This window comes from Panicum virgatum, chromosome 2N (genome assembly GCF_016808335.1).
Source record: "Panicum virgatum strain AP13 chromosome 2N, P.virgatum_v5, whole genome shotgun sequence".
Lineage (NCBI taxonomy): Eukaryota > Viridiplantae > Streptophyta > Magnoliopsida > Poales > Poaceae > Panicum > Panicum virgatum.
This window is the reverse complement of record NC_053146.1, coordinates 19,512,500-19,655,926: the sequence shown is the minus strand read 5'-3', so window position 1 is coordinate 19,655,926 and position 143,427 is coordinate 19,512,500. Positions and strand designations below refer to the sequence as shown.

General features: G+C 48.9%; 5 protein-coding genes and 1 long non-coding RNA gene across 10 annotated transcripts; 1 reads left to right on the top strand and 5 right to left on the bottom strand.

The window, feature by feature from the left end:
- Window positions 1-33,659: 33,659 nt before the first annotated feature.
- Window positions 33,660-34,650, bottom strand: LOC120658764 (very-long-chain enoyl-CoA reductase-like). Its single transcript, XM_039936964.1, has one exon. The coding sequence runs from the start codon at window positions 34,538-34,540 to the stop codon at window positions 33,770-33,772; it is 771 nt and encodes a 256-aa protein (XP_039792898.1). The 5' UTR covers window positions 34,541-34,650; the 3' UTR covers window positions 33,660-33,769.
- Window positions 34,651-48,320: 13,670 nt separating this feature from the next.
- LOC120659960 lies at window positions 48,321-50,752 on the bottom strand. Its single transcript, XR_005669294.1, has 2 exons — window positions 49,255-50,752; window positions 48,321-49,173 (listed from the first exon to the last, which is right to left on the bottom strand). It is a non-coding gene; the product is annotated as an uncharacterized LOC120659960 (long non-coding RNA).
- A 6,919-nt stretch (window positions 50,753-57,671) lies between these two features.
- LOC120659958 (calcium-dependent protein kinase 13-like) lies at window positions 57,672-88,864 on the bottom strand. 4 transcript variants are annotated; one of them, XM_039938259.1, is made up of 2 exons: window positions 88,167-88,864; window positions 57,672-57,984 (listed from the first exon to the last, which is right to left on the bottom strand). In XM_039938259.1, exons 1-2 carry the CDS (start codon window positions 88,575-88,577, stop codon window positions 57,937-57,939), a joined length of 459 nt encoding a protein of 152 aa, XP_039794193.1. In that variant the 5' UTR covers window positions 88,578-88,864; the 3' UTR covers window positions 57,672-57,936. The 4 variants fall into 4 exon arrangements, with proteins under 4 accessions (XP_039794193.1, XP_039794192.1, XP_039794194.1 ...); XM_039938258.1 differs by lacking the exon at window positions 57,672-57,984 and adding an exon at window positions 74,784-75,982 and having other exon boundaries at window positions 88,167-88,863; XM_039938260.1 differs by lacking the exon at window positions 57,672-57,984 and adding an exon at window positions 78,893-81,051.
- LOC120659959 lies at window positions 75,143-75,731 on the top strand. Its single transcript, XM_039938261.1, has one exon. It carries the CDS (start codon window positions 75,157-75,159, stop codon window positions 75,697-75,699), a length of 543 nt encoding a protein of 180 aa, XP_039794195.1. The 5' UTR covers window positions 75,143-75,156; the 3' UTR covers window positions 75,700-75,731.
- A 240-nt stretch (window positions 88,865-89,104) lies between the features above and the next one.
- On the bottom strand, window positions 89,105-120,342 carry LOC120659957 (ABC transporter B family member 28-like). Of its 2 annotated transcripts, none has more exons than XM_039938255.1 (16): window positions 119,859-120,342; window positions 119,592-119,779; window positions 118,373-118,396; window positions 116,796-116,897; window positions 116,457-116,547; window positions 115,397-115,497; window positions 115,189-115,239; window positions 95,275-95,403; window positions 94,495-94,557; window positions 94,156-94,414; window positions 93,607-93,755; window positions 93,441-93,530; window positions 91,100-91,234; window positions 90,958-91,014; window positions 90,808-90,864; window positions 89,105-89,585 (listed from the first exon to the last, which is right to left on the bottom strand). In XM_039938255.1, the coding sequence occupies exons 1-16, from the start codon at window positions 120,241-120,243 to the stop codon at window positions 89,349-89,351; spliced, it is 2,118 nt and encodes a 705-aa protein (XP_039794189.1). In that variant the 5' UTR covers window positions 120,244-120,342; the 3' UTR covers window positions 89,105-89,348. The 2 variants fall into 2 exon arrangements, with proteins under 2 accessions (XP_039794189.1, XP_039794190.1); XM_039938256.1 differs by having other exon boundaries at window positions 95,284-95,403; window positions 119,859-120,332.
- Window positions 120,343-128,358: 8,016 nt separating this feature from the next.
- LOC120659956 (DNA-directed RNA polymerases II, IV and V subunit 6A-like) lies at window positions 128,359-131,811 on the bottom strand. The gene is made up of 6 exons (XM_039938253.1): window positions 131,665-131,811; window positions 130,556-130,589; window positions 130,298-130,470; window positions 130,165-130,216; window positions 128,871-128,938; window positions 128,359-128,786 (listed from the first exon to the last, which is right to left on the bottom strand). The coding sequence occupies exons 1-6, from the start codon at window positions 131,697-131,699 to the stop codon at window positions 128,717-128,719; spliced, it is 432 nt and encodes a 143-aa protein (XP_039794187.1). The 5' UTR covers window positions 131,700-131,811; the 3' UTR covers window positions 128,359-128,716.
- Between the last annotated feature and the right edge of the window lie 11,616 nt (window positions 131,812-143,427).

Here is a 143,427-nt window from a genome sequence, read left to right as displayed (position 1 = left end):
CCGGTCCAGCCAGCGCTCTCCTCTCCACTCACGTCCTCAGGGCCCAGCACCGCGGCCCAGCTTTTCCTCTCTCGCGCGCACCATCCCAGCTCACCCCTCACCTCAGCCCGCGCGGAGCGCTCGCCCGCGTCCCCGCCGCTGCCTCCGCTGACCCGCCGGGCCCGCTTGCCAGCTTCGTCTCCTCCCTAGAGCAACGACCGCGCCCAATCCGCCGAGATCACCGGCGAGTTTCCCTCTGGGGCGCATCTCCCCAGGATCCCCGCCGGCCTTTAATTGGCCCCCCACGGCCGCAGCCCTGCACCCTATCCACCCACGCGCCACCCCGCAAACCCTAGCCACCGCCTCCCCTCTCTCCGCGAGAGCAGATCACTGTGCCGCCGCTCTTTCGCCGCTCCACCGCCCCCAAGCTCCTGCAAACCGCCGCATCAACCCCGCCTCAGCACCAGCAAGCCATCCGAGGACTCCATCGTCGACCACGACCTCTGCAGCGCCGGAATCACCCCTGAGAACCGCCGCCGGTGAGCACCTCCGCCACCCCGATTCATCGCTGCCAGTGGCTCTCAGCCCATCCTGACCCCCGTGACGTCTTCACAGCACGACGCCGCACCTACCCGTGGAGATCCGAAGCCCAGGGCACCCTCGCATCGACCCGTCACCAAACGCCGCCGCGACTCGCCGCCGGTCTTCGTCGCCGGACCCCCTGCACGACCCCCACGCTCGATTCGAGCCACGGTGAGAACCGTCTCCACCTCCTCTCTCTTTCTAGCTAGGTTTCATAGCCAGTAGACCTCCCCCGAGGCCAGAACGCCCTGCGCCGGCGAGTCTCGCCATGCAGAGCCGCCGCCGCGGTTGGATCCGCCGTCCTAAGCAACGCCAGCCCCCGCTTTTGCCCTAGGTGCTTTACCCGTTCCGCGCGCAGTCTCTAGAGCCAAGCTGCGCTCGATTTCGTGCCCGGACGGCCAAGTTCGGCCCAGTCCGTTGAGCCCCAGCCGTGCGTCGCCATGAAATAGCCCGCCGGCGACAGCACCGCCGCCGCCCTCGCGCGATATGTTTCTGGCCGTCCGATCTGAGACGCGCGGCCAAGATTAGATCAGCTTACCCTTTGATCCACACCGTTAGATCTAGATCCAATGGCCGAAGATTGCGCATACCGGTTCGGCCTGTTACATTTGTTAAAGAGTCCCTGGACTCTCTGCTATTCAACCCGCAGTCCAGGCGCTTCCAAAAATAATTACAGTTAGGCCCCGGTTTTTACCAAAACCCCCCTGATCTTCCTGGTTTTAGCGCCCGTAGTCCAGAGACTTCGGTTTTGCTTGTTAGCCCTTAGATTTAACGGTTAATTACGTTTAGGCCCTCGGTTTTTACAGAAAACCCCCTGGAACTTAGTTTTTCCCGCAGATAAGCCCCTAGAACTTGTTTTTAGCCTAGATTATGCGTTTTAACTCCGTTTTAAGAGTTCTTTATGTCCACACGATCGTTGTAACGCGTAGAATAGCTTTAGACTAGTTTAGTGTACTGTTTTAATATATTGATGTACTGTTTCTTAGCTTTTGTTAGTGTTTGCTTGTATGCTTATTGTGTGCCTTGTTTTGGCCATGTGTTCGTGAATAGACGTTGGGCTACCGGAGGAGCCCCAGTACCAGTACCCGGAGCAGCCGTCTTCTGAGCAGTTTGAGCAGCAGCCGGAGCAGTACGAGGAAGGCAAGTATAACATGAACAACCTATCACTTTAAATACAATTTCATACTGCATTTTAATATTGTATTCCTATAAGGATTTCCTAGCCACTTTATATCCTTTATATATATCCTTTGGGTTGCATTTTGGTTAGTTGTGCTAGGTGCCGCGCTATAACACATAATGGTCCTTTTTAATTAATTTGATTAATGGTATATGCAACTTAATTCTGAGAGTGGCCCTCTGTGTGGCTTGAGTGGCTCACTTCTCATTAAAATTTGTTTTGTTAGAAACATGGTTTAGGGGGCCAGCACGGTGCTTACTGCCTGGTTGGCCACTCTCCATAAGGACCGGTTCATAGAGCGACAACCTGGGACAACAGCGCTACCACAAGACTGGAATGGGACGGTCTTGGCTTACTAATTAGGTCATTTTGGTTCGGGAGTAACTTACCGACGGGGCAAGAGGGGAGTCGAGCTTCAATGGTGGTCAGGCTACGAGGCTGATCTGTGTGTCTTGTACTCCCTCGAGGTGGGCACCATCGTTGCATTGACTGAATCCTTAGCGGTTACACCTTACCAATGTGTCCTTTGTAACGGCCTCGTAGTGAGTCGCTAGTCATCTCACCTAAGGAAGTGTGATGAACAACAAGCGTAGCTCACGACTTGTGGGTAAAGATGTGCAACCTCTGCAGAGTGTAAAACTGGTATACTAGCCGTGCTCACGGTCATGAGCGGCCCAGATCCTCCTTTTGATTAGTGGGGTTATCTCCTTCCGACGAGGGAGGTGCCTCTCGGGGTTACCTTGGTGGTTTCGGTTTGGTTCTCAGTAGTAACATGATTAATTTTGATTAATTACTATGTATCTGGGTTTATGGTAATTTATCAACTTGTAGTAATTAGCTTTAATAAAATTTTGCCAAGACTTAAAAGCTAATGCAGTCAGTCAGCCAACCTAGAGCCTCATAGTTTGTGTTATACTTGTTGAGTACAAGTTGTGTACTCACTCTTGCCTACTCTACTCTTTTTCCTCTTGGGACACTCTACTGCTGCTCAGTTCCTGCCGACGCGAGGGAGTTCGCTCAGCACTACCCGGACTACAAGGACTTCTAGGCATTCGTCTCCCAGTCAACGTCCCTCTGGCGCCCTGCTCAGCTTCGGAGAGCTTTTATCGTATTTGTACTTCACTTCCGCTGTATCAGACATTTTTGTCATTAATGTAATAAATAACATTCGTACTCGCTTTATTATATCTTTTTACGTGATATGTGCTGTGATATACTGTTCATTCTGTTGTATATACGTGTGACTTGATCCTGGCACGTATATGATTGCTCGGTTTATGTCCTTTTATAAACCGGGTGTTACAGAGATTCTGTAACGTCCTGCCTCCCCGAGGCCGGGCCCGCTTACATCTGGCAGCTTGCTAGGTCATAGACTGTCCTCACAGACCAACACCAGTCTTTTCTGCACACTTTGTCCTCACTTGTGCGCACCCGGGAAGAACTTCCCGGTCGGTCACCCATCCCCAAATTTCTCCGGGCCAAGCACGCTTAACCTCGGAGTTCTTTGGAGACCGGCTTCCGGAAAAGAAGTTGCAACTTGTTGGTATGAGTATCCTATTAATCCTATTAAGCCCTGGGCCGGGGTGTCACAAATAGAAGCCTTGCCGAAACGCGTTACCCACGAGGGTGCGTGGCGCCGCGTGGTGGCCACATATACCAGCATGGATGTCGCGGATCAGCTCCTTGCCTCGGGGATGGGGATGCATCGCTGTATGACACCCGAGGGACTGCGCTTGTATAGCACTTTGTCGATTAGGATGAAGGACTTGGCCCACCTAGCGAGGCGCCGCGCCTGAGCACAGTTCGAGGGTAGGACCCCTCAAATCATCCAGTCAAGGTACTGGACGCGCCAATCTTGCGAGGTGGGGGCCTCATCGACTTCCATTGCTTCGGCCTCATCCGCGGAGGTGGTCCCGAAGTCAATGTCCATGGCCTCGACCCCGTCCGCCGGGGGGTTCCCGTCGGAGGGCCCGGTGGACGAGGGGCCCGTCTCCGTCGGATCCATGAATTTGACGGAGGGTTTGGCGATGTCACGAGCGAAGATATTCGGGGGGACGGTAGTCCGCCCCGACGCGATATTGGCCAGTTAGTCAGCATCCTCGTTGTACTTGCATGGGACATGGTTGAGTTCTAGGCCGTCGAATTTATCCTCGAGGCGGTGCACTGCTTTGCAGTATGCCTCCATCTTCGGGTCTTGGCAGCTAGACTCCTTCATGACTTGGTCGACGACGAGTTGAGAATCGCTGCGTACATCGAGGCATTTGATGCCGAGCTTGATGGCGATACGGAGGCCACTGAGGAGGGCCTCGTACTCCGCCATGTTGTTCGACGCAGGGAAATGCAAGCGTATCACGTACCGCATGTGTTCTCCGAGGGGTGAGATGAAGAGGAGGCCGGCACCGGCGCCGGTTTTCATCACCGACCCGTCGAAGTACATAGTCCAGCATTCACCCTGGATTTGCGGTGGGGGTAGCTGAATGTCCGTCCATTCCGCCACGAAGTCAGCCAAGATTTGGGACTTGATCGCTTTGCGGGGGGCGTAGGTGAGTGTCTCTCCCATCAGTTCCACAGACCATTTGGCAATTCTGCCCTCGGCTTCCCGGTTGCGGGCTATCTCTCCCAAAGGAAAAGATGAGACCACGGTGACGGGATGGGCCTCGAAGTAGTGGCGCAGCTTGCGCCGAGCCAAAACCACTCCATAGAGTAGCTTCTGAATCTGCGGATAGCGCGTTTTAGTTTCAGACAACACCTCGCTGATGTAGTACACCGGCCGTTGGACGGGCAGAGCATGGCCCTCCTCTTGTCTTTCGACCACGATCACCGCCCTGACCACTTGCGTCATTGCAGCTACGTACAGATAAAGGGGCTCGCCGTCCGTGGGTGGTGTGAGAATGGGAGCGTGAGTGAGCGATGCCTTCAACCTTTCGAGGGCTTTTTGAGCTTCGGGGGTCCACGTGAAGCGCTCGGTTTTCCTCAAGAGTCGATACAGGGGTAAGACTTTCTTGCCGAGACGCGAGATGAACCGGCTGAGGGACGCTAGGCATCCCATGACCCTCTGTACCTGTTGTCGGTTGAAACCCACCAGCGAGCAGCGACAGGCAACACGAAGAGCCGGGAGGTCGCCGGGGCGCTGGCAGGCACTGCTCCCTCGTCGACGGCCCGCAATTCCGTCACGCGCCCGGAGATTCCGTAGAAAGCCGGGTGTGCCACCTGACCTATACCCGATCAGGAGGGTGCGGACGTGCTCCAAACAGTTTCCTGCGTACAAAGACACGTGTAAACATAAGTCTGAGCCGTGGTCGGCTCCCCGGAACGACTCTTGCATCGGCTTTAAAGAGCCGATCGAGTCCCGGTGTCAGATTGGATCTGTTTGCATCCGGATATTGTTGAATAAAGCAAATAACTATAAAGCTGCTTCAATTAAATCTAACTAATCTAATCCACGATGGTAAAAGCTTCACTGTTAGATCGGAACATCCTACACGTGATTGGGCCTAATAAACGTAGCAGATAGCTAAACCATAACCCAAAACAGAGGCCTAAGAACTAGCAATAGCCGATTCCCGGAACAATCCCTATCAAGGCTAAAATAAAGCATCTAGTACGCCACCGGATCATCCAACCCGTTTGCAAGGCCTAATCTAACAGATATTACGCCAACTCTTAAGGGTAAGAGCAAACCATAACAGATTAGATCTACTAGATATAAAAGAAGCAGGGTGTTGCCTTCACGCAGCTAACTCTATGCGACGAGAGCTAGTATAGGATGATAACATGATCGCGTAAAGACAACATGATATTCGTAGACAATTAGCAACAAAAGCACAACAAATCTACTAAAAGTCATGCTACGAACATCAGGATAACTAGCATTACTCGCCATCAAAAACGCTTCAGTACGAGTAATGCCAAGGTAAAGGCAAGAACAACGCTGCCCTGATCGCGAGAAACGATCAGGGAAGCATGGCGCTTACTTGGATGAAACCCTAGGATTAGGGGTGGCGATGCGCCGAGGTTGTTGTTTGCGAGATGTGATGACGCTCTCTCCCTCATGAATAACATAGGGTACATATTTATAGTCCGGAGACTTGGGAAATAATCTAAACTAATCTTGTCCCGATCGGACTCTATCTCTAATCTTAAACTAAATCTAAGGATACATGGCCCATGTGGCCCAAATGCTCACGCAGGAGCCGATTTACAAGCCTTCTTAACCTTCTGCTTTAAGCCCATCTTGCTTTCGGCCAATAAATTAACCCTGTTAATTTATGGCGATAACACATGCCCCCTGGTTTTGGCAATGATAGTTCCAAAACCACTCCATTGCCTCATCTTCCCGTTAATGCTCATTAAACGCACTGCAACCACCAAGGAAGACGCAATGTCTATGCAACTGGCTCCTCGTAGAACGTGGAACTGCCGATCCGTCTTCCATCCTTTTACTATTTAATCTTACTCCAAATCGGCTTTTCTTCACGGCAAAACTCCTTCTTCCTCCCAAAGCTAGTAGCGCAGAAAACCCCAATCCTCCAACAATGGCGATCTCTTCTTCCTCCGGCTCCAACTCCTTTGGAGATTCCTCTTCTCCCTCTTCCTCTTCTCCCTCTTCCTCTTCTTCCCTTTCCGCCTCCTCCATTGATCCCATCTCAGAGAGCTGAGAGCTGACCCCCAAATGGGACCCAACAGCAGCCTACGAGGCACTGGCTCCTCTGCACTGGGATGCAGAGGAGTTCGACTTCGGGTTTGCCTCCGAGGAGGACAAGCTCGAAACTGAAGGAGAAGAAGACCTCCAGTTCCTGCTCCAAGAGTAACTGGAAAGCAGCGAAGACGACGCCTTTTCCTGGGAGGGAGCCGACTCCTCCTCCAGCGACAACACGGTGGCAGGAGGAAACCCCCACCAATTCCTCAAAGCCCCCACGGAGGGGAGCGAAGAAGGAAGCAGCAGCGGCGGCGGACGAAGCAGCAGTAGTGCCGATGACAGCGGCGACGACGACTACGATGACGACGGCGGGGAAGCATCAGTGCGAAGCCCCAAGCGCTGTAGGCACTCAGATACCTACGATTGGTAGATGTAGGTAGCATCATAGGGGTAGAATCACAAAGCCGAAGCATTAATTCCTTTGTAACAATCGGCTTTCCTTGTAATGACTTTTATTAATGAAATCGAATCTTCTTCAATTCTGTGCGTCTCCGTTTACTTTCCAAAAAGCCGATGGCAATGTATTAGTCTTCTATAAATATCCAAAAGCCGACGAAATTCAAATTAGAAGCAACCCGCATAAGTAGAGTATCACTTCCACCTTGAACCGAACTCGAAACAAGCTCTCAAATCCGAGCGTAATTCGAAAACCCAGCTCTACAAATTCGAGCAAGGACTCTTGAAGCATCCGGAATTCGAATCAGAGCCCACAGCAACCAAACCCCAAGTCAACAGATCTGAGCCATGGCAGACTCTATAGCTCAGACAACAAATCCTACTGCTGATGATGCAATCGGTGATGCGGCAATCTGTGGCCTGAAGGTAATATTCGGCCTAATCCTTTAATTTCCCTCGGCTTATTAAGCCTTTGAAATACTAAACTCTGAAACATAACACCATATGCATACTTCTGAATTTCTGAACTTCAGGTGTCAGACATCCTTCTACCGCATCCCTCCAATCCAAAATCTTTCTGTCTTGGCCCACAAACCCATGAAAACCCCATAGATTTGATCTCTTGTGAAGCAAATAGGATCCCTTTTATGAGTCAAAACATCGATCTGAACCTCTGGGCCGACTGCTTAAAGAGCCTGGCCTAATCCTCCTGAGAGCTAGATTACATGGTACAGCAGAGTAGCAAAAGCTTATATGCCCTTGTGGCAAGATTTGAACATAGCCGACGCACTTAGCTTATCATTATCACCCCTTGACAAAGATGAAAACCTTATAGAAACCATCGGCTATTTCTGGTCTGATACCCTGAACTGTTTTCTCTTTGGTCACGGACCCATGACTCCCACTCTGCTAGATGTCACCATGATCACCGGCCTAGATATTGGATCTCCTAATCCAGCTGCCCATAAAATGGCAGAAGTCCCCTTCAAACTTTCTTCTAAGGTTAACTGCACAAACTGGGGCACTTACATGAATCAGCTCGTGAAAACAAAAGGTCCAGTGACTGAGAAGGAACACACAGCCTTCTTAAATCTTTGGCTAGAGCACTTCATCTTCTGTGGCCCTTCTTTCGCTCCAACTAAGAACTATCTTCCCTTGGCCTATCACCTGGCCCATGGCAATCACATCAGCCTAGGCAAACTCTTCCTTGGAGAAACATACAGATATCTCCATTTGATGACATCTAACCTGCTTAACCACAAGAAACTGAGAACTAGAGACCCTTGGTGGTTTATTCAGTTGTGGGCACAACTATACTTTCAGCACCATATCCCCAACTTCCAAGGCCTAACCAAGAACTCTTTTCCTGATGAGAGTGGCAAACCAATTAGATGTACTAGCTATGGCCAAACTTTGTTTAGTCTCCCTGGCAGTAAACTGAATTCAGCAGATGCAGCAAACTGGTTCAGAGTCTTCTACAAAGGCTTAGAGAATCCCCTCTATTTCCCATTTACTGAATCTGAATCCTTCGAAAACCCAACTGCCTTCAGATTAGATAACTTTGCCGATGACGACAGCACTCGGCATCTATATTCTTTAATGATCCGACCTGGCTTCCTTCCTGTTGGCATCAGCACCTCTAATAGAATTATCAAGTCAGGTTATGAATCTTACCAACCAGTCATAGCAGCTCGGCAATTCGGCCTAGGACAGGTCCCTCCCCACTTCCATATTCACCACTTGGTGGAGAGCAGAGCCGATCTACCTGATGGTCTCACCAGCTCAAGATGCTACAGCATGTTCGATGACCTCCACATTCCAATACCAGCCGATCTATCCTTTGATCCTTCATCGATCGATTTTAGCACATGGTGGGGAATGTGGAAAACCCATGCCACCACAACTCCGTGAAATTGGGTGTCATGTTGAAAATCATGCCACTCAATGGCGTGATTTTCAACATGAGATCCAATTTCAAGAAATTGGAGTGGCATGGATCCAACTGACCCTTTTCAGAAAAGCTCTAGGTCCTCGACTGCAGCAAATTGATCCTGAATATGTAATCCCCGAAGAAGAGGTACTGAATTTATGCATTTTGTTCCTCCTAAGTCCTCTATCCCTTTCTCTTGGCTAATCCTGCTCACCCTGTTAGCAGCAACAGGATGGTCCAGAACACATGGCCAGCAACGGGGAACCATTCCACTTTCTTCCAACTGCTCCTGATGTACTTTTATGCAAAGGATCACCATCAATGAAGAAAGTGATAATGACTATTCAGCCAGACTTACTTCTGTCGGCTTCCAAACGAAGACAAGCATCTGCAATTGTTGCCCCCCGAGTCTTGACCAAGAAAAGGAAGATGATCACAAGGCGAGTCATCAAGAAACCAGCACCAGCTTCCCCAAGTCCATTAGAGTCGAATGCCAACCTGGTGATTCATCTTTTCTGTAACTTCTTCTTTATTGCACACACATGTAGTCTGGTTGACTGTAATTCTATTTTCAGGACATGGCTAAAGACATCTCCAATGCAGAAAGCCCAGTACAACATGAGATGACTGCAAATCCCAATGTACTGATAGATGCAAGCGAGGGGCAAGCTAACACAGTCAATGTTCTTGATGACGACACCAGCTCCAATAGGACGATCGCTCTTGAACCGCCCAACGCTTCTTCTTCAGAACAGGTAACATTACAAAACCCAATTCTGAATCAGCCGATAGCTTCATAAATGCATCTTGCTCTAACTCCAGATACGTCCATAGGGCTTTGATATTTCAGGTTTGCTTTCCTTTGACCCGGCATCAATGGGTCTGACTGTCCCTGGAGCAGAGACATCATCTTTGCAGCAATCGGCTAACTTGGCACATAAGCTTCAACTCATCAAGGATCTACTATCTGCTCCAATCACTGCTCTGGTTGATTTTCCAGCAAGATAAAGAACATCTTCGAGCAAATAGAATCCCAACTCCCGGAGCCATTGCAAATCAAGCTCTGGCCAGCTAGCAACCTTCCATTCTTTCGGATAGAAGTGAATAAAGCACAACAAAGGATGGAAGCATGTCGCTCTTAAGTTTCTCTGAAAGCTGACATTACCCAAAAGTGCAAGGCCCTCAACCAGAAGAAGGCAACTCTAGATATCAAAGCTGACGTGTCTGCCAACATGAATCGACTCGACCTCCTGAAGAAAGAACTGGTGGAACTCGAAGAAAAGGTCCGCACCACCAAGAAACTCATCCAGACCGATGAAGCTTCCATTGCAAACTCCAAACAAGAAACCCAGGAAATAGCCGAGCAGATACAAGCAGAGTTTGCAGAGATAAGCACCTTGAGTCGGCAGATAGTAACAGGCGATGACAAGGATGACGAAGCAATCATAGCACGAGCAGACACCATCCGCACAGAAGCCATCCACGCCATATAAGAATTCCTGAACCAATAGATAGGCTCCAGAAACAATTAGTACTGCCTGTTAAACCTTGAAACTTGTAACTGTTTAAAACATCTTAAGTCGATGGTCGCACATCGGCTATCTTGCTTCTCATATGTATTTTACTAGCCAACTCAACGTGTTGGCCCCTTATTCATTTTTTTTACCGGCCAACTCAACATGTTGACCTATCTTTTTTTTTACTGGCCAACTCAACGTGTTGGCCTGTCTTTTTTTTTTGCGGCCAACTCAACGTGTTGGCCTTTCTCAGTACAGCTGGATGGATCTCATCAGCTCTTATCACTCGCCTTCCCACATGCTCGGGAAATACTTCTTGAGGTGTTGACCATTGACAGCAACAGGAAACTTGGCGCCGTCCAATTCTTCGAGCATGTATGCATTCCCAGGCAAAACCTGATCAACCTTGTACGACCCGTGCCAAGTTGGAGACCACTTTCCATATTTTCTATCTTTAGTTCCCAATGGTAATACTGCCTCCCAAACCAAATCTCCAACCTGGAAATTCTTTGGCTTGACCTTCTTGTTATACGCACGAGCAACTTTAGCCTTATTTTCCTTGATCTTCTCCAATGACCAAAGCCTTAGCTCTGTCAGATCTTCCACATTATCATTCATCAAGGCTGCATACTGTCCAACAGATAGATCATTCTGAAACTCAACACGCCTTGATCCGGCCGTGATTTCCCATGGTAACACAGCGTCTTGGCCGTAGACTAAATGGTACGGCGATGTCTTGGTGGATCCGTGACATGAGATATGATATGCCCACAAAGCTTCCGACAACACTTCATGCCAGCACCTAGGATATTCATCAATCTTCCTCTTTATGAGCTTGATGAGGCTCTGGTTGGATGCTTCAGCTTGTCCATTAGCCTGGGCATAATATGGAGATGATCTGATCAGCTTAATTCCCATGTCATCGGCAAACTTCCTGAATTCCTCTGATATAAAGACCGATCCTCCATCGGTCGTAATGGTCTGAGGGATCCCAAATATGTGAATGATGTGCTCTTTGACAAAGCTGATCACATCTCTTGACACTACTGTCCTCATGGGCACTGCCTCTACCCATTTTGTGAAATAATCTGTAGAAGCTAAGACCCATTGGTGATCCTTGCTAAATGACGGGTTGATCTGACCAATCATGCCCATGGCCCAACCTCTGAATGGCCACGATTTGATGATAGGATTCATTACTGATGCTGGCACTATCTGAATTTTGCCAAACCACTGACATGCCTGACATCCTTTGTAATATTTGAAACAATCTTCAAGCATAGTAGGCCAGTAATAACCCGATCGCCTAATCAGCCACTTCATCTTATGAGCCGATTGGTGAGTACCGCAAGCTCTTTCATGAACCTCATGCAAGAGCCGATTTGACTCTGAAGGTCCCAGACATTTAAGCAGTAGTCCTTCCAAGGTCCTGTAGAACATGTCATCCCCTATCAGAACATACTTCATAGCCTTGAGTCTTATCCTTCTGGGTGCCCCCCCCGAGCCGAATCCTTCAAGTAATTGAAGATATCGGCTCTCCAGTCTCCAGTTTCTAGAAACTGAACCTCCACATTGACTCTGTCGGCTGTCTCCTTGTAGCCGGAAGCCATCTGTGCCAAATCATTGGCTTCATTGTTCAGAGTTCTGCGTATCCAGTGGAAATTGATGTACCTAAATCGTGACATCAACTCATGGCACTGCATCCATATTGGGAAAAGAGCCTCGCTCTCACATCTATATTCTTCCGTGAGCTGAGAAATCACCAGTTTCGAATCTCCAAAAATTTCCACCGCTTCTGCACCAGCTTCGAGGAGCAGTTCCATCCCTTTGCGAACGGCTTCATACTCCACCAAATTATTGGTGCATGGGGCAATCATCCTGATGGAAAAGGAGTAAGTCGCCCCTTGAGGCGACACCAACAGAATTCCCACACCGCACCCATCATCACAAGCCGATCCGTCAAAAAACATAGCCCAAGCACGAATAAATAGTGCAGCAATATCAGTGTTGATCCTGTTTGCAACCAGATCCGCCAGTGCTTGTCCTTTGACTGCTTTCGCAGGCTGATACCGAATATCGAACTCTGACAATGCAAACATCCATTTTCCAAGCCGGCCTTTCAGGACAGGAGCCGACAGCATATGCTTTATGACATCCGATTTGCATATGACAATTGTTTCCGCCGAGAGCAAAATATGACGAAGCTTTGTACACATAAAGAATAAGCAAAGGCAAAGCTTCTCGATCTCAGGATACCTGGTCTCGACGCCTAACATGCGCCTGCTGAAGTAGAAAACCACCCTCTCCTGGCCGTCATGCTTCTGGACTAACACCGAAGCAATGGAAGTGTCACCCACGGATAGGTACACGTAGAACGGCCTATCTTGCTGAGGAGGAACTAACACTGGAGGCTTTGACAAATATTCTTTGATTTCATCGAAAGCTTGCTGCTGTTCTGCCCCCCAGCGAAACTCATCATCAGATTTGATCTTCACTAAACCCATGAATGGTTCGATGCGCCCAGACAGATTCGAAATAAATCGTCTGACAAAGTTAATTTTACCGATGAGCTTCTGCAACTCTTTCTTCGTAGTAGGTGGCTTCATCGTCTTCACAGCTTCTTGACTCTTCAAGCCGATCTCGATTCCCCATTCATGCACCAAGAATCCCAGAAATTGACCGGCCGACATGCCAAAGGCACACTTCTTTGGGTTCATTTTGAGCCCAAACCTTCAAGTCCGCTCTAAAACTTGACGCACATCTTCTAGATGCCCCCCAGCAGATTTGGACTTGACCACCACATCATCAATATAAATTTCTACCAGTTTGCCGATGAGATCATGAAAAATGTAATTCATGGCACGTTGGTACGTTGCACTGGCATTTTTCAGTCCAAAGGTCATAACCAAATATTCGAACAAGCCGACTGCGCCTGGTACTCTGAACGCAGTCTTGGTCACGTCTTCTGGGGCCATGAAGATCTGGTTATAGCCGGCATTACCATCCATAAAACTCATCATTTTGTGGCCAGCAGCTGCATTGATCAATGTCTCTGCAACAGGCATTGGGTATTCGTCCTTTGGCATCGCTCTGTTGAGATCTCTAAAATCGACGCAGACACGCCATCGGCCATCCTTCTTTTGCACCGGTACCACACTGGAGATCCATTCGGCATACCGGCACGGCCTGATGAACCCAGCATCCAACATCTTCTCCACTTCTTTCTTGACTTCCTCTAGGACTTCAGCCTTCATTTGACGTGCCCGTTGCTGAAACGGCCGAAACCCTTTCTTGAGCGGGAGCCGATGCTCGACGATGCTTCTGTCTAGACCAGGCATCTCAGTGTAGTCCCATGCAAAACAATCCCGGTACTCTTTCAGTAGTGCAATCATCTCCTCACACAAGGCCGGATTCAACTTCTTGCTGATAAATGTCGGCCGTGGCTTATCCCCAGGACCGATGTCAACCTCTTCCAAATCGTCAGCTGACGTGAACCCGTATCCTAGCTTGCCGTCGTCTGAAAAACCAGTTACGAACGCAGGCAAGTCTTCATTATCCACAAGATTGGCGGCAAACACAGGGAGATGACAAGAAAAATTATTTGGCCAACCGCACGGGCTGGCCGCTTCTATAATTCCATTATTATTCGGAACCAAATAGTCGATGAGTGGCCAACTACTAGAGCAGGCCATCGTGTATACATGATGTAACAAATCCGACCCCAAATAGGATTTTTCTATTTTTCGGGGCCGGTCGCCGGGACTGGCCTCTCTATCTCTATTACACCCCATAGCATGCCAGGATGTATCTACTCTGTGAGGCCAGTGGATAAGACCAGCCTCAGTCTGTTTTTTGTCACTTCGATCCGATCACAATCTTCCAGGGCGATCCCTGAGATCGGCTCTTGCCCTTCCGCATCCCAGGCGTTCATGTCTGCGAGCGAGACCTCGCTGGAGTCATCTGCACGGACCACCTCCACTTCATCGCCATCCCATTGGACGAGATACTGATGCATTGTGGACGGGATACAACAGTTGGCGTGAATCCAATCCCTCCCAAGCAATACCGTATATGTGCTCTTGCTGTTGACGATGAAGAACGAAGTCGGGATCGTCTTGCGGCCCACTGTCAGCTCCACATTAAGAACCCCCATTGCCTCTGATGGTTGTCCGTTGAAGTCATTGATCATCACATTGGTCTTGATCAGGTCGGCAGAAGAACGACCCAATCGGTGCAGCACAGAGTATGGCATCAGGTTGACTGCAGCACCGGTGTCAACCAACATCCTGTTGACGGGTTTACCATTGATAAAGCCCTTGAGATACAATCCCTTCAGGTGCTTGTAGCTCTTCTCCTTGGGTTTCTCGAAGATGATCGGCTGGGGGCCAAGATCCAACTGTGCAACAGGCAAATCCTCCTGTTGGGGTGCCCGGAACTCTGATGGGAGCACGAACACCATGTTCACATCAGCCGATGGCTTCTCATCGGCTTTTGTCTGCTTGGGGCGCCACTCTTTTCTTGGAGGGCACCTTTCCACCCTTCGCGGGTGCTTGACTTGTTCCGCGAGATCCGGACGTGCCTTCCTCAGTACGTCAAGGTACTTTGCTTCTGCCTCTTCTAGACTGCGCAAGCGTTGCACTCTGCGCTTCTGCGAGCGATTAAGCCCGTCAGGACACCACCGTGGGCGATGGTACCTGTCTTCTTCTTCTGGCTCGGAATCACCCCTGGATGGCCGCCTCACACGGTCATCATGGCGTGTTCTGTGCCCTAATCGCTGGAACACCGATGTCTCGTCCTGCTGGCGTCCTCGAGGCCTGCATTCCAAGCAATCATCTATAGTAGGCAATCGGCTCATGCCGGAATTCCAGCAGTACCTGAAGAACGGACAATGCCAGTGGTCGCGTATAGCCTGGCGCCTTCCCAGCGTCCTCCCTGTGCGGCACTCATACTCCTCTTCTTCCGATTGATATCGGCGACGCAGCTTGTGCTGATATTCATACTTTTCCAGAAGCCGATCGGAAGCAGGAAGCTGATTACGGATGTGACGCACTTGCTCTTCAGTAATATGCTGTCGCCCTGGTTCATTTTGATCCTGGGGCTGTTTGCCAGAAATGGCATCTCTCCTTGCTCGTCACGATGGCGTACGGGTCCCGCCATGTTGATCTGGAATGAAAAATTCTGGCTCGTAGGAGTGAAGTCCGACAACTCCACCACGTTGGCTTGTGGGAAGGGCTTCGTGTCGACCTTCATCGTGTATTGAGCCAGGATTAATCGGCCTTGCTCGATAGCCGATTGAATCTGACGACGCAACTCCTTGCATTCACCCGTGGCATGAGTGAACGAGTGGTGCCATTTGCAGTACAGCCTTCCCTGCAGCTCCTGTGCTGTCGGTAGCTTGTGATTCTCTGGGAGCTTCAGCTATTTTTCCTTGAGGAGCAGATCAAATATCTGCTCTGCTTTGGTCACGTCGAAGTCGAAGCCCTTCAGAAGCCCCTGCTGTTTGATCCATTTGCATGGGACGGGGCTTGCCCCCCCGAGTCCACTCTGCCACGGCCACTTCTTGCTCCTCGCCAGAGTCATTAGATTCATCCGCCTGGGCCATGTTTACATGGTGCTTGAACTTGTCCTGGTATAGTTCAGGATGGTAAAGCTCATATGCCGTAAGCTATTGCACCATGTGTGCCAAAGATGTGAACTCCAACTGAAAAGCCAGATCCTTGATCGGCTTAGCGAGTCCCAGAACTGCCAGATCGACTGCTTCCTTCTTTGTGATGCGCGATGAGTAGCATCGGTTCTTGACTTCTCTGAAGGGCTGTATGTATTCCGACACAGTCTCTCCTCGCTTTTGCCTGACTTGGGCGAGGTCAGCAATTCCAGCTTCAGCAGCCTCTGAGTGGTACTGGGTATGGAACTGATCTTCCAGCTGCCTCCAAGTTCGAATCGAATCCGGAGCCAATGACGCGTACCATCCAAAAGCCGGGCCTGTAAGGGATTGGCCGAAGAACCGGACCCTCAGAGGATCCGATACTGAGATCATCCCAAGCTGTGTTAAGTATCGGCTCACATGCTCTATGGAGCTGGCTCCTTCTGACCCGTTGAACTTGGTGAACTCAGGAAGCCGATACTTGGGAGGCAACGGGATCAAGTCATAGTCACTTGGATACGGCTTGGAATAGCCGATCGCTTTCCTCTTGGGCAGGATGCCGAACTGGTCTCTCAGTATTGCACTGACCTGCTCGACACTAAGACTTCCTGGGGCCGATGGCTCAGCACTCGGCCCAGTAGCATACTTTGCCAGCCACGCTTGTTTCTCCGCGTCTGCTCCAGAAGCTCCTGGGTTTACCATATGCATCGAGCGTGTTGGATTGACAGCTGTCAGGGATGTAGGCGCACGTGTAGCCGTGCGGGATCTCCTTGGGTGGCTCGGTGAGGAACTGGCCTTCTCCAGGATCACCGCCGATCTTGTGGACGACGTAGATCGGCGCACTCTGTGGTTTTGGAGCCGCAAATGAGAACGGCAATAGCGGTCTAGAATGCAGTGCAGCTTCCTCTATGTGACTCCCCAGGGTTGGTCCCGATGGAGAGTACTGGTTCTTGATTATCTTCTGGATGACGCAATGTGCCACGCGTTCAAGCTCGTTCATCAGGCTCTGAGAGTGCCGATGAAGCGTATGGGCCACCATGTAGTTCATCTCCTGACGCAGGGCCCTGGTACGCTCCTTTGACGGCACAGACAGATCAACGTTGTCAAGAGCGCCTTCTGGTGAGAACCCCTTCCACCTGATGCCATGGTTGCGGGTCCTCTCAAAAGAGCCGATGAGATCGGCTTTCAACAGAGCTTTGATCTCATCATACTTCTTCTTGTGTTCAGTAGGGAGCTCTTCGTACGTGATGGGCTTGGGAGCGGGTTCTTGATCTTGAGCTCCTGCCATCTCTGCGGTGGGCGTTGTTGTTGATGAAGGTTGTCCCACTGGGCGTGCCAGAATGTGTTGTCGGTCGAAACCCACCGGCGAGCAGCGACAGGCAACACGAAGAGCCGGGAGGTCACCGGGGCGCTGGCAAGCACTGCTCCCTCGTCAACAGCCTGCAATGCGATCCTGAGATCGGCAACCAGGTCGTCCGCCTTCCTGGATTTTACAACGATATCGTCGACATATGCCTCTACGCTGCGCCCGAGATGGTCTCCGAAAACGTGGAGCATGCACCATTGATAGGTAGCTCCAGCGTTTCTGAGGCCGAAGGGCATCGTCATGTAGCAGTACATGCCGAAAGGTGTGATAAAAGAAGTCGCGAGCTGGTCGGACTCTTTCATCTTGATTTGGTGGTAACCGGAGTAAGCATCAAGAAAGGACAAAAGTTCACACCCTGCAGTAGAATCTACAATCTGATCAATTCGTGGCAAAGGAAAGGGAACCTTCGGACATGTCTTATTTAAACTAGTGTAGTCTACACACATCCTCCAGTTTCCATTCTTTTTCTTCACTAATACTGGATTAGCTAGCCACTCGGGATGGAATACCTCTTTGATGAATCCGGCCGCCAGAAGTTTCTGCAGCTCCTCGCCGATCGCCCGGCGCTTGAGCTCATCGAAGCGTCGCAGGCGCTGCTTCACCGGCTTGGAGTTGGGTCGGACATCAAGGGAGTGCTCGGCGACCTCCCTCGGTATGCCAGGCATATCCGAGGGGCTCCACGTGAACATGTCAGTGTTGGCGCGGAGAAAATTGACGAGCACCACCTCCTATTTGCCGTCGAGGGTGGTGCTGATCTGCAACGCCTTGTCATCGGGGTGGCTCGGGTCAAGGGGCACCTTTTTGATACCTTCGGCGGGTTCGAAGCTCCCGACGTGTCGGTGTGTGGAGTCCAAGGCCTCGCTGGCCATTTTGTCGAGGGTGGCTGCGAGGGCCTCGTCCTCCGCTTGAGCCTCCGCGCACTCAACGCACTCGATGTCGCACTCATAAGCTTGCTCGAACGAAGAGCCGATGGTGATGATGCCCTTTGGACCCGGCATCTTCAGCTTGAGGTAGGTGTAGTTGGGGACGGCCATGAACTTGGCGTAGCAGGGACGACCAAGTATGGCATGATAGGATCCTCGAAACCCCACCACCTCAAAAGTGAGTACCTCCTTGCGGAAGTTAGCTGCCGTGCCGAAGCAGACAGGCAGATCGATCTGGCCGAGGGGTTGGACTCGCTTCCCCGGCGCAATGCCATGGAATGGCGACTTGCTGGGGTGAAGCTTGTCCAGTCTGATCCCCATGAGCCCCAAGGTGTGGGCGTACATGATGTTGAGGTTGCTGCCTCCGTCCATGAGCACCTTGGAGAAGTGGGTGTTGCCGATGATGGGATCGACAACGAGCAGATATCTTCTCGGGTGCGGGACATAGTCGGGGTGGTCCTCGCGGCCAAAGGAAATGGTATTCTTCGACCAATCGAGGTAGGATGGCGTGGCCTTGGTGACGGAGAAAACTTCCCGGCGCTCGCGCTTGCGCTGCCGAGAAGTCATGTTCGTCGTCGCTCCTCCAAAGATGAAGAAGGCGTTCTCCACCGGGGGGGACTCGTCATCTTCACCTTTGTCGCCAGCGTCCTTCTTGTCTTCGTCATGATGCGCGATGCGGTTGTTGTATTTCTTGAGCATCTCGCATTGCTCGAGGGTGTGGTTGACCGGGCCCTTGTGGTAAGGGCACGGCTTCTTAAGCATGTCGTCGAACTGTCCACCACCGCCTCGAGGGGGGCCTCGAGGACCTTTGCGGTCCGGGGCGGCAGCGAAGGCCTCCTCGGTGTCCTCTGCCTACCCCATCCCGTGTTGGTTCGGTGGGACCGGCTTCTTTCCCTTCCTCCCCCGCTTCTGTTTCTTGGCGGGAGCGTTGGGCTTGACGTTGCTGCCCTTCTCGGGCACATTGTCCTTGCGCCTGCATGGCTTGTCGTCGAAAATGGCACCAACAGCCTCCTCGCCGGCGGCGTAGTTGGTGGTAGCGTCGAACAGCTCGTTGGTGTTAGTCGGGCGGCTTCTCGCGAGCTCATGCACCAGGTTCCTGCACGTCATACCCTCGAGGAAGGCGTTGATGACCTCGACGTGGGTGACACTGGGGAGTTCGGTGCACCGCTTGGAGAAGCACCGCACATAGTCGCGCAGGGACTCGTTGGGCTTCTGTCGACACCCTTTGAGGTCCCAAGAGTTTCTAGGGTGCACGTATGTGCCCTGGAAGTTGCCCATGAAGATCTGGACTAAGTCGGCCCAGTTGTGGATTTGATCCGCAAGCAGATACTCGAGCCACGTTCGTGTGGCGTCAGCAAGGTGAAGAGGAAGGTTGCGGATGATGACCGCGTCCTCCGTCGCACCGCCTAGCTGGCATGCTAGGTGGTAGTCGTTGAGCCAGACTGCAGGGTCAGTCTCGCCCGAGTACTTGACGAGGGTGTTGGGTTGTCGAAAGCGCGGGGGAAAAGAAGCAGTTCGGATATCCCGGTTGAACACCCGGGTGCCCGGAGGCTCCGGTGACTCACCCCTGTCGTGCTCGGGGTCGAAGCGTCCACCCGTCGAGGGGTGTACCTCCTGTCGTCGATGATGTAGCGGGCGTCGCCGTCACCGGCATGCCCGCGAGTGTCACGAATTCGCTCCCTTACGGGAACTCTCCCGATGCGCTCGCGCACCGAAGGTGCCTTCGCACCGGGCGCTACGGCTGCCTTGCCCTTCCCTGCTGGTGGTGTGTGCACCGAAACCTCGCGGTCCTGGTGCGCGGTCCCACCAGGCTATTCTGGGGCCTTCGAGCGCATACGAGATGCAGAACTCTCGGCCTGCTGCACGGCAGCTTGCTCGATGAGCTCCTGTGCCTCGCGGCGCAAGTTGCGGCCCGAAGGTGTCGATGGCTCGGGCATAGCTTGGAGTAGATAAGCCGCAGTGACGAGCTTTGCGCCGGCCGTCTTCAGTTCCGGAGGTTTGTCGACGTTGTCGTCGGCCAGGATGCGCTCCCGGGCAACTCGTCCCGCCGCCTAGGCATGTGCACCACGCGCGGAACGCTGTTGCTCAAGTGCGGTGCGCAGCTCCTGGGTTTGCTGACGCTGCTCGTCGAGCTTGGCTTGAAGCTCCTTGAGCTGCGCCAGCTGAGCTTGCCACGAAGCCGAGCTTGATAAAGAAGAAGGGGCTGCAGGCGGCACCACCGGTGGGTTCGCCTGCGCGTCTGCCCCGCCATTCCCGTCATCACCTGGGGCGTTGTCGTCTTGTCCGTCCGCAAGCTGGACCATGAGGCACTCCCGGGAAGGATCGTAATCCCCCTCGCTGGAGTCTTCGGAGCAGGTGAGGCAGTAAGCCATCGCCAGCTGGAACGAGTGGAGAGTGTCGGGGTCGCGGACCCCGGAGTAGTCCTCGGCCTCCTCGGCCGTGAAGTTGTCCATGAAGAAGTTGATGTCGTCGGCGATTGAGCTCGCCGTCACGGGGTAGGATTCGTTAGGAGATGACGCGATGAGGCCGCGGATCGACAGAAGGTGATGACCCGGCAGATCCTCATACTTGGTGAAGTTAATGCTGGTTGACGAGGCGCGGGCGGCAGCGTTGCGCATCCCGAAGGGAAATAGTGACGGCGAGGTCGTGCCCCTCCCGGGAGGTGATGGTGCTGCAGCATATGACGGTGCCGGCGCAGGTGACGCCGAGGCACGTGGTGACGAAGCGGTGGCTTCGTTGGTCGTGGTGCTGAGTTGCGACATTTCAGCCTCAACCCACGTGGGGGAGCTGTGGCGTGCCGCACAACGCCGCTCCTCACGCGCCTGTCGCGAATGATGGCCCGAGCGCCTGTTGCGCCGGGCTGGTGAAGTCGGAGTGACGGGGTTGCGTCTGGGCGAGAGGAGCTGCATGAGGTAACCGTTGCCGGTTGCTCTGAACTCGAGACTCCCGAACCGGATCATGTGCCCCGCTGGGAGCAGATCCGAAACACCCATAGGGTATGGGTTGGATCTGCTCGCCATCCCCTAGAGATCAAATGGGAAAAAGAGAGAAAATGTTACGCAGCTCCCCCTACCTGGCGCGCCAACTGTCGGTGTCCCGACCCGGGGGCCCGGATCCCAACTAGTAAATGCTGCGTGTTTCCTCGTCCTAGATGATGATGCAAGAGGCAACACAGTAATGCACGGTTTATCCTAGTTCCGGCCGCGGGGCCGTACATCCTGCAAAGGGGTTGTGCGTGGGCACTATATTATCTTGCACCCAGAGTGCTTGTAGTAGGGGGTACAAGCAAGGCGAGAGAGGGAGGAAGGCTCCCAAGTCTCTGTTAGAAGAGAAGTTGAGTATAGAGATGACCGTGAATGTAAGTGACCATAGTGGCTGATGTCCAGCAGCCTCTAGAGGGGGAGTCCTCAGAGCTCACCTCCTCGTTTTATAGTCACAAGGAGGGGTGGTGTACATGAGCTGGGGAGTATGGAAGTCGTCGTTTTCCCCCGAATCGCGGGGGTACAGTGGCCGAGCACTGTAGGAAGTACACTGTGGGACATGGCGGCGTGCGTCGCAGTCGTCCTGGATATCGTCCTTGGTCCTGCGGAGATCGTGCTGGTGTCCTGCCAGCCCCCGCAAGTGGCATGGTACTCGCTGGTGTATGGTCTCCCATATGCGGTGCGGTGGCGTTCAGTGGGCCCTGTGGGCTAGGGTCCTGCACGCACCAGCAGTAGCGGTAGCGGGGTGCGCGGCGGTCCCGGACCCCATGGTCGGAGTACGGGCGTGCGCACTAGAAGGTCCGTGGGACACGTTGTAACACCCTAAGTTAAATTTCCATATTTAATAATAAATTTAATTGGCTTTATTTAATTTTCTAGGATTTAATTTGCTTAGCCTTGCATTTATAATTTATTTTTGCTTCATAAAGTAATTAAAATTTATTGTAGGTTCAACATGTTTGTGTATTCATGCTGGTGCATATTTTTTAATTGGTTGAGTGCATAGAGTTTGAATTCAAATTTGGTTTGAATTCAATTAGGTTTGAGTTTGGTTTGAAATAGAAAAGGAAAGGAAAAAAGGGTAACCCAAACCAAGGTAGCAGCCCAACCGGCCCATGGCCATCCTTTTCTTTTTCTGGTTCCAGCCCAACCCGCGGCCTACTTCTCTTCCCGAGCTCAGCCCGCGGTCGCCCGTTTCCTCCTCCACCCCAGCCCAGCTCGGCCGCATCCCTCAGCCCACGCGGTGCGCTTGCCCCACCTCCCAGCTCGGCCCAGCAAAACAGCCCGAGCCGGCCCAGCAACCGCGCTCGCCCAGCGCAGGCCGCCCGCGCGTCACCCATCCCCTCCCGCGATGCTGACAGCCTGGGCCCCGCTTGTCGGTGCCACTCTCCCGCAGACCACGCGCCCCGTCGCTCTCACTGCCAACCAGGCCCCACTCGTCATCCCCCACCTTCTTCCCCGGCGAGCTAACAGAGCCGAGATTTCCGCCGTGACGCTCGCCCGCGTGCCCAATGGCACGGACGCCCAGGACCCCGGCCCCTTCCTTAAATCGCACCTCCGTGACCCCCTGCGCCCCATCACCCAGCCCATCGCCGCCCAAACCCTAAATCCACCGCGCTCGCGCAGCTCCGCCGCGCAGACCCCCCCTACACCGCCGTGCACCGGCCACGCCACCGCACCCCAGGTCCTACCGACCACCGCAGCAGCTTCGCCTCGGCCCCAGGAGACTTCCTAAGCCGGCCACTCTCCAGTTCATGGACTACATCGCCGGAATTTCCACCGGAGCCTGATTCAGGTAAACCCTGTCCACCGCCACGATTCCTCGCCGCCGGCGTAGCTCAGGCTCAGCTGACCCCCTCTGCACTTCCGCAGGGCCTGCGCGGATCTTCCCTGTGGATCAACAGACCCGGACCGCTGCTGCAACGCCTCCCCCACGAGCTCCGGTCAAGCGCCGCCTCTGCGCCGCCGCTGAACTCGCCGTCGACTCCTCTACGCGGCAACTCTGGCCACCACAGGCCCCCGGTCAGATTCAGTGCCCCCTCCTACTCTTTTTCGCTAGATCCCGTAGGCCGTAGCACCCTCTAGCTGCCAGCGCGCCGCACTCCGGCGATGTTCTGCCGCTCAACCCCGCCATCGCCGTCGAGCACCACACCCCGGGCCCCAATCCACTGCTCTGAGCGCACAGGTGGACTGCGCATGCCAAGTGGGTGCTCCCCGGCCAAACCGCGGCTCGAATAACCCCCGGGAATGCCGATTTGGCTTTCTCTGACGAGCCAACGCCGCGGCAACGCAGCGCCACCACTCACCATCGCGTCAGTGCCGCCGCCCGCACGCCCCCGCGCTCTGGACCGCCCGATCTGGATCCAACGATCCCAAACCGAGCCGGCCGAGTCAAACCAATGGGATACCGGTCAGCGCCTGTCAGTTTTGCATAAGAGCCCCTCGATTTCTTGGTAATCAACCCGCGGTCCAGCTAAGTTTAAAACTATTTCCAACCGGGCCCTGTTTTATTCAGTTAGACCCCTGATCTTTATAGAAATAGAACCCGTAGTCTAGATCCATTGGTTTTGCACGTTAGCCCCTGGATCTATCCTTTAATTATCTTTTCGTCCCTGGTTTTTGCAGAAAACCCCCTAGAACCTAGTTTTTCTCGCAGATAAGCCCCTAGAACTTGTTTTAGGCCTAGATTTTGCGTTTTAGCTCCGTTTTAGGCGTTCTTTATATCCACGGGGTCGTTGTAATGCGTAGAATAGTTTTAGACTAGTTTAGTGTGCTGTTTTTATGTATTGATGTACTGTTTCTTAGCTTTTGTTAGTGTTTGCTTGTATGCTTATTGTGTGTCTTGCTTTTGGCCATGTGTTCGTGAGTAGACGCTGATCCATCTGAGGAGCCCCAGTACCAGTACCCGGAGCAGCCATCTTCCGACCAGTTTGAGCAGCAGCAAGGAGCAGTATGAGGAAGGCAAGTATAACATGAACACCACCTATCACCTTTAATTACAATTTCATACTGCATTTTAATATTGTATGCCTATAAAGACATTCCTAGCCACTTTATATCCTTTATATATATCCTTGGGTTGCATTTTGGTTAGTTGTGCTAGGTGCCGCGCTATAACACACTTGGTCCTTTTTAATTAATTTGATTAATGGTATATGCAACTTAATTCTGGGAGTGGCCCGTTTGAGGGGCTCACATCTCGTTAAAATATGTTTTTTGTTAGAAACATGGTTTAGGGGGCCAGCACGGTGCTTACTGCCTGGCTGGCCACTCTCCATAAGGACCGGTTCATAGAGCGACAACCTGGGACAACAGCGCTACCACAAGACTGGAATGGGACGGTCTTGGCGTAATAATTAGGTCTTTTTGGTTTGGAGTAACATACCTGCGGGCAAGGGTGATAAGCTTCTATGTCCCTCGTACTGAGTGGCCTCGTCGGTAACGCCCACTAGACCTGCTCCATGGTCGCTGATCCAACCCTCGCGGTTACTCCTTACCAACGAGATTATTTGTAAAGGCCTCGTAGTGAGTTTGCTAGTCATCTCACCTAAGGAAGTGTGATAAACAACTAGCGTAGCTCACGACTTGTGGGTAAAGATGTGCAGCCTCTGCAGAGTGTAAAACTGGTATACTAGCCGTACTCACGGTCATGAGCGGCACAGATCCTCCTTTTGATTAGTGGGGTTATCTCCTTCAGAAGAGGGGGGTGCCTCTCGGGGTTACCTTGGCTTGGTTCGGTTTGGTTCTCAGTAGTTCTTAATTAATTTTGATTAATTACTATGTAATTGGGTTTATGGTAATTCATCCACTTGTAGTAAATAGCTTTAATAAAATTTTGCCAAGATTAAAAGCTAATGCAGTTGAGTCAGCCAACCTTAGAGCCTCATAGTTTGTGTTATACTTGTTTGAGTACAAGTCGTGTACTCACTCTTGCCTACTCCACTCTTTTTCCCCTTGGGGATACTCTATTGCTGCTCAGTTCCTGAAGACGCGAGGGAGTTCACCCGGAGCTACCAGGAGTACGAGGACTTCTAGGCGTTCGTCTCCCAGTCGACGTCCCTGTGGTGCCTAGCTTCCAAGAGGCTTCGTTTATGTATTACGCTTCCGCATACAATGTATCAGACGTTTTGTCATTAATGTAATAAGTAACATTCGTACTGGCTTTATTATATCTTTTACGTGATATGTGCTGTGATATATTGTTCATTCTGTTGTATATACATGTGACTTGATCCTGGCATGTATATGATTGCTCGGTTTATGTCCTTTTATAAACCGGGTGTTACACACGTGGAGGTCCCGGACCCCTTGAGGGGGGAGGTCCGGGACTCCGTCCGTGCGTGCTGGGCGCCCCTCTCTGGGGAAACACATGACGTCGCCGGACCCCTTCCCAAGTAGGAGGTGGGTCTGGATGGCCAGTGTAGGCAGAATAGTAATCGGGAGCAGTGCCGAGCCTGTCTTGTCCCGCGTTGCTGGTCCCACAGTGTTGCTACAGCATCCGGTATGGCGGGGCGGTGACTGAAGTCGGCGGATGAGACCCCGGTCACATCCATTGTGGGAATGGCGGCCCGACGCCACCCGTCCTGGGAGCTGTGGAGGAGTGGCTGGCCTTTAATGCCTCCGTACGGCGAGCGGTTGAGCGGTGGGGCCGTTTGTCCCTTATGCTGAGGGGTGGCCTCGAGCGAGGCGGAGATGAGGTGCCTGCCCGAGGGTAGGTTCGCTACCCTCGAGCGAGGTGGAGGTGGTTTGCCCGCTCGAGGGTAGGTTCGCTACCCTCGAGCGAGGCGGAGGTGCGGGGCGCAGTCGAGGGTCCCGATGGGTGCCCTCGAGCGAGGCGGAGATCGCCCCACGGCTCCGAGGGGGGTGCCAATGGGCCGCATGCTGTGCTTCTTTGAGTCATTTACTTTCTTCCAGGTTGGAAGGAGGTCGTGGGCCTTTGCGGGCCCAGTCGCCTAACATGTGTTTGAGTTTTTTAGAGCGGTCTTAGTACCACGATTAGGGTGTACCTAATCGTGGTACCCGACAAATTCGTTCTTGTAGCATAATCAAATCATCACCTGAACACAATAAAGAACAAAACTTCTGGTGCCAAATAGCCTCTTGGGCTAAGCTGACAAACCAACTAAGCTTGAGCAAAACTCAAACTTAGCTACTGGAACTGATTTAGTCATCGTATCAGCTGGATTATCATGAGTACTGATTTTGCATACCTTCAATTTACCTTATGAAATCACATCACGAACATAATGGTACTTGACATCAATATGCTTAGTCCTCTCATGGAACATCTAATCTTTGGTGAGGCATATAGCACTTTGACTGTCACAGAATAGACCAATGCAAGAATCAACTCCACACAGCTCAACAAACAAACCTTTCAGCCAAACTGACTCTTTGCATGCTTCAGCAATAGCCATATATTCTTCGGCTTTACCGGACCTCCGCTCCGCTCCGTCGGAAGTCGGCCTTTTCTTATGCAATGAATTTGGATCACAATATAACAGTTGTTGCGCTGTCTTCATAGCTTGCTGCATCCCGAGCGTCGGCGTGCACCGACAATGCCAATAATTTATTTGTGTGATGTATCATTAGCAATCTGTCCGACGGCTTGGTTCATGTGCAGTGGCGAAGCTAGCCCGACAAATGACCTAGGACGGAATAATACCTACCGAACAGTACACCACACCAGCGAAGGCGCGCTCTTGGCCTGTGATCGCTAAGGCGCAGCAGTGCGGGCCACCACGGCCCACGGAGCCGCCTGCTGCCGCCCCGCGCCCTCGCCGGCTCCCTCCGCCTCCGCCTGCCACCGAGCCACCTTGGATTGGGTTGTCGGATGCCGCCACCGTGCAAGGAGAGATAGCAGTAGATTGTAGCTTCTAGCTACATGGAGGGAGCGCCTACACCAGGCGGCTAGCGGGAGCTCCGAGCTGCCGGGGCCTGAGTGGAAGGGCTGGGCTGCCCGGGAAGTCGAGGAGGCGGGCGAGCCACCGGCCTGCGGCATGGCGGGTGGTGGCACCAATTCAGCAGGCGCCTCAATTGCAAGGGCGAGTGCAAGTGTGGAGGCCGTGTGTTATCGCCATAAATTAACAGGATTAATTTATGGGCCGAAAGCAAGATGGCCTTAAAGCAGAAGATTAAGAAGGCTTGTAAATCGGCTCCTGCATGAGCATTTGGGCCACATGGGCCATGTATCCTTAGATTTAGTTCAAGATTAGAGATAGAGTCTGATCGGGACAAGATTAGTTTAGATTGTTTCCCAAGTCTCAAGACTATAAATATATACCCTATGTTACTCATGAAGGAGAGCGTCATCACGTCTCGCAAACAACAACTCTCGGCGCACCGCCACCCCTAATCTTAGGGTTTTCATTCAAGTAAGCGCCATGCTGCCCTGATCGCGTCTTGCGATCATGGCAGCGTTGTTCTTGCTTTTACCTTGGTATTACTCGTACTGAAGCGTTTTTTATGGCGAGTAATGCTAGTTATCCTGATGTTCGTAGCATGGCTTTTAGTAGATCTATCGTGCTTTGTTGCTTTCCATCTACGAATATCATGTTATCTCTACGCGATCATGTTATCATCTTATACTAGCTCTCGTTGCATAGAGTTAGCTGCGTAAAGGCAACACCCTGCTTCTTTTATGTCTAATAGATCTAATATGTTATGGTTTGCTCTTTTCTTTAAGAGTTGGCGTAATATCTGTTAGAGTAGGCCTTGCAAACGGGTTGGACGATCCGGTGGCGTACTAGATGCTTTATCTTAGCCTTAATAGGGATTGTTCCGGGAATCGGCTCTTGCTAGTTCTTAGGCCTCTGTTTTGGGTTGTGGTTTAGCTATATGTTACGTTCATTAGGCCCAATCACGTATAGAATGTTCCGATCTAACAGTGAAGCTTTTACCGTCGTGGATTAGATTAGTTAGATTTAATTGAAGCAGCTTTATAGTTATTTGTTTTATTCACCAATATCCGGATGCAAACAGATCCAGTCTGACACCGGGACTCGATCGGCTCTTTAAAGCCGATGCAAGAGTCGTCCCGGGGAGCCGACCACGGCTCGGACTTATATTTACACGTGTCTTTGTACGCAGGAAACTGTTTGGAGCACGTTCGCACCCTCCTGATCGGGTATAGGTCAGGTGGCACGCCCGGCTTTCTACGGAATCTCCGGGCGTGTGACGGAATTGTGGGCCGTCGACGAGGGAGCAGTGCCTGCCAGCGCCCCGGCGACCTCCCGGCTCTTCATGTTGCCTGTCGCTGCTCGCCGGTGGGTTTCGACCGACAACACCGTGGTGGCGCATCGGTCTTCTAGTGAGTGTGCCATTAAAGATTTCAGAAATTCCTAATAATTCTCAAAGGCCCATGAGTGTGCATGAGGAAGTGAGCTAGTGGTTCACAACTTTAGTCCCACCTTACTAGGTGAAGTGGAGTATGACCAACATAAATATGGAAGTTGTCTCCACTATGTGTGTTGGGAGAGAAGGAAAGATCCACACGCGAGCGCTCGCTTGACTCACCTCGCCAGGGCGTTCTATGGCGTGGCGAAAGGCGCGGGCGCATGATGTCCGTGTGAATAATCTGGTCAAATCCGACTGCTCGCCTTGCGGGGGTGTTACTTCCTTTTGCCATTTTTTTTGTTACTGGGCCTTTAAGATTACGAGATATGGAAGTCTAATCGGTTTCCTAATTATTCAGAATCTGATCACAACACGAGGTTGTGGGCTCTCCTATATATTTTGACCTATCATCCTCCACCAAGAAATGATCTATTCGAGTTAGGGTTTTGCCTCTTCTCGCTATTGCGCCGCCATTGTAGCTTGCTTCATCCCGAGCGCCAGCATGCACTGATGAACGTGAGCAGGTCTCCGGAACTGTTCGCTCTTGAGATCCTGCACCGAGAGAGGGCAAATCAGGTTTTTGGGTAGCGCTCTACGTGACTGCTCAAGGTCTTCATCACGGCTCATCCTCCATCCAAATCGGCTTCTACGGCTTACGTCGTCTGCAATACTATTTGCTGCGCTCCGTCCGCAGGACCCTCTTCATTCCATCAGCGTTGTTTGTCTTCCCGACGACACCCGCTCGGTACGTACGTTGTTATCTAATCCAGTTCTTAATCATGTTTTCCGAGATCATGGTTTGTTGTTTGTACTGTCTAGTTTGCTAGAGTTTTGCATGCTAGGTTTCATTCTTGTCATATTTAATCTAGTTTGGAGTTTAATCTTACGGTTATCTATTTATCCAACAGTTGCTGTGGTTGCACGAATTAATCTCAATACAAGTTGTAAGATCATCATAAGCATAATAATCCTTGCCTTTTTGTTAAAAATAATGGAACCATATATCCTTGTATCCTGTGAAGCACGAACAACTTAACCAGAGGCTATTTGCTTCAATGAGAAAAGATTCTGTCTATGGAAAAGAGGATAGATGATGATGATGACACCTACATACAGGTAAATTCGTAACTTAAAATATCTATAATTATTAAACCGAGCATCCAAATTAAATTTGAGTTGCACCATTATGTTTCTTGTGACAAGATCTTCAAAACAGGATCACACTTGCCAGTGTTTGCTCCAGATTTTTAAAAAGTATTTGTTTTAGTACTCAATAATGAACTTTGGCTGCTGGGAACAAATATTTAAGAACACGAACAAATTATTCTTTTATACGAAAAAGAAAATTAAACATAGCGAATAAACAATAATATACAACGAACAAAATATTACATGTCATGAACATTTGATTGTACAGGATAAATAAAAAACCAGATATCACGAACAAATAAGTCAACATGACATAGCAATTTAATTTAAAAAGTGAACAAATAATTTAATGTTGTGAACAAATTAGTTACACATTGATAAGTAAGGGTACATGAAGATAAATGCATCTATTTTGTAAAAAAGTATTTTTATAACCATAATTTTTCATTGCGATTATATAGTTTGTATAGCAAATAATCCAATAAAATATATATTTAATAATATACAATCATATAATACAAACTATGAAAAAAATGTACAAACTAGTTTAGAAAAGATAAAGAAAAAATCAGATACAAATAAAAAGGAAAACAAGTAAAAGTAAAAACAAAAGGAGAGAAAAAAATATTTTGTATATGCAGGTTTACAATAAAATAGGAAAAGGAAAAAGAATAAAGGAAAGGGACAAAAGAATAACAAAAGAAAAAAGAAGAAAATGCTACTCCCGTAATCCAAGCATAGGCTGCATGCATACATGCACATACAAAATAATAAGTGTTGACCTAAGTATAGGCTGCATGTACTCATGCGCATGCAAATTTAATTGCTTCCATTTTTCTCATTACGAGCTAACATAAATAATTCATCAAGGATATTTTGTTGAGATCTAACTGTAGAAATCTAAGATGGGTGATATAAATTATGGAAGTAAAAATATAAAACAGTTAAAGAAGGAACCAAAAAGTAAAAAAGAAATGTGAAAGAAGACATAAATAAAAAATATTATATATAAATATTAGGAGAAAGGAGAAAAATAAAATAAGTAAAGGAACAAAAAAATGAAGGAAAATGAATAGAAACTAAATTACCCACAAGACTAGGCATGAGTTGCTTACATGCTGTGCATGCATAGGCAATGCCCATGCGAGCAAGCATAGAGGTCGTTGATCTTTTCTATAAAAATGATTCATTATGAATTTTCTGACATCCAATTATAAGAAACAAGAAAATAGCACGAATTATAGGATATAAATCTAGAAGCAAATTAAAGAAAAATTAAATCGGTAAATAAGAGAAAAGAGGAAGAAACCAATAAAATGGAAATAAACTAAATTGATTAGCAAGACAAAAGAAAAGAAGAGAGCAACGGTTGCAAGGAAAGGACAGAAGAAGCCCAATAATGATTTTACAATCGACCGTGAGTTCTCAATCACGGTCGATACTCACTCCGCACGCCTTCTCCTTCACTCCCCCCTTTCTCCTTCCCCCTTCCCTTATCTTTCTTCCTCGGCGGATCTGAGCCACGCGCTCGGCGGATCTGAGCCGCGCGCTCCAGCGGCTGCAGCCGGCGCGCTCGGCGGTGGCGCAGCATGACGCGGTGGCGGCGCGGCGCGATGCGGCGGGGAGACGTGACGACGGCCGAGTGGCGCGGCGGCGGGGAGACGCGGTGGGGAGGCGCGGTGCTGGCCGAGGGGCGCGGCGGCGGCCATTGCCGGGGAGGCACGCCGCCGCCCGGTAGGTTTTTTTCCTTTTTTTGTTTTTTTATTTTTATTTTTTATTCAAAAATCTTTTGTATTTGAGTTATTATTTTTTGGATGTAAATTTTTTTTGAATTTTTCCAATTTATTTCGTAAAACTTTTTTTTCAAATTTTCTTGTATTTTTTTATCTATCCAAAAAATCTTAGAATTTTTTTATATCTCTTCAAATTTTTTGTTGAAAATTTTTCTATCTCTCTAATTTTTGTCTTAAATTTTTTTGAACTTTTTTTACCAGAAAATGACAAAAGTTTACTAAAAATGGAAAAAAATACATGTCTGAAGATCGATCGTAGGGAACCCATCCTACGGTCGACCGTAAACTAGCAGCGTCCCAGAAGAAGACATAATGAAAGGAAAAAAGTTCGAGAGACCGAAGTGAAGAAAGAAATAGAACAAAGGCAAAATAGCTATTTTGATCCCTGAACTTTATTGTTAGGATCAAATTTGTCCCCTCAACTTTCATTTTAGGGTCATATCTATTCTTATGCTGATATTATACTCCATAATAACATAACATAAATGCAAAAAGTCCTTTTCACCCATAGCTTCTCATAGCTTCTTCTACACCTCCTTAATTTCCACTCTCATGCGCCCGTAATACAATGTGATGTATTGATAAATAAAACTCTATGTTCCAAAATTAACACTTCTGGTGTTAGTTCCTAAACGCAGTGATGCTCATGCCACTAGACTGATTTGCTTGCATTTACTATATATATTTTTAGTAATAATAAACTGTTGATGAAAATTTAGAAGGGGAAGGAGACGAGTAAAGAGGACATTTTGCATAAATCTCATGTTATTATGCAATATATATAGCACAAGGATAAGTTTGACCAAAAACAAAAATTGAGGGACTATATTGGGGCCTGCTAACGCGCGCGCCAGCAGGGAAGCTGGCAATCGATTTCGGGCAGTGCAGTAAATCTTTCCCTTTTTAGTCATTCCAGGCGTAAGTATTGTTTCCTTTTCAGGCTTTCTGTGCACAGTCCACGAAACGAGCATTACTGCTCCACTGTGAGTATGTGACTGATCCACCAAACCACCATCTCTATGGAAATCGCATACCTAATTTATATTTATAAATTTATAAATAAAAAGTTACGTACATATGTACGTTATACCAAAAAAATATTTATACAAAAAATTATGCAAAATAAGAATACGCAACATATAAATAGCAAGCTTATATACATAACTTATACATAAACAAATGTATAATTAATTTTATAAGGAAAAAGTATGACAAATAAAATTGAAGGAAAAGTTGTGCAAATGCAACACTGAACAAAAAAAATGTTAATAGAACTTATGCAAAAAGATGAAAAAATTGTGCAAAAAAGAAAAGGTTAGAAAAGTTTTCTTACAAGACGGAGTTATCAAAGTTATATTTATAACTTTTTCAAGACAACAACTTTTTCAATTAATATTAAAAAAGAAAAGGGAAAATACATAAAAAATATCACCGCTCTTCGTGGGATACAAGAGATGGCAAAGAAGAATGGAAATGAAGAAAGAGAAGAAGAGTGCATAAGGACATGACGTGGTGCTTGAACTAGCAAAGAAAGGGAATAAAAAAAAGGGTCAGTTGGATCCATGCCACTCCAATTTCTTGAAATTGGATCTCATGTTGAAAATCATGCCATTGAGTGGCATGATTTTCAACATGACACCCAATTTCACGGAGTTGTGGTGGCATGAATCGAATTTTCCCTAAAAAAAAACCGTTGATAGGCTCCACCCACGTGAACACATGAAGGCAAGCTGCAGTCAGAAATCGAGTGCCACAATGCTCGCTAGCGCTCGCGCGTGGAATTGGATTTCCGGACTATATTGGCCTTTCTAAAAGTAAAAGTTGTGGGATGAATTCGACCTTCAGATTAAAATTGAGAGACCAAAATATCTATTTTTTTTCCAGAAGAAACTCTAACTCAGCTGGCTTCAAACAATCACATAGCAATAGTCACAGTAATGGGGAACCTAGGGGGTCATGGATGATATCTTGAACTATTATTGGCCAATGGGTTTTATGTTGGGCCGAGTTCACAAAATCAGCCCAGACGGAATTCGTTCAGGCATGGAATCCAATTTTTTCATGCGAGCAATATATAACCACTGTACTGATGCTAGTAACATGTAATGCCCCAAGTACTGACGGGAATATCATTCGGAACCAACCGTAACATGTAATGCCAGGAGTTCGGCTGCAGAAGAGGGAAAGGAGGGAATTGAACTGGGCTCTGAATTTTCACATTTTATTCAATCCAAATCACCTTGACCAGGTGGCCAATCTCTGGTAATCTGATCATCGGGTACGCAAACACTCTCGCTACCAGACATACGGCACAAGAGCTTTGACCCTCGCGGGGAACTCCTCGAACTTGGACGCGTACCACTTCCTGGTGGCGGAGCTCCGGCCGGCGAGGAAGACCGCCGAGACGACGGCCACGACGAGCGCGAACACTGTCTGCGAGATCATGGCGAACCCGAAGAACGTGAAGATCTCGAAGAGGTAGTGCGGGCAGGCGACGAGCTCGAACATGCCGCCCCGGGGGATCTTGTACTCCTTGTCGCTGCCGCCGGCTCGCAGCCTCGAGAGGAGGAGGTGGTGGTAGAAGTTGCCGGTGTTCCCGACGGCGAAGACGAGCACACCGGGGTAGAGCAGGTTGACGGCGGGCTCTGGGAGGCCGCGGTTGAGGCGCTGCAGGTAGATCATGGCCACGGCGAACAGGTAGAAGGACGAGCCGAGCAGGGCCATTCCAAGCGGCATGCTCCCGCTGTACTGGTGCAGGAAGAGCACCTCGAGCACCCGTTTGATCAAGTTGGCAGTGAAGGCGGCGCAGAGGAGCCGCTCGCGCGCGCCTTCAATGGCGCCCGGCACGGCGAGGGACGCGAGCGCGCTGACCAGCGCCGGGGAGTAGAACATGAGCATCCCGGCGCGGCTCGGCAACATGAGTCGCGCGCCGGCGCGGACGAACTTGGAGTAGGCCTGGTTCCCACCGCGAAACTCGTAGAGGGCTATGGTGCCCAGACCGGTTGCGCCTGCCACCGATAGGGCTGCCGCGAGCGGCGACGGCGCGTACAGGAACAGCGACCACATCTCCGCCCGCCGTGCTCCGTCGAAGCTAAGCTGCGTATGAGGCGGCGGTCCGGGATGGACCGGAGGTGAGGCGTCCGGTGGCGTGTGCTCGAGGAAGGCGGAGAGGCTGAAGCGGCGGGCGGCGAGCCTGATGTGGTGGGGATGAGGCAGCGTTATATTATGGAGGCTTCATTCTTCCCTACTGGGAGGGAGCTCTCCCGATAAACCTGCATGCAGTTTGCTGACGTGGCTCTGGTTGTTCCATCACAGCGCAAGTACTAATAGGTCAACTGCGAACGAGCCTGTGGCTCGGTGGTAAGCATGCTCGGTGGAGCGCCACCCGCCCGAGCTCGAGACCTGTCTGGCTCGAGTTTCGGGTGTCGCACGGGGATTTTCCCCTGAGGGGACTAAGCACCTGCGTGAGTGTGTGCGGGTGTGTGTATAGGATACTCGGTGGCGTGTCCCCGGACTTCCCGGCAATCCATCCGTGTGTGAGCGTACGGTCCACATAGGTGCTCAAATTAAGTTCTTACATGATTCCCCAGTGCTCCTGGGTGCTTTCAAAAAAAAACTAATAGGTCAACTCTCTTGTAGCCCAAGCCTCATTATTATTGGCTGCGCATCGGATCAAGTCAAACAATCCAAATAAGCAACCAACGAACCGTATCATGGACGAATCATTCAAATAACTACTAAAGTGTACATGTGCAACACACGTAGTTTAAAAGTATCTTAGCGATATATCTATTTATTATAATTTACTATTATGAAAACAGTTTGTAGGGACGAGTAAAAATACATTTCTAGAAACAAGTGTGATTACGATTACTGTTTCTCTCAGCTACAAATGCTCACCCACACCATGAAATCAGATAAACTATCCCTGGAAATGAATTTTACTGCCTGCCAAAAGATTCGCCAATGCAATTCAAATTTAAAATGTTTAATTCTATTTTCCACTGTATACATGTAACAGGACACAATATAGATTATTCAGTAGCCCCCATAATCTCCGTCGATCAGCAGCCCTGCACCGCAAAAAAGTATCCCGTGCGGGCGCAGCTGTTCCTACTGAACCAGCTCCCAAGACGCGAGCCAGGCAGACTGGGATCAAGCCGATCGAGCCGCTGCAAAGCACCAATGGCCACGGTAATTAATTCAGTTGACTAGTAAAGTTCACCGTAATTTCGGGAAATTGAGATCACATGGCGCCGCTGTGCTTGCAAGCTACTAATTCAGTACTACAGAGGGGTTACGAGAACATGAGAACGTGACTTGAGTTACGAGAATTAGAGAATAGTAGAACAAGAGTGAACCGATTGTGGTAAAAATTTAAGGAGAGTCCGCCGAGCCCCAGACTTATATATCTAACATCATACTAATGCACCATGCAGGCTATTCTTGAGAATTTGCAGGCCTGAGAATTCATCGTGCGCAACAAACCAGCGGCCTGGGAGATCTGCTTATCTCCACTAGAGGTCCTTAGCTTTTTTTATGTCCAAGGCGTACTAGTCAGTTTGATCCTGCAACTGATAATATAAATAAAATGATGATCAAAGAGCCACTTGGTCAAAATGCTGACGCATCAGTATCATTCGATGTCGATAGAAAATCGGCTCTATGTATGATGTACTCGTGATAGAAATAATAATAATAATAATAATAATAATAATAATAATAATAATAATAATAATAATAATAATAATAATATGAACCAATCAGCTGATATTGATTCAGTCGATATTGATACTGGATATTAAATCTATAGCATACATCGGCTGAGAATTCTATGTGAAGATAACTTATCGGCTAACTCTCTGATAAAAGCCATTGGCGAGCAGTCCAAGAGGATGGAGCAATTCACTACCGGATTCTGGCACTTTGCCGAGCGCCAGAAACACTCGGCAAAGGCCGGAATACACTCGGCAAAAACTTTGCCGAGTGACGGCGAAGGGGGCTTTGCCGAGTGCCTTTTTTCAAGCACTCGGCAAAGAGATTGCCGAGAGCCAAACGAGACTCGGCAAAATGGCAACGTGGGGTGACAGTGACGGAGACTTTGCCGAGTACCTAACGGTAGGCACTCGGCAAAGATTTGAACTTTGCCGGGGCTGGGCACTCAGCAAAGATTTGAACTTTGCCGAGTGCCGAGCCCCTGGCACTCGGCAAAGATTTGAACTTTGCCGAGTGCCCAGCCCCTGGCACTCAGCAAAATTTACATCTTTGCCGAGTGCCCCAGCCCCTGGCACTCGGCAAAGTTCAAATCTTTGCCGAGTGCCAGGGCTTTAGCACTCGGCAAAGAGGGTTTCATGCATGCCCTGTATGGTCACTTTCCCGAGTGTTTTGGCTTATGCACTCGGCAAAGTGACCAAATTTTTTTGTTCCTGTTTTCTCTTATTTTTGATACAAATATAACAAAAATATATCACAATACAGGGATATTACAGGCAGTTGTTATAACAAATATATAATTGACAAATACCACAATAACACCGATACAAATAACACAAGTCCATCACATATATCACAAGTCCGATACATAGAACAAGTACAATACAAATATAACCATAAGTATGTCCGATACATAGAATAAGTCTGATACATAGAACATGTTCACGATTAATACCACAAGACCACTAGTACTACAAGTCACTCACTGGTCAGATCCGGAGGGCCAAGTTGGCCACTACGCCGCCGGCGAGTTCTGGTCCGGAGGAGGGTCATTCGATGCGTTCCACGACTGATTCTGCAAATAGGAACATATAAATTGAAGAAGCATAATAAAGATATAATAAAAATACTAACAAAGCATACTCACAGGAGTGCCTCCAGGTCCTGGAGGAAAGTAAGGCTGAGGTGGAAAGGCGAATGAAGGCGGCGGTCCATAGTTTACCGACACACCAAGTCCTTGCATCTAGGCCACCATGTTCTGGAACATAGCGGCCTGCTCCTCCCTCAGCTTGCGTTCCTGCTCCAGCTTGGCCTCGATCTCCATTCGGCACCTCCTCTCCTCCTCAAACTTGGCCTCCATCTCAGTCTACAAGATTTTAACCTCCATGTTACAATGCGAAGCAAAGTTGCGTAAAAATCATAGAATGACAACTGAATCTGAACTAACCTCTTTCTAGTGCACGCTGGCCACTGAAGTCTCAGGCCGTGGGCGTATGGGCGGGGTCCAGTCGGTGCTACTTGCCCGAAGCTGCGAGAGGGTGGGCGTACTCGCCGTGTCGACCAAGCTGTGGGCGATCCAATACCGGCCGTGCTTCTTCCCGCCTCCCGCCCTCATGATGGCCTCTCCAGAGAGTGGTGCGGTGGCCGGATCCCAAGTCTCCCCGTGGAGCGCCCTTCCCATCTCCGTGTACGCATTGATGCACGCGTCGATGCTGGGGTTGGTGTAGGCCTCTGGTGGATCCGCTGGGTTGTTGGCCACGTTGGACGTCGCCCTGCCCTTGTGAGACATGGCGTATGCTGTGAAGTCATTGCAAGACTGGCCTGAATGTGATGCCGACTGCCAAGAAATCAACAAGATAATTAGTAAGAATTCAAAATTTAGCTTTAGAAAGAATGAAGAAATTAGTGAACTTACCCAAGTCTCCTTGTACTCGGCGAGGCTATGGCTCCCTTGATGATGTGCCGGACCCAGCATCATCAAAGGGTGCTCCCGACATAAGGCGTGCTGGCGGGCCCAGTCCTCGCTGATCCACTTGTCTACCATCATAGACCAGCACTTGCCCTTGTTTGTGCACCAGTTTAGAGGCACCTAAATGTAATGAAGTGTATGACATATTGTAATATCAAATTCAAGATAAATGAGTAGAGATGGCATTTATTTACCTTTAAGTATTGGTCGCGCATGAGGAAGATGACCCTTGCAGCTGGTTTCTTGACACTCCTCTTCTCGACGTCGGCGCAGTACACAATAACAATCTGGACACGCGCCTCATAGTGCATGTCCTTCACCAGCTTGTAGCAAGCCATGTAAGCCTGCTCATTCGCCCGGGCCTCATGGCCTTCCTCGCACCTGTAGAAATTCTGCATATATACCAGATAATTGCAATCATCATTCCAAAAATTGAAACGGAATGCGATATTTCGACCATTTTAGTGCGAAGATGACTTACCCACAACTATCCGACCACCCGCCTCTCTTTGGTGGCAAAGTTCCTTCCTTCGCGATCAGTTGCGTCCGGGGTGGCCATGTAGTGGTCCCATGTGTATGCCAGCTCCAGGACCCCGGCATGCATCACGAGCCCGTTGAAGTGCAACCTGCACAGAAGACCCAAGATACCATTGGGCTTCGGTTTGTGGTCACCAGGCTGCACAAAACCCACCCCCTGCAAGAGTGTTTAAGGTAAAGTTTTAGTTAGTATTGTGATTTTAAATAAATATAATGCATAATAAAGAAGTACTAACATACTTACTTAGGCTTTGCTGGTCGAATCATCAGGCGTCTCGCTGGAGGTATCGGCCATCGCGGGAATTGCAACGGTCCACGCGACCACACCTGCAGCTCACCTCCTGCCGCCCCCTCCTCGGCCTCCTCCTCGTCCTCCTTCCCCTCCCCCTCCACGTGCTCCTCCTCCTCCTCGCTCCCCTGCTCCTCCTCCCTCTCCTCCTCCTCCTCCTCCTCGTCCTCTACAGGAGAAGGTGTCCTCTCCCTACTCCTCCTCCCCCTACCTCCTCCACCTCTCCCACTACCTCTTCCTCCACCTCTCCCTCTCCCTCTCCCTTTCCCTCCCCCTCCTCCACCACCTTTGCGAACACTACGGCTCCCGTACCCCTCGGGTGCATCGGACCCACTACCTCCTCCACCACCACTGCCCCTGTACAAGGAGCTCAGCCAAGTCATCTTGCCACCGCCTGGCATCTTTGTTTAGTTACCTGAAATCAAAAGGAGTGAACGAATCAGTCAAGATAAACAATACTTGCAAATACATGAAAATGAAGAAAATATAACTACAAACTAACATAATATATATTAAATATTGCGAGTCATACATGTATAAGAAGTAGTCATCATAATTGGGATTAGCTGGATCGTAATCCTCATCATCACTATCAGCTATGTCAACATAACCAGCAGAATCCGAAGGAGAAATGTCATCTTCACTGTCTCTGCCTAAACGTAGTCGCTCTAGTAATTGTAAGTCCTGAATATTTTGAACCTCATCTCCAGCTTCCTCGTCATCTACCCTTTCATTGTCGACTTCCATTCCGATCACGTCGGATAAGTCTATCTCGAAACTCTCTTGTAGCCCCTCTTCTTGAAAGAACTCTCTATCATTGTTATAATCTTCATTGTTTGGGAGAGGCAGTTTGTCGTGTGGCGATACTTTATACACAACATCCCAACCCCGAAGACGGTGGTCGGTTTGGCACGGGTATGAGAGATAATAAACTTGTGTGTCTTGTTAAGCCACAATGTAGACATCATCGCCTTGTAACTTTGAATCCTATCGAATTTCGACTAGGCCAACATTAGGGGTATTCCTTGTTAATGTTGGATCCAACCAATGGCATTTGAAAATGAATTGAGTGAGCGGTACAGAACCATGAAACTTGAGTTCGTATATTTCTTCAACTCTTCTGTAATACTCGACTCCATCTTGACCTGACGTAAAAACGCTAGTATTAGTGGTTCTTCGATTGGTCCAACTCTGCTCATATCTCATTGAGTGGAAGCGATATCCGTTCATGTCATAAACGTTAAACGACTTGATCATGTAGCTAAAGACATCGGCAACCTGTCTCAACTCAGCACTCATGGACGAATCGGTTTGGCCCTGCAAGCGTATGTAGGATAGTTTGTCATATAGTTCGAGAACAACGAAATAAAATAGGACTGTGAATTGAAGACTATCTTTTGTTGAACCCAATAAATGAAATCGGGTTGTGAATTTCCCGCGCCATTTTTAAGAAGACTTTCCGTTTCCATCGGGGTTGGAACCCTTGAGCGACGCCAAAATAGTTGCTTAAATTCCCTATATGAAACATGATAAAGGGAGTTGGATACTAAATAGTGGAAACTCGTGAAGCAGAAACTCGTGAAGTGGAAACAATGTTGAGAACTTACGCAATGTACGGCTCCACCTCGGAAAGTTTGGTCAACACGTATATCATGATACGGTGCCACTCTTAATGGTTCAAGGTCTTGTATCTCGCATCACTTGCACTTCCAAGTTGTCCTCGGAAAATGTTGAGACTCGATTCATTATTGCCAGCATGCTGGGAAGGTTGTCACCATAGTATTTGGTTGTGAAGTTTGACACCTTCTCCAGAATATATGATTCTGCAATTGAATCTTCAATTTTGCATTTCGTTCGAAGAACCTTATGACATCTCTCAATTGGATAGCACCAACGGTATTGCACAGGCCCCCCCCCCCATCCGTGCCTCATACAGAAGGTGTAGAAGCAACTGCTGCATCGGATTGAAGAAGGCGGGTGGAAAGATCTTCTCCAGCTTACATAGCAACACAGGGGGCCACTTTTTCCATGTCCGAAATGGCGGCCCGAGATAACTGCTTAGCACACAGCTGCCGGAAAAAATTGCTCAAATCTGCCAACACTCATCCGATATTATCAGGGAGATAGTCTCAAACCATCACCAGAAGAAGCAGATCAATCCATATGTGATAGTCATGACTCTTCAGCCCATTGATTCGCATCATAGTCAAATTGAATCCCCTCCTCAGATTCGCTGCATACCCATCGGTAAATTGTAACTTTTGGATCCACTCTAGTGCTTCCTTTTTTTGGGGCCTCGTTAGGATGAAATCCGCCGGAGTCTTCCTCCATTGTCTCCCTGATCTCGGAGTCTTCATTTTGTATCTTGGTCTATCGCACAATGTTGACAGATCCACTCGAGCCTTGATGTTGTCCTTCGTCTTATCAGGGATGTCCATGACTATTCGAAAAAGAGTCTCGCCCTAGTTCTTTTCAGTGTGCATGACATCAATGTTGTGTGGAAGGAGAAGATCATTAATATAGGGAAGCCTCCATAAGCCAAAGATCTGAGTCCAGGAATGTTCCTCGCCATATCCCACAAAACCAACTGCATCATTGACCTGGAGACCATCTATCTGTGCATGAAGCACGGCACCCGTTAGCATCTATAGTGCAGGATATGTAACTACGACACCTTTTGTGAAGTTCTTAATGTCTCTTCTAAATAAATGGTCAGCAGGAAGAAATTGTCGATGTTTGTCAAACAACAAATACTTGCCCCCCTTTCTCAACCAACTGAACTGCAGAGTTGCCTTGCATGTTGGGTATGGGACCTTTCCATGAGTACACCATCCGCAGAAAATGCTATATGCCGGGAGATCATACAGGGAGTAGTGGTACCACACATACATTCTAAAGTTTGTCTTTGTCACTCGGTCATACGTCCACACCCCTTCCTCCCATGCTTTGATAAACTCATTGATCAGAGGCTCCATGTAAACTCATTTTATTCCCTGGGTGATCAGGAATAATCAACGACACAAATATTGTATGTCGTTGAAAAAGAACACCGGGGGGAGATTCAAGGGGATAACAAACACAGGCCAGCATGAGTACGATGCAGCCATCATACCATAAGGATTGAACCCATCGGTTGCCAGTGCAACACGTACATTACGAGCTTCTTCAGCTTTCTCACGATGAATCTCATCAAAATGAGTCCATGACTCACCGTCGGAGGAATGCACCATCTTATCAGGATTGTATCGAACACCTTTTTTGTGCCATATCATTTGTTTCGCGGTTTCCTCAGTCATATATAGTCCTCGGATCCTCTAAATGAACGGAAGGTAATGTACAATTTTCATAGGAAGCTGCCTCTTAGGCTGACCGTCACTAGAATCCACCTCTAGGAACCTAGAGGCTTTGTATTTTGGACAGTAAGTTTCAGCCTCTGCTCTTTCCTAAATAAGATGCACCCATTCAGACAAGAATGTATCTGCTCATATGGCATCTTAAGTGCACCAAGGATTTTCGTCGCCTGATACATTGTCTTAGGCAGAATGTGATCTTCCGGAAGCATGCTGCCAAAAATGGTCAACATACTATCAAAGGCGTCTCGACTCAGGCCAAACTGGGACTTCAAGGCCATAAGGCGTCCAATGCCGTCTTACTGAGAAATCTTTGTTTGGCCATGAAGAGGTTTCTGTGCCGCCTCCAACATCTCGTAAAATGCCTTTGTGGTTGCCTCTGGCTCCTCCTCCTGCGGTCCTTCACCGAAATGTGCCTCCTCATAGTCTTCTAATATGTCTCCAACCCACCAGCTGCATCACATTCATCGATGTGTTGCCTAATGACCTCGTCCCTCATACGATGGGCTTCACCGTGAAAGAAAGTCTGGCATAAATCCATACTTGACAAGATGTTCGTCCATGACCTTCTTTGTCTTTCGTTTCTGGTTTCCACAACTGCTGTAGGGATACCACATGAAACTCGATCCTTCAGCTTGCGCCCATGCCCCTTCCAAGAATTCGTTGGTCTTCTCAATTCATTCTTCGGTCATGCTAGCTCGACTTTCCCGGCCCGTGTACATCCACTCACGATCATCCATCTTCCAAGATATCAGTGACTACTATCAAAATTAAATACATGTAGTCGTTGGGCCTAGAGTCTAGTAGGTAAAGATAGGTCCTAATCCCACCCGACCATGCGTAGATGGGGTCAGTTTATATGATTCACTCCTATCCGAGACAGAATTTCGGCAGCACCTCCCCACTGTTCTCCAGATACACATCCCGAAAGGGAGATTGTGTATCCGGAGAACAACAGGGAGATGATGCCGAAACTCTGCCTCGGATCGGAGTGGGCCATATAAACTGACCCATCTACGCATCCTCAGGCTGTCCAAAAAATATGAACAATTCGAAATAGATATGGCCATCAATATGCAAATATCTGCATATTTCTAACCGTTTCTTTTTCGAATGAGAGACGCCTAACTGGTGTACGTGCTCTACCATATTCATGGGTTAGTTTTCAAAATACAATTATCAATAAACTAACTAAATATATCATTTTGTTATCAATATCTATATAATCTAAAATAACCTAACTCAATATCTAATTTACTTATCAATATCCAAATAAACTAGACCGATCTTAAAAACTAAATAAACAATTAACATCTAAAATAAGTCTAAATAAACTAAACCCGTATACCTAAACTAAACCAGTCTAAATAAATAATTAACAATTAATATCTACCTAAACTAAACCAGTCTAAATAAAATAAATAAACAATTAATATCTAAATTCTATATCTACCTAAACTAAATAAACTAAATCATTCTAAATAAACTAAATAAATAATATCCATATGTACCTAAAAACTATATCTACCTAAAAATCTACCTAAAAATTATAATCGTATTCTAATTTACATCTAACAAATTCAACTTAATAAATTACTTAAAAAATACCTTGCTGCTGCCTGTTGCCGGATAGGCGCCTCCACGGCGGCGGGGAGACGGCCTCCGACGCTGAAGGGCGCGCCCTCAGGTGCCGAGGAGGCGGCAAACCCGGCGGCAAACCGCGCCCTCTGGGCGGCGCGGAGGCGCCGGGTCTCAGGCCTCGGCCGCCGGGCAGCGCGTGGAGCGGCGAGAGGCGTCGATGAGGCTTCCGGCGGCGCTGGGGGCGCGGGGAGGCGGCGGGGATCCGCCACGGGACGCGAAGGAGGCGGCGCTTGCCGGCGTGGATGTGGGGTTCGGCTGGCGGCGTGGAGGGCGGCGGCGGCGGCGAGAGCGGTGGTGGCGTGCGCAGGGAGGCGGCGGCGCGTGTGGAGAGGAGCGCGGCACGTGTGGAGATGAGTGTGGAGTGGAGTGCGGGGGCGGGTCCGGATAAGTCCTGGTTCTGTCTTTGCCGAGTGCCCCCGATTCATTTCTTTGCCGAGTGCAGGATCTGGTGGCACTCGGCAAACCTGGATTCGCCGAGTGCCGGGCCACCAGGCACTCGGCAAATATTTTTTTTTACACTAAACCAAATAGTTGCAAAAAATTGAAATTAAGATACATATTCAAAAAAATCCATTATTTCATGCAATATTATTTTAAATTTAAATTAAAACAATTCATATTTCATGTTTTATGATTTTATGAAAAAATCCATTATTTCATGTGTTTCTAAGTAAAATTTAATTTAAATCAATAAATTCGTTTTGATGAGGTATTTAACAAAATTTTAGTGAATATCAACTAAATAATTTGCCAAAATAATGCAACAATTTATGGTTCATGATTTCATGCAAAAAAGCCTATTATTTCATGTGTTTAAAGGTCAAGATCAAACTAAAAATACATTAATTTTGAATGAGTGCCAAAAATATATATATATAACAAAATAAAAAATTAACCCAATTTTCAAAGGACACATATTTTGTTAATATTTCTCTATACAAAAAGTTTCACGTTGAAAATTCTACGCGACTGTCATTTCGACTACAAATCCAACCGGATACTCTGCATCTCTCTGAAATTTCTTCGGAGATCCTCCGGATTATAAGCAGCGTACATTGACACTTGTTCGAAACACTGCCAGTTTTTTTCCACTCCATCCTTCCATGAAACCAAGAGATTTCCACAAGTCTCATGATTTTCGGACATTGTTTGCTATTTTTTGTTTTTTTTCGAACATCCTTGCGCAGGCTTGCGATCAAGTTCCATGATAAAGATGCTTCAATTTTTCAGTTCTTTCGCTGATACGGCATCAGTTTTGGATCCAGGTACATGAATATCACTTCTCCTTTCAATGATTTCGAAATTTCAACCCACTTATAATTTATAAATAAGTTTGATCGAATATTCCCCGCAAAAAGAAAAAATAACATAATATAGTAAAACAATCAATAAAAGTATCATATGTTATCAGAGATTTACATTTCAAATTTGAGTTGAGAATAAAAAAATTTGAATGCAAAAAAAAATACAAACTGTTTGCCGAGTGCCAGGTGGCAGGCACTCGGCGAAACTGGCTTTGCCGAGTGCCCAATGTAGGCACTCAGCGAAATTTGGTCTTTGCCGAGTGCTTGCCTTGCAGCACTCGCCAAAGAATAAAGGCCCGGCGCACGGCGGGCGCGCATGCTGGGCACCTACACACCCTTTGTCGAGTGCGGGCCCAGTGGCACTCGACAAAGATAAAATATGCCGAGTGCCCCTGCTTTGCCGACGGCCGGCACTCGGCAAAGTTTGGACATGCCTTGTGCCATGAGTTTGCCGAGTGCTGTGCCTTCAGCACTCGGCGAGCGCCTCTTTGCCAAGTGCCCGTGTTCTGGCGCTCGGCAAAGCCGGTGGCACTCGGCAAATATGCGTTTTTCGATAGTGATTACTGAACATCTGTCTTATTGTAAAAAGAACCACAAAGCTAATTACAATTAATCTATCATACCACCAATTGGTCGGAATAGGAAAAATATGTATTCAATGTAAGCAAGGGCGGATACTGCACCCGCCCTCTAAAAATAGGTTTTTACGTGCCCCAAAAAACAGTTTTCGTAGTAGTGTTTCAATTTTATTGACATATGGCTAAAATAGTTTTGAGAAGCTTTTATAGTAGACAAAAAAATTGTTCGAGCTTCACAGGATATACGGATATATGGATTCTTTATTTTACCAAAAAGGCAAGTTTTATTATGCTTATGATGACCTTACAACTTGTATTATGCTTATGATGACCTTACAACTTGTATTAAGATTAATTGGTTGCATCCACACAGCAGCAAATAACAGCTATTCGAGCTCCAGATACGATACAGCGTTGTGCATTCTGATATTATTCTTTTTCTGTTTTTGTTAGCTGCGAGCTGGGATTACAACCGACAGTAGTATCTACAGCATAGATCATTTTCTACTTTCTGTTAGGGTTGCTTCGATCGACAGACAGCTAACAAATACAACAGACATGCTGGTAGCAGAATCAGGGATATCCTAACGGCATCGATCTTTGCGATATCCCGATCTTTGCGATATCCCGATCTCAGTAACGTACCACGGCACCAGGCCACACCCCTATAAATTGGTCCTCTCGTCTCCTGCAGGGTTCATCCCACCCAAGCCAACCAGAGCCTCCTTGTGCGAAGCATTTAACAAAGAGCAATGGCGCCATCCAACAAGTGCACGCTGGCCATCGCGCTGCTCGTCGCCTTCGCCGTGGTCGCGCCGCTGCTGCCTTCATCTGCGGCCGCCCGGGACGGCGGAGCAGCCAAGAAGGCCGCCCCGGCTCCGGCGCCATCGGCCAGCGGTGACGCTCCTCTGCACCCCATGGGCTTGATCGATGATATAATCGGCCTTATCCCTGACCTGCCTCTGCCGCGAATACTCCCTTGTCCTCCTGTGTTCCCGATAAAAATCCCGTTCATCCCCTGCCACAACGTCACGCCGCCGCCGCCGCCGGTGACGGAGTGTCGGCCAGGGCTGGCGAAGTACATGCCGCCGTGCGCCCGTTTCCTCACTAGCGACGACAGCAGCGTGCCGTCGCCTCCGAGCAAGTGCTGCCACGTCATCAAACCCTTCTTCGAGGATGGGAGCACGTCGCCTCTGTGCCTCTGCCACGTCGTGAACGGTGACGCCGGCAACCTCTTGCCGGCGCCGGTGAACCACACGCGCGCGACCTCCTTGCTGGAACAGTGTGGCTACGGCTTCACATCGGACAATGTTACCGACATCTGCGCAAATCGTAAGTCTCAAGTTATATATACACACACACATACATAATATATAGCCTAATGACTATTTATTAGAATGCATAGTAGATTGCATAGTAGATTAGTTAGATCTAATATTATGCCTGGTTTTAATAACAAAGATTAAATACTTTGATGGTGACATCGATTGTTGTGTTAAACGTACAGGTGACTTTATAATCCCGCCGATGGATGCCGTTCCGAGTCCACCACAGCGTCGCCACTGAACAAAGGGTTAGTGTGCTTTAATTATTACTAGTTTGTGATCGAGCCAGTGAATTGGTGCGTGTATCTAACATCCATGTTTTCTTTGGGCATTCTTGGCAGCTGGATCGCCATGATAAGCAGCAGAGGAGAGTTTGATCAATTCTTCCGTCAAGAGTAATAAGAGCTATGGATTGCAGATCCATGATTGTCGTCATCGTAGTATTATATTAGTAGTGCGTTATTAGGTATAGGTTAGAGTTAGAACCTCCTGCCAAGGAAGAAATATCTAGATTAGCTAAAGAGTTATTTGTGCCCATTTGTCATAGGGGCAGTTCGTTGTTTGCTCAATCAATCTAATAAGATGGCAAATATGCAGACATTTTTTTGGGATTGATTTTTTTTTGTCCAATATGAGATGGTAATACTATAGCATTTATTTCAGTTATCTGATTATGCTGTATGGTAACCCTCAAATCGCTAATTTGGTTTTATCCCTAAAGAATGCCAGACAACACATGCATGTTCCGAATCCAGTACTAGTGAAGCTACTTCAGTTCATTATACAACACAATGACAGAATAACAAAATAAGCTAGTTGGGAGTAGATAATTATACTTCCTCCACTGACAGCGGCCTCTTAATGAAATATGTGCTAGTGAGGGCAGAGCATTAAATCTTTCATGGCCTAGCACGTATTTGGTTGGGACCGTATGATAGCGCTTTGAACACTTTTTTTTTGCCATATATTGTCCTTTACTCCTTTTGTACATACAGCCGTATGATCAGCAATCTGTAATTTCTTCTATATATATATATATATATATATATATATATATATATAGAAAAGAAAATATACAAGTAGTGAACACGTTATTATTATGCATACCCATCGACCTTATTTTCATCTGTTACGCAGATATATCTCATAACCATAATATACATCATCACCAGCAACAGAATTATTTGCCGAATGCTGATACGGTCTACCAGATCATTTCTGCGTTTTGTTACAGATGCATCTCGAGCCGAGTCAGGGTTAGGGAGTAGGGACGATCTCCAGAAGATTGTACAAGGTTTGTTGCGTTTAAGATTATATTTTTCTATCTCAAAGATCGATCATCACCTTCCACGTAGGTTCTTTTTTCATTGTTCGCCACGCTCTACGGCACTAGCCAACAGCCCAAGACAGAGCCTAGCCTCCATTGACGGAGACACCCCTCTCTGTCATCGATGGCGCCATCTGACAAGCGCGTCCAGATCTCCTTGCTCGTCGTCGTCTTCGCCGTGGTCGTGCCTGGCCCTCGTCCTTCAGCGGCGACCAGAGTCGGAGGACCAGCCAAGGCCGCCGCTCCATCGCCCAATGGAGAAGCACTCCTGCAGCCGGCCGGGCTGAGCGTCCCTGACCTGCCATTGCCACGGATACTTCCTTGCTCTCCGTGGTTCCCGAAGATCCCGCTGATCCCTTGCTACAACGTAACGCCGCCGCCGCCGCCGCAGCCGACGGATCCGAGGGAGTGCCGGTCGTCGCTGAGGAGCTTGATGCCGTGCGCGGGCTTCCTCACCAACGCCAGCGTCCCGGCGCCTCCGACCGCCTGCTGCGACGGCTTCGATCCCTTCGTCGCCAACCGAAGCAGCGCCCCGCTCCTCTGCCTCTGCCACATCGCCACCGCCGACATCGCCCGGCTTCTGCCGGCGCCCATGAACCACACGCGCGCGGCCTCCGTCATGGAAGATTGTGGTCTCGGCCTGCCAATAGACGCGCTGTCAAGATTCTGCAGAGAAAACAGTGAGTCATATTACTTTTCTTTTTCTCGTGACGGTAAGACGATCGTCCTTGAGCTGGAGACTAATACCGATTGCATTGAGCAGGAGAGGAAGTCCCACCGATTGACCCTCCGAGCTGACGATCGAGCGCACCACCATCGGCAGCAAAGCTTAAATAATCTCCAACGGACCGTATAATCCTAGCTAAATTTAGAGTTTTATAAAGTCTGTAAAAGAATAAAAGACTTCCTATAAGGTGAGGAATTTAATAGGCGTCTCTACAAATCTTGACTCTCCATTTTACAAGTTAACTCAAATTCTCATAAATAGGTCCTTAGATCTTGCAAAAAGCACCCTAAAAATTTTGCAATCAAAGCAATTAGATCCCGAGTCGTTGTTCATGGCAGGGGACGGTCTGCCCGACCGAAATCCGGCAAACTCGCTCGCCGGCGGCTAAGTAAAAGGTGGGGGAGCAGAAAGAGGATGCCGAGGAATACCTTTTCGGTGGGTTTTTGCGGGGTAGGGATGGGCATGGTAGAGGGCGCAATGGTGGACGGAGCTCCGGCGGTGGGGTGCTCGGGACTGCAGGAGGTATGCTGCGGGACCGCGTCTCCAGTCGCCAGTCGCCGGCCGGGGCACTTTTGTGGCACTGCTACCACCTCAAACCCGCGTACCTGAGTCTCACCACTCCACTCAGCGGTTCTCGGCGGCGGCAGCCGCGTCGATTTGGAAAACAAAGTTGGTCTTTTGGGGAAAAATTGGGTGCACCCGGATGCATGCATGGAAGCTCCCATACACCTCTATTCGTAATGTCCGACCCGTGCATCCAAACCATCTGAAAGTGATGCTTGCGGCTCGTTTTTCCAGCTCGTAGAGATTGGCTCGGCTCGGCTTCAGCGCCCAGCTCCCACACGTGAGCCTGTGCCGTCCGATGGAACTGGGCCGGGGGTGCACGGAAGCTCCCATGCGCCCCTGGACCCTGGTGCATCCAATTTTTTCCCTCGTGGGAAGCTAGCGCGGGACAGCCAGAGGTGAATGGCGAGCTACGCCGCTCGACCAAGAAAGCTTGCGGAAACGTGGATGGATAGCGAGGAGGAGAATTTGGAGAGGCGGTTGAATTCTATTTTTACCATAATTTTATTGTTTTTAGTTAGCCAACTCATTTTAGAGAGATTTTTGGAGATGCTCTTAGTGTACGGTCAGTGGCGGAAGAAAGCTCAGGGCAACTATGGCCATGACCCTAGGTGTGGGCTGAATTTTTCCTTACTGTAGACTATTGTTGCAAAGAGGCCCATCTTAATTAGCCTAACCAGCTCATGGAGTGGCCCTAGTCACTGGAATGGCCCAGCTACGCCCCTGGGTACGGTTTTTTTTTGAAGGACTCAAGGCTTAGGGTCCGTGCTTTCCTTGGTTACTACTTTATTTTCCGGCCAGCAAATTGTTGTCTTCTGTAAAATATTTGGCTTCCTTTACTTTCTTTTGCAGCTGCGCATATAAGAGCAGTATAGAGGTTAATGAATTGTGTGCCAAGTTTCTCTACGTGGTTGTAGCCATGTAGTGGTAGGGGCGGTGTTCAGGAAAAGATGCAACCTCAGAGCCTCTCGCTTAGTCGTAGTGGTAGCAGGGGGGGAATCCGGAGGTTAGCTGATAAACACGTTTATCGAATTTTTTGGTAATTTATCGGATTTGCACTACTACAGAAAACCCTATCCCAAACGCCTCATCACCGCCGGTTCTATTCTAACCGGCGGTGATGTGCTATCACCGCCGGCTCAAAATGGAGCCGGCGGTGATAGCCGTCATCACCGCCGGGTCTTATTACGACCCGACGGTGACAGATATGACGGGCATCACCGCCGGTTCGTAACACGACCCGGCGGTGATAGACGTTTATCACCGCCGGGTCGTGTTACGAATCGGCGGTGATGCGAACACCACCCCATATTATCCTCTCATTCTCATTTTATTTTTTTCCCAATCTTATCCTCTCACTCACCTCCTCCGGTCCACCTCCCCACCGCTAACTCCCAGACCGCCTTTGGTCGCTGCCGCCGCCACCTCCGCCCCCAGGCCGCCTCTAGTGGCCGCCGGCGGTGGCGGCGACGATGCAGGCAGCGGCAGCCGCCTGTTCGCCCCTCCCACCTCTCTCTTCCCCCCAGCATCCCACCTCCTCCAGGCTAGAAATCTTGTCGCCCCTTCACCGCCGCCGGCCACCGGGGCTGGATCCGGCCTTCTCCTCGCCGGATCCGAGGTACGCCTAACCGGATATCAGGGATCGCCACTGTCGCTTGCCCCGGGGTGTGTGCTCCTGGTGGTCCCGGTGGCCGCAGGTCCGTGGCCGCTGCCGCCACTCACCCCGGACGCTGTGTCTCTGGTGGCCGGGGACCTTGGGCCGCCGCTCCCCTCGGGGCGCCGTGCCTCCGATGGCTCGGATGGCCGAGGTGCCGTGGCCGCCACTGCTTGTCATGTGAACTAATCTGAGATGCTGCTTGTCTCATTCATGTCAGTTTCATGTTATTGTTTGACTTTCCTTGTGCCCTCTTTCAGTGTTCTCAGCTTGCAAACCAGAATTGTCAAGAGGGAGGGTCTGTTCATCACAACCAAAGTTATCTAAATTGCAAAGCCCTACTCTCTATACTAGGAAACCACCACTTCCTAATTGTGCATGATGACAACTAAAGTTTCTTTTTTTTCATTCTACTGAAACATATCTGTTTGTTATGACTGTAGCTATGGAATTCAGATCACGGTCATGTGATTGAAGCCTGTAAGGACAGCTTGAAGAAGCTGCAGCTAGGTTATCTTGATCCCTATCTTGTTCACTTCCCAGTAGCTACTAGACATACTGGTAAATTCTAACTCTTACTTTTGCATAGTATTTAGGAAGATTTAATATGTATGTGTCTCACTGAATAGAGCATTTTGATTTCCTTCAGGACTTGGTACAACTTCTAGTGCTCTTGGTGATGATAGTGTGCTTGACATTGATACCACTGTCTCATTGGAAACAACATGCCATGCGATGGAAGAACGTGTTTCTATGGGACTGGTCCGCAGCATTGGGATCAGGTAAATTGAAATAACATTTTTCTTGTTGCAGTTGTAGTTTTGTCTACATAGAAAGCATGCTTGATCATGTGCCTTTTATATGCAGCATCTCTAACAAGGTATGGTTCTTCCAAATCTTTTCAAATTTGCTGTTGCATTGCATATGTAATAGACAGGCACTTAGACAGATAGAAGTAGCATTATAGATATTGTAAAAAAAATTGTATGCAAGACTTCAATGTAATTCTTTCTAGACTTGAGTGTGTGGAACTCCTGGGACATGAAAATGGTGGTAAAAGACTAGTGTTTACTGAATTTCAGTTTGTAATATGCATTCTCTGTCCTAAGTTGAAAGGCCTTTTGGTTCAGAACTAGATATGGGCAGTAGGATGAATTGCTAGTTCTATCATTACTATAGTTCTTTTCAATTTTGACAACTTCAACATGGCTGCCATCTGATGTATGAGCTCATATGGTTGAATTCTGCTGCTATAATTATATATTATATATGTTGTACAAATGATGCAATATTATTATATGAAAATAATTTTTTTGATGGGAAAAAAGTCTTCACCACCGGTTCCAAATACGAACCGGCGGTGATGGGTGCACATCACCAACGGTTGGCGCACGCATCACCGCCGGTTTATGAACCGGCGGTGATGAACCCCCTCCATCATCGCCAGTTCTGGAACCGGCGTGGATGGCCCTTCTATCACCATCGACTTAAATCCAACGGTACCCAAAACCGTTGGTGATGCACTTTTAGAACCGGCGGTGATAGGGGTGGCTGTAGTAGTGTTGCCATTTTTCTTTTGCATAATTTTTTTTAAAAATCCCTCCAAATATATACAAAACAATCTAGATTACCTCTAAACAATCTACCAAGAAAAATAAATCATCACAATGCATAGAAATAAGAAGATATATGAACTAGGAGGGATGGCCATGAATTCAAAATTAATGTTCGAGAGTTAATCTGACCTCCCAAGCAATATGAGCTGGCAAGGTATGGTGACTCGGGTGTCTCTCCTGGCGACTCTCTCGGGCGATCTCCATGGCGATCTCGGGATGGTTCTTTCCTTCTAGTTACTCCCCGGGATTGGTCTCCTCATGGAAGGGCACGAAGATCTGATTTGCAAGAAGTTGGATTTTTCTCCTGGCAAGATTTTTTAGGAGGATGTTCGGATCCAATTTGTCAAGTCGGTACACCACCCTTCCTCCTCTCCTGATGGTTCCTTCTTCCTTCTGGCAACTTTCCGTCGTTTCACCGTTCGATTAACAGAAGACTCAGTTGTTCTCATGCTACAATCATGCTCGGATGGTTCAGCTGCTGGATTTCATGTTTCTTATCAAAGTGATGGGCATTTTTGGTTTTCTGTCTCATGCAAAGCAGTTGGGTTTAAGGTCCATAATCTATGGCGTTTCATTGGCCCTTGCTTTGATGTTTATTTCCACCTTTGGAGCAACGGTGCTCCTCGCTGGAACGCGAAAAAAATTCTCTGAGAACAAGAACAGCATCATGAATGGACCATCGTCCGATCTCGGAAGCACAGGAATTCTCGTTCTCCTGGTCTTTCTCGGAATCGTCGTCGTGTTCGGTTCTCTGATAGGTTGGTGCAAGATTCACCGATGCCTAAGCATCGCCCACAAACTCCTCCAGAATCCATTCGTTTTGGTGAATTTTTTGTGCCCACTTCTGTCAAAATTTCTAAAGTGTTTGGGCGAATTCATTCGGATCTTGGTTCTTCCGGAAATCACTCCTCAGATCCGAAATTCATGGGCTCTCATCCTTCCGTTGATTTTGCGGCTGGTAATGTTCAAATTTCAAATTCAAAACCTACTGTTCTCTGTGCTAAATGTCTGGCAAGTGGGCATTTGGCCCAGAACTGTTTGGGCCTGTGGCGATGCAAATCCTATTTTAAATATGGCCATAAAGCCTGATGGTGTCTCACTAAAGCGAAGCCCAAATTGATTTGGGCCCCCAAGGAACATATTGCTGAGGATTTCTCTTCTGATTCTACCTCAGCCCAAGAAGATAAGCCAGTTTCGGAAGCTACTGTTCCTGTTTTTGGGGTGTCAATCTCGGTGGATCCGCACCTTCCTAGTGACTCCTCATCTTCCCCAAGCAACAGTAAACCCTGATCGCCGACTTCATCGCCATCACCATCCCCCTCCTCCTCACCGCCTTTAACCCCGTCATCCGCCACACAGGAGTCAACAATGGCGAACTTCCCTTGTAATCCAGCGTTCTTTGTTCCTGCTGGCTTTCAAGTTGAGCATGGTTGGCAGAGGCCTTCCAGGGCGAGGGTCGCCTTAGGTGGAGAACCACATCGTCGGCACGAGCAGTATGCCATCTTGACACTAGAACCGGAGCCTTTACAAGCGCAAGTGCAAGAGATAATTCAAGATATTGTTGGCTTCCTTCAGCAAAATTTCCCAGTGAGAGTTGTCTCTGCATTTCCTTCACCTTTGGGATTAGGCCTTTTTCAGTTTGAGGGTCCGATTCAGAGGGAACGGCTGCTTAATGCGTCTCCAATTCAGTTCGGTCATGGTTTGCTCCGTTGGCTTAAGCATGATGAAGCTAGGAATCTTCATGCTTGCCCTTACATTAGAGAGAGCTGGGTTATGTTCTTGGGCTTCCCCCCTAGATTATCAACTGTTGGATTTTGTCAAAGCTGCAGTGGCTCCCTTTGGTCATTTAATCTCTTGGTTGGATGGCCCAAACAAATCCAGAGTCCTTACTAAGTGTCTGCTCCTGGATCCTTCCCATGTGCCTAGAAGCTTGGTGGTGTCTTAGGGCTCTCTGATAGGTGGCATGGGCCGTTCTTGGTCTATTCCTGTCTTTATTTTGAATGAGCAATTTCCTGATGGTTTTCCACAAGATGAGGACCATGTTCCCTTTGATGCAAACCCACATCCAATTAATGGTGTTGTTAATGAGGTTAACCCTAATGCTCCCCAAGGGTGGCAGCATGATCTCCATGGAGCTGCACAGAATGTCCATTAGGATTTTGGTCTCAATGCAAATAACATGGCTGAAGTGCAGGATGAGCTAATGCCTGAGCAAGCTGATGTAGGCCCAGGGGTTGCTAGTTTGGATGGCTGGGATGATTGGCTAGAAGATAATCAAGCAGGAGCTGATAACCAATAGCCACAGGAAGTGGATCAGCAACAGGAATCAATTTCCTTTGATCAGTCAGGTTCCTCGGCACATTACTTGAGAGCTAATGGTCCTGACATCATACTCACTGTGGAGGATGTGTTAGCTGGCAATTATGATGGTTCTTCATCATCCTCCTCTTCAGAAGTGTCCTCTGGTACACTCTTGCATTTCCGGCCTCAAAAGTCCTTTTGGATCATGGAATCTGCGGCCTTCCAAAGACTCATTGTTGCCTCTATCCCCCCTTTGCTGCATCTGCCTGTTTGTATTGGACAAAGTGGATCTTTCAGTTTTTAACAGAGGAGTTAAGAGGGACTGTTCTGCTCCAACTGATAATGTTGGTGCTATTGTGCCCTATCAACCCACACTGCATGCTGTGCTTATTCAGCTTTGGGCTTCTGCTTAGATAGACTCAGCTGCTCAAGATAACCAGTCAGTCTCAGAGAACCAACATGAAGACTTGGGATCCTTTCCTGATGACCAGACTGACCCTCTGGTTTTTTCCAGTTCTGAAATTGAGATGTCTGGAGCCAGTACAGAGGTCATAGTTCCAGCAAAAAAATGCCTAACCCCTCTTCTGGATGCTGTTACTTCATCTGCTGCTCCTCCACTATCTCCTAGGCCTGCTGGTAAAATGTCTCTGCCCCTAGTGATCTCCAAGTCTAAGTCCAACAAGCCACTCTCTTCTTTGGGCAGCAGGAGAAGCCCAAGACTCAACAGCACAGAAGGCTACCAGTTTGTCCAGCTTGAGGGTACCCCTCGCAAGAAAAGGAGACAGCAGGCCCAATCCTTGGCCTCTAGCAACATTTCTCGGGATGACCCACCAAAGCCCACAGATGAGGTGATTCCAGCACCAGTTCCTCTTGATATTCTTCAGAGTTGGGAAATCCAGTGTAATGTGCCTCCTAGTGAGGTTACACCTGAAGCTCTTCTTGAGAATAGAGTACAAGATGATAATGCAGAAGCCTGAAGCACTTAAAACTTTTTTCTTCTTCTCTCTGCTATCTCTTTTGGAAGCCAGGAAATCTGTCTTAGTGTTGCAGAACAATGCTATTGTGAATTGTCATTCTGGATTTTATGGTTTGATCTGTTGGGTACTCTTATTACTATTACTATATTCTTGGTGGTTTGCTCGTGTGACCTGTTATCTTGATTGTTGTGATTGGCTATGTTGGGTACCTGTGTCCTGGCTGTTATATTCTTGGTGGCTCCCACTCCTTATAATTTTTAGTCTTCCTCTTTTAAGTTGTGCTGGACCCAGCTTACCTCATCTTCTTAAGTCTTTTTCCCATGAATACAAGAAATTGGAATATGCTCTGTTGGAACATTAGGAGGCTTAATGCTACTGAGAAGCATGATGCCGTTCGGGACAAAATTGAGGAGAGTGGTTGTTCTATTGTTTGTTTACAAGAAACAAAAGTGTAACACTTTGATATGCCCCTTATTAAAAAATTTGCACCTCGGCGTTTTGATAAATTTGATTTCATCCCTTCTGATAGAGCTTCAGGAGGAATTCTTGTGCTTTGGAATAGCGCTATTTTCATGGGTCATACTATTGATAATCTCTCGTTTGGCATGACGTTGTCTTTCACCTCACAACACAACCTTCCTGCTGGAAGTTGACAGTAGTCTATGTGCCTTGCAGAGAACCCTCTCGCACTAGTTTTGTCCAATGGTTAAGATCACATATTTTGGCAGATGATGAAGATTGGCTCTTCTTGGGGGATTTTAATTTCTACATATCACTTGACAATAGAAATAAGCTAGGTGGCAATGTCCAGGATACCCTTCTTTTTAATGATATCATTGGTCACCTTGGGCTAGTGGAGTTACCTCTTAAGGGTAGGTCCTACACTTGGAGCAATATGCAGCAAGATCCCTTGATGGAACAATTGGATTGGTTCTCTACCTCGGTGAATTGGACTCTTACTTTTCCAAACTCCATGGTGCTGCCATTGGCTAAAATTACATCTGACCACATTCCATGTAAAATTGTGATTGGGACTACAATTCCAAAATCAAATCTTTTTAGATTTGAAAACTACTGGCCAGAACATCCTGGTTTCTTTGACATTGTTCAAGATGGCTGGCTCAAACAAGTCAGGAATGCTAGAGATTCGGCCTCTTCTCTAGCTGGAAAACACAAAAACATAAGGTATAATCTAAAGAGGTGGAGCAAGAATCTGTCCAACTTGTCTGTTCTGATAAATACTTGCAACAAAGTGATATTCTTCTTGGATTCTCTGGAAGAATGTCGGTCTCTCTTCCTACCAGAATGGAATTTTAGGCTCATAATTAAGAAACATTTGCAGACCTTGCTCAGATATAAGAATATTTATTGGAGGAAAAGGTTTACTAATAATAAAGTGAATTTTGGGGATGAATGCACAAAATTCTTTCATGCCATGGCAACAGTTTCTTACAGGCGAAACACGATCACCCAACTGAAGGATGAGCATGGTAACCTGGTTTCTGACCATGAGAGTAAGGCAGCACTCCTTCTGATGGCTTACAAAAGTAGAATGGGAATCTCCTTACAACCAAGAATGCTTTTTGATCTTCACAGTCTCATCTCCCCTTCAGTGGACTTGGATAGCCTTGTTGCCCCCTTCACAAAAGATGAAATAGATAAAATTATCAAGCATCTGCCATCTGACAAAGCCCCGGGTCCTGATGGGTTCAATGGTCTATTTATGAAAAAGTGTTGGCCTCTCATCAAAGAAGACTTCTATGCTCTCTGTCAAGACTTTTATGATTGTAATGTCAATCTTGAAAGCATCAACTCCTCCTTTATTACTCTTGTGCCAAAAATAAACAACCCAGAGACTGTGAATGACTTTAGGCCCATTTCTTTGCTGAACTACAGCATTAAATTGTTCACAAAAATCTTGGCAAAAAGATTGCAGCTTATAATTTTGTAATTGTTACATGACAACCAGTATGGTTTTATTCGAACTAGAACCATTCAAGACTGTTTAGCATGGTGCTTTGAATACATATATCAATGTCAACAAAGTAGAAGAGATATAATTATCCTGAAGCTGGATTTTGGTAAGGCCTTTGATACAATTGAGCATGGTGCAATTTTAAAAGTAATGACTGACATGGGCTTTCTTGAGAAATGGCTCCAATGGATAAATCTACTCTTCACCTCAGGCTATTCCTCTATTCTTCTAAATGGAGTTCCTGGAAAACACTTCAAATGTATGAGAGGGGTTAGGCAAGGAGACCCACTGTCCCCATTACTATTTGTGCTTGCTGCTGAACTTCTGTAATATGTGGTTAATAATGCTTATCAGCAGGGTCACCTAACTATGCCTATTCCACTTGCAAGCAATGACTTCCCAGTGATACAATATGCTGATGACACAATTATTGTCATGAGAGCAGGCATAAATCAGGTTTTATATCTTAAAGATCTGCTTGACACCTTTGCTGATTCTACTGGGCTCAAAGTTAACTTCACAATGTCCTCCATGGTACCAATCAATGTCTCAGATGAAGATCTTGCAGCTTTGACCTCTGCTTTTGGTTGTCAGAAAGCTTCTATGCCCTTTACTTACCTCGGCTTGCCAATGGGTACCACGAAGCCAAGGATGGAAGATCTTACACCCTTAATGGACAAAGTAGAAAGAAAGATGTCTGTTTTCTCAACCTACTTATCCTACTCTGGTCGTCTAGAAATGATTAACTCAGTACTCACACCCACAGTGACTTATGCTATGTGTTCTCTCAAGCTGCCAGTGGGTGTGATACAAAATATTGATAGAGCCAGAAAACGATGCCTCTGGAGAGGTAATGATTGAAGCGTCCCCTCATAAGAGAAGACTTAAATGTGATACAAAACATCAGTCCCAGGAGGCTGATGCCACATTTATTACATCAGATGGTTCAAAACCTTACAAACCTTGGCGGACACTCGATACAGATAATAATAATAACTAGCCAAGCTACGACATAACACCAGACCGCAAACCACATAGGGTCTACCACGGGCTCAGAGTACTGCGATAGCGGAGGCATCTCGACAGGGCCGGTTCCACAGGTAAGGTTGGGTGTAGAACGCTAACCCTACTCTGCGTCGTCTGGCACGAAGTCCGGGTCTTCTTCTGTAAAAAGTAAGAGTGGGGTGAGTACAAACGTACTCAGCAAGTCCAACCACACCCACGGAGGGGGTTATAACAGAATAATATGCATAGGTAAATCAAGGATAAGGTTACGGTTTAATTTGCAGAAAAACGACATTTTATGCAGGGGTTTATTTTACGAAAAACCTTTTAGAAATCAGTTTTTGCAGTAACACAGAGTTCAGGTTTTAAAACTGCTACCGGACTCCCCGTCCGTCGTAGCACACGGCACAACTGCCGGAACCAATTCCAAAACAACTCACACCAGCCCATCCCAAAGAAACACTAGTTATGTGACCACACCATAACTCGCCCAATACCGTGGGCACGGACTATTCGAATAGATTCTTAACTCTGCAGAGGTGTGCAACTTTACCCACAAGTAGGATACCACAACTCGAACATCGTCGTGTCGGTGTAGATCCCAACATAGCCATTACCCACCATAGCTAAGCCTGACTAGCCATCACGGGATGCACCAAGGGGTCATTGACCACTCACTTAGGTATAACCGGGCATAAGTCACTCGGGGCTTATCCCTTTTCCTTAGTCACCCGTTGCTCTCAGCTCTCCTGATGGCTACCACACCAACTAGTGGGATTTATGCTACGCCGTTGCCCATTCAACGGTCGAGTGGTTTGCACGATAGTGGAGTTAGGTGAGATGACACACCAACTCGGTCCTTAGACGCGACAAGATGGAAAACTCCCTTCTTTGCCCTGCCACACAGGCATAAGCACACCAATCGGCAATTCACACAGAAATGCCGTCCATCCCGTCCATACTCATCTTTCGAAAATCCACATTTTATCCCTTCCCACACACACACATTTTCTTTAACAAATAAAATCATAATATGAGTAAAGTCCTAAACGTTCTAGTGTCGATTAACGTCCAATCAAAATCAGACATTAATCTAGGTGGTCAAGGAGTGATTATCACAAATCAAGGGGTGGCTATCCAACCGTGTTTTCATGCAAGCAAAACATATGCAGTTTTATAAAGCAGGCCATTGGGTTGTGTTTATAAAAACTAGGACAGAAACATGCATCAAAGGATGGGATTGAACTTGCCGTCTTCAAAGCCTTCGGGGAAGTCTTGTCCTTCGGGCTCGGGGTCGTGGAATTGGTCCTCGTTCTCCTGCTCACAGCACGGCTCGTTGACGGGTTCTCCTTCGTTCACTCCGTGGTCTACAGCGCACACAAACAAGCACACAATCAAAACAAGGATTTGTCGTCGAGCTCGAAACGGGAACACATGAAATATAGAGCATAGATTGTTATTTTTGAATGGTTTCTGAATGGTATGGCCAAAACTGAGTTAGGAGAGGCGGGGTAAAATTTTAGGTTAAACCGGGGTCGTTAGGCACATAAAATGATAGGTCAGGGGAGCGTTTTGGCCCTAAACAGGAGTCCAGGGACCTAATTGTAATTAAGATTAAGTAGGCAGGGGCTTGGTTTATAATTTAGAAATTATTTGGGTCATTCTAAAAGGGTCAGGGTTTATCTGTAATTAAGTTTATATGGAAGGGGGCTTATTTTGAAATTAGGTAAAAAGGCAGGGTTTACTTTGCAAATTGGTTAAAGGGGGGGGACTCTTAACCAAATAAGAGGGAAAGGAGGGGGCTTGGGGCAATTTTGCCCCTTCTTCCTCCTCCCCCCGACGCAGAACAGGGGAGGGGTAGGGGCGCGCCGGCGGCGGCCGATTCGGCCGCCCTGGGCCTTGACGGCGGCCCGGGGTAGAGGGGAAAGGAGGTGGGGGCCCGGCGGGGTTGATTCCCGGCCTCACCTTGTGCCGGGGCGGCGCTCAGAGGCGGGGCGACGCGGGCCGGCGGCGGCGGCGCTACTGAAGCGGGGCGGCGGCGCTAGCGCTGGGGAGGGGAGGCGGTGGCGGCCAGGGAGGTTTGAGTGCGAGGGTGCGGCGCCGGTGGGGAGGCTTTTATAGCCGTGGAGAGGCGGTGGCGGCTTGGCGGGATGCGGCGGAGGCCGGCGGCCGAAATAATGGCGGTGGGGGCCGGCGTCAACGGCGGTCGGGGCTCAGCGAGGCGACGTGACGCCTCAGGCAAGCGGCGACCGCTGCAGGCGTCACTGTGCCGAGGTCGCCGCCGCCTGTACGGCGTCAACGGTGGTCGTGGCGGTGTGCGCGCGCACGGGATAGGGGGCGGCCGGGAAACGTGCGGCGTGCGGCCGAGTGACGGGGCGCCGCAGCGTGCGTGCGCGGCCAATGGCCCCGGCGTGGCGCAGCCCAACGCGGCGAGCGCGTGCGGGTGGTTGCACGGCTCGGGGTGGCTTGGCACGGCGCGTCGGTCGGCCAGGGAGGGTGCGGGGTGAGCGGGTGGCGGAGTCACGGCGCGGGAAGAGCAGGCCGGGAGCGGGGAGCGGCCCAGGGAGGGAGCAGGGGCGAGGGGGGTGGTGGCGCGGCCGAGCCATGCGGAGCAGGGGAAGGGGGCCGGGCCGGTGCTCTGCCGCGTTCGGGAAGGAGGGAGGAGAAGGGAGGAAGGAGAGGGGAGAAGAAAAGAAAGAAAAGGAGGAAAAGAAAAGAAAAGAGAAAGAAATTGGGAAAAAGAAAAAGAAAAAGAAAAAGGAGGGGAAAGAGAAGGGAAAAAGAGAGGGGGAGAGAGGTCCGCGCCGGGATCACGGCGCTGATCGCGGAGCCGGTCGGCCACGCTTGGCGTCCGGGCGCGCGAGAGCGCTACGCGCAGGTCGAGGGGAAACAGGGTGCTGGATACGGGTGTCGGGTCTTTGGGGAATCGGGAGTCCCGGCGGAACAGGGAGGATTCCGGAAAACTGGGGTTAGGGTTTCAAGGAGGGATCTCGAGCTCAACGACGAAGCAAAATTTTAGCGCACGATTTATTTTAGGTAATTTTCGGGATGTTACAAACCTACCCCACTTAAAATGAATCTCGTCCTCGAGATTCGACTGGTTCCTAAACAGGTGGGGAAATTCCTTCTTCAGAGCATCTTCGCGTTCCCACGTAGCTTCTTTTACTCCGTGTCTGCTCCACTGAACTCTGCAAATTCGTACTTCGGAGTTTCTGGTCCTCCTAGTGACGGTGTCTAGGATCTTGACCGGTACTTCTTGATACCGCAAGTCTGGCTGTAGATCTATTGTTTCAACCGGCACATACTCTGCCTCGGGTACCCTCAAACACCTTCTTAATTGCGAGACATGAAACACTGGATGGATATCCGACATTTCTTCTGGTAGCTCCAAACGGTATGCTACTGCTCCAACTTTCTTCAAAACTCGGTATGGTCCAATATATCGAGGGGCCAATTTTCCTTGTACCTGAAATCTTCGGGTTCCTCGAATAGGCGATACCTTGAGATACACGAAATCTCCTGGGTTGAAACTTATTTCCCGTCTTTTCTTGTCCGCATAGCTCTTTTGTCGGGACTGGGCTGCTTTTAGCTTTTCTCGAATCTCGGCGACTCTTTCCTCTGCTTCCTTTATGAGTGCGGGGCCGACTAGGGCACGTTCTCCAACTTCTGACCACATCAGAGGGGTTCTGCATTTTCTTCCATAGAGAGCTTCAAACGGTGACATGCCCAAGCTTGCTTGGTACCCGTTGTTGTATGAGAACTCGGCGTAGGGTAGACTCTGCTCCCAATCCTTGCCATAAGTGAGGACACATGCTCTCAGCATATCCTCCATGATCTGATTCACCCTTTCTGTCTGACCATCTGTCTGTGGGTGATAAGCGGAGCTAAAGTCTAGCTTGGTGCCCATAGCTTTATGCAAACTTTTCCAAAATCTAGAGGTGAACTGGGTTCCTCTATCTGAAACGATTCGGCTGGGCACACCATGCAATTTCACTATGTTCTCTATATAGAGCTTAGCTAGCTTCTCCCCGTCATAGTTGGTCCGTACGGGTATGAAGTGAGCTGATTTAGTAAGGCGATCCACTATTACCCATATGGAGTCATGTCCTTTCTGGGTTCTGGGCAAGCCCACCACAAAGTCCATTCCTACTTCATCCCATTTCCACACCGGGATGGGTAGGGGTTGCAGTAATCCTGCCGGCTTCTGGTGTTCAGCTTTGATTCTCTGGCAAGTATCACAACGGGCGACAAATCGTGCAATATCTGCCTTCATCCCATTCCACCAATACTTCTGTTTTAAGTCCATATACATTTTGGTGGATCCTGGGTGAATTGAGTAGGCCGAGTTATGGGCTTCATCCATGATCATCTGCCTGAAATCTCCTTTCTGGGGCACACAAATTCTGTCTTTATACCACAACGTTCCCTTATTATCAACTCGAAAGTCTGGGGCCTTATTCTCTCCGGTTTGCCTCCGGATTTCCATCAGTCCCTTGTCCGATTTTTGGGCTTTCCTGATTCTTTCTTCTAGAGTGGATTGAACGTTCAGCACTTGGCTGGAACCTCGAGGGACAATGTGCACATTTAATCGTGCCATTTCCTCTCGTAAATGGTCATTCTTGGGCCCGTAGGATTTCCGACTTAGGGCATCGGCTACTACATTGGCTTTACCTGGGTGATAATGAATTTCCAAATTATAATCTTTGACTAATTCCAGCCATCTTCTCTGCCTCAGGTTTAGGTCTGGTTGGGTGAAGATATACTTCAGACTTTTATGATCGGTAAAGATTTCGCACTTATTTCCAATCAAATAGTGCCTCTAGATCTTAAGTGCGTGCACTACGGCTGCAAGCTCCAAATCATGAGTCGGGTAATTTTGCTCATGAGTCCTGAGCTGACGGGAAGCATATGCAACGACTTTCCCATCTTGCATCAGCACACAACCCAATCCTTGTCGGGACACATCACAATAGATGACAAAATCCCGATGAATATCCGGCAGGGTTAGCACTGGGGCTGTCGTCAATCTTCGCTTCAACTCCTGGAAACTTCTTTCACACGACTCCGTCCAGGTGAATTTCTTCTCTTTCTTGAGCAGCTCTGTCATGGGCCGGGCTATCTTAGAAAATCCCTCAATAAATCTCCGATAGTACCCAGCTAATCCGAGGAAACTCCTGATCTCACTGACATTGGTTGGTTGCTACCAGTTGGATACTGCTTCGACCTTCTCGGGGTCTACTGCCACTCCTTCTGCGGTCAAAATATGACCAAGGAAGGCTACTTTCTCCAGCCAGAACTCGCACTTGCTGAATTTGGCGTATAACCTATGCATTCTCAGCTTCTCTAGAACTACCCTCAGGTGTTGCTCGTGCTCCTGAATACTCTTTGAGTAAATAAGTATGTCGTCAATGAAGACTACGACAAACTTATCTAGCTCGTCCATAAACACTTTGTTCATGAGGTTCATGAAATAGGCCGGTGCATTTGTCAGTCCGAAAGACATCACTGTGAACTCAAACTGTCCGTATCGGGTGACAAAGGCTGTCTTCGGGATGTCGCTTTCCCTAATCTTGAGCTGAAAATATCCGGACCTTAGGTCAATCTTGGAAAAGTACTTGGCTCCTTTTAACTGATCAAAGAGATCATCGATCCTGGGAAGGGGGTACTTATTTTTGATAGTGACTTCGTTTAGTGCCCGGTAGTCTACACACAACCTCATACTTCCGTCCTTCTTCTTGACGAATAGAACCGGGGCTCCCCAAGGAGACGAACTTGGCCTGATGAAGCCAATCCGTTGTAACTCCTCTAGTTGTTTCTTTAACACTGCCAACTCAGAGGCTGCCATCCTATAGGGTCTTTTGGCTATGGGGCGGTTCCAGGAACAACATCAATGATAAATTCTATGTCCCTATCTGGTGGCATACCGGGAAGTTCTTCGGGAAAGACATCGGGGTACTCACTTCACTACTGGGACTTCTTCCAAGGACTTGGCTTCCATGCTAAACACCATCGGTTTTGCTCCACTTTCCCGGGTATGGCAGGTCACTCGGACTCCTTCTGGGTTTGTTAGGTGTACTATCTTGTCCGTACAACCTATGAGGCCATTATGTTTGCTTAGCCAGTCCATTCCAAGGATTACATCTATCCCTTCTGACTTAAGCACTACTAGGTCTGCTAGAAACTCTACCCCACTTAAATTGATCCTTACCCGTAGACAACCCAGTTGACACCTGATGTCTCCTCCGGGCGTCCGGGTTAATAGGGGTGTTTTTAGTAGTACCGTAGGTATTTTATGTTTCTCCACAAAGCTCGAGGATATGAATGAGTGTGATGCTCCAGAATCAAACAGTACTGTTGCAAGAGTTGAGCTGACTAGGTACTCACCGAGTACAACGCCCTGGGCTCCTTGAGCTTCCTCTGCGTCGATGTGGTTGACACGGGCTCGTCCAAAAGACTGCTGGGATTGCCTCTGCTGGTTGTTGTTGTTGTTGCTGTTGCCACGGAGGGGCACTCGGTTGGCACCGGTCAGAACTGGCTTGGGTCCGTTCACTGTGTTGGAGAAAGCCGAAGTAGCAGGCTTGTTCTTGGCATAGGGGCAGTCGGCGATGAAGCGACCCGTCTCACGGCAGTTGAAGCAGGCTCTCACGTTGCTGTTGTTGTTGGTGACCTGGCTCGCATTATTCTGTGAGGCCCTCATGGTGTTCTGGCTTCTGGGATGTGTGTTAGGGGCCCGTGGTCCTGTCACTTGAGACTGAGTTTTGTACTGCATTGGGGCTTGGGACCTTGGTGCGTTGTAGCTGAGACTTCTGGTCTTCTGAAAACGATCCTGCTGGCGAGACTTACTCTCCAGAAACTTGCGTTTGTTCTCTTTCCTTTCATCAATCTTAGCCTTCTCGGTGAGGATTGCCTTGTTCATCAAGGTGTTGAAATCAGGATAGATCTGAGGGGTGAGCAGGGTCCTGAGTTCTGGGTTTAGTCCCTTCTTGAACATGTCCTGCTTCTTCTCGTCGTCGTTCACTTCATCTGGCGCATATCGAGACAGCTCCATAAACTGGTGAGTATATTCTTCCACCGACATACTCCCCTGCTGAAGTGCGCGGAACTCATCTGCCTTGCGCTTCATGGTGGCCGAGGGGATGTGATAACGGTGGAACTCCCTCACGAATTCATTCCAGGTGATGGTGGAGGCATCTCTGGCAGCAGCGCAGTAATTCTCCCACCAGGCTAAGGCAGTCCCGGTGAGTTGATGTGCAGCCAGAATAACTTTATCTCGATCCTGGCACCCAAATGGCTCGAGCTTCCTCTGGATCACGCGGAGCCAGTCATCTGCATCCAAGGGGTTGCTGGATCCGGCAAAAGTGGGTGGCTTGGCCCTCAGAAAAGCTGTCAGCTTGTCATTAAAGGTCTGCTCTCGTGGCTGCCTGTTCACTAGAGCATTGGCCAGTGTCTCCAGTATGAGAGTCTGGTTATGGATTACTTGTGCCAGGTCCACGAAAGGTGGTGGTAGTGGTGGTGGCAGCTGTGCACCATGATTTTCTCCTCTGCCCTGACTCACTTCTTGTTCTTCCTGAGGATGGTTTTGCCCGTCAGGGTGTACTCCTGCATCAGCGGCTGCAGGGTCCCTGACTCGGGAGGCCCTTGTGATGCTCCGGGAAACCATCTGCAGAACGAGTGGATTGGGACTAAGATTAGGTGATGTTTAAGTTGGTTAAGTCGTATTTTTGAAAAGGCAGTATCTATTTACTGCCGGCAAGCACACAATCAACAAGCAATCATCACAAACAACAAGCACAAGCAACTTTATTACAGCAAGGGTGGTACAACAAGGGGCAAGGTCAAACGCGTACTACACGACCGGGTACACAACTACAAAAGAAAAGGGGCACTGATCTTCTTCGGACCACACGGCTTCATCCCTTGACGGTCGCTAGCACTTTAGGCTGACTCATCGGCTTGAGTGGGTTCCTCCCTCGGAAAGGAACACACGACCTCCAGGGGAAATGAGTGGTCCCGGTTCGCCATCCTCTAGACCTCCGTTTTCCCGGGGTTGCGTTGCGGCTTCTCTTGCGGCGGCGGCCGTAGACCTTCCAGGATTCTCGGGTGGGGCTAGTGGGTTTCCAACGAGTGGTCCCCATCCTATGACGGGCGTTCCGAGCAGAACATGGTCTTCTCCTATTGCCGGGACTGGGGTTCCACTACTAGCCCATTCTTGCATACGCCGGTCTCGGGCTTGCCTGAGGCTCTCCTGAGCAACTGCTTCACTGCTGACCGCTGCTGCGGCTCTTGCCTCGGCTTGGACTGCTCGGATCTGCTGCAATCTTAGCGCGAGCTCTGCTTGCTCGGCTCGATGGGTCTGTTCCCTCAGCAAGTTGGCTTGCTCGTCAAAGAGCTGATCCAAGGAGGCTAGGTAGGTAGCTACTTGGTACAAGAGAACTTCTTCATGGCGGCGCCGTTCCAGGCTTCTCATTCGAGCTTCCCAAACTGGAGTTCTGATAGCTGGTGGGAAGAACCTCATTGGTGTGGGGGTGAGGTGTCTTTCGAAAATCCGGCACAGGTAACGAAGTGCTTTCCCGACGGCTAGGGGATAGGTGTCCTGGTGCCTAAACCCTGTAGCGGTCACTCGCCATGACAGGATGTCGGGGTAGCGGTCACTTCCGGCGACGACTAGGATAGCCCTGCAGCGGAGAGTGCCTTGGTGCTCGTACTCTCTGCTGTAGTACCTTGGGCGTTCCATGACGCCAAGGCTCTCCAGGGCGTTGATCAATAGGCTGGGGAAGCCAGGCGCAGCTTGGCAGTCGCCCTGGGTCCATCCTTCCTCAGCCATCTGAAAACAAAGATAGGGTGAAGATCTTGCACGATTATTTGAGGTACACAAAAGGGGTAGATGATTTTTATTTATGGCATCATGGTGGGGTACAACTTCGTGGGTACATGATTATTATTAAAGGTTCTAGCTTGGAGACAACTCCTATCATGGAGACTCTTCCTCGATCCTAAGAGGGCGCTTCTTCAGTGGGAGATACTGATCCATCATGTCATCCTCGGTCTGAGTTCCTTTATCCCAGTGGGTTTCTTCAGGTTCTTCTTCTTCAGTTTGAGTTCCAACATCCCAATGGGTTTCCATGGGCTCTTCCTCTTTGGCCTGAATGCCTACATCCCATTGAGCCTCTTTGGGTTCTTCTTCTGCGTCTTCTTCTATCCATCCGCCTATTCCCCAGCGAGCCTCGTACCTCCGCATACGAGCTTGAAGAGCGGCTAGCGAGTCCTCGGCGTGTGCGGCTCTTGCCCACTGTTCTTCCAGTTCTTCCTCTTTTTCATCCATTTGGACTTGGAGGGCGGCTAGGGAATACTCGGCATGTACGGTCCTCGACCGTTGTTCATCCAGCTCCTGGGTTGCCTTTTCTGCTCTGTGGACTTGCTGCTTCAGTTGTGCTGCTTGCTCGCGATAGAGCTCATCCAGGCCGGTGAGATAGATGGATAGGTGAGAGACCGTGTCTTCTAGATCTTCTTCTTCTCTTCCAAGTCCTCTCATCCTAGCAATCCATGTGCGTCCTCTTCCTTCAGTCGGCGGGAAAAATCCCATAGGAGTCCGCTGGAGGTGATGCCTGTAGATCACACGCAGACGTCGTAGGGCTTTGCGGGCGGCTTTCCGATAGGTATCCGGGAAACGGAATCCAGTGGTGGAGATGAACCAGGGGTCCACATTCAGGGTAGCGGGTGCTCCTTGCTATGAAGATCATCAGGTCACACCGAAGAGTGCCCTTGGAGTCATACTCCCGGTAAAGAAACTCTGGCGGATCCACAACTCCAATGCGTTCCAGGCTGAGTATCAACAACTTAGGAAGGCCGGGCTCTGCGAAACAGATTCCGCCGATCCATCCATTGTCAGCCATCTGGAACAGGGCAAGAACCAAAGGTAAGTATTTGTGTGAGGAAAGGATTAAGGATAGAAGAGTCCTAAGGTGAAGGGTCCTGAAAACGGGTTTCGCTCCTAGGGTCACGTCCTACGGCCAACCTACGGCTCTGATACCACCTGAAGCGTCCCCTCATAAGAGAAGACTTAAATGTGATACAAAACATCAGTCCCAGGAGGCTGATGCCACATTTATTACATCAGATGGTTCAAAACCTTACAAACCTTGGCGGACACTCGATACAGATAATAATAATAACTAGCCAAGCTACGACATAACACCAGACCGCAAACCACATAGGGTCTACCACGGGCTCAGAGTACTGCGATAGCGGAGGCATCTCGACAGGGCCGGTTCCACAGGTAAGGTTGGGTGTAGAACGCTAACCCTACTCTGCGTCGTCTGGCACGAAGTCCGGGTCTTCTTCTGTAAAAAGTAAGAGTGGGGTGAGTACAAACGTACTCAGCAAGTCCAACCACACCCACGGAGGGGGTTATAACAGAATAATATGCATAGGTAAATCAAGGATAAGGTTACGGTTTAATTTGCAGAAAAACGACATTTTATGCAGGGGTTTATTTTACGAAAAACCTTTTAGAAATCAGTTTTTGCAGTAACACAGAGTTCAGGTTTTAAAACTGCTACCGGACTCCCCGTCCGTCGTAGCACACGGCACAACTGCCGGAACCAATTCCAAAACAACTCACACCAGCCCATCCCAAAGAAACACTAGTTATGTGACCACACCATAACTCGCCCAATACCGTGGGCACGGACTATTCGAATAGATTCTTAACTCTGCAGAGGTGTGCAACTTTACCCACAAGTAGGATACCACAACTCGAACATCGTCGTGTCGGTGTAGATCCCAACATAGCCATTACCCACCATAGCTAAGCCTGACTAGCCATCACGGGATGCACCAAGGGGTCATTGACCACTCACTTAGGTATAACCGGGCATAAGTCACTCGGGGCTTATCCCTTTTCCTTAGTCACCCGTTGCTCTCAGCTCTCCTGATGGCTACCACACCAACTAGTGGGATTTATGCTACGCCGTTGCCCATTCAACGGTCGAGTGGTTTGCACGATAGTGGAGTTAGGTGAGATGACACACCAACTCGGTCCTTAGACGCGACAAGATGGAAAACTCCCTTCTTTGCCCTGCCACACAGGCATAAGCACACCAATCGGCAATTCACACAGAAATGCCGTCCATCCCGTCCATACTCATCTTTCGAAAATCCACATTTTATCCCTTCCCACACACACACATTTTCTTTAACAAATAAAATCATAATATGAGTAAAGTCCTAAACGTTCTAGTGTCGATTAACGTCCAATCAAAATCAGACATTAATCTAGGTGGTCAAGGAGTGATTATCACAAATCAAGGGGTGGCTATCCAACCGTGTTTTCATGCAAGCAAAACATATGCAGTTTTATAAAGCAGGCCATTGGGTTGTGTTTATAAAAACTAGGACAGAAACATGCATCAAAGGATGGGATTGAACTTGCCGTCTTCAAAGCCTTCGGGGAAGTCTTGTCCTTCGGGCTCGGGGTCGTGGAATTGGTCCTCGTTCTCCTGCTCACAGCACGGCTCGTTGACGGGTTCTCCTTCGTTCACTCCGTGGTCTACAGCGCACACAAACAAGCACACAATCAAAACAAGGATTTGTCGTCGAGCTCGAAACAGGGAACACATGAAATATAGAGCATAGATTGTTATTTTTGAATGGTTTCTGAATGGTATGGCCAAAACTGAGTTAGGAGAGGCGGGGTAAAATTTTAGGTTAAACCGGGGTCGTTAGGCACATAAAATGATAGGTCAGGGGAGCGTTTTGGCCCTAAACAGGAGTCCAGGGACCTAATTGTAATTAAGATTAAGTAGGCAGGGGCTTGGTTTATAATTTAGAAATTATTTGGGTCATTCTAAAAGGGTCAGGGTTTATCTGTAATTAAGTTTATATGGAAGGGGGCTTATTTTGAAATTAGGTAAAAAGGCAGGGTTTACTTTGCAAATTGGTTAAAGGGGGGGGACTCTTAACCAAATAAGAGGGAAAGGAGGGGGCTTGGGGCAATTTTGCCCCTTCTTCCTCCTCCCCCCGACGCAGAACAGGGGAGGGGTAGGGGCGCGCCGGCGGCGGCCGATTCGGCCGCCCTGGGCCTTGACGGCGGCCCGGGGTAGAGGGGAAAGGAGGTGGGGGCCCGGCGGGGTTGATTCCCGGCCTCACCTTGTGCCGGGGCGGCGCTCAGAGGCGGGGCGACGCGGGCCGGCGGCGGCGGCGCTATTGAAGCGGGGCGGCGGCGCTAGCGCTGGGGAGGGGAGGCGGTGGCGGCCAGGGAGGTTTGAGTGCGAGGGTGCGGCGCCGGTGGGGAGGCTTTTATAGCCGTGGAGAGGCGGTGGCGGCTTGGCGGGATGCGGCGGAGGCCGGCGGCCGAAATAATGGCGGTGGGGGCCGGCGTCAACGGCGGTCGGGGCTCGGCGAGGCGACGTGACGCCTCAGGCAGGCGGCGACCGCTGCAGGCGTCACTGTGCCGAGGTCGCCGCCGCCTGTACGGCGTCAACGGTGGTCGTGGCGGTGTGCGCGCGCACGGGATAGGGGGCGGCCGGGAAACGTGCGGCGTGCGGCGCGTGCGGCCGAGTGACGGGGCACCGCAGCGTGCGTGCGCGGCCAATGGCCCCGGCGTGGCGCAGCCCAACGCGGCGAGCGCGTGCGGGTGGTTGCACGGCTCGGGGTGGCTTGGCACGGCAGCGTCGGTCGGCCAGGGAGGGTGCGGGGTGAGCGGGAGGCGGAGTCACGGCGCGGGAAGAGCAGGCCGGGAGCGGGGAGCGGCCCAGGGAGGGAGCAGGGGCGAGGGGGGGTGGTGGCGCGGCCGAGCCGTGCGGAGCAGGGGAAGGGGGCCGGGCCGGTGCTCTGCCGCGTTCGGGAAGGAGGGAGGAGAAGGGAGGAAGGAGAGGGGAGAAGAAAAGAAAGAAAAGGAGGAAAAGAAAAGAAAAGAGAAAGAAATTGGGAAAAAGAAAAAGAAAAAGAAAAAGGAGGGGAAAGAGAAGGGAAAAAGAGAGGGGGAGAGAGGTCCGCGCCGGGATCACGGCGCTGATCGCGGAGCCGGTCGGCCACGCTTGGCGTCCGGGCGCGCGAGAGCGCGACGCGCAGGTCGAGGGGAAACAGGGTGCTGGATACGGGTGTCGGGTCTTTGGGGAATCGGGAGTCCCGGCGGAACAGGGAGGATTCCGGAAAACTGGGGTTAGGGTTTCAAGGAGGGATCTCGAGCTCAACGACGAAGCAAAATTTTAGCGCACGATTTATTTTAGGTAATTTTCGGGATGTTACAATGATGCTACTAAGAAAGGAGGGAATCTTGCAGCTTGGTCGATGGTCCAGCAGCCTAAAGACAAAGGAGGACTTGGAGTTCTTAACCTTAGGTTGCAAAATGATGCTCTCTTGCTAAAACAATTACACAAGTTTTATAGCAAGCAAAACATTCCCTGGGTATAGCTCATTTGGAACAAGTATTACACCTCTAAAGTTCCACATGTTGCAGCTGCAACTGGCTCTTTTTGGTGGAGAGATGTCCTAAAGCTTTGCACTCATTATAGAAGAATTGCATCCTGTAAATTTGGTGATGGGTCCAGTGTTACCTTTTGGAATGATCTCCTTGATGGAGAAATTCTTTCAGTCAAGTTCCCTCGGCTTTTCTCCTTTGCAAGCAACCCTGATATCTCAGTGCAACACATTATGCTAGCAGAGGATCTGGATTCAATTTTTGATTTGCCCCTCACTCTCAATTCTTATGATGAACTGTTGGATCTAAGCTACTACATATAGTCTATTTCTTTCAACCTGGACACCAAAGATGTGTGGACTTTTATTTGGGGAAACCAGACTTATTCCTCCCAAAGATATTACAAGATGGTCTTCCAAAATTTGCACCCTTCCCCAATCTTCAGGAAGCTCTGGAAGTCCAAATGCACTCCCAGATTGAAATTCTTTGCTTGGCTATTGTTTGTTGATTGGCTAAATACAAGAAGCATGCTGGTCAGAAGGCATTTCAATGTTCAACCGAACTTTTGTTGTGTTCTCTGCACATCTAATTCAGATGAAGATCTGGAGCATTTGTTTTTCAGCTGTCCCTTTGCTGCAACTTGCTGGCAAAAGCTTGGTTTTCATTGGTCATCTACAGCAGATATCAAAGAGCGTGTTCTGAGCTTGATGGCAACACTGAGGCTACCTTTTTTCATGGAAATTTTCATTATAGCGACATGGGAAATTTGGAAGTTTCGGAATTCAAAAATCTTTGACCAAGGAAATCCGACGATAAGGCTCTGGGTCCAAAATTTTAAGGACCAAGTAATTCTCCATCTCGTGAGAGTTAGAGAAGATCAGCATCCTTTTTATTACCCAATGGCTAGAGACATTTTCTTAAGTTTTGCTTTGTACATTCTTTTGTTCCTCTTTGCTTTGTAAGTATTCCCTGGCTGTACCTGTTCTTCTAATTTTATAAAATTATGCTATGGGGAACTTCCCCATAGTCTTTGCGTCAAAAAAAAGAAAACTTTTGACAAATTGGTCACCACCAATAAACACGTTTATCGGTTTTCTCATTTTTTTCACTGAGAAATTTTTACTCGAGTGATAGTCAGTTTTTATCCCGATCTTCTTTAACGATTCTAGCCAATAAGTAAAATGATGATGTATGGAGTTTTATAGCTAGATAATTTAATTAGGCACCATCATATGCCGTAGTAAAAGGAAGGGCATTAGAATTGGTTTTTCCAATATGGTATTTTGACTTATTATGTTGATGAAAATATATATTATATTAAATAAAAAGAGTTATGCATTATGATTTATGAAAGTATTTTTTTGGCAAATTTAGTAGCATAATTTTGTATTTTTATTTGTTTACATTTCTATATGAAACTTAAATATTATACTGGTAAATGCTAGGACATGTCGACAAACTGTCATCTTAAATGGACTTATATTTATGACCAGATGAAGTAGCTTGTAATGAATTTGGAGCGCGATTAGGAGCTTGCATGTGAGGAAGAGTGTTGAAGTATAAGTGAATTGCCCACCTCTTCCTACATGTCTCAAACTGGACATAGAAGTCAGGTGCAATTGTATTATTTAATCGCGCTTGTCAAAATTCAAACTTGAGATCTCTAGCTTTGATATTGTATTGAGGTGCATGCACCAACTAATTCAATCTAAAAGCTAATGGGAAGACTACTTCAACACACACAACCTATTGGTAAACCTCTGCCTCCACTCTTGTTCATAGCCTCGTACACATTCAGCCTCTTTCCTCCTCGGGATATAAGAATTCACTTTTACCTTTATCTATATTGAAGAAAAATATACGACTAATAGACTTGTTGCTAAATATACATAGTTAGATATTCATTAACTTACACTTGGGTTCAAAGTGCCAAACTCAACACAAAGCCTATATACGCACGTCGAACACTTATGGATGATGGATGGATGAGTCCATCAGCAAAGTACTCGACGTGCGTACTCGGAAGGAAAAAATATATTTCGGATCCATCATAAGATGTGGCATAATTATTCCATCAAATCAATTTTGCAAAGTAAACTAAGGTCCGTGCGTGCGCTTAGCACTCCTAATGTATACAACACAAAGCAGAGCCAGAAATAATTGAAGCTAATCGTGAATACATGTTGCGCTTCTATCAGATCGAGAGGATCTAGAAGATCATCTCTACCTTTTGTTACAGCTAACAAACACAACAGACTAGCTAGCCGCCCCGGATATAAGATCGATCTCGATGCAAACAGCCGGCGACAAGTACGTACGGCGCCGTTCCGTTTAGATTATCTGCCTCAACATCACCAGTCCATGGATCCCTAGCCTGTAAGTTCATTTCTGTAGGGGCTAGGGCAACGCGATGGCTCCTCCAAGTAAATGCTTCCTGATCCTCTTGCTCGTCGCCTTCACCAAGATCGCCAACACTGCGGCGATCAGAGCCGAACCATCGGCCACGGCTGCCGTTCCGTCACCGGCCAACGGTGTTGTTCTGCATCCGGAGGCCGAGTACAGCATCCCCGACCTGCCAGTCCCAGCGCTGCTTCCTTGCCCTCCGCTGTTCCCGAAGATCCCGCTCATCCCCTGCCACAAAGTGCCGCCGCCGCCGCCGGAGGTAACGGAGTGCCGGCCGTCGCTGGAGAAGCTGATGCCGTGCGCGGGCTTCCTCACCGATGGCAGCGTCTTCGCGCCTCCGCCCGAATGCTGCGCCGCCTTCGATCCGTTCTACGAGGATGCAGCCGCGCTCACCTGCCTCTGCCACCTCACCGACGGCGACATCGGCGAGCTCCTGCCGGCGCCCCTGAATCGCAGGCGCATTGTTCCCCTCCTGATCGCGTGTGATTTCCGGATTAGACCGGATACCTTTTCCGATGTATGCAACGCGTTGAGTAAGTCGTGTGACTAAGCTTCTGCAACATCTTCATTATCCAGATAATGCATGCTTGTTTTTGGGGGAGCTAATTATTGTGTGTGTAATGTATTCCGGTACATCAATCATCAGAGGACCGTGTTCCGCCTATGGACCTTCCGAGTCCACCACCATTGGTACATATTCTTATTTGCACTTCACTACTTTCTCAACCAGCCTCCAGTTTTGTTTTGCATTGTGGTCAATTCAGCACATCTGGTTCTGTTTTTGCAGAAGGATCAACATTGGTAGCAGGGAGAGGTTGATCGATTTCGTTCTTCTGTCAGGAGTACCATCAAGTACTTAGTTAAATTGTAGTGCGTTAGGGATAAGTAGAGTCCTGTAATTATTTCAGAGCTACATGCAAGTTTATGTAACGTCCTGGAAAAAATTCACCCAGTTAAATCACGCGCTAAATATAATTTTCGAAGTCTTTCATCGTTGAGCTCAAAAATCTTCTACCCTGAACCCTAATTCCCGGAATCCTTTCTCTGTCCCGCCACCCAATTTCCAATCCCCGACCCATTTCTCTGTGGCCCTCGTTCCGCGCACGCACGCGGCCGCTGCGTGTGGCCGACCGGGGCCGCAATCGCCGCCGGAGCATGATCGCTCTCTCTCTCTCTCTCTCTTTCTCTTCCTCTCTTTTTCTTTTTCTTTTCTTTTCCCTTTTTCCATTTTCCTTTTTTCCTTTCTTTTTCTTTCTCCTCCTCCCTTCCTTCTCTCTCCCTTCTCCCTCTCCTCCCACACGCTCCCGAGCGCCGCTTGGCCAGCGCACGCCCGCCCCGGCTCCCCGACCTCGGCCTCCCGCGCGCAGCCGCAGCAGCTCACCGCCGCTCACTCCCCGCGCACGGTACGCTCCTGCGCCCTGCGCGCGCCCACGCGTGCGCACGCACACGCTCGTCGTGCCGCGGCGCACTGAGCCGCGCACGCCGGCTCGCCCGCGCACGCGTCCGTGCCACGCCGCCCGTCCGCACGCGCACCTGATCGTCCCGCTCCCAGCTGCCTCCACGCGCTCCACGTGCGTGTGTGCCCGCCTTCGCCGCAGGCCGCTCCTGTGCGCCACCAGCTACGCGCCACGCCGACCACCCCTGCTCGACCCATCCCATCATCCTGTGGCCGCCTCTCCGCTGCACGCCACTACCCGACACGTCCCGTCCTACCTCGCCGCTAGCGCCGCTCCGAACGCCATTAATGGCTGCGAGCTGCCCCGCCGGCCATCCGACACGCTCAGCCCTCCCCACCGCCTTTCCTCGGCTATAAAGAGGCCCTGAGCTCCACAACCACCATCCCGTGCCCCTCCTCTCCGGCCTTGCTGCGCCGCCACCCAGAGCCGTCGTGGACGCCGTCGCCCGCCCCCGTCGCCCCATCTTCTCGCCATGCCCCAGCTCGAGCCAATGTAGGGATAGGACCATCTTGGCCCCCTCTCACTTTCCCCCTTCCCCTTGGCCGCCACCGAGCTCCGCAGCGGCGCCACCACGGCCGCCGCCGCTCACTGCCGCCCACCCTCGTGGCCGGGCCGCCTCGGACTACCCCGGCCCAAGCCACGGCCGGGATCGGATCCTCTCTCCTCCCTCTCTCTTTTCCCTCACTCCAGAGCCGCCTCGCGCCCCGAGCCGCCGGCCCAGGCCGCCGCCGGCGAGCCGCCCCTCCCTCCCCTGTTCATCAGTCGGGAGGAAAGAGAGGAGGGCAAATATGCCCAAAACCCCCTCCCCTCTATTCTATTTGTTTAAGAACCCTTCCACCATTTGGCCTTTTGTAAATTAAGCCATATCCTTTATTATATTTACAGAATAACCCAAACATTCCCCAGAATTCTAATCAGGTCCTTTCACTATTTACAAACAGGTCCCTGACTCCTTGTTTAACCCCTAAACCTCTCTGTAACCTATCATTTCATGCGCCAAACAATCTCCGATCGACCTGAAACTTTACCACGCCATTCCTATTATAGTTTTGGCCATGCCATTAGGAAACCGTCCAGAAATATTACTCCTATCTTCATATCGTAATTGTTTCCGATTCGAGCTCAACGATAAAACTTTTATTTCTTTTTCTTGATAATGTATTTGTTTGTACGCATCGTAGATCACGGTATGAATGAGGGAGAATCCATCGACGAGCAGTACAGCGAGCAAGCGAACGAGGACCAGTTCCGCGACCCCGAACCCGAAGGACAGTGCCTCGGTCAGGACTTCCCGGAAGGCTTTGAAGACGGCAAGTTCAATCCCATCCTTTGATGCATATTTTGTCCTAGTTTTTAAAAACACAACCTATTGGCCTGTTTCAAAACTGCATGTTGTTTTGCTGCTAAAACATGGTTGGATAGCCACCCCTTGATTTGTTATAACCATTCCTTGACCACCTAGATTAATGTCTAAATGCGTTTGGACGTTAATCGCTGCTAGAACGCTTAGAACCTTAAACTCGGTACAATTTGTTTTATAAAAAGAAAACGTGTGAGTGTGTGGGGGAAGGAAAAATGTGGAATTTTCGAAAGATGAGTTTAGACAGGATGGATGGCATTTCTATGTGATTTGCCGATCGGTGTGCTTGTACCTGTGTGGTTAAGCAAGGAAGGGAGATATCCATCTTGTCACAACTAAGGACCGAGTTGGTGTGTCATCTCACCTGACTCTATTACCGTGCAAACCACTCGACCGTTGAATGGGCAACGACTTAGCATAAACCCCACTAGTTAGTCTGATAGCAGTTTAAATCCGGTAGCAGTTGAAAACTTGGATTCTGTGTGGATCAACACTATGTGTTACTTGGTACAAGAAAACTTGCTTTGAAAATCCTTCCTTTTAAATGAACCCAGCATCAAAATTTGCTTTCCGCAAATAAAACCCTAGCCTCATCCTTGATTTACCCTGTGCATTATATTTTGTTTATACCCCATCCTTGGGTGTGGTTGGACTTACTGAGTACGTTTGTACTCACCCCATTCTTAATTTTTACAGAGGAAGATCCAGACTTCGTTCCCGAAGACGTTGAGTAGAGGTTCCGTCCTGCACCCAACCTTGCCTGTGGATAGGGTCACCCGCAGGAAGTTTCGTATGGCGCAAGACTCTGATGACCCCCTTTTCGTAGTTAATATCGTTGTGTGGGTGTTAGTTGTTATCCTCGCGATAGTGGCGCTTCACTGCCCACTTCCGTGTATAGTTGTACGGTGATGTACCAACTGATGTAATAAAAGTGTTATCAGTCTCCTGGGACTGATATTGTATCACTTTTAAGTCTTCTCTCATGAGAGGACGCCTCAGGTGGTATCAGAGCCATAGGTTGGCCGTAGGACGTGACCCTAGGAGCGAGACCCCTTTTCCAAGCCTTTCCCATTAGCTCCAACCCTGTTTAACCTCACAAACCATTTTTATGCAAAACTTGTTCACCTAATCTTTGTTTTTCAGATGGCGGAGGAAGGATGGACCCAGGGCCTTTGCCAAGAAGCACCTGGTTTCCCCAGCCTCTTGACCAATGCCCTGGAAAGTCTTGGCGTTACGGAACGCTCAAGGTACTATAGCAGAGAGTACGAGCATCATGGTACCCTCCGCTACAGGGTGATCCTGGTCATCGCCAGAAGTGACCGCTACCCCGACATCCAGCCATGGCGAGTGACCGCCACAAGGTTTAGGCGCCAAGACACTAATCCCTTGGCCGTCAGGAAGGCGCTCCGTTATCTGTGCCGGATTTTCGAAAGGACCAATGCCTTGGAAAGCCTTGGCGTTACGAAATGCCCAAGGTACTACAGCAGAGAGTATGAGCATCATGGTACCCTCCGCTGCAGGGTGATCCTGGTCATCGGCAGAAGTGACCGCTACCCCGACATCCAGCCATGGCGAGTGACCGCCACAGGGTTTAGGCACCAAGACACCTATCCCTTGGCCGTCAGGAAGGCACTCCGTTATCTGTGCCGGATTTTCGAAAGACATCTCGCCCCCACACCAATGAGATTCTTCCCTCCAGCCATCAGAACCCTAGCTTGGGAAGCTCGCATGAGAAGTCTAGAACGGCGCCGCCATGAAGAAGACCCCCTGTATCAAGTGGTTACCTACCTATCCTCTTTGGATCAGCTCTTTGATGAGCAAGCCAACATTCTGAGAGAGCAGACCCATCGAGCCGAGCAAGCAGAGCTCGCGGTAAGACTGCAGCAGATCCGGGCAGCCCAAGCCGAGGCAAGAGCCGCAGCCGCGGTCAGCAGTGAAGCAGTTGCTCAGGAGAGCCTCAGGCAAGCCCGAGACCGGCGTATGCAAGAATGGGCCAGAAGTGAAACACCAGTTCCGGCAATTGGGGAAGATCATATTCTACTCGGGACGCCCGTCATAGGATGGGGACCACTCGTGATAACCCCACAAGCCCCACCCGAGAACCCTGAAAGCCCTACTACCGCCGATGAAGAAAAAGCTGCTACGCAACCCTTGGCAAATGGAAACCTAGAGGACGGCGAGCAAGGACCATTCGCACACTCCGCCCCAGAAGAAGGCTCGCCCCGCGAGTAGAATGTCCGATGACATCCTAGTGTTGTACCCTCCCAGCCCCTTTGGCTTAAGTTGTAGCCTTAAGTGTGACCCTGTACCCGGACGTGTAGTACGCATTTTAGTCTTGTCCTCGTGTTGTACCCTCCTTTGCAGTAATAAAGTCGTTTGTGCTTACTGTTTGCTTGTTTGTGTGCTTGTTGTTAGTTGTGTGCTTCCGGCAGAAGGAAGATTCTGCATTTTCAAAGATACGAATTAAACAACTTAAACATCACGTAATCTTAATCCCAATCTCACAAAGACCCTACCCAATCCACAGATGGCTTCCCGAAGCGGTACGAGGGCCTCCCGCAACCGGACCCCTACAGCCGCTGATGCAGGAGTACAGCCTGATGGGCAGAACCCTCCTCAGGAAGAATAGGAAGTGAGCCAGAACAGAGGAGAAAATCGAGAAGTGCCACTCCCACCACCACCACCCCTCGGAGACCTGACATAGATAATACACAACCAGACCCTCATACTGGAAACACTGGCCAATACCCTCATCAAGCGGCCACGAGAGCAAAGCATGAATGACAAGCTGACAGCATTTCTAAGAACCAAGCCGCCCACCTTTGCCGAATCCAGCAACCCCTTGGATGCAAATGACTGGCTACGGGTAATTCAGAGGAAGCTCGAGCTGTTCGAATGCCAGGATCGAGACAAAGTCCTTCTGGCAGCCCACCAACTCACTGGGACTGCCTTAGCCTGGTGGGAGAACTACTGTGCCGCTGCCGAAGACGCCTCCACTATCACTTGAAAGGAGTTTGTGAAGGAATTCCGCCGCTATCATATTCCCTCAGCCACCATGAAGCGTAAGACGGATGAGTTTCGAGCACTACAGCAAGGAAGCATGTCAGTAGAAGAATACACACATCAGTTCATGGAGCTGGCCCGATATGTACCAGAGGAAGTGAACGATGATGAAAAGAAACAGGACATGTTCAAGAAGGGACTGAACCCAGAACTCCGGACCCTGCTTACCCCTTAGATCTACCCGGACTTCAACACTCTGATGAACAAGGCCATTCTTACAGAAAGGGCCAAAACTGAAGAAAGGAAGGATAACAAGCGTAAGTTATTGGAAAGCAAGGCCCGCCAGCAGGATCGCTTTCAGAAAGTAAGAAGCTTTAGCTACACTGCACCAAGATCTCAGGCCCCAATGCAGTATAGGGCCCAGTCTCAGGTAACAGGCCCACATGCCCCTAACACACAGTTCAGGAGCCAGAACACCATGAAGGCCCCGCAGAGCAATGCCAGTCAAGTCACCACCAACAACAGCAATGCTAAGGCATGTTTCAACTGCCGCGAGACAGGGCATTTCATTGCTAACAGCCCATATGCCAAGAACAAGCCTGCTACATCAGCCTTCTCCCACACAGTGAATGGACCAAAACCAGTTCTGTCAGGTGCCATGCCCATCCGCAACAACAACAACACCAATACCAACACCAACAGTCAGCAGATGAGGCAGCCCCAGCAGTCATTTGGACGAGCCCGCGTCAACCACATCAACGCGCAGGAGACTCAAGGAGCTCAGGGCGTAGTGCTCGGTGAGTACCTAGTCAGCTCAGCTCTTGCAATAGTATTAATTGATTCTGGAGCATCACACTCGTTCATATCCTCGAGTTTTGTGGAAAAGCACAATATACCTACAGTACTACTAAAAACACCCCTATTAACCCGGACGCCTGGAGGTGACATTAAGTGTCAACTAGGTTGTCTACGGGTAAGGATCAATTTAAGTGGGGTAGAATTTCTAGCAGACCTAGTAGTACTTAAGTCTAAGGGAATAGACGTGATCCTTGGAATGGACTGGTTAAGCCGACACAATGGTCTCATAGGTTGTACTGATAAAGTGGTACACCTAACGAACCCAGAAGGAGTACGAGTAACCTGCCATACCCAGGAAAGTGGATGTAACCCAATGGTGTTTAGCATGGAAGCCAAGTCCTTGGAAGAAGTCCTGGTAGTAAACGAATACCCGGATGTTTTCCCTGAAGAACTTCCTGGAATGCCACCAGATAGGGATATAGAGTTTGTCATCGACCTTGTCCCTGGAACCGCCCCTATAGCCAAGAGACCCTATAGGATGGCAACCTCTGAATTGGCGGAATTAAAAAAGCAGCTGGAAGAACTACAGCGAATTGGTTTCATCAGACCAAGCTCGTCGCCTTGGAGAGCCCCAGTCCTATTTGTCAAAAAGAAGGATGGGAGTATGAGGTTGTGTGTAGATTACCGGGCACTGAACGAAGTTACCATCAAGAATAAGTACCCCCTCCCCAGGATTGATGACCTTTTTAATCAGCTAAAAGGAGCCAAGTACTTCTCCAAAATTGATCTGAGGTTAGGATATTTTCAGCTCAAGATTAGAGAAAGTGACATTCCATAGACAGCTTTTGTCACCCGTTACGGGCAGTTTGAGTTCACCGTGATGTCTTTTGGACTCACCAATGCACCTGCTTATTTTATGAATCTCATGAACAAGGTGTTTATGAACGAGTTAGATAAGTTTGTCGTAGTCTTTATCGACGACATACTTATTTACTCTAAGAGTGTTCAGGAACACGAGCAACATCTGCGGGTAGTGTTGGAAACCTGAGGGTACATAAGCTATATGCCAAATTCAGCAAGTGTGAATTCTGGCTTGAAAAAGTGGCTTTTCTTGGACATATTCTGACCGCAGAAGGAGTAGTAGTCGACCCTAAGAAAGTCGAAGCGGTTTCCAATTGGCAACAACCAACTAATGTTAGTGAAATCAGAAGTTTTCTTGGATTAGCTGGATATTATCGGAGTGTTATTGAAGGATTCTCCAAGATAGCCCGACCCATGATGGAACTACTTAAGAATGAAAAGAAGTTCGTCTGGACAGAACCCTACGAGGAGTTTTCAGGAATTGAAGCGAAGGCTGACCACCGCTCCAGTACTAACTCTACCAGACATTAATCGGCGTTTTGTCATTTATTGTGATGCATCCCGACAAGGATTAGGGTGTGTACTGATGCAAGACGGGAAAGTTATTGCATACGCTTCCCGCCAACTCAGGCCTCATGAGCAGAATTATCCAACCCATGATTTGGAATTTGCAGCCATAGTGCATGCCCTTAAGATTTGGAAACATTATTTGATTGGAAATAAGTGTGAGATTTACACCGACCATAAGAGTTTGAAGTATATCTTCACCCAGCCGGATTTGAACTTAAGGCAAAGAAGATGGTTGGAATTGGTTAAGGATTATAATTTGGAAATCCATTACCACCCCGGCAAACCGAACGTAGTGGCCGATGCCTTAAGCCGTAAATCCTACGGACCCAAGGATGATCATCTGTGAGAGGAAATGGCACGATTGAATGTGCACATTGTCCCTCGAGGCTCCAGCCATGTGTTGAACGTCCAATCCACACTAGAAGACAGAATCAGAAAGGCTCAAAGTTCGGATAAGGATTTAATGAAGATCCGCAAACATAATGGAGAAAACAAAGCACGGATTTTCGAGTAGATGATAAGGGAACCTTGTGGTATAAGGATATAATTTGTGTACCCAAAGAAGGGGGCTTCCGGCAAGTGATCATGGACGAGCCTCATAACTCAGCATATTCCATTCACCCAGGATCCACCAAAATGTATCTGGATTTAAGACAAAAATACTGGTGGAATGGAATGAAGGCGGATATTGCACGATTTGTCGCCCACTGTGATACGTGTCAGAGAATCAAGGCCGAACATCAGAAGCCAGCAGTATTGTTGCAACCCCAACCCATCCCGGTTTGGAAATGGGATTAGATAGGAATGGACTTTGTAGTGGGTTTGCCCAGAACACAGAAAGGACATGACTCCATATAGGTAATAGTGGACCGGCTCACTAAAGCGGCTCATTTCATCCCCGTACGGACCAACTACGGTGGAGAAAAGCTAGCCAAGCTTTATGTGAAAATTATAGTAAAGTTACATGGTGTGCCTAGCAGAATTGTTTCAGATAGAGGGATCCAATTCACCTCTAGGTTTTGGAAAAGTTTGCATATAGCCATGGGCACCAAATTAGATTTTAGCTCCGCCTATCACCCACAAACGGATGGCCAAACGGAAAGAGTAAAGCACCTATGGCAAGGTTTGGGAACAAAGTTTACCCTATGCAGAATTCTCATATAACAACAGTTACCAGTCAAGTCTAGGAATGTCGCCATTCGAAGCTCTCTATGGAAGAAAATGCAGAACTCCCCTGATGTGGTCAGAAGTTGGAGAACGTGCCCTAGTTGGACCCGCACTCATAAAGGAAGCAGAAGAAAGAGTGGCCGAGATTAGAGAAAAGCTGAAGGCCGCCCAATCTCGACAGAAAAGCTACGTAGACAAGAAGAGACGAGAAATAAGCTTCAACCCAGGAGAGTTCGTCTACCTTAAAGTTTCACCTATTCGGGGAACTCGAAGATTTCAAGTACAAGGAAAGTTGGCCCCTCAGTACATAGGACCATACCGAGTCCTAGAGAAAGTCGGAGCTGTAGCATACCGATTGGAGTTACCAGAAGGAATGTCGGATATACACCCGGTGTTCCATGTGTCCCAGCTAAGGAGATGTTTAAGAGTACCGGAGAAAGAGCATGTGCCAGAAGAAGAGATAGATCTACAAACAGACCTTCGGTACCCGGAAATGCCTGTCAAGATTTTGGACACCGTCACCAGGAGGACGAGAAACTCCGAAGTACGGATTTGCAGAGTCCAGTGGAGCAGACACGGAGTAGAAGAAGCTACATGGGAATGTGAAGATGCTCTGAAGAAAGAATTTCCGCATCTGTTTAGGAGCCAGCCGAATCTCGAGGACGAGATTCATTTTAAGTGGGGTAGGTTTGTAACGTCCCGGAAAATTCACCCAGTTAAATCACGTGCTAAATATAATTTTCGAAGTCTTTCATCATTGAGCTCAAAAATCTTCTACCCTGAACCCTAATTCCCGGAATCCTTTCTCTGTCCCGCCACCCGATTTCCAATCCCCGACCCATTTCTCTGTGGCCCTCGTTCTGCGCGCACACGCGACCGCTGCGCGTGGCCGACAGGGGCCGCAATCGCCGCCGGAGCACGATCGCTCTCTCTCTCTTTCTCTTCCTCTCTTTTTCTTTTTCTTTTCTTTTTCTTTTCTTTTCCCTTTTTCCATTTTCCTTTTTTCCTTTCTTTTTCTTTCTCCTCATCCCTTCCTTCTCTCTCCCTCCTCCCTCTCCTCCCGCACGCTCTCGAGCGCCGCTCGACCAGCGCACGCCCGGCCCCGGCTCCCCGACCTCGCCCTCCCGCGCGCAGCCGCAGCAGCTCGCAGCCGCTCACTCCCCGCGCGCGGTACGCGCCTGCGCGCCACGCGTGTGCACGTGAGTGCGCCCGCACACGCTCGCCGCGCCGCGGCGCCCCGAGCCGCGCGCGCCGCAACGCCGGCTCGCCCGCGCGCGCGCCTGCTCGTCCCGCTCCCAGCTGCCTCCACGCGCTCCACGTGCGTGCCCGCCTTCGCCGCCGGCCGCTCCTGTGTGCGCCCACGCGCACCACGCGCGGCACTGCTCGCCACGCCGCCCGCTAAACATCTCTGTAACCTATCATTTCATGCTCCAAACAATCTCCGATCGACCTGAAACTTTACCACACCATTCCTATTATAGTTTTGGCCATGCCATTAGGAAACCGTCCAGAAATAGTACTCCTATCTTCATATCGTAATTGTTTCCGATTCGAGCTCAACAATAAAACTTTTATTTCTTTTTCTTGATTATGTGTTTGTTTGTAAGCGTCGTAGATCATGGTGTGAATGAGGGAGAAACCGTCGACGAGCAGTACTGTGAGCAAGCGAACGAGGACCAGTTCCGCGACCCCGAACCCGAAGGATAGTGCCTCGGTCAGGACTTCCCGGAAGGCTTTGAAGACGGCAAGTTCAATCCCATCCTTTGATGTATATTTTGTCCTAGTTTTTAAAAACACAACCTATTGGCCTGTTTCAAAACTGCATGTTGTTTTGCTGCTAAAACATGGTTGGATAGCCACCCCTTGATTTGTTATAACCATTTCTTGACCACCTAGATTAATGTTTGAATGCGTTTGGACGTTAATCGCTGCTAGAACACTTAGGACCTTAAACTCGGTACAATTTGTTTTATAAAAAGAAAACGTGTGAGTGTGTGTGGGAAGGGAAAATGTGAAATTTTCGAAAGATGAGTTTAGACAGGATGGATGGCATTTCTGTGTGATTTGCCGATCAGTGTGCTTGTTCCTGTGTGGTTAAGTAAGGAAGGGAGATATCCATCTTGTCACAACTAAGGACCGAGTTGGTGTGTCATCTCACCTGACTCTATTACAGTGCAAACCACTCGACCGTTGAATGGGCAAGACTTAGAATAAACCCCACTAGTTAGTCTGATAGCCATCAGGAGAGCTGAGAGCAACGGGTGATTAAGGAGAAGGGATTAGCTCTATGTGACTTATGCCCCGGTTAAAACCTCTATGATAGGTCAATGACCCCTTGGTGGATCCCGTGATGGCTAGTCAGGTCTAGCTAAGATGAGTAATGGCTTTGTTAGGATCTGCACCGACACTAAGGTGATCGAGTTGCGGTACCCCGCTTGTGGGTTAAGTTGCACACCTCTGCAGAGTTAAAATCTATTCGAATAGCCGTGCCCACGGTACTGGGCGAGTTACGGTGTGGTCACACAACTAGTGTTTCTTTTGGGATGGGTTGCCGTGAGTTGTTTTGGAAAAGTGTCCGACAGTTGTGCCATGTGCTACGGCGGATGAGGAATCCAGTAGCAGTTTAAAACTTGGATCCTGTGTGGATCAACACTACGTGTTACTTGGTACAAGAAAACTTGCTTTGAAAATCATTTCTTTTAAATGAACCCCTACATCAAAATTTGCTTTCCGCAAATAAAACCCTAACCTCATCCTTGATTTACCATGTGCATTATATTATGTTTATACCCCCTCCGTGGGTGTGGTTGGACTTGCTGAGTATGTTTGTACTCACCCCATTCTTAATTTTTATAGAGAAAGATCCAGACTTCGTTCCCGAAGACGTTGAGTAGAGGTTCCGTCCTGCACCCAACCTTACTTGTGGATAGGGTCACCCGCAGAAAGTTCTGTATGGCGCAAGACTCTGATGACCCCCTTTTCGTAGTTAATATCGTTGTGTGGGTGTTAGTTGTTATCCTCGCGATAGTGGCGTTTCACTGCCCACTTCCGCGTAGAGTTGTACGGTGATGTACCATCTGATGTAATAAAAGTGTTATCAGCCTTCTGGGACTGATATTGTATCACTTTTAAGTCTTCTCTCATGAGGGGACGCCTCAGTTTAGAACTATATTTGCCATGCACTTAATGAGGGGCAGTCATTGCGCTATGAAATCACATTGACGTCATTCTGTTGTAGTTTGGTTTAGGGGGTTTTTTCTTCTTTGTATTCATAAGAGTAACTCCAGCCCAGACTCTCATTTGGGACCCTAATCTAAATTTTGCGAGTTTAGAGAGAAAATAAACTCCGGCATGCCTCCTAAGCTCCTATTTTCGATGGGAGCTCAAATTAGCACCCCAAATCTCTAGCAATAGCCTCCCATCTCCGCGCCGGCCCGCCCCCCACGCGCCGCCCCGCCGGAGGTGCCCGTGCCGGCGGCAGAGCTCTTTCCCGCGCGCCCGCGGCGGAGCTCCCGCCCCCGCGCTCGCGGCGATCTCCTGCCCGCGCCGCTGGCTGGAGCCGCACGCGCACGCGGCGGAGCTCCTACCCGCCCGCCCGGTCGGAGCAGCACCCCTACGCGGCGGATCTTGACCTGCGGCAGAGGAGTGAGGTGGGAGAGAGAGAGCGGTGGATCTTGGAGGAGCACGTGCGGCGGGCGACCTGGAGGAGCTGCCGCCGACAACTACTCGCGCCGCCGCAAGATCTTCGTCGGCGGCTCGCGAAGGGAAAAGGAGGAGGAGGTTGAGCGGGGCTCGGCGCACCTCTAGGCGGCCGGAATCGACCGGAGGTCCGGCGAGGCAGCGGCGAGTAGTCGACCCCGTGGCGAGCTCGGTGCAGAGGTAGGTGGTGCCGAACTGCCCCTGCCCGAGCTTGCGGCCCTGCGCGTAGAGGTCGCAGAGGTTGGGCGTGGGGTGGCCGAGCACGGAGCCGAGGTCTGGCGGCGCGCCCGCCCCGTCGATCCTCATCCCGGCGGTGGGCGACACCGACGCGTGGCCCGCGTGGGCGTCCGTGGTGGTGGCGGCGGCGGGCGGCATGGGCGCGCGGGAGGCGGGCTTCTTCGGCGAGTCGGCGGCTGCCGCGGCGCTGTACTCGGAGTCCTGGCGCTGCGACGCGGCGCACTTGAAGCTGTGCAGATGCTTGGATCTAAGGGTGCCGCCGCATGCGTTGCCCATCAAACGACGGGGCAGAGCCGCCGCCCCTGCGCATCAAGCTCCCGGCGGACGCCCGCTCACGGAGACGGAACGGAATCTGGCCGCCCGCTCACAGAGACGACGGCGGCAGTGCGTCGCCCCCTCACCCGCAGGAGAAGGACTTGCTGCGACAGAGGTCCGACAGTGCGGCGGCGTTGAACGACCTGGAGAAGAGCAAGCGGATGGTTTGTTTGCCTGACAGATAGGACCCGCTAATTTGCAGGCCGAGAATTGAGAGACCCGCCGGAGTTGGGCTCAATTTTTGGCCCTCATATTGTATTGTACAGGCCGGCTCCCAGATGGGAAAAATAGGGCCCTGTTTTTGGTGTCCGGCTAGAGATGCTCCAAGAGCAGTCCCAAGACAGAGACTATCGAGCAATTTTCAAATGCGTCGTGTCGTATGTCGTATAAACACTACACCCACAAATTATATTCCCAAAAGTTTTTTTCTAAAAAAATTCCATTTTTTCGCCTCTATATACAACTACTACAGATAGAAGCTGAGGAAGAGTGGACAGGCTGATGGGCCTTAAATTAGTCTTTCAAACATTGAGTTCAGTGCAGTCAATTATCTCTATATTACACCATGCTGTGTTTCCTGATTCATGTACAGCTGCTGTGGATTAGTAACAAACTATGCCATCTTTGTTTTCTATAGATAAACTGTAACCTCTAATGATGTAAAAAGGAGATATAGTAAAAAAAAATGCACCTTGGGTGCACTCGAACTGTTACTCGATCGTTGACGCGTTATTACTCGAAAGCAAGCCTCTGTGTCCCGACAAGTGATGCATAACTGCCACCCTTAGCAACCAGTTCGGCGTGCGTCCCCAGTTCAGTAATCTTGCCCTCAGAGCAAACAGCAATTCGATGTGCATTCTGCACGGTGCTCAGCCTGTGGGCAATCACCAGGGAAGTCCTTCCCTTCATCAAGTGATTGAGAGCTTCCTGCACGAGCCGCTCACTTGTCGTGTCCAGTGCACTAGTAGCCTGCAAACAGAATGAGTCTTCAAAGTAAGCCCGATGTATAAGTATAAACGTATTTGTGCCAAATGAAACAGGGCATGCCATCAATATGTGCTGTTCGTTCAACTATAAAATCATCATTTGAAAAAAAAAATGAAAGATTTAAGGTTGATCTACACCCCAGGATGTGTATCCAACTATCCATCTATCACGGCGTCTTTTTAAGATTGAAACCTGGTCACGCTCCAGACCAGGCAGCATGTCCATGTAATCCAAAAAAATGACAACCATTGGATCGCGCGTGGATGGCACGGATCTTTAAATGAGAGGCAGTTTTGCAAAAAAAAAACTCAAGGTTATCTGAAATTAACCGGCAGTCTTGACACCCTCTTTGATACTTTTGCAAAACAACACTTCAAAGTTCGATGAATCAACCCGCAGTCCAAGTGCCTTGGTTACTTTACCAGAAGCCCCTTATTTTACCCCGAAATGGACCCACAATCCGCTTTTCTTGGATATGTTACAAAACAAACATCATTACCTCATGAAATGAATCCGCAATGCTTTCCTAGGTTAATTTACAGAAGAGTTCTCATTTTCATATGAAATAAACTAGCTGCACATCTCATGACGGACACATTTCGAACAAGACTCTCCCTCTCTTATGTTATACCAAACAAATATACATCCCAAATCAAATAGCGAGGACCATTTGTTCATGGCAACGCCACGCCCTGTTCTAGTTAGTATAGAAAATTGGCAGACATACATCCATGTGGTACTGTAAAAAGGCTAAAGGTCTCCCTAGACACTCAAAACACTTGATTTTAGCTAGTCCAAATAAGTATTCTGAAGTTGATACTTGATCACCGGTAACCTTGATGGTCTCCATATGTATTCATGTTTTTTATTTTATTTTACTAGATCAATGTATTCATATCTGAGTTCCTTCTTAATCTATACATTAAATGGCCAAACCAATGTAAACCTAGTTATGTGCCCACACCTAAATGTTAACATATCCATTCGACCCAAACATGGGCCATAGTTGTAATTTATCTTTATTATCTCCTGTCAAATCACATCACATCAATTAATCTATGACAATCTTCAAGTGCATTTGTACATTTCCTTCCTAGGTTTACCTTTTTCTACACATCAAAATTAAATTATCGCCAAATCTGGGTACAATTTTTGAAAATATAAAGAATAGAGCTAAGCCAGTTCAATAGTAAGAAATACTTACCTCATCAAGTATTAGAATAGGAGCATTTTTCAGAAGGGCCCGTGCAATTGCAATCCTCTGCAAAGCAACAAATAGGAGTGTAAAGTACGTGGCTATGTAAGCATGGCTATGGAACAATTATGAACTCTAAATATTAACATAGAAGATTACCTGTCTTTGTCCCCCACTTAGGAGACTGCCTCGTTCACCAACAAGAGTGTCATACCCCTAAAATGAAATGAAATAAACACTTTTAGCATATAACTGAAGATAGCCAATCAATGATAGACCCTATGATAAATACTTCCGCTACCTGTGGAAGAGAAATGATGAATTCATGAGCATTGGCGGCTTTAGCAGCTTTTACTATGTCATCCTTGGAGACAACATCATCTGGGAGACCATAAGCAATATTTTCTCCAACAGACACAGAGAAGAGGACTGGATCCTTCATAAAACAAAAATAAAAATTTCTAACAATAACAGCTGCTTTAAATAAATAACTACTCCCTCCGAGTATAAGACGGTATTTCAAACATCGCGTGGTCAATGACAAGCAACTTTGGCCACTAATTTCTATGGTAAATGTAGGTTTCATAACAAACCAATAAGTGTTGTTATTTTTGTTCTAGTGGGCCCATACTAAAACAGCAGGGCCAGAAGGGTGGACATGAACACCCAACGATCAGGAAGCCACAGTGCAGATAGCAAGAGAAGTAGAGAACAGCTTCCATTGTGAACTAAGTTAGGAGACTTTACATTTTTTAAATGTAGTTATTTTGTTAGGTTATCTTCCTCTACCTTCTGCCCACACAAGGCAAAGAACTAACCTCCAAATCCCATCCCCTCACTCCATAACCTTAACCATAACAGTTTATCATGGTCAACCAAGATATTGCTCACGTCATCAATAAAAGTTTGATAAATTTTGACTTCACCTGCACCAAACGGTATACCATTGTATACAGCAATTGTACAACAGAACATTGCCCTTATTCTCACTTTCTCAGTCACTAAGGAATGCATTCCAAAGAAACAATTGTTCGAATCATCATAGCTTAAGCCAGGCCTAGTGGCTCAACAGGGAAAACAAAAGGCAAAATGACTCCTTTGTCCAGTGTGGGAAGCTCCATGCCAGAATCTCCTCGAACAAAATAAAGAGTGGCTCGACTGGCAATAATTTCTGGAAACAACATAAACCCAAGCATGGCTGAACTGCAGTTAAAGTATTAGGACTTTGCACTCTATCAAACTCCTTGAAACTAAGCAAAGAGCAGTTGAACCAGTATTTTTTCCAGAAACCACCTCAAAACCCAGGGTGTTCTTGAACAGTCAATAGGCAATGTGTACAATAAATGCAAGAATTTCATGGAGGATGGCACTCGAAATCTCGAATACATGTCTTGTGCTTAAGGGTAGGTAGCTGTGCAGACTACTGACTAATGACTCAAGAATAGCATACACCAATGAGCACTGAGTTTGAATCAGCGATCCTCAACCAGTGAACCAATGGCTGAACCAATAAACCAATGAACCAGGCATCAAGTTGACACATGATCAGATTTCAATAATTATGGATCGAGTGCTACTTGTGCACTGATAGGAAAAAACAAATATCATCACACCCTACAAAAGTTAGGGCCTGTTTGGAACGAAGGAATTGAAAAAATGCAGGAATATGGTTTGAATGTTTTTGTAAAACAGAGGAAAGGAAAACATAAAGGAAACGTAGGAACTGCTGTTTGGAACATGGGAATTAGAACACAGGAAATTAGATTTAGGTAGGTCCCACAAGTGGAAGAAGAAAAGGCGGCCCTGCCATGCCGCCAGGTGCATCTCTTACCTACTTAGCTACTGACATGTGGACCCAAGAAGCTAGGACCTGTCGTCAGTGTAAGCCAAAAGCTCAGTGCCATCTGGTCCACTCGTTCTCATCCCCTTCCTCCGTCCGTTCTCATTTGTTTCTCTCTCTCTCCTTCTCATCTATTCTCTCGTTCTCAGCTAAATATCCGACCAATAAGCCAAGCAACTTGCCTTGAGCAGAGCAAGGGCAGCAAGAGCATCAGTGCAGCACAGCAGTGGTGCAGGAGAGCAAGCGAGCACCAGTTGGTGGTCCATGCGCAAGGGAGAAGCTTGGAAAATCAACAATGGTGGAACATGTTCTTCTTCAACGACTCAAAGTTGATGATTTTTTCTTCTATCCATCATGCGTGGTTCCCTTGGGCATACGCGAAGGAGAAGAAAACAAGGGATTCGAGTGGATGTTTTAATTCCTCTGAAATGGCTAGCCCGCTACAGGATTCAACAGGAAAGGAATGAATCATTCCTCCATTCCAAACGCTCACAGCTACTCTCCCTTTCCTCCGTTTCAGATTCCTATGTTTTTCCTTTGAAATTCCTCCAATCCAAACGGGGCCTTATCTCTTGATGCCACACTAAATTTGTTTGTCTCTTAAACGATTTTTTGTGACCAGTGAACAAAGAAATTGAGCCTTGTAATTTGTAACCGCATAAAACTAAGAACATGCACTTTACGTAAATATATGAAATATCATAACAACAATGAGAAAAGGACATGTTTCAATCCTCCAAATATATAATAATTTGTGGATATAGAAGCAAAATAAATGGTGTGGAAATTTGTAATGGTATACCTGATTCACTAGAGATACTACTCGAGACCACTCTCTTTTGTCAAATATGCGTACGTCTTCTCCTGCCACGGTGATGCAACCTTGAGTTGGCTGTAAAAACGAAAAACACTCAGATGTTGCTACAATAATGAAAACCTATCAGTATCACACGTATAAGCAGCAGCACCTCATAATACCGTGCTAGAAGTTGCACCACAGTACTTTTGCCGGCACCACTAGGCCCTACAAGTGCTGTGACTTTTCCACACTCAATTGTAAGATCAAGGCCATTTAAAACCTCCACATCAGATCTCAGTGGATAAGAAAAATGGACATCTGCCAGAAACACGTGAGGATGAGTAAAAATGCCAGTCATCTGAGAATGTTATGTATTTGTGCATTAAGTGTTGGATGCTGCAAACACTTTTTACATTTAAAGAAACATAATCAAAAGGAAAAAATATTGATCACTGTCATTAAATGCTAAAATATGTCTATATTTCAAGAATCTGATGCCTGGACATATTCATCTTGATTATGATTTTTATACAAAAAGAAAGCTGAAGTTAGATGAAAATATGATGAGCTTATGGCACCATTTTAAGTTACCAAAAAATTCAAAACGAAACTTAAGCTAAGGAGCAATATGCAGAATAACAATATATAATGCAGACCAAGCTGAACTACAGCAGAAGCTTAAATATAAGGTAAACCTAGATAGAAATGCAGAACAGACCTTTAAGATGAATGTCACCAGACCAGGCTAGATTACTACAGCTACTGGATGATTTCAGTTCTGACATGAAATGTTTGTTAACAGAGCCATTTTCATACACTCCGCCATTGGAATCTTCAAGCTCTTTGCTGTCGAGTTCTTTGGCTAAACCATATGCAAGTGAATCATCAATGTCGTTCGCTGACAGAATAGAATTTATTCTTTCTACAGAAGCCAATGTGCCACGTAGATCACCAAGGGTATTAACAGCTCCTTGAACCTAAAATATATGTTCAGCATAACTAGATATGCACTAAAACAACATGAAACTACAAAAACTTCTTGAATATTGCTACTTACAGCAAAGGTTAATGTGAAGGTGTAACCGATAAAAGATGCCATGGTCCCAACAGACAGTTTTCCCTGAAATGATCGATTATTTTTTTATTCTTGATCAGCCAGCCCAAGCTTGACAGCATCAATGAAATTCAAAACACAAACAGGGCACTAGTGACAATACTAATTATTAAAACTGAGTATATTCCTTTCTTTTTCTAAACGTAAGCGTACACATAATCAATTCCACAACAAGCTGCAAGTGCGCTCATGCGAATAAATTTGCTACAGTGTTTCAGAAGTATTTTGACATAAGCTGGTGTGCTCATAGACACAATGGATATACAATTAAGGGTAATCTATAGAGCACTAGATTCAAGCATTTTCAGAGTCTACAGTCTAGTACTGCAATACACTTATCACCATATGTGCCAAAAGTTCTAAAACTCTAGAAAATCAGTAAACTCGTAGCACAAACATACAAACAGTAGAGCTCCATTGTGGAGTTTAAGGCTGTAGCAGATGTAACATTGAGCATTGGGAGAAATCTTAAATAGAACGAAATTGTAAAGTGGCAAACTAACTATATAGCCACATATTCAAGGAATGGAACTAGGTGCAACACAAATTAAGCTTACCAACACGTAACTGTTCCTCCACAGCTTACGCCTTATGTGTTACACATTCAAAACATATATTATTTTTTGAATGATACAGAACTTTCCACAACATAACGAATGAATGCACCACATGTATGAACAGAGTAATGCATATATTATAGATCCAAGCAGTTCTGTGGCTAACCGCATTGACCTTGCTTCCACCAAGAATGTAAAGTGCCAATAGTGATACATAAACCACTACCCTTGTTAGTGATTCATTAGCAGATTTCAGCACTCCAAGTTTTGTGCCACTATTTTGGTAAGCACGTGCCTGTTAAACCAGAAAAAAAAAAGAACCGGTGAGCTCATGAAGTGTATTACAGCCTCTTTGGAACTGAATGTAGCATTGTGCTCTTTCAGCATCACTTCGTTTCAGAGTTCAGGTGAAGACCGGATAAGGGGAATCAAATAGAATAGCTGTGGCAGTTCAAGAAGACAATCAAAATGCCAGTATCATGGATCACACAAACATTCGCCTATGCATCCTGATTCTTAGGGCTCGCAACAGGACAACTACCACATAGAGGTAGATAGACAGCATGGGTTGAAGGATATTAGGGCTTCTAGGGGAGAGGGATAACATATACTGCCTCGATACAGCCTGGCCCAAGAAAGCCAATATCCCCTAGATAACCCTACATGTAAACAACATGCAACTTGACTGGCGACTATTCCATTCAGAACGAACAGCCAACATCGCTCCTCCCAAGAAAGCCAATATCCCCTAGATAACCCTACATGTAAACAACACGAAACTAGACTGGTGACTATTCCATTCAGAACAAACAGCCAACATAGCTCCTCCTTGGATCCATGCTCCATTGCCACTCCTCATATCGATGCTGCATTGCCAGGCACCGGCTTGATGCCCCTCCTCAGATCGACACGCCACTGGTGTTGCCGCTCCTTGTCTTCCTGTGAGTTCCAAAACTTCTCCCAAATCACACTATATTCGATCCACCATCCTTTTTTCTCTTTCGTCTGATATGGTAATATCCATCTGTAGGAAGGATAGATTTCGTATGAATATATGGGGTGAATATATTGCATTGAGCCTCGAGGGTGGATATATAGAGGGACAAGACTTGGTAGGCAAGAAGCCTCCCTAAGATATTTCCTATACTACCAAATATACTAACACCATCCATCCATGGTATCCGCTAGTCAGCTGTCATGTGCAGATCTTGAATGCTTCTTGTTCGTTTTTCTAGTTAGGAATGGCATCGGCAAGTGGAAGCTGAAATTATGGAAGAAGGCATGGCAGTGGATGAAGGGGTCTGAGGAAGAAAGAAGGGATAGCTGAAGAAGTCTGAGGAAGATGTATTTGTCGTGTCGCCATGTCGATCTTTTTGGCAAAAATGGTGAATCACCGTGTCAGATACATATTCTGTCCCACACGCATGTGAGGATCAGTGCAATGAAACTTTAATATATTCCCAGTGGCAGAGACAAGACGTGGGTTGTAGGCCCTGTTGGTGTATATTGAGCCCATGTATAGAGGCTCATCTAGAGGCCCACGTATAGGAACTATATATCCCACCCTTCTAGGGTTTGGAGGGTGTTGGTGTATATTGAGCCCATGTATAGAGGCCCATCTAGAGGCCCATGTATAGGAACTATATATCCTACCCTTCTAGGATTTGGATTTCGGAGGAATACAAGGCAATTATTCTCTCTAATATAGTATCATTAGCTTAGCCCTCCCTCTCCCTCTCCCTCTCCCCGGATGCCGCCGCCGCTGCCTCCATGGCCGGCCGGCCGCCGGCACCCCCCCTCTCCTCCTTCCCTCCCCTTTCTTCCTCTACAGGCTCTACTCCCAGCGCTCTTCTCTCTGCTCCCCTGTTCCAGCGCCTGCTCGAGGAGCCCGGCGCGCCAGACGCCCCCCTGCTGCTGGCCGCTGCTGCCCTTGGCGCGGTGTCTTGCCCGGCCCTGGCGCCGCCAGATCCCGCCCCTGCCTGGCCGCCGGCGCCGCATGGCCCTGGCGCCGCCGGCGCGACCCAGGCGTGTGCGCGGCCCCTTGGCGCGCGCCTGCACCTTGCTCGGCCGGCGTGTGGCCGCCCCCGCTGGCTGCCGCCGCGGGCGGCACGTTGCCCCTGGCCGCGGGTGACGCGGAACTCGCTGTCTCACGCGGATTCGGAGGTGGCGTGCAGCCGTGCGGGTGGCCGTGGGCGTCCGTCCATCTCAGACCCCGCCCGGCGCGCCCTTCTCTGGCCGGCGTCTGCGCCGTCGCCGCCCCGGCCGGTCCTGGTGCGGGCGCGGGCGCCCAGGACGCGGGGGCCGTGGCCGCCGCCGCCGCCACTGCCGCCACCCTTCTGGCTGCCGCCCTTCGCGCCGCCGCCGCCGCCCTTCGCGCCGCTGTCGCCGCAGCCCAGGGCGCGAGGGCCGCGGGCGTGGGCGTGCCTGGCGCCACCGCCGCCGCCCAGGCCAACGCCGCCGTCGCCCGGGCCGCCCATGCCACCGCCGCCCGGGCCGCCCATGCCGTCGCCGCGCTTGCGGCGCCTCTTCCTGCGCCCGTGACGCCCGTGGCCGCGCCTACGGCGCCTCTTCCCGCGCCCGCGGACGCGCCATTCGCCGCCGCCGCTTTCCGCTGTTAGCAGCTCAATTCTAACTCTCATTGAGCGGAGAGGATGATAATGAACTTGGGGCAATTTTCTGGTTTTCTCATATTCACAAACTCAAAGCCATGCCATCCAACGGGAGGGGTGGCACATATTTATACAACCAGCCAAGGCACAAGCTAGCTGCCTAGTCCAAGATGCTCTTACTGTCCTACTGTCCTAGCAAACTGAAAGGGAAGATGTTGTCCTACCTAGATGCTAACTGATGTCCTGCAGTCCAAGATGCTAAGGACTACAAGATGCTGCAGGGGTACAAGAGATGTTGCAGGGGTACAAGGGACCACAAAGACCAACAGCAAAGACTTATCCATCATTCTCCCCCTAAGTCTTGTGCGTCGTCTTGTGGGAAGATTGGACCATCCCGGTCCTGGAGCAGAGCTCAAGGAACTTGATCCTCCCAAGGGGCTTGGTGAGCAGATCCGCAAGCTGATCCTTGGTGTTGATGTAGTCCTTAGCATCTTGATGTCCTTGATGCTTCCTTCCTCCAAGCAGCCTCGGATGAAGTGATACCTCACCCGGATGTGCTTGCTCCGTTCGTGGAAAACGGGATTCTTCGCTAGGGACAGAGCGGACTTGCTGTCCACTCTAAGCTCCACCGCTTCAGTGTCTCTGCCAAGGAGATCACCAAGCAGTCGAGCAAGCTAGAGCGCCTGGGTCTAAGCAGTGGAGGCCGCTATGTACTTGGCCTCGCAGCTGGACAAGGCCACCACTTGCTGCTTGACCGACTGCCAGCTAACGAGGCACTCGCCGAGGAAGAAGATCCCGCTCGTGCTCTTGCTGGTGTCGATGTCGCCGGCGTGGTCGCTGTCGCTGTACCCGACGAAGTGTGCCGCCCCAGGGCACCTCGAGTAGTGGAGACCGTGGTCGAGAGTCCCCGCAACGTAGTGGATGATCCTCTTCACGGCCTGCTGGTGCTCCGTCGTCGGTCGCTGCATGAACCGACTGACGTAGCCAACGGAGAACGCCAAGTCCGGCCTTGTGTGGGCGAGGTAGCGGAGGCTCCCCAAAAGGCGCCGGTACTGAGTAGCGTCCACCTCCTCCGCCGTGCTGTCACGGCTCAGCTTTAGCCTCTCCTCCATCGGAGTGAGAGCTGAGTTGCAGTCGGTGAGCCCAGCGAGCTCGACGACGCGCTTGGCGTAGGCGGTTTGTCGAAGTGTGATCCCGGAGTCGTTCTGGTGCACCTCGATCCCCAGGTAGAAGGAGAGAGGTCCCAGGTCGCTCATCTGGAAGGTGGCCTTCATCTCTTCCTTGAACGCCGCCACCTCCGCATCCTTGGTGCCGGTGATCCCCAAGTCGTCGACGTAGACACCCACGAGCAAGGCATTTGCTCCATTGCCCCGCCGGTAGATGGCCGCCTTGTGCGGGCTTTGCTCGAAGCCCATCCCCTTGAGCGTGGAATCCAACTTGGCATTCCACGCCCGTGGTGCTTGCCTCAAGCCATAGAGGGCCTTGCGCAGGCGTAGCACCTTGCCCTCCTTGCCGGGGATCGCGAATCCCGGCGGCTGGTGCACGTAGACCTCCTCCTTCAAGTCGCCGTTGAGAAACGCCGACTTGACGTCCATGTGATGGACGCGCCAGCCCTCCTGGGCAGCCAGCGCAAGGAGGAGTCGCACGGACTCCATCCATGCTACAGGAGCGAAGGCATCGTCGAAGTCGACTCCCTCCTGCTGCACGAAACCTCATGCCACCAGGCGAGCCTTGTGCTTGACGACGGTGCCGGCTTCATCCCTCTTCAGCTCGAACACCCACTTAAGGGTGATCGCGCAGTGACCACGAGGGAGATCAGCAAGCTCCCAAGTGCGGTTCTTCTCAACCGCGTCCATCTCCGACTGCATCGCGGCACGCCATGCCACATGTCCCTCGGCCTCTGCGAAAGACCGAGGCTCGCCGTTGTCGCACGCGAGGTGCAACTGTGCCTCCAGGTCGTGAGGCACCAGTCCCGGCACCGGCTGATCGCCGAGAAGGTCCTCCATCGTACAGTACCGCAACGGCTCGCCGTCGTGATACGCGTCGACGCGCTCCTCGTCGTGAGAGAGCGGAGTAGCGAACTCCACCGGGCTGTGCTCAGCACGAGCAGGTGTCGGAGTAGACGTGCCCGGAGGAGTGGCTGTCGGTACTGGAGTGCGTGGCGTCGCCGGCTATGGTGGTGCAGGCGAGGAACTCGTCGCAGCCGGAGTCGCGACTGGAGAGCGTGGTGCTGCCGGTGTAGCGGGCGCCGGAGTCGGTGGAGGCTCGGGGACCGGGGTAGGCACGCTCGGCGAAGAAGAGCTGCCTACTCCCCCAGCTCCCTCGAAGTGGACGTACTCGATGGTGAAGTCGTCGTACGTCGGAGCCGAGCCGTCGTCCACCGCCTTGTCCCACGCCCATCCTCGCCCTTCGTCGAACACAACATCGCGCGCCGTGCGCACACGCTGTCTTCGGGTCGAGAATGCGGTAGGCCTTCGAGCCCTCCGCGTAGCCGATGAACACTCCCAGAGTGCTCCTGTCGTCGAGCTTGCCGATGTGGCCAAGCTCCTTGGCGAACGCGAGGCAGTCGAAGACCCTCATGTGGGAGACCGCCGGCTTGCGCCCATGCCAAGCCTCATACGACGTCATGCCGTCGAGTGCCTTGGTGGGCGAGCGGTTGATGACGTGGACGGCCTTCACCACCGCCTCTCCCCAGAAGACAGCCGGCATCCCCCTCTGCTTGAGGGCCCGGGACATCCCCACAACCGTCTGGTTGCGCCGCTCGACAACGCCGTTCTGCTGTGGGTTGTACGGCGCAGAGTAGTGGCGCTAGATGCCCTCATCCGCGCAGTACGCCGCGAACTCGGCCGCCGTGAACTCGCCGCCGTTGTCGGTGCGCAGCACGCGCAACTTGCGGCCGCTCTCTGCCTCCGCAGCAGCCTGAGCACGCCTGATGGCGTCCGCAGCCTCTCCCTTGCTGCCGAGGATCATCACCCACATGTAGCGGGAGAGATCGTCGACGAGCAGCAGGAAGTAGCGCCGTCCTCTTGGTGTGGCCGGTGTCACCGGGCCACACAAGTCCCCGTGCACGAGCGGCTCCCTGGCTCGGAAGCTCGCCTGCTGGGGGAAGAGGTGCCGCCTCTGCTTCGTCAGCACGCAGACGTCGCAGAGCTGCTCCACATGGTTGAGGCACGGGAGGCCTCGCACCATCTCCTTGGCGCCGAGCCGCTTCAGGGCCTCAAAGTGGAGGTGCCCGAAGCACTCGTGCCACTGCCATGCCTCGTCGTCCCTGCGAGCTGCAAGACAAAGAGGCTGGGCCACCCCGACGTGGAGGATGTAGAGGCGGTTCTTCCCTCGAACCACCTGAAAGCATCTAGGCCCCTAATTCGAGTTTTGGTAATTAATGACAACGGTTTGTGGATTAATGATTTTATTTGAGATAATGAGTATAGGTTGATCCACGGATGAAAGAGTTTTGGTTGTGAACGTATGGAGTTTTGGAGATGATGAGCAAAGCTCGAGCTCAAGGCAAAGGTATAAAATAGGGCTTTTATATTTTACCGGTCACAAGGCGTTTAGTGAATGAAAAGTGACCGGATTTGTTGGATAGATAGCCGTACTATCAAGAGGGGTTGTGTACTCATGCTTGACGAGTCTTTAGTGCCATTTTGCTCAAAATGTCTAGTTGCATGCATGAGGGCTAACGGCGTTTTGAAAAGATTTGAAAAAGACTAAGTTTGAAAGCTATCTGAGTAACGGCAGACAGTCCGCACCAGAGGGGCGGACAGTCCGCGACCGTTCCAGAGAGCTTGCAGAGTCTCTGGTGGGCTCGCGGACGGTCCGGCCCAAGTGGGCGGACGGTCCGCCACTGTTTTTCAAATGTGTACCAGAAAGGGTGTCTGTCTGGTGTGAGCTTCAAAGTTGAACGGCGGACAGTCCGCCCATGGGGCGCGGACGGTCCGCCGGCTAATCTCAGGTTTGTACCAGAGAGGATGTTTCTCTGGTTTGGGCTCAAAAGTTAAACTGCGGACGGTCCGCTCCTGAGGCGCGGACAGTCCGCAGGCTAATCTCAAAATTGTTCCAGAGACGATGGTAGTCTCTGGTGGGTTGGAACTCTTAACTGCGGACGGTCCGCCACTGGGGCGCGGACGGTCCGCCAGGGCTTAACGGCTAGTTCTGACATGCATTTATTGCACTCTGACTCACTGGTTTATAACAGCGGACAGTCCGGTTTTTGAAACGCGGACGGTCCGCGACTTCGCAGAAAAGAGTGTAACGGCTAGTTTTTGGAGGGATGTCTATATATACCCAATGCCCGGCCATTGGGAGGCCCACTTGGCCATTTGGATAGCATTCTTGACACATTAGAGCTAAGGCATCCCTCTCTCACACACACTTGCTTAGAGATTGCTTTTTGAGAGTGTGAGAGCTTCCTAGTGCATTGCATCAAGAGTTTGAGCTTTGTGGCATTAGGGAAACTTCAAGCAAGCGTCATCAACTTGTTACTCTTGGGAGTTGCCGCTCCCTAGACGGCTTGGAGAAGTGGATTTCGTGGAGCACCTCCAAGGAGATTGTTGAGGAGCCCCGATTTCGGTTGTGAGAGGTTTTGTGCTCACCTCACCGGAGTGGTGAAGAGCAACTCTCGTGGAATCGAGGTGTTGAGCGGTTCCTTGTTTCAAGCCGGCTCAAGATCAAGAGGTTCTTGATAGAGGAGCGGTTGATTCTTGGAATCCACCTCAACGTGGATTAGGGGTGACCGGCAAGTTCATCGACACCACGGGATATATTCTTGTGTCAAGCTTGGTTATTTCTCTTACTCACTTTTATTCTTGTCTTTACTTTGAGCAATTTACTTTACTAGAGCTTGATTTGTGTCTTGTCACCCTAGGTTGCAAACCCATCTAGAGATAGTAATAGCATAACATAGGGTTTTTCTTTGTTACTAATTAAATTTCTCTAGTGTTATTGGTTTTAGATTTTAAACCGCCTATTCACCCCCCCTCTAGTCGGTGTTCTTGATCCTACACCACCTTGGCGAGAAGCTGGCGACGGTGGTCCCAGATGCAGAGGACCCCGCTGTCGATCATCACGCGTGAGCCGCTCTCATCGAGCTGCCCAAGGCTGATGATGGAGTTCCGCAGCGTCGGGATGTAGTAGACTCCGGTGAGCATCCGGTGCTCTCCGGACTTGGCGGTGAAGATCACGGAGCCCACGCCCTTGATCTCCACGGCGGATGAGTCCCCGAACCTGACGGAGCCACCTGCGTCGACATCCAGGTCGGAGAAGAACTCCCGCCGCCCGGTCATGTGGTGCGTGGCGCCGGAGTCGAGGTACCAGCCATCGACCCTGTCGTCGTCGGAGCCGTTGCCAAGGAGGACTCGGGCGCGCGGCTCGTCGAGGCGGAGTAGAGCGGTGGCAGGCGGTGCCGCCGGATGCGGCTCCATGTCCCCGTGGAGTAGGAATAGAGCCGGCTCGTCATCCGGCTCGGCCTCGCGACGTGGGCTTGGCCCCCACGCCTCCGCTGCGGGCAGTCCCTGGCCCAGTGGCCAGGCCTGCCACAGTTGTGGCAAGCGTCGTCTCGTGCCGCCTTGGGCCTGTCGGCGGCGCTGCCCTGAGCATCTCCATGGGCGCCACCCTCGGTGCGCCCTCGTGCCCCGGCTTGGGCATCTCCGCGCCCCTTTCGCGGCTTGCCGCGCTTGCGGCCACCAGTCGAGGAAGAGGGCTCCCCCCTCTTCCTGTCACCGCGCCGGGCCTCCCACTGCTCTTGAGTGAGGTGAAGCTTCCCACCGATGGAGATGCCTCCCGAGGGAGGCTGTGGCTCATCACTGTCGATGACCTTGAGGCGACCTATCGCCTCCTCGATCGTCCTGCTGGAGAGATCTAGCAGAGACTCGATCGAGCGAGCGGTCTGCCTGTACCGCTCGGGGACGCAGCGGAAGAGCTTCTCGACAGCTCTCTCCTCGTCGTAGGTATCGTCGCTGAACTGCACCATCTTCTGCAGCAGAGTGTTGAGACGGAGAGCGAAGTCATCAACATCGTCACCTGGCTTGAAGGCCAGGTTCTCCCACTCCTTGCGAAGTGCCTGCAGAGTGGTCTTGCGGGCGCGGTCGCTGCCGATACGTGCCGCAGCAATGGAGTCCCAGGCCTCCTTGGCAGTTCGCTTCTTGGAAAGCGTGAACTGCATCTCAGGCGGGGCTACTGCGATGAGAGCATCCAGCGCCCGTCGATCCTCATCGTAGTCGACGTCGCCGTACCGGACTGCCTCCCACATATGCCGCACCTGGAGCTTCACCTCCATGACCGCGGCCCACTCGACGTAGTTGGACTTGGTGAGGGTGGGCCACCCGCCACCGGGACCAACGTCCCGGACCACCGCCTGGATGCCGTGGTAGCCGGGGGCGCCGCCGCGCGCGCCCCAGCCAAGAGCGCCGCCACCTACCTGCGCGCCGCCGCCAGGAGTGCGGGCGCCGCCCAGCGTGCCGCCGCCAGGGGTGCCGCCGTCGCCGCCGGGCGCGCGGTCCGCTCCAGCGCCCTCTCCCTCTCCAGCTCCTCAAGGTCCCCGTCGGCGGTGGTGTCGCCGACGATGGAGCCGCTGAGGCTGCCGCGCAAGGTCTCAACCTCAACCTCTGCCGCACACGCTGCATCTTCCGCCTCCTCTACTTCCACCTCCGCCCTGGCCGCTGCCAGCTCCGCTGCAGCTGCGGCTTGAGCCGTCGCTCGCCTGCGCTCCTCTGCCGCGGCGAGCTCGGCGTCTCGCTGGCGCAGTGCGCTCGAGGCGACCGAGCGCTGAGACGGTGCGTCGGACATGGCGCGCCTCCAAGGGGCTGCTGCGTGTAGAGGGGGAAGGGAACGGGGAAGGAGAGGCAGCTAGAGCTGCTGCTGCAGCGGCTGGCACAGCTGCTGCTGCTGTTGCAGCGGCTGCTGGTGGTGGTGGCTGGGCTGCTACAAGCGCTTGGGAAGGGGAGGAGCAAGAGATATCCAACCTACAGGAAAGTACGGCTCTGATACCAGTTGTTAGTAGCTCAATTCTAACTCTCATTGAGCTAAGAGAATGACAATGAACTTGGGGCAATTTTCTGGTTTTCTCATATTCACAAACTCAAAGCCATGCCATCCAACGGGAGGGGTGGCTACATATTTATACAACCAGCCAAGGCACAAGCTAGCTGTCTAGTACAAGATGCTCCTGCTGTCCTACTGTCCTAGCAAACTGAAAGAGAAGATGATGTCCTACCTAGATGCTAACTGTTGTCCTGCAGTCCAAGATGCTAAGGACTACAAGATGCTGCAGGGGTACAAGAGATGTTGCAGGGGTACAAGGGACCACAAAGACCAACAGCAAAGACTTATCCATCATCCGCGGGCAGCAGATCGCCGCCAATGCTGCTACGGCCGACGCTGCTCTCGCCGCGGCCCTCCTCGCCGCCAAGTCCAAGGCTGCGGCGGCTCAGGAGCGGGTCTGCGCGGCTGACCTCGTTGGCGAGCGCTCCGCGGCCGACGCTCTCACTCGTCGGGTCGCCACGGAGAAGCACTACTTCCTTGTCCCGACCATCCCCTTCCCCGAGCACGGCGCTTCGTCCTCCCACCAGGCTCCGCCCTCTGGATCTCGGCCCCGGATCGACCCGCCCGACCCCCTCCTTGGTGCCCCTCTCACCGGCCAGGTCGGGGGTGGGGGAGGCCGCGGGCGTCGTCGGCGGGGGGACGTGGTGGTAGTGGTGCTGGCACTACTCCGTCTCCGGGTGGCACTGGTGGAGGCCGTCGGGGCACTCTGACCCCAACTCCGGCTCCCACTGCTCCTGGCCCTGGAGGTACACCCTGGCCATCCTTCAGCGCCCCATGCTCGGGGCGCATCCCAATGTGGTCGTTTCAGGGTCGGGAGGGGGGCTCGTCCTCAGCCCCGGCCGGCGGCCATGTTCACCGGTGCTGGTGTTGCTCTCCTGTTCGCCCCGTTCTGGACCCCGCCCGCTCAGCCCAGCCAGCAGCCGACCTGGCCGGGGGGTGGGACCAGGCCGCACTGGCGCAGTCATTTAGCGCCATGGGGCGGACGCCGCCGGTCAGCACTGAGTGGATCGCCGACTCGGGTGGCTATTTCCACACAAACCCAGATGCCGGTATCCTCTCTTCTGTCCGGCCCCCACACCCCTCTTGTTCTTCTTCCATCATGGTTGGTGATGGGACTTGCCTTCCTGTCACCGCCGTGGGTTCTGCTCCTGGTTCTTTTCTTCTTCTCAATGTCCTTGTTGCTCCTCAGATGGTTCATAATCTTCTTTCCATTCGTCAGTTTACAGCTGACCACTCCTGTTCCATCGAGTTTGACTCTTCTGGCCTCACTGTAAAGGATTCGGCCTCCCGGCGTCCGCTCCTCCGGTGTGACAGCACAGGGCCCCTTTACACCCATCGCCTTCCGTCTTCCGCTGCACCACTCTCGCCTTCTTCGTCTGCCGCTTTTGCCGCGACGCCGTCTTCCACCACCTGGCACTGCCGTCTTGGTCACCCTGGCCGCGACGTTCTAGCTCAGCTCAGTCGTAGTACCGATATTCCTGGTACTAGGGCTCCTGCTGAGCACCTCTGCCATGTGTGCCAGCTTGGTCGTCATGTTCGGCTTCCTTTTTCCTCTTCTTCTTCGCATGTGACGCATGCATTCGATCTTGTTCACTGTGACCTGTGGACCTCTCCTGTTCTCAGCCTCTCTGGCTACAAATACTATCTGGTGGTGGTCGATGATTTCTCACACTACTCTTGGACTTTTCCTTTGCGCGCCAAGTTTGAGACCTACCCCACTCTTCCCCACTTCTTTGCCTGGGTGTCCACTCAGTTCGACCTCACCATTAAGGCCATCCAGTGTGACAACGGGCGTGAGTTCGACAACTCCACCTCCCGTTCTTTCCTCCACTCTCGGGCTGTTCAGCTGCGTATGTCTTGCCCGTATACCTCTCCCCAGAACGGCAAGGCTGGGCGGATGATTCGCACAACGAACGACGTCATGCGCACCCTTCTGATCCAGGCCTCTGCCCCCGCGCTTCTGGACCGAGAGCCTCTACACCGCCACCTACTTGTTTAACCATCTTCCGTCCACTGCTTCTCCTGCTCCCACTCCACACCACGCTCTCTTCGGTACCCCTCCTCGCTACGACCACCTTCGGGTCTTCGGGTGTGTGCGTTACCCTAACATCTCCGCCACTGCTCCTCACAAGCTGGTGCCCCACTCGACTCGTTGTGTGTTTTTTGGTTACTCCCCTGACCACAAGGGGTACCGATGCTTTGACCTCACCTCTCGCCGCGTCCTGATCTCCTAATACGTCGTGTTTGACGAGTCATATTTCCCCTACTCCACCTCCTCCACAGCTTCTCCTGACCCCGAGTTGGAGTCCCTATTTCCGACTGACCCGGTGGTTTAGTCACCTTTACCAGTCTGCCCTTTCCCTGCAGGTTTTCCCGGCGTGCCGTGCGCGGCCCCGGGGTCTCCTGCTGTGCCACGCGCGGCCCCGGTGCCTCCTCCTGCACCTGCGCGGTACGCTCAGCCGACGCAGGTGTACCAGCATCGTTCGACGCCGACACCGGCGCCGCCGCGGTATGCTCATCCGGTGCAGGTGTACCGGCGTCGGTCGGCGCCATCTCCGGCTCCGGAGGCTCCTGCGATGCCTACACCGAAGCCGTCACCGCCGCCGCCTCCGCCGGTTCGCTCTCAAGTCGAGCCGGCGGTGTACCACCCGCCAGTCGTCCATCGGGGTCCTCGACATATCCATCCCATGGTGACTCGGCGGATAGCGTCTCAGGCCGTGACTGTCTCCGCCACCGAGGGGGAGCCGCGGGTCTCTCCGGTACCCTCCTCTGTCCGCGACACCTTGGCGGATCCTCACTGCCGTCGCGCGATGGAAGAGGAGTACGCGGCTCTTCTTGCCAACCAGACGTGGGACCTCGTGGCGCGTCGGTCTGGTTGCAATGTGGTCTGAAGGGAATAAGTCTCTGTACTTGTGGTCTTTGTGGGGCTGTACTTGTAGTCCTGTGTGGGGCTGCAGCATCTCATTTTCTGCAGCACGCACTAGCACCATTGCTGCCCTAGAGGACAGCATCTTGGACTGTTTTAGCATCTAGATAGGACAGCAGTTAGTCCTTTCATTTGGCATCTTAGACTAGAAGTAGAATATGCCCCAGTGTTGGCTGCCCTGCAGCTGTGTATAAATGTGTTGCCTCCCCTCCCGTTGGATGGCATGGCATTGTGAGTATAAATGAAGAAAAACCAGAAAACTTCCCCAGCTCGAGTGTCATCCTCTCATCCATGAGAGTAACCATTGAATTGCTAACATCTGGTATCAGAGCCGTACTTTCCTGTAGACTGGATATCTCTTGTTCCTCTCCTTCCCAAGCAGCCCAGCCACTCCCAGCAGCAGCTAGCGTAGCAGCAATAGCTTGCGCAGCAGCACCAGCAGCAGCAGCCCCATGGAGGTGCGCCATGTCTGACGCCAAGCTCGCCGCGGCAGAGGAGCGCAGGCGAGCGACGGCTCAAGCCGCTGCAGCAGCGGCGAGGGCGGCCAGACTAGCTGCAGCGGAGCTGGCGGCGGCCAGGGCAGAGGTGGAAGCAGAGGAGCCGGAAGATGCAGCGCGTGCGGCGGAGGTTGAGGTTGAGACCTTGCGCGGCAGCCTCAGCGGATCCATCGCCGGCGACACCACCACCGACGGGGACCTTGAGGAGCTGGAGAGGGAGAGGGCGCGGGAGCGGACCGCGCGGTGGGCAGCAGCCCACCTCGGCGGCGGCGGCCTGGACGGCGGCGCGCCCGGCAGCGGTCTAGGGGCCCGCGCGCCCGGCGGCGGCGGTGGCGCCCCTGGCGGCGGCGGGCAGGGTGGCGGCCTCGCTCCTGGCGGCGGCGGGCAGGGTGGCGCCCTCGCTCCTGGCGGCGGCGCGCAGGGAGGTGGCAGCGCTCATGGCTGGGGCGCGCGCGGCAGCGCCCCCGGCTACCACAGCATCCAGGCGGTGGTCCGGGACGTTGGTCCCGGTGGCGGGTGGCCAACCCTCACCAAGTCCAACTACGTCGAGTGGGCCGCGGTGATGAGGGTGAGGCTCCAGGTGCGGCACATGTGGGATGCCATCCAGCACGACGACGTCGACTACAACGAGGACCGTCGGGCGCTGGATGCGCTCATCGCCACAGTCCCTCCCGAGATGCAGTTCTCGCTTTCCTAGAAGGAGACTGCCAAGGAGGCCTGGGACGCCATCGCGGCGGCTCGCATCGGCAGCGACCGCGCCCGCAAGTCCACACTGCAGGCACTTCGCAAGGAGTGGGAGAACCTGGCCTTCAAGCCAGGTGAAGACGTCGATGACTTTGCTCTCCGTCTTAACACTTTGTTGCAGAAGATGGTGACGTTCGGCGACGACACCTACGACGAGGAGAGAGCTGTCGAGAAGCTCTTCCGGTGCGTCCCCGAGAGGTACAGGCAGACCGCTCGCTCGATCGAGTCTCTGCTGGACCTCTCCACCATGACGATCGAGGAGGCAATTGGTCGCCTCAAGGTCGTCGACAGCGACGAGCCACAACCTTCCTCGGGTGGTATCTCCATCGGCGGGAAGTTCCACCTCACTCAGGAGCAGTGGGAGGCCCAGAGCGGTGACAGGAAGAAGGGGGAGCCCTCTTCCTCGACTGGTGGCCGCAAGCGCGGCAAGCCGCGCAGGGGGCGCGAAGGTGCCCAGGCCGGGGCATGAGGGCGCGCCGAGGGCGGCGCCCGCAGAGGCGCTTAGGGCGGCGCCGCCGACAGGCCCAAGGCGGTACGAGACGACACCTGCCACAACTGTGGCAGGCCCGGCCACTGGGCCAAGGACTGCCCGCAGCGGAGGCGTGGGGGCCAAGCCCACGTCGCGGAGGCCCAGCCGGATGACGAGGCGGCTCTGTTCCTGCTTCACGGGGCCATGGAGCTGCACCCGGTGGCACCGTCCGTCACCACCCTACTCCACCTCGACAAGCCGCGTGCCCTAGTCCTCCTCGGCAACGGCTCCGACGACGACAGGATCGACGGCTGGTACCTCGACTCCAGCGCCACGCACCACATGACCGGACGGCGAGAGTTCTTCTCCGACGGTCCGACCTGGACACCGACGTAGGTGGCTCCGTCAGGTTTGGGGACTCCTCCGCCGTGGAGATCAAGGGCGTGGGCTCCGTGATCTTCACCGCCAAGTCCGGCGAGCATCGCGTGCTCACCGGAGTCTACTACATCCCGGCGCTGTGGAACTCCATTATCAGCCTTGGGCAGCTCGATGAGAGCGGCTCACGCGTGGTGATCGACAGCGGGGTCCTCCGCATCTGGGACCATCGTCGCCAGCTTCTCGCCAGGGTGGTTCGAGGGAAGAACCGCCTCTACATCCTCCACGTAGGGGTGGCCCAGCCTCTTTGTCTTGCAGCTCGCAGGGACGACGAGGCATGGCAGTGGCACAAGCACTTTGGGCACCTCCACTTTGAGGCCCTGAAGCGGCTCGGCGCCAAGGAGATGGTGCGAGGCCTCCCGTGCCTCGACCATGTGGAGCAGCTCTGCGACGTCTGCGTGCTGACGAAGCAGAGGCGGCACCCCTTCCCCCAGCAGGCGAGCTTCCGAGCCAAGGAGCGGCTCGAGCTCGTGCACGGGGACTTGTGTGGCCCGGTGACACCGGCCACACCAGAGGGACGGCGCTACTTCTTGCTTCTCGTCGATGATCTCTCCCGCTACATGTGGGTGATGATCCTCGGCAGCATGGGAGAGGCTGCGGACGCCATCAGGCGTGCTCAGGCTGCTGCGGAGGCAGAAAGCGGCCGCAAGTTGCGCGTGCTGCGCACCGACAACGGTGGCGAGTTCGCGGCGTACTACGCGGATGAGGGCATCCAGCGCCACTACTCCGCGCCGTACAGCCCGCAGCAGAACGGCGTCATCGAGTGGCGCAACCAGACGGTTGTGGGGATGGCCCGGGCCCTCCTCAAGCAGAGGTGGATGCCGGTTGTCTTCTGGGGAGAGGCGGTGGTGAAGGCCGTCCACATCCTCAATCGCTCGCCCACCAAGGCACTCGACGGCATGACGTCGTATGAGGCTTGGCATGGGCGCAAGCCGGCGGTCTCCCACATGCGGGTCTTCGGCTGCCTCGCGTTCGCCAAGGAGCTTGGTCACATCGGCAAGCTCGACGACAGCAGCACTCCGGGAGTGTTCATCGGCTACGCGGAGGGCTCGAAGGCCTACCGCATTCTCGACCCAGAGACACAGCGTGTGCGCACGGCGCGCGACGTTGTGTTCGACGAAGGGCGAGGATGGGCGTGGGACAAAGCGGTGGACGACGGCTCGGCCCCGACGTACGACTTCACCGTCGAGTACGTCCACTTCGAGGGAGCTGGGGGAGTATGCAGCTCTTCTTCGGCGAGCGTGCGTACCCCGGTCCCCGAGCCTCCACCGACTCCGGTGCCTGCTACACCGGTGGCACCACGCTCTCCAGCCACGACTCCGGCTGTGCCGAGTTCCTCGGCTGCACCACCACAGCCGGCGACGCCACGCACTCCAACACCGACAGCCACTCCTTCGGACACGTCTACTCCAGCACCTGCTTATGCTGAGCACAGCACGGTGGAGTTCGCTACTCCGCTCTCTCACGACGAGGAGCGCATCGACGTGTACCACGACGGCGAGCCGTTGCGGTACCACACGATGGAGGACCTTCTCGGTGATCAGCCGACGCCGGGTCTGGCGCCTAACGACCTGGAGGCGCAGTTGCACCTCGCGTGCGACGACGGCGAGCCTCGGTCTTTCGCAGAGGCCGAGGGACACGTGGCATGGCGTGCCGCGATGCAGTCGGAAATGGATGCGGTTGTGAAGAACCGCACTTGGGAGCTTGTCGATCTCCCTCGCGGTCACCGTGCAATCACCCTTAAGTGGGTGTTCAACCTGAAGAGGGATGAAGCCGGCGCCATCGTCAAGCACAAGGCTCGTCTGGTGGCACGAGGTTTCGTGCAGCAGGAGGGGGTCAACTTCGACGATGCCTTTGCTCCCGTGGCACGGATGGAGTCCGTGCGACTTCTCCTTGAGCTGGCTGCCCAGGAGGGCTAGCGCGTCCATCACATGGACGTCAAGTCAGCGTTTCTTAACGGCGACTTGAAGGAGGTCTACGTGCACCAGCCGCCGGGGTTTGCGATCCCCGGCAAGGGTAAGGTGCTACGTCTGCGCAAGGCCCTCTATGGCTTGCGGCAGGCCGCGAGGGCGTGGAACGCCAAGCTGGACTCCACGCTCAAGGGGATGGGCTTCGAGCAAAGCCCACACGAGGCGGCCATCTACCGGCGGGGCAATGGCGGCAATGCCCTGCTGGTGGGTGTCTACGTCGACGACTTGGTGATCACCAGCACCAAGGATGCGGAGGTGGCGGCGTTCAAGGAAGAGATGAAGGCCACCTTCCAGATGAGCGACCTGGGGCCTCTCTCCTTCTACCTGGGGATCGAGGTGCACCAAGACAACTCCGAGATCACGCTTCGACAGACCGCCTACGCCAAGTGCGTCGTTGAGCTAGCTGGGCTCACCGACTGCAACCTAGCCCTCACTCCGATGGACCGATGGAGGAGCGGCTGAAGCTGAGCCGTGACAGCACAGCGGAGGTGGACACTACGCAGTACCAGCGCCTTGTGAGGAGCCTCCGCTACCTCGCCCACACACGGCCGGACTTTGCGTTCTCCGTCGGCTACGTTAGTCGGTTCATGCAGCGTCGTCGAGCACCAGCAGGCCGTGAAGAGGATCATCCGCTATGTTGCGGGGACTCTCGACCACGGTCTCCACTACCCGAGGTGCTCTGGAGCGATACACTTCGTCGGGTACAGCAACAGCGACCACGCCGGCGACATCGACACCAGCAAGAGCACGAGCGGGATCCTCTTCTTCCTCGGCGAGTGCCTCGTTAGCTAGCAGTCGGTCAAGCAGCAGGTGGTGGCCTTGTCCAGCTGCGAGGCCGAGTACATTGCGGCCTCCACCGCGTCGACTCAGGCGCTCTGGCTCACTCGACTGCTTGGTGATCTCCTCGGCAGAGACACTGTAACAGTGGAGCTCAGGGTGGACAGCAAGTCCGCTCTTGCGCTGGCCTAGAATCCCGTGTTCCATGAGGAGCAGGCACATCCGAGTCAGGTATCACTTCATCCGAGGCTGGTTGGAGGAAGAAACCATCAAGACGAGCTACATCAACACCAAGGATCAGCTTGCGGATTTGCTCACCAAGCCCCTTGGGAGGATCAAGTTCCTTGAGCTCTGCTGCAGGACCGGGATGGTCCAATCTTCCCACAAGACGACGCACAAGACTTAGGGGGAGAATGAAGGGAATAAGTCTCTGTACTTGTGGTCTTTGTGGGGCTGTACTTGTAGTCCTGTGTGGGGCTGCAGCATCTCATTTTCTGCAGCACGCACTAGCACCATTGCTACCCTAGAGGACAGCATCTTGGACTGCTTTAGCATCTAGATAGGACAGCAGGTTGTCCTTTCATTTGGCATCTTAGACTAGGAGTAGAATATGCCTCAGTGTTGGCTGCCCTGCAGTTGTGTATAAATGTGTTGCCTCCCCTCCCGTTGGATGGCATGGCATTGTGAGTGTAAATGATGAAAAACCAGAAAACTTCCCCAGCTCGAGTGTCATCCTCTTATCCATGAGAGTAACCATTGGATTGCTAACATGGTCACAGGCAAGTGGATCTGGACGCACAAGCGTCGGGCTGACGGCACACTGGAGCGCTACAAGGCTCGCTGGGATCTCCGGGATTTCACCCAGCGGCCTGGTGTGGACTATGATGAGACCTTCAATCCAATGGTGAAGCCGGCTACGGTGCACACGGTCCTCTCGCTTGCGCTCTCTCGCTCTTGGCCTGTGCAGCAGCTGGACGTGAAGAATGCTTTTCTTCATGGCAGTCTGTCAGAGACTGTCTACTGCTCTCAGCCAGCGGGATTTGTGGACTCCAGTCGTCCGGACATAGTCTGCCGGCTCAACAAGTCTCTCTATGGTCTGAAGCAGGCTCCTCGGGCTTGGTATTCTCGGTTCGCCACGTTCTTGCTGACATTGGGGTTCACCGAGGCCAAGTCTGGCACGTCTCTCTTCATCTACCGCTGTGGGGATGAGACTGCCTACCTGCTGCTCTATGTCGATGAAATTGTGCTCACAGCCTCCAGTCAGCAGTTGCTTCAGCGCGTCATCTCCTCTCTGCAGCAGGAGTTTGCTATGAAGGATTTTGGTCAGCTCCACCACTTCTTGGGCGTCACTGTTGAGCCTCGCCCGTCGGGCCTCCTCCTTCACCAGCGGCAATATGCATTTGATATTCTGGAGCGGGCTGGGATGACTGATTGCAAGCCTTGCTCCACTCCTATCGACACTCAGGCGAAACTGTCTGCTGATCTGGATGATCCTGTGGCTGATCCTACTGCCTACCGGAGTCTGGCCGGGGCCTTGCAGTACCTCACCTTCACCAGGCCGGACCTCACCTACGCTGTTCAGCGGGTCTGTCTCCATATGCATGATCCCCGGGAGTCACACCTTGTTGCGCTGAAACGTATCCTCCGCTACGTCCGTGGCACTGTGGACCTCGGCCTGGTCCTTCACCGCTCGTCCTCTGCTGAGCTGGTTGTCTACACCGATGTTGACGGGACTGGCTGTCCGGACACTCGCCGCTCCACTTCCGGCTACGCCGTCTTCCTGGGCGGCAATCTGGTCTCCTGGTCGTCCAAACGCCAGCCGGTTGTCTCCCGCTCCAGTGCCGAGGCAGAGTACCGGTCTGTCGCTAATGGCGTGGCGGAGGCGTCTTGGCTACGACAGCTCTTGGCGGAACTCCACAGCCCGCTCGCCAAGAGCACGCTCGTCTACTGCGACAACGTCAGCGCCGTGTATCTCTCCACCAACCCCGTTCAGCATCAGCGGACGAAGCATGTGGAGATCGACTTGCACTTCGTGCGCGACAGAATCGCCATCGGCGATGTTCGGGTACTCCATGTCCCGACCACCTCCCAGTTTGCAAACATCTTCACCAAGGGACTATCATCCTCGACCTTCTCGGAGTTTCGCTCCAGCCTCAACGTAATAGATGGCTAGTTGTGGCTGCGGGGGGTATTTGCCCTGCGTGTACTTTCTTTCTTGTTGTCCAGTCTTGAACACCGTTGCGCCGGTTGTTCAGACTGCGGGGGGATGTTGGCTTTCTTGTTGTCCAGTCTTGAACACCGCTGCACCGGTAGTTCAGACTGCGGGGGGTGTTGGTGTATATTGAGCCCATGTATAGAGGCACATGTATAGGAACTATATATCCCACCCTTCTAGGGTTTGGAGGAATACAAGGCAATTATTCTCACCAATAGGCCCAAAAACTCCACAGAAGCCACAACAATCAAGGGTTTCAGCCTATTTTAACAAGTGCAGACCAGGGCCATCATAACTCTAGCTACAACCCGTATACACCCTCAGTCATGATAATTATTAATTGAAAACCACAATGATTGCTAATTAAGAGATCAACACTAAAAGACTCATGGCTTACCAAATTGTCAAAAAAAGAAATTTGTCGTTTTTCACCACCAAAAGTCCGGACCTACAAATGGACTTCTGAATCAAGGATAGCTAATATAGTTAACAGGTATAGAAGATAAGAGATAAACCATTTCAGTAACACAAGAAAATAAAACTTGTGAAATCAAAGCAATGTTTAAATGTGCTTATGTGCATGTCAGTAAAACAATGGCACTCACAGTACGAATAGCTGAAAATGTCTCTGATGCACAATCTGATATGCGTGCTTGCACAATTCCGTAAGATTTAAAAGTGGGAACAGTTGACCTCTTGAAAAGAGCTGGTTAAACAAAAACAGAGACAGCCATGTCAAAAGATATGTAATTTTTTTTAAGATACGCAACAAAAACCGACAATACCACTTCAGCAAAATATTATTTTAGAAGGGTGTAGTATACTCAGTCACCAAAATATGAAGAAAATCATTTAAAAGATATTTGCATGGAGCTGGACAAGGAAATTTCAGAAAAAAGTTGTGTGATGTCCTAAAATATAGTGTTGAACATTTGTGAAATGTAGGTCGCTCGAAACTGAAGGGCAGGCCTGGTGCAGAGGTAGAGCCTACTGTCTGTAACCGGAAGGTCCCGGTTTCGAGCCCTAGCCTCTGCACATTTGTGCGGGAAAGGCTTGGTGCTTAAAACAACCCTTCCCCAGACCCCGTGCAGTGCAGGAAGCCTACGGCACTGAGTATGCCCTTTTTTAGGTCACTCAAGACTCAAGAAGCAAGATCTTAATTTGTGCAAAAAATCTGATAACATAAAAAAATATAAAACATCAAAAGAAAAGCTAATTACTCCTTGCCAAGCCTATTTGTCTTGTAGCTATCTGGGAAAAAGAATCATGTTTGATTACAAAATACTACTGTACAGAATTGACTGTGTTATGAATAGACTGTGTTATGAATAGACTGTGTTATGAATATTAACAGAAGTGGAACTCACAAATGAACATGATCTGTATATCTATAGACAGACCACATAAAGGGGACAGTTATCTCTATCATCAGGGGCCTAATAGCTTTTCAGTATCACACCTAGTGTTCCTCAACATATCCAATACCTTCTCAAGCGAAATCAGACATCCATGCAGAAAAGATCAAGTTTTAACTTTTAAGTTGACCCATAGGATACAAGAGATCGATTCCATCATTATATCCTAACGTAGCTTACTACTTTGTTTATCAAAATATGCCCTAGCAATAAGCGATACATGCATGGCAATCAGTTTTTAGAAGATTACCAACTAGAACGGAGACGGAGACCATTAGGAGCCCTAGAACAGGAGCTAGCTCAGTAGATAGTGTGAAAAGTATACAAAGGGTACCAGTGATCTGAAAAGGTAAAAACAAGGTGAATAGCTTAGAAGACACTCACCTGAAATAAGGTGTAAGTAACATGGAGTTATGGACCACTAAATTCATTGAGTATATGATATCTAGAGAACAGAAGGTGAAATATGGTTGAAGTTAATATTTTAAAATAATTAATAGTACACCTCAGAGATTTTGTAATTATACTAATCAAACTCTTAGCACTTAGCAGTATCAACCTTACATTCTCATAGTGTAAAGTATCTTGCCTCAGAGAGTGCCCTTAGTCCACGATCTCTAGATATGTTGTCACTTACAACATTCTTCAAGGAACCCAAATCAGATGTCAACAAACCAGTCAATTCACCAACCTGCCATCAAACAGTAGTGAGATATATATACCTCAAGACATGAAGCAGATTAATTCTTTCTAACTTGTTGATACAAGTTTCCTATGTTTTCATGGCACTGGATATGCACAGTACACCCGGCTATGAGCATGTAGTACAGCATGGGGACATCCAATGTTCAAAAAAGCGCTAGGCGGTATCTAGGCGGTGACCCACCGCCTAGGGATTAAGCGGGATTAGGCGTTTCAAGGCGTTTTTCTAGGCGGTACAATATAATACGTATACTTCACCATATACTCTAAAAAGAAAAGAAAAAATAAGGAGCTAATGGGCTTTGAATGGAAAAGAAAGATCCAAAACTGCCCAAATAGCCCACCTCCCCCACCTTATCTTCCACCCGTGACCCATCGTCTCCCCGTCACCTGGTTCGACGCGATGACACCTCCCCGTCGTCCTCGCCGCTCGCCCCTGCCTCCTCTGCCCCGCCGCCCCTGCCTCCGCCGCCGCCGAGGTTCGTCCCCTGCCTCCTCCTCCTCCTCCTCCTCCGCGCACCTGCCTCAACCTCCTCCGCCGCCGCCGCGCCCGTCCCCTACCTCCTCCGCCGCCGTTGTGCCCGTCCCCTGCCTCCTCCGCCGCCGCGTGACATCCCTGCCTCCTCCGCCGTCGCAGGCCTCCTCTTCCGCGCACCTTCCCCCAACCTCCTCCTCCGGCGCCGCCCATCCTGACCTCCGCCGCCACCATGGGGCGCCCAGGGGACCGCCTACCCCCCTAGGCCAGGCGGTAAGCGCGCTTAGGCGGCCGCAGAATTCCGCCTTTTTGAACATTGGGGACATCTCAAGACTCTGATGGCAATGATATGTAGTAAAGCATGGGGGCATCTCCCCATGTCAGACCCCAAGAAAGAGTGCCATATATGTAAGTGATTAGGGTGATTTAGGCAACTTGTGATATGCTTAAGAAGTTTATGAACCAAGATGTGCAATTTAACTATTTAAGAGTTTAAGGATCTCAATGACACCGCAGGACAAGTTTAAGGACCGCCAGTGCATTTTAATCTTTGTTAGAACTCAAAACACATGGAATTTGGGTTGTAAAATTATTTATTATTTACAAAATTTTCAAAAGAAAATACTTTTATAATCAAAGGTGCCCTATACATTGCACTATAGACTAAATAAGCTAAACCAGTGATACTGTACTAAAACTAGTCAACACGAAAAAGCAAGATAGTTCTGTTATTTTGAGTACTTATAAACTGCACAACAACTAACACCCATTTATGCCATTATGGAAGAAGCATCACATGTTACCAGTAGTAGTAGAAACAAGAACCATATGCTTTATTTCCAATCTACAGTACTATGGACGATATCTTAAAATGGATGGACATGTTTAAGCAAGTGGGGAATGTGCATTTTGTTATTGAGGTTTTTGCTCTTAGTAACTGTCGTGATTGAGTATGAAGACAGTACAATCATTGCTAGGAAATATGTTACCTTGTGCCGATCAAAAAACACCATCTGCAAAAACCAGATACAAGAAAATTTTGAGAAAAGTGCCTTATATAAGGAGATATGGACAACAAGAAATAAATAGAAGCTCTTTTGGTGGGTACGGAATTAAAAATGCAATGAGAAAATGTGACATCTAATAAGTTGTAGAAAGAAAATAATGTATGCATTACCCAAAAGGAAAATATAAGATAAACTACCATAGTACTGGAACTTAACAGGCTATGCTAACAATCATAAACAGGTGGTTTACAAGATTTCATCGTCGAAATGTACAATATCTAATGCACTGGAGTCTAGATACTTCACGAATATATAAAGTTTTTTTGAGACGAGACCTGACCCCATTTCCATTCCATTTCACGAATATATAGATAACTTGTTAACTGTCAAGTACTAGTAAGTTCACCTAGTAGAACTGTATTGAGTGCCTCTGCAACCTAGGAAGCAAATGGCATGAATCATTTTCATCGCGGCACAAGGACTAACGTCAACTTTGAAGGTGTACTAAAATGTTAAATAACAAAAGCTTTGTTTGAGCTGCACTTGGCAGAATTGGTAGACAAACTAGTGCTCCGCTCAAGCTGCTCATGGTTCGGTGGCAATCCAGTTTTTTCGGTTTGGGTTTCAGCTGGTTCAGTATTGGTTTGGTGTAAATAGGCTCGCTCTAGAAAATGGTTTGGTTCAGTTTGGTTTACCCATGAGAATGATTTAATCAGGTTTGGATTGGACTGAAATATTTATGATCGAGCCAATACACCACGATTGTCATTACCAGGAAAATCTCAATTCGTCCAGCTATCACTACTGCCCCGACTAGCCGGCTGGCAGCTATGTCCACCAAGCATGCGGTTTTGATTAGAAACCGTTTGAGGATTTGGGGTTAATAGACACATTGTTTGGTTTGGTTTGGTTCTTGTAGATGGTAAACTGGTTTGGGTGGACTAGCAGGACATGTAATTAATATTACGGGGTGGGGTGGTTTTGGTTCAGTTTCTGAACCATTAGCAGCTTGATGCTCCGCGGACAAATATAGATAGCTGCATAACAAATCAACATATAGATTCAACTATGATAAATATCTAACAAGCACATCCGACTCTGCATGCGGTAAACACAAAAGACAAAACCACGATGCAGCACAACAGTAGTGCCTAAATTTCTATGTCCAGAAATTATAGCTTTGGTCTCAAAGGAAAAGTACCTTTTGTATCAGAATCCTCCGAAATATCTGGCTCCGCAGCCTGGCCATAACCTGCTCCCAGATGACGGTCATGTTGACCACAAATATGATTGTGAAGATGGGCTCCAGCGTGTACAGCACCGCGATCTTGGACAGCAGTCTCCCCAGCGGCTCGTTCCCCCGCCCAATCAGCGTCTCGAAGAACCTCCCTGCAGCACAAACGCCGCCTGCATTTCAGAAAACAATCAAGCTAACGTGCAGCGCTAGCTGCCCCCAACACCCCCTCACCTGAGAAGAGCGGCATGGAGAGGGTGCATGTGGTGCAGGCGAGGAGCGCGGCGAGGCAGACCGCGATGCGGGCCCTGTGGCGCGAGAGCAGCGCCCAGACGCCCGCCCAGGTGACGGCGTCGGAGGACGAGATGGCGGCGGCGACGTCGGCCGCCGCGGCCGCGGCGTCGAGGGAGGGCGGCGCATAGGCGGCATCGGGGCCCGGCGCCGGCGCGGAGATGTAGGCGCGCAGCGGGCGCGCGAGGCGGAGGGAGCGGCGGCGGGAGGCTGGAGCGGAGGGGAGGCGGGTCGGGTGCGCGGCGGGGCGCGGGGGAGCTGGGGCGGCGGCGCGGGAGGAGGGAGCGGGGGCGAGGAGGAGGCGCGAGCTGCAGGTGGAGATCGCCATGGCGCTGGGCCGCTGGCGGCTTCTCCTTCCGCCCCGGATGCTGCCTGAGGGGATTCGCGGCCGCACTGTTGGATTTGCGGCCACCGTTGGGTTTGGGCACGGCCGCGAGTCGCGCACGCTGCGGAGCAGCGGTTATCCGTTGGAGAACCATTCCTTTGCCATAAACCACTAATAAAAAAGTTAGTTTTTGCTAGTAGACATCATAAAACTATGATAATCTGCTCCAGGACACTACACTTATTATTATATTAAATTTTAATTGAAGATCAGAGAAAAATTAAGTATGAGATCATAGTGGCGAGTATTTTTCTAAAAATATTTGATAAATTATTTGATGAACATGGCATGATAAATATTATAAGAGGACGCGTCCCTGTTCACCCGAATCAAACAGGATCCTCGAGAGCACGCTAAATGATTTAGTTAACGCTGTGGTAGACACGGCTCGTTTTATGTTAAACATGCAAGAGGCTGTTGACCGCAAGTAATGTCCTAAATAGAGTTCCAAATAAAAATAAAGAACAAATTTCATATGAGATGTGGATTTGGAGAAACAATCGCTTTCTTATTTGCGCACATAGCAAAACTCAATATACCAATCACTAAGAAGCGCAAGTTCGAACCTAAGGTACTGGATTGTGTCTTTCTGGGGTATGCTCAGAAGAGTATAGCTTATAGATTTTTAGTGGTTAAAGCTAAGGTACCTGATATGCATGTTGATATAATTATGAAATCTTGTGATGTAACATTTTTTGAGAATATGTTTCTTATGAAAAATATACATAACACTTCTAGATTTTCTTCTGAGATAATTTCTTGAACCCGTTGCTTCTATATTTAATGAGTCTTCTGAACAACATGTTGATCGTGAGAAAATTCTTGAGAAGGATGACAGCGAAGCTCCTCGAAGAATTAAGAGACAAATGGTTATGAAACCCTTTTGAAGATGATTTCACTATGTACCTTCTGATGACACACACCCACTACTATTGCTGAGGCATACAATTGGAAAGAAGCTGTTCACAATGAGATGGACTCGATTTCATCTAATGGTTGCAAACATGTGGGTTGCAAGCCAGGTGAGTAGCCGGTGAAATCCTACATGGAGTGAGAATAGAGGAGAGAGAATGGAGTGGGCGGTTCGCAGAACGCCAGTTTCAAGCGGGCGACTACTGATCCTGCCAATCTTTTTGATCCACAGCACTGATGAGCATTAAATAGCGTAGGGTGCGGATGAATAAGAAAAAGAACAGGATGGAAGACATGCCGCTGCTATCTGCATGCAGCAGGCGAAATCTATTAGCCTTGCACTTAGCATAGCAACTTGCGACCGGCAACTAAGATGCTGATTGGTTGTCTGGATCTTTGCTAAGCTCGGCTTTCACCATACAACCAGTATATGTTTGGTTGGCTGGAGTAGTTACCAGGCCCATCCCATACGGTGGAAGATTTTCTTCCCAACTAGACTCCGTGGATGCGGGCAAATTCTTTGCTTCCCTAGAGCTAGAGAGCAGCAATACAGAACCAATACGAGGCAACGAGACTAGAGAGCAGCAATACAGAACCAGTGCGAGGCAACCAATTCGTTGTTACACAAGAATACTGAGAGCCAAACAACACCCTTCTGCAACGTGTCAGCCTGGCCAGTGAGGGCCTAGCTCACCTATGTGGGGCAGACTGAGTCGGTGCATGGAACCAATTAGGCCACTTCCAACGGCAAGAGGCAGCATCTGGATCGAGCGAGCTCGGCACAGTGCCAGCAGCTGCTTGGGCGAGCGTGCCTATCAGAAAGGCACTCCTCAGAGAACGTGCGAGCTAGCGCGGAGAGAAGGGTCAGTGCAGTGCACTGTTAATCGATTAAAAAGAGCTATGATCCAACCATTGGAGGAGGCCTTAGGGCAGCTCCACGCAGTGGCGGATGCAGTATTGGAGGCAAGGGGGGCTGAAACAATAGAGATGTTGATTTGTGTGAAGATTTAATGGTGATTTGGAGGTCTTGCTACAGTGTTTTATGTGTAATTAGGGGAGCTTAGGGGGGGCTTGAGCCCCCTAGCCCCCCTCCTGTATCCGCCCCTGGCTCCACGGTATATTTTGAGATAACCTTAAGAAGGAATATTGTGTCAGATGGCACCAATTATTGCTCCTCCCACAATGCCCCACCACATCCCATGCTGGTGAGAGAGGGAGGAAGGTGAGCGACAGGCAAAATGTTTTTTTACTTCTAAGGTCATACCTTAAGCTTAAAACTCATCTTAAAGTTTTTTCCCCTAAGGTGCACCTCCATAATGGCTATGGCTCTAGCATTTATTGCTTAATGTTACCTTTATGCAACATTGGAGCTGCCCTTATACCCACCTACCCAAAGGCATCTTTTGGCAGTTTGATTGGATAAGAGTTATGGAGCCGTGCAAAAGGCAATGATCCTTACTATCATGTCAGTCGCTTTTTTTTACAGTCCCGTCTCTATCACCACCACTCACTAACACAGTTTCGGTGCCCGCTGTTCTAATTTTTAACTATTCCACCTCTGTCAACCCCACTCCATGATGATACAGGAAACAAAGCAAAAAATTCACTTCATCGTATCTCCCGTCCCCCGCGTCGCCCTCCAGGGGCTGTGTTGGGGAGAAAACTCTGCCAAACAGCAGAACAACTCAAGAGAGGGAAAATGCTCATCATGAGGGAGAGAGAGTACCCCCCATTTGACCCCTTGGGACAGCTATATATATAGGAGGGGAGGGGGCGGCAATTTAGCCCCGGCCCCCTGGTGGGTACAATATTTACAAATAGGCCTCTAGGCCCCTACATGAGGCCCATTAATCTCATGGGCTGCGCTATTCCCCCAACAGACAGCTCGGGTGGAAACCCTAGCTGCCAGCTGAGGGCCTCTCCTCCTTCTTCCGCCCTCACCACCGCTCAGCGTACTGCGGGAAGTCTGCGCGGGTGCTAGGAAGGCGGCGGCGGGACTCTCTTCCATTCCAGCCGTCGGCGATGCTCACTTCTCTCTCTCTCTCTCTCCCTTCAGCTGTGATGCCGGTCGGATGACAAGATGATCGTGGAGTATGAGTCCAACGACATCTTCGGGGACCTTAACTAGATTCATTATCCTAGTTGTTGAATATTCAGATAATTCGATTTGCAAGGCTTGTAATATTATGACATGATGTTGTCCTTACTTTGGTTGTACTAGCACTCTGTTTACAATATTTATGACATTTGTATGTGTTTCTATATATTTGCATGTGTTTTTATGTTCAAATTCTGCAAATTATATAGATTTCCTACGGGAGTCGATCCGATGGAGCAAGAGATGTGCCTGGTGGACAGTTGTTCATCAAATACTGTGCTTAGGGAAATAAAATATTTTCAGACTCTCACCAAGAGAGAAGGAAATGTTTTAACCATCCCTAGACGCGATGCTACGATAGTGGGTTCTGAACGAGCCACTATTGTACTCCCTATGGGCAAGCAGATAACAATCGAGGAAGCATTGTTGTATCCTGATGTGACTCGTACCCTCCTAAGCTACAAAGATATCCGTCGTAATGGTATTCATGTTGAGACACAAGAAGAGAATACAGAGGAGTTCCTCTTATTCACCAAGGAAAATGGATTAGGCAAAGGAACACTAGATACATAAAGCCCGTACCCCATGTTGCATACAAGGTGATTTTCTAGAATGTCGATGCATTCCAAGTTTGGCATGATCGACTTTGGCATCCCGGAATTGGGATGATGAGGAAAATCATAGGCAATTCTATTGGTCATGATTTGAGTAGTGCTAAGTTTCCACAATCTTCGGATATTACGTGCACTTCATGTGCTACTGGGAAATAGATTTTGAAACTGTCGTATCTCAAAATTAAGGAAGAGCCTCTCAAATTCCTTGAACGTATCCAAGGTGACATATGTGGACCAATTCAGCTGTGATCGGGACCGTTCAGGTATTTCATGGTTTTGATTGATGCTTCTATGCGTTGGTCACATGTGTCATTGTTGTCGACACACAACCATGCATTTGCTTTGATAGCTAAGGTTATTAAACTAAAAGCGCATCATCCTGAACATCTGATAAAATCCATAAGAATGGATAATGCTGCAGAGTTCACATCACATGCTTTCAATGACTATTGTATGGCACAAGGAATCGAACTGCAGCATTCAGTCCCATATGTTCACACCCAGAATTGGCAGAAGCTCTAATCAAGAGGATTAAGCTTATCGCTAGACCAATATTGCAAGGTTGTAATCTTCCAACAACGTGTTGGGGTCATGCAGTTTTGCACGCTACAGACTTGATACAACTACGCCCAACTGCTTACCATACAGCTTCCCCGCTGCAAATGGTGCGAGGTGATCCTCCAAGTATTTCCCATATGCGGAAATTCGGTTGCGCTGTGTACGTACCGATCTCACCATCCAAGCGAACATCGATGGGGCCTCACAGGAAATTGGGGATTTATGTGAGATTTATATCTCCGTCGATCATAAAATACCTGGAGCCCCTGACTGGGGATTTGCTCACGGCCCGGTTCACTGATAGTATCTTCAATGAAGATCATTTCCCGGCTTTAGGAGGAGAATTTAAGTACCACGCTGAAAGCCAGGAAATAAACTGGGAGGCAAAGGGCATCGCCAATGAGGATCCTCGTACTCAGGAATCAGAACTGCAAGTTCTAAGGATTTTGAATTTGCAAAATATTGCAAATAACCTGCCAGACGCATTTACTACTGGTAAAGACGTCACAAAGTCCTATATACCTACAAGGAATGTGAATAGAGGTAACAAAGAAACCTATTCAGCTTTCTTCTTCTGGGAAGAATGGAAGAAGTATGGCAATTCCTGCAGGTGCAGCTTCTCGTAAGCGCAATAGGAAAGAGAAGGATATCATTTCTAGACCAGCAAACGTGACTCAACATTCAGTTGAGAGAAGTGAAGTGGATAGGGAAATTCCACATCCCGCATCAACAGTGCACACCTATTCTGATGCTGGGACTTCGGAATGCCCTGACGGGGTCGTATTAGGAAATGACGAACCATCGAGAGGGATACAAGAAATTTCCATAAATTATCTTGATACTAGAGAGACATATGATTGTAAGGCTACAGTTGTCGACATATACTTCTCCGAATCAATTGTTGAGATCTCCATAAAGATCCAGAACCAAAGTCCATGGCAGAGTGCAAGAGGCGCTCAGATTGGGATAAATGGAAGGAGGCAATTGATGTGGAGTTAGCCTCGCTTGCTAAGAGAGAGGTATTCTCATCAGTAATACCTACACCTCCTAAAACCTTTCCTGTGGATTTTAAATGGGTTTTCGTTCGAAAACAGAATGAAAACAATGAGGTGGTGAGATACAAAGCAAGCCTAGTAGCACAAGGGTTTACACAGAGACCCGGAGTTGATTTTAATGAAACATATTCTCCAGTTATGAGTGGAATTATGTTCCGATATCTTATATCATTTGCAGTACAAAAGCATCTATCTATGCAGTTGATGGACGTAGTGACCACATATCTCTATGGGTCACTTGATTCGGATATTTACATGAAAGTTCCCGATGGGATTTCTATGCCGAATCAGGGCGTGAATTGCAACATGTATTGTGTAAAATTGAAAAGGTCTTTGAATGGCCTTAAGCAGTCGGGACGAATGTGGTACAACCGACTGGGTGAGTACCTTATGAAGAAGGGTTACTCTAACAATGATGATTGCCTGTGTGTCTTCATCAAAAGATCCTCGCCAAGATTTTGTATCATATCTGTGTATGTTGACGATATCAACATTATTGGTAATTCACAGAATATTGTTGAAGCTCACAATCATCTTAAGACGGAGTTTGAGATGAAGAATTTGGGTAAAACCAAATTTTGCATTGGATTGCAAATTGAGCACCTTCATTTAGGAATCCTAGTGCACTAGTCTGTCTGTATTCAAAAAATATTAGAGAAATTCAATATGGATAAGTCATATCCAGCCAAGACTCCCATGATAGTAAGGTCAATTGATCTCGAAAAAGATGTTTTTCGACCACGGGACGAGCGAGAAGAGATATTGGGGTCAGAATTCCCTTATCTCAGCCTCATTGGAGCACTTATGTATCTCGCGAATAGCACCAGGCCTGATATTGCTTTCGCGGTGAATTTACTTGCAAGACACAGTACTGCTCCAACGAAACGTCATTGGGTAGGAGGAAAACGAATCCTCAGATACCTGAATGGCACTAAGGACTTGAGTTTATTCTATCAGAAAAACCAAGATCCTACGTTGGTTGGATACACTGATGCTGGCTATTTATCTGATCCCCATAATGCCAGATCTTAGACAGGATTCATTTTCTTACATGGTGGAACTGCCATTTTCTTGGAAATCGTCTAAACAGACATTAGTGGCAATTTCCACAAATCATTCTGAGATAATTGCACTTTATGAAGCATCACGAAAGTGTGTATGGATTCGCATAATGATTAACCACATACAACAGTCATCTGATATTGGTTCTATGGAATCATCTACCATTATCTATGAGGATAATGTTGCTTGTGTTACTCGTATGCAAAAAGGCTACATAAAGAGCAATATCACGAAGCATATTGCTCCTCAGTTGTTTTATCCTCACCAACTCCAACAGAGTGGTGAGATAAACATCTTGCAAACGAAGTCTTGTGATAATCTTGCTAATTTATTCACTAAGTCCTTACCTGCTTCAACATTTGAGAAATGTGTTCGAGGTATTGGTATGAGGAGACTTCGGGATTTGCAAGATTAATGGGGAGATGCCCCAAGTGATATGCCTTGTTAGAACGCATCACATTGTACTCTTTTTCCTTTATGAGTTTTTCTCATGGGGTTTTCTTAGTAAAGGTTTTTAATGAGGCAATGTTAACACAAGTATATGTCGGTATTTTTAGTTTTCCCCTTGGGGTTTTGTTATGGAAATACAAAGGACATAGATTATTCTATTGAACTCGTTGAGTTAATGGAGTAATCATCAGAAGGAAATATTCGTCTTGTTTCCCACAGGGGTTTTGAGGAAGAACATATTCATTGATCAAAATGGATTCGATCAAGGGGGAGTGTTACAAACAAAATGTTTGGGATGATCTTATCCTTGACATGAGGATGTCAATAGGACGTTGACCATACCCCCACGCAGACGACTCGACGTGACGGTTCCAAGTAGTGCCCATAGAGGCGTCGGTTACTGTTTATGTAGTATATATACATACCCAATGATCAATGAAAACTCTCTTGGTTCCTTTTGGGAATCATTCTGTCTACTCGCTTTCATTTACACCAAACACTTTTAAGGTGACTTAAATCTTGTATTTGCGTAAGTCCTCGACGTGGACCATTGGATCCCGTCGATCTGTGTGTCTTGTCTTGTTTTGTTTTATTTATGTTTTTGTTTTATTTTTGTGTCTTGTTTATGTGTTGTTTTATGTCATGGACTAAAATTTCTATTTAACATTATTTTTCCTTATTAATGGCAGGTGTCTTGACTGATGGGGGAGCTCAATCTTGGAAGGATTCGGCATTTTTTGTTAATTACTGATCTACTTGTTGTATGAATACTCATTAACTATTTGATGATTAGAAGGCCAAGTTCATTTTGGGGAATTGATGAATCAATGAACTGTTTTGATCCATTTAATTCCAACGTGTGAATGTGTGATATCCTTATAATGCCATTTACTGGAGCTTGAACTAAGGTAGTAGAGACAGGTTTCTTTTTATGTTCTAAAGATGTGATCATTAATTTTTAGCTCACAGTTTACAATAAATTGTAACTGTCAAATGAGTGTAAATTGTTCACTGATGCTAGGGGGTGCTCGGTGAGGTAACTTCACCTATTCTGCAGGCTGGTGATTTGCACTTGTCTAAACCAACCTACCAAACACGCCAACATTGCATATCTCAGTACAGGCCTACAAACCAAAAAAAAGTCACTTATCTAAACAAACAACCAAATACACCCATATGACATATATGCACGTGGTAAGTTACTTTTATGTATCGTGATAGTCAAATTCTTGTTCATATTCTTATTGAAATGCGACTGAAATATAATGTCAAACAAAGGTATATTCACGAAGTTCTAAAAAAAGGGGTATATTCGCAAAGCCAAAATTATCTTCTTTGACACTATTATGTGCTATTCATGGAGTAGGGGTAAGATAAAGCTTCGTTTCCAAACAGCAAGGGTAAAAATGCAAAGTGAAAGAAAGTAAAGATAAAATCACAATTGGATTTCAAAACAGGGGCAAGAACGCAATAGCCCCTAACTCCTAACTCCAAAGGACCGATGGAAGTATGGAACCATAAAAATGGACAGTACCAGGACAAGGGCACCACACAATAAGGTCGCATTACAGTTGCAGGACAGTCCATCGCTGCAGCCACACAACTCAGCGCTAGGTATAACCTTCACTCCCGGATATTAGATTTGCATGTCAAGCAAGCACTCTGCATTAGTCCCCACCGACTTGACGTTTCCAGGAGTCCTCCACGATGAGTTCATCAACACCCCAATCCTCGTAGCTGGGCCAAAGCAATGTAAATAACAATTGGACCATACTGAATATAGATCATTTAGAAGTGTTACTTCTAAATAAAATAACTGACCTTCCATCTGGTAAATATCGCCTGATTGTGAATGGGATCTTGCGTGCCCTCAGTTCTTTCATGGCAATCTAAAGTTGCACAAGAAGAATAAAGCATGGCAAGACTCAACAAAGCGATTTCATAGAGCGAAAGAAAAAAACAAATGGAACTCGATATTAAAGGGCAAATTGTGAATGATAATTGAGGGAAAAATTTGTTTTGTCGAAGGCTTATTACAACTTTGATACTATTATACAAAACCAGACAATCTGCTTCCACAACCTTATCAATCCCCAAATTTCTGTTTGGCTTTATTTCAAAAAAAAAATCTGTTTGGCTTGAGGAATGGAATGTGTTATCCATCACTACCGCATCCCTCACAAGCACATGGTTACCTAAATAATAAGGAATGAGTTCATCCCACCAAAATTGATGGGATGGCCCTGTAATGGATAATTCCATTCTGGATGGGTGATTCCTCAAGCCAAACGACCTATAAATATACATTCGAAATTTTTATATTTTTAACAATGTTTGCAACCATAATTTCCAAAATATATAACCAAGCCAAGAATGTAAAATTGTTTCAGTAAGAGCCAAGAATGTGAATTGTACCTCTAAACACTTGGACTGTGATGTTATATCAGAAATTATAAATGTTATAACTATTAAAGACCCTTGCAGAGTTACTCAGCAGCAATACAAGTAGAAAGCATGCTGTGCAGATATCAGAAATATTAGCATTTAAATAATAATCACAGTTTTTTGTGGAGCATATTAGCATTTAAATAATGATTACTGCCTTCATTCCTTAGTATTTGACCTATTGTGAAATAATACTGCTAAATGCTTATCATGGACAGTGATTTAATTAGGTTGCAAACTAGCATTTGGAATAATGAGATCCGAAAGAAAAAATTTAATACTACAAAAAATCAAGTAGCAGGATGAAAATAAGCATCTGTACAATATCATAGCAGTTATAGTAACTCCTGTTCAACCAACATGAGTTCTAATTAGTTTCATCATATAACACAGTCATATGTTGGCAGTTGAATCTTTCTTAGATTCAGACAATAGGGCAAATTATGGACACTGATAGAGCATTTTCTTTATACTCGAGTTTCTAAAGATCCAATCCAAGCAACCAACCTTCAATTCAATGGCTAAAATGTTGATTACGAAAAAAAATATTTAAAAGGATGAGATCTTTCAACCAAATTCATTTATGATATGTCAAAATTAACAGTCAAAACAACTGCAGAAGAACATTATTCTACTGGGCCAGTCCCAATTGCAAGGCAGCACAATTTACCTCAAGAGGATCAGTTTCCCCTTCAAGCTCGACCATAACTGGAGCATTCATGCTGTAAAGTAATTCACAATGTCAACTTAAATCTACCGGAAGAATTTATCAAATGATATTGTGCATAGAAATAGAAACATACCTAATCTGCAAAGCACGTGTACCAAGAATGCGTGCACGCTCATACTTTGTCATATACTTCGATGTTTTCCGCTCGCGTGCCTTCTTTTCTTGTTCCTTGTCTTCAACTTCTGCCCCTACCACATCATCAGGAGCGTCCTCATTGTTGTTCTCAAGCTCCTCCTCAGCCCCCTCCTGTTCATTAAACAAGTCAATCAGAATTCTTACCTCTACAAAAACACAAGATGAACATGAGTACGGAACAGAAATGGGCATGCACCTCAATCTCTGGTTCTGGGGGCTCATCCTCATACCTGAAACAAACAGGGTTCATACTATATAAGAAAAATCTTCCATGGTTGGGTATACCAAGAATCATCAGCCAGCAAATTACAAAATGACAGTGGGACAATGTTCTGTCTAATATATCTATAGTCCTTGTCATGATCCATATATCCTTTGATCATGAAGCACACTAGCTTCAGAGATGGGCACAAATGTTTCAGACCAAGACGAATATCAGCCATCACCAAGGGACACAAATGTTTCAGACAACTAGTGAGCAAGCTAAACTTTATAATTTGATAGGTACCAAGACAATAAGATTCTCTATGAGCTCAGACCAACATCCTATAACATTAAGCAGTAATTCAAGACATTCCACAAAAGGTCTGCCTTGTTAGGTTGAGCAATTAACCATGAAGGATGCAACAAACAAGTGAAAAATCATAAACAGCTCCGAATTTTCATTGCAGCCAGAAGGTACATCCGACTGCCCGAACAAACTCAGCTTCCCTCTACGGATTAACAAGAAGAGAGCAGCTTTGTTCATTGCTATTGCTATCAATTAAACAACCTAAATCAATTCCAAAAATTGAGAATTGAAGAAAAATAGAATAAAGACATCCTTTTCCCCAATAAGAATAATTTATAACATACTTAACTCCACGAAAATCAACTCACACATGACACATTCATCCATATAACAGAAAACTTCACAGTCCACGCAATGCATGCACATGAACACCCAGAGCTTCCTAATAAGGGGTACAAAGAAGCCTAAAGCCATCTATTTGATCAAGACCAGCCACCAATTTCTATATCATCAATTTCCGCCTTAAAAACAAACTATCAATTTCAGCTACTGCCCATCCGCCGTGCAAGGTTTCACTGTGCCCAGGATCATCAAATTCCCCACACCATATTACCATGGAATGAGCCAAACCACCGTGAAACATGTTTATTGGTTTATCACCCCACAGGATTAGACAATAACTCCTCAATTCTTATCCCTTAAGAACGCCGCAACCCTAGCTTCCTCCGCTCACGCGGCACCTGTACAAGGGACGGTGGGAAGAGGGAAGGGGCTAGGTGGGTGGAGAGGCGAACCCCATGTCCATGTCGTTGTAGTCGTCGTCCGCCATCGCCGCCGCCCGCCGGGGTCGCCTGCTCTGTGGGGCTTGTGGCGCGAGTGGGAGGGTAAGGCGCGGCGCGAGGGAAGGCGGACTGCGGTTTGGTTGGACTTGGGAGTCGAGGCCGCTTCCGCGGTACATGTGACGTGTGGCTGTCGACGACTCCGATGAGACCGCGTGCTGCCGAGCACGAATCTCCGAGTCGGAGACTCGGAGGATGGCTCGGTCGGTTCGGTTCCTATAGTCTGGTTCGGTTCAACGGTCAAAACCAACACCATTCATCCAGCATGCTCGAGATGCACGGTTTAAACCTTTCAACAATAGTTCCAAAAAGAAAAGTTTCAACAATTGTTCGCCTTGTTTTATCCTAGTACGGTTGTGTAAGTAATGGTTGCTTCGGATCATCAATAGACCTGTGTAATTAGTTCGCCTGAATTTAGATCAACATCAGCTGTGAATTGCTCACTGATGCATAATGACAAGGACAAGGAGGTTCATACTTTGTGGAGTCACAGCTATTTGCTAGTCATGTGGTCTTGAATTGCGAGACCGCCAAACTGAGTTTTAAAAATGAAATTTGAAATATAACTTCAGCGGTGTGACAGAACCGCCTAAATTAAACCAGCTTAAGTGCACTAACTATTATTTTAAATCTTAATTAAGTTATAGCGCACTTAAAACGGTGTAATCCGACAGCCTGTTGAGTTAAGGATCGAAAATACCAGAAGTCTCACTCGAAGACGAGCGCAGATGATTACAAGCAGACAGAAGTTCTCAAAATTAAGTTTACAATGCAAAGTATTACAAAGAAGTTTAAATAAAAGTTATTAGAGTTAAAAATGCAGCGGAATTTAGAAAAGAAGTTCAATTTGAAAACCACGAGAACTACGAAGACGGAAGGATGTCACATCGAACCCACCGATGTGAATCCGAGTTAGCTTCAACCAGCAGCATCTACCTGAAAACAGGATAACAACAAACTCTGAGTATACTAATACTCAGCAAGACTTACCCGACTAGTGGTATATACTTAGACGACTCCTAGACATGCAAGGCTGTTTGGCTCTGGAGTTATTTTGCTGAAAAGCCGCTAATACTGGATCCTTACTTTCAGTATTTTAGCCCAAATTGAGTTAATGGCTATAAACTAGATTTGTCCAAATCTCTAGAACAGACATGGTTGAACATATTATCTTATCAGAGAATCACAATCATAAGTACAACTTCCATCTTTCTGTCATTTTCATCTTTACTATGATGTGACGCATTGACCAAGGCTCTCATATCCGCGAGTCACGGCGAATCGATCCGATTTAACCTTGCAAGGTGGACCTAACTCACATGCCAAGTGCGACACCGTCGAGTCACACCGAGCAATTGTTCTCATGATTACCCCGAAGCCTGAATCAAGCCCACAAACACCCGGATGAGAAGCCCCACACGGCGAACACTCGGTGAACCCGTGGACGACTATCCCATCCGTCAACCATTGCCCAGCACCGCAGGTCGAGAATCAGATTCCGACGCAATTTAGGTAATTAGCTTACCGGTTTCGACTACCTCCTACTTCTGGCATGTGGTTAATACTGTTCAATCCTCAGTCAAAAGGCCAACAATGGAACGGTCCTCAATCGACACAGGCGGAGACTCAACTCTCCTTTATTCCATAATCATGTCCAACTTTCTCTCCACCCGGTCTCCATTTTCTTTCCTTATTGATTCATTCTCCAACAATTTTTCCATAATTCACAAAACCTATATCTCGCGAGTGACAGGAATCACTCGACTCCTACCGAATTCCTACTTAGCAAAGCATTGCTAACGGTGCCTATATACTAGTAGAGACTCATAGGTACCTAGGGAGAAATATGCATACTAGGGTTTCATACAACTCCTAGAAACGTAAATGCACAAATACTTCAATAAATATTAAATACTGAAAATAAGGGTTATGCTTCAGGGCTTGCCTGGGATTAACACTAAGTTAGTGTTAGTTAGATGATACTCGCTTGACGAGCACCTTCCTTCGATCATGCACATCGGGATCCATCCATCCATCTTCTGGATATGTCAACCAAACATCATCTTCGGGTTCGGCTCCAACAGCACATCCTTCACGTCCACGTGTTGTACATCTAGCGTACCTATATGAGATGCAACAATGCTGATGCATGAATGCATGGACGATGCATCAAAAACACAAGCAAGACAAGCACAAGATCACATCGAGCATTGAAAGAAGGTTAAATAAACATCACACAAGTCTACCATAGAGATAGATAGCAAAGCACATCGAGCATGGCACACATTTTCATTTGGTTAATCTACTGCAAGACATTAAATTTTGAAGAACTAATTAGCTCAACACCACACAGCCAGTAGGTTATATATATAAATAAAGTGTTTCACTTTCAAAAAGTATTACTAAATTTATTTAAAAAAGCCAAGCAACACTATATAGCAAGAAGAATAAACTAGAAACTTTATTTAACTAACAAGCAAGCATAAGCAAGGTACATAAAAACAAACCACATTCTGGTCCTACAAGAATGAAAACAGGTTACAAACTGAAACAAGTATCTTGCTAGGATTATTCATGCCGAAAATAGTTCACCTAGCAACAACACCAAATAGGAAGAACTAAGCTAGGAACTAAACATTTACAAAAACATAATTTGCAGTCATGATCTAGTAACAAAATTTTATCAGCATGTCAAGATATTAATAAGGCATGCAACAATATTTTTCCAACATTTATTTACAATAGAAAACATTTAATTTAGCTTTAACAAGACAAACTGATCAAAAACAGATTTACAAACATGCACATAGATTATAAACATGAAATTTTTACAGTGAACTAAGCATGCAAAGAGTGAGCTACTACATAAATTTCATAATTTTTAGACTTCCAGAACTGCAGATATTAAATAAACAAGCTAAAACAAGCATTAACCATGATTAAATCAATACATCACAGAAAAATTATCCAAACAACAGGTTTAATATTTTTCCTAAGTACTACATGTTAAAATAAAGATAACCAAACTGGTTTTATATTTTTAGCATGCTCCTAACTCTATTTATGTATTTAACAAGCTACAAAAACATTTATTTAGCATAAATAAAACTGCACAGAAATATTTGTCAAACAACACATTTCATGGTTCTATCATATAGAGCATAAAAATATGAAGCTAACAAAACTAATTTTACATTTTTATCATTTTTCTACTATTTTTTACGGATTTTCAAAATTTGCAACTAAAATATTGAAAAGGCCCTTCGCGAGACTATTCATCTGAGTCTTTGACTTCACAAAAAGACCCCTGGACTTTTATCTACTCTTGCACGAGGCCCCTGGGCGGAGACAAAACAGAGGAGCCGCAAAGGGAGGGCGGCGCTGGCCGTTTCCGGCGAGGGGGCTCGCCGGCGGCGTGGGGAAAGTTGGGGAAAAGCTAGAGGGACTCGAGAGCTACCTCGGGGTGGCTTCGGTTGGGCGCGAGACGGTCGGAGGAGGCAGGGCCGCGGCAGCAGCGGCCGGCGGCGGCTCTGCTCGCCGGCGGCGGCTCTGCTCGCCGGCGGCAGCAGTCCGGCGGCGCTAGGAGGCGGTGGCCGAGTCTGGGAGGTTCAGGGAGGCGAGGTAGAGCTGACTTGGGGATCAAATCGGGCCGGGATGAGGTGGAGGGGCGGCTCCACGGCGTGCAACATGCCGGCGGCAGCATGGCTCGGGAACGAGCGCGGAAACGACATGAATGCGATGGAACGAGGCGAGCCTGAGCTTTAGGGAATCACCAAGGTTCGATTTAAGCCGTTGGTTGGTGGAAACGGTGGTCGGGAGGTGGAGTTCGACGGCGGCCTGAGTTTCGATGAAACTTTAATGGAGGACGGTGGTGCGGGGGTGTCGATTCCGGCCGGGGTAGGGCGCGGCCGGGCTCGAGGACGGCAGATGGAGGTGGAGGGCGAGGTAGGTAGGCTTGGGGCACGAGGAATCGAGGCGCGGAATGGCAAGAGCTGGCCGGCGCAGCGCTGGCGGCGGGGCTCTGCTCGGCTCGAACCGGAGGAGGAAGAGAAAGGAAGGAAGGAGAAGGGAAGGCGCCCGGGGAGGAAGGGATAAGGTCGTGCGCGAGGGATAAGGCCGAGCGCGGCGTGGAGGGCGAGGATCGCTGGCGCGGCGACGCGTGGAGTCTCCGGCGGTGGGTCGCGGTATGGGCGGCGTACGGGCACAATAGAGCACAATGACGAGTTTGAATGAATTTGGCTCACTTTTGATCGTCCAAAACTCAAAATTTCATATAGAAACTTGAAATTCGGCCAAAACAAAAGTTGTAGAGGAAGGAAAGGTCTACAACTTTGATATTGGGCAAAACTTGATTTGAGGCTTGAATTAGAGAGAAAAACGCGATCGAACTCAGCTAAAGTGGAATATACTATGCAAACTCAGTTAACGCTAATGACAAGTTTAGGCTCGAGATTAGCGATTAAGCATGAAATTAACACCTGGGGTGCTACAAGCGGTACATTGAGGCGAAAAGCCATACAGTTTTGTTTAGAAATTTAAGGATCAGTACTGAACTGCTTAAGATTTTTTCAGGTATAGTGTTTGTCTTTGTGGCCTAATGCCCACAAAACAACTATAACCACAGCTTGAATAACAAAGAAATTAAAAAAATTGATAGGATAAGAAAGATGATCACCATTTCAAATTTCAACGGTAAATAAAAATTGTCTATAAACACAACGGTACATAAAGAACTTCGAGATCTTTTGAAGAAGTAACTTATATACTGATCAGCCTATTAAAACTATTGTCCAACGTGGCCACAATATCTTAACCCAAAACTTACCACAAAAAAATATCTTAACCTAAAACTCTATCTTCAACCTCATTCTGATGTCCGCTAGATACCGAACACTTACCGTTTTTTGAGTCCCTTAACAAATTACAACCTCCTCGCTTGCACCAACCTCAAGTCCTCAACCTTAGCCACTTCAAATCTTCAATCAAATCCTAACCTAAGAATAAAATTGCGTTGCGTTGAGATGTAGGATTATGGAGAAATCACTTCCTCGCTCAAGCCCATCAGGCCATTTCAGCCCACTAAGCCGAGCTTGACGTGGCTCGTGGGCCATGGGGGCCCACCCATCCCCTCGCGACGCCGGCCTGTTTGCAATCTGCGTCATTGCGTGTCGGTTTTAGCGCTTTCCACAGGCTGATGCAACTGCAATTTTAATGACTGAATTGGGGCCAATTAAGAGGGTGTTTAGTTGCCAAAAAATTTCTACAGTATCCGTCATATCAAATTTTTGAACACATGCATGGAGCATTAAATGCAGTCGAAAAAAATAACTAATTATACAGTTTAACTGATTAGGACAAGATGAATCTTTTAAGCCTGATTAATCTATGATTGGATATTAATTGCCAAATAACAAGGAAATGTGCTGCAGTACCAAAACTCAAATTTTTTCAACAACTAAACACCCCCTAAACCGCAACGAATCAACATACAGTAAAAGGCCAACTCCAAGCAGTAAAAGGCCAACTCCAAGCAATTTACTGAAAGTCCAGCTATTTTCTAAGAATTTAAAAAAAATCAGTGCTCCAAACTTTATTTTCTAGGGTGTACATGGCAACTCCGTCGAGATTGTTAGAAATGAGTAGAATGGAATGATTGATTCTCATTGATGTGATTGATTACATATATATACAAGCCGAAAGGGCATGGTGTTCCTTGGAGTTGACCCTTTCGTGGTGACTCTTTCGTGATGACCCTTTCGTGGTAATCCTTTCGTGATGACCCTTTCGTGAAAGATAACCGCCTAATGACTAATCTAATTAACTATTACAAAAATTGATCACTAATTTTAATTTCTTCATAACACTCCCCCTTGATCAATTTTCTTCTTTTTGTGGTCTTGTAATCAATTTAATCTTCTCATGATCTTGTAATCAATCGAAAAATTACTTGAAAACCCTATGGGAAAAATCAGGAGATGCGATACATTATATAACTCCCCCAAAAAAACCTTTTGGAAAAAATGTGAGGAGAATCTTTGAAAAACCCTGTGGGAAAAACCAAAGTAATTCCGGTATACTAGACAAAACTCCTTAAAACCCAGTGGGAAAAATAAGGAGAAACACCATAATATACAACTACCAATGTTATTAGATCCTTGAGATAAACCCAAAGTCTTAGTCTAATAACACCTTGACCATATGGTCAATATACTTCAAATAACGTCTTCTAAAAACCCCGGTGGGGAAAACTAGATGATATAGGATATAACTTTGTGTTAACATTAACTCATCAAAAACTTTATATGAGAAACATCAAAAGGAAAAACTCACATAAAGAAAAGAGTACAGTGTATCATATGTCCCAATATCATCCACCAAAAACCCATTCGGGAAAAATGGATGATATGACATAGTCTTGTGTTGATATTACCTCATTAAAAACTTTATATGAAAAACCCAAAGGAAAAAACTCATACAAAGAAAAGTGTGCAATATGATGTTTTCAACAAGTTATTAATCAGAGAGACGAGACTCTCCCCCTCAAACTTGCAAGCTTTTTGTACCAATGTATTCAACACATATTAAATGTGGAATATGGTAGACTATATGAAAATCTCAATGAGATTATCACAATACTTAGTTTGCAAATGTTCATATGCCCATATGACCTATGGAGCAGAACCATCTTATTGCAAAATATTGTATTAAGTATAATTTGTTTTCATCTAAACTGCATTACCTTTTTAGATAATGATCTTTGATTCAATAGAACAATACCACATAACTTCAGTATGTGATATATCATTCTGCCAAGCTATGCACATTCATGTGTAGTCTTGTACAGTATATGACAGAATGATTAATGGAATTGATCACTAAATGTCTACTTTACTATTATATATTGGTCTTTCCATATTTATGTAAAGTTTATTTCAATGATCTGGAATTTTGGGGATCTTATAGATAACCAGAATCATAATATCCACGTAATTGGACCATGGATTATACCAAGTCCGTATGTGCTATTTTAAGATATCAAAGATATTCTTAACTTCAATCTACCAACCTTAGGCAGGAATAGTGCTGCTATTAACTAGCAAATTATTGCAAAGACAATATTCGGCCGACAACTTTTACAATATTTATTAGCGCATAAGTAGCACAGGGATAATGGACCATATGTTCCAATATCTCAATTCAATCACTATGGCATAAAACAATCTCCCCTCGTATGTTTCTCTATCATAATGTAGAACCGCCATAGGCTTCCCTTTCATATTTAATGACTCAATATGGCGTGGATATAGATAGCTTTACTATAAAAACCTGGGAGAAGATACTTGGATCCTAAACACAAAATAAAATTTTGGTTTAGACCGTTATCTTCCATCTCTAAACTCCGTCTTTAGATTACAACGTGTTCTTGACAAGTGTTTATTACCGATGATGTTAAAATTATTGACAATCATATAGTACTAGGAAATCCAGTTAAGGATTCTAAATTGAACACCACGTGTACTAAATCTTGTGTCCTTCAATATAAAGAACACATACAAAGTCGATTGTACCAAAAACATCTTAACTGCTTTGTCAGACCCGTGGCAGCAGGGCTGCTTATAGGCATAGAATGTTCTAGAGTAAGGGATAGCCCATAGATGTACCTTACCTCTTTTGTAACTACCCGGATAGACGTAGAACTAGCTGCAGTACAAAGGAAACTACCCGATTGTGTTGTAGTAGGACTCCAACTGTACTCGGCTAGGACTTTCCATGTAACCCTATTCCCCTGGATATATAAGGACGGGCAGGGACCCCCTCGATTGATCAATACCTAAGACAATACAAACAACCACACAGGATGTAGGGTATTACGCAACTCGTGGCCCGAACCTGTCTAAATCTTTGTGTTCCTTGCACCATCGAGTTCCAAAGTAGTTGATCCCTACCTACAAACCTAACTACTAAGGATATCCCTGAGCAAGCTTGGCGGTAAACACCGACAGCTGGTGCGCCAGGTAGGGGATTCGGCGAGTTCATCAGCGAATTCGATGGCCGGATCAAGTGACGCCAACAAGGTGCCTGAGGGCACAACTCTCGTTTTCGGTTCCTGGGCATGCGCAGCTGACGGAACGGGCGGCTTCTCCAGCCACCTTGTCACGCCCAACTCGCCTGAACCGAAAACCACCTCCCAACTCGCCGACATCCGCGAGTCTGCGGATCTTGACGGAAAAAAGAGTTCTACTCAAACTCGGTTCGGATAACACAGAAAACGTGTCAACTCCAACTCTAACTTTCGAGTTAGCCGAGTCCGACACAAATTCTGATACCGGAAAAATTCACTTTTCTAAAACTCTCGGAACATACTTGAATCATCTCAAGAGGATCAACGCCCCAAGATCAACAACTCAGAACTACTTGGTGGAGTAGATCGAGTTTCACGATCAATAGAGGGCAGCATCAGACTCGCAGAATCTGCCATTGGCTTATCCACATCACAGCGGAATCTAGAAGTATTGAACCCACCACAGAAACTGTGGCAGAACCGCCCGACAAAACCGGCTTAAGTGCGCTAACCACCATCGCAAAAGACAAATGGGGTTTAACTCACACCTCAGACGGCTCATATCGGCAGTCCCTCGGGTAAAGTCCCGTTGAAAACCACTTAGCTTCCAGGATCGGCAAAGCAAACATAGCCCACATGAAGGCGGGACCAGAGATTACAACAATGCATCATTTCTTACATAACAGAGTCTCAACATAAATAATATTACAGACCAAGTTCGAATTTGAAAAACATAGTTCAACAGTTCAACTTGAGACATAATTCAGAGTTTTTTTGCAGCGGAAAATAAAACGAGTTCAACTAAACAACGATACAGGATGTCACGATGAAGCCCATACATGACATCACTCATTGTTATCACCATCGGCTGGAGTCATGTCCCACTCCACCGAACAACCAGGAGGCAGAGTATACGGCCAAGTCAAACTAGCAATCATGTCCTCAAAAGTATCACCTAAAACAAATTGAGCCACAAGCAAGACTGAGTATACTAATACTCAGCAAGGCTTAACCGACTAGGATATACTTAGTCCTCTAACTAGACATGCAAGGCATTTGGCTTGAGGGGTTTGTTTTTGCCGAAAAGCAATAAATAGTAAGTCCTTATTTTTAGATTTTAGCTTTCAAGTTCTAGTTCAATTAACCATTCTACATTAGCATCTATCCAATAGCATACATGATGGAAATAATTATCTTTCATCATCCAACAAGATTCATCATCATACATTTCACTTGTTACTCTATGTGGCAGAAGTATTAAGCAGTTTCAATATCCATGAGAGACGGACGATTCGAATCAGATTTGTTAACCTTCAAGGCAGACCTAAACACACGTCACGTGGTTACTCCCAGAGTCACACATGCAACATTTCCCCTTTCTTTCCGGGTCGTGGATCAGGGTCACCATCCTCGACTATAGAGTACGACGACTCTGCACCCGCATGTGCGTACATGAGAAATGACATTCAAAGAGGGTGAAAGTAAAATCCACTTGCCGGGCCAATCAGGTACTTATGCTTACCGATTACAATATTTCTCGGCGTGTAGTTAGTACGTTCAAACACCTAACCACCCACTACCACACACTGCGGCCTTATCAATTTTCACTAAACAGACGGGGCATCACAAGTACCATAGCCCCGCCCGTAGACCTTATAGTTGCAGCATGTAGTAAACATCCAACTCATATAATTCTCACAAGTGACAGAAAATCACTCGACTTCTACCGAACCATTAGCATAGCCAACTAGCGACCTACACATATTAGTGTTCAAGCATAGATACCTAGGATCATGCAACTAAGGTTCCAATCAACTCCTGTAAACTTAAATGTACAAGTAGATAGGAATAGTAATAAGTTGCATAAATTTAAAATAGATAGGACATGCTCCGGGGCTTGCCTTCTTGAGCTAAGCTAGCCTTGGGCTCTTCCGAACTTTAGTTCGGGTCTTCAGCAATTTCAGTTAGATTAACTTGAGCTTCACGCTGCTCACTCTCAGACTCTGGCACCAGCTCGTACGTACCGTCAGCGAGAGTAGTCGTGTCTACATGAAATGCACATGCATGAGGTGATGTGATGGTAGCAATTCATGATTAAAACACTATAGAGTTGTAACCCAACAATTTCATTTTCACTTTCAGTGGACAATCATTCACAGAGTATTAACTAACATGCTTTATCCCATAAAAGAAAACTAGGTGTGGATTTCAAAACTCATCCATTCAAACAACTCAAGTAAACCAACATACACTAGCTAAACAAGTATTCCAACAGCACAGGTCAGGAGAGGAGAGGTGGCGCGCGAGCTGGCGGGGGTGGAGGCGAGGCTAGAGAGGGGCTTGGCAACGGTGGAGGAAGGCGGGGAAGGGGTGTTCCGCGGTGAGCTCGTGCGTGGAAGCAATGGCGGCAACGGCGAGGCTGCTGCGCGAGGGGAGCAGGGGGTTCTTGGCTCTGGGAGCAGAAGCAGGAGTAGAGAGGGGAGGTGGAGGCTTGCTCGCAAAGCAAATTGGAGGGAGGGAGATGCTGCAGGGGCTGGGGCGCGGGGTGAAGGCGCCGGGCGGCCGGTGGTGGCCGACAGGGCAGCGCGCGGCGCGCCGGGGGCGTGCGCGCATGGCGAGTGCGTGGCGAGGCGATGGGATGGGGCGAGGGGCGCGTCTAGGCTGGTCGGCGAGGCTCCCTTGGCGCGGATCGATGCCAGCAGAGATGCCCTGCCGCGTGGCGAGCGAGCTCTGCTCGCCGGGGCAGAAAACAGGGGAGGGAGGAGGGAGATTAGAGAGAGATTTTGACCGTGTTTGACTCTATTTTTTTCTCCAAAAATTTGAACTGTGCTCGAAAAAGTTTGAATACGAAAGTTGCTTAGAATTTCAAGATCTTTAACTTTTGTTTCTACCACTTTTTCATCTGATTCTTAGTTTTTGAATTATAAGTCAGATTCTAGTGGTGAGGTTTAAAGGCCTTTTGCAAATTCGAAATTTTCTTAAAAATGCATGCAACAACTTGAAAATTTCCCAACATGAAAGTTGCTCTACTTTTGAAACCCTACAACTTTTGTTTTGATAAAAAGTTCATCTGAGCTAAAGTTTGAAAAGTTTCACACCAAACATGCAAAGGGTGTATATTTACACATGCACAAACAAGAACATGAACAAATGTATTTAAACTACTCATGCCATGATTATAATGCATGATTAAGTTTTATGTTGTTAACTAGACCCTTAAACACCTAGGGTGTTACAGCCTACCCCCCTTAAAGAGAATCTTGTCTCGAGATTCGAGTAAATAAGCTAAGTGTGGAAGGTGCGTGTACCTTGAAAAGAAAATAGAAAACCACGATAGTGCTCGTTTAGGTATGTTTCAGTTTCCCAAGTGGCTTCCTCTTCTGTGTGGTTACTCCATTGGATTTTATACATTTTCACAACTTTCCTTCTTGTTGCCCGTTCCTTCTGATCAAGGATTTTAACTGGGTGTTCAACATAAGAGAGGTCGGGTTCTATTTGTATGTCTTCTTGCTCGACAATTTCTGTGGGAACTCGGACACATTTCTTAATTTGGGAAACGTGGAAGATATCATGGATGGAAGATAGTTGTGGAGGAAGTCGCACTCTATAGGCCACGGGTCCACAAGTTTCGATGATTTCATAGGGACCAACATACC

Coding starts and splice junctions, on each gene's coding strand:
- LOC120659956 (XM_039938253.1), bottom strand. CDS start 131,699: ATGGCGGACGACGACTACAACGACATGGACATGGG. Junction 130,471..130,555: donor CCCCAGAACCAGAGATTGAG/GTGCATGCCCAT, acceptor TTTAATGAACAG/GAGGGGGCTGAGGAGGAGCT. Junction 128,939..130,164: donor GGGAAACTGATCCTCTTGAG/GTAAATTGTGCT, acceptor GTGCAACTTTAG/ATTGCCATGAAAGAACTGAG.
- LOC120659957 (XM_039938255.1), bottom strand. CDS start 120,243: ATGGCGATCTCCACCTGCAGCTCGCGCCTCCTCCTCGCCCCCGCTCCC. Junction 93,531..93,606: donor TTCTAGCACGGTATTATGAG/GTGCTGCTGCTT, acceptor TCGTTTTTACAG/CCAACTCAAGGTTGCATCAC. Junction 91,015..91,099: donor TCATCATTTCTCTTCCACAG/GTAGCGGAAGTA, acceptor ATTTCATTTTAG/GGGTATGACACTCTTGTTGG.
- LOC120659958 (XM_039938257.1), bottom strand. CDS start 88,577: ATGGGCAACGCATGCGGCGGCACCCTTAGATCCAAGCATCTGCACAGC. Junction 87,998..88,166: donor TCGATTCCGGCCGCCTAGAG/GTGCGCCGAGCC, acceptor CCTCTGCCGCAG/GTCAAGATCCGCCGCGTAGG.
- LOC120659959 (XM_039938261.1), top strand. CDS start 75,157: ATGGCTCCTCCAAGTAAATGCTTCCTGATCCTCTTGCTCGTCGCCTTC.
- LOC120658764 (XM_039936964.1), bottom strand. CDS start 34,540: ATGTGGTCGCTGTTCCTGTACGCGCCGTCGCCGCTCGCGGCAGCCCTA.